This window comes from Muscardinus avellanarius (assembly GCF_963383645.1).
Source record: "Muscardinus avellanarius genome assembly, chromosome: 10".
NCBI classification, from domain to species: Eukaryota; Metazoa; Chordata; class Mammalia; order Rodentia; family Gliridae; genus Muscardinus; species Muscardinus avellanarius.
Genome location: NC_137796.1, coordinates 88686650 through 88823010, shown reverse-complemented (window position 1 = coordinate 88823010; position 136361 = coordinate 88686650). Strand labels below are relative to the sequence as shown.

General features: G+C 49.5%; 9 protein-coding genes across 12 annotated transcripts; 4 read left to right on the top strand and 5 right to left on the bottom strand.

Moving 5' to 3' along the window:
* Nucleotides 1–14672: 14672 nt before the first annotated feature.
* On the top strand, nt 14673–20345 carry BCKDK (branched chain keto acid dehydrogenase kinase; the record flags this gene model as incomplete). Of its 2 annotated transcripts, XM_080704089.1 has the most annotated exons (11): nt 14673–14867; nt 14982–15050; nt 15140–15250; nt 15499–15546; nt 15625–15744; nt 15828–15926; nt 16114–16187; nt 18956–19084; nt 19164–19253; nt 19947–20105; nt 20201–20345. In XM_080704089.1, the coding sequence occupies 11 exons, from the start codon at nt 14673–14675 to the stop codon at nt 20343–20345; spliced, it is 1239 nt and encodes a 412-aa protein (XP_080560215.1). The 2 variants fall into 2 exon arrangements, with proteins under 2 accessions (XP_080560215.1, XP_080560216.1); XM_080704090.1 differs by lacking the exons at nt 19164–19253; nt 20201–20345 and having other exon boundaries at nt 19947–20109.
* Nucleotides 20346–30670: 10325 nt separating this feature from the next.
* Nucleotides 30671–42883, top strand: KAT8 (lysine acetyltransferase 8; the record flags this gene model as incomplete). The annotated part of the gene is made up of 11 exons (XM_080703350.1): nt 30671–30881; nt 32881–32955; nt 33032–33207; nt 37213–37266; nt 37358–37522; nt 38352–38441; nt 41648–41788; nt 41880–41973; nt 42052–42202; nt 42381–42535; nt 42819–42883. 11 exons carry the CDS (start codon nt 30671–30673, stop codon nt 42881–42883), a joined length of 1377 nt encoding a protein of 458 aa, XP_080559476.1.
* A 1197-nt stretch (nt 42884–44080) lies between these two features.
* On the bottom strand, nt 44081–47453 carry PRSS8 (serine protease 8; the record flags this gene model as incomplete). Its single annotated transcript, XM_080703891.1, has 5 exons — nt 44081–44398; nt 44522–44688; nt 44775–45046; nt 45523–45685; nt 47369–47453. 5 exons carry the CDS (start codon nt 47451–47453, stop codon nt 44081–44083), a joined length of 1005 nt encoding a protein of 334 aa, XP_080560017.1.
* Nucleotides 47454–50092: 2639 nt separating this feature from the next.
* On the bottom strand, nt 50093–79625 carry PRSS36 (serine protease 36; the record flags this gene model as incomplete). The annotated part of the gene is made up of 16 exons (XM_080703890.1): nt 50093–50374; nt 50625–50746; nt 50823–51088; nt 51644–51785; nt 51897–52134; nt 52537–52700; nt 52787–53043; nt 53672–53801; nt 53897–54137; nt 56483–56649; nt 62324–62604; nt 63017–63179; nt 63392–63424; nt 63598–63633; nt 78370–78553; nt 79110–79625. 16 exons carry the CDS (start codon nt 79623–79625, stop codon nt 50093–50095), a joined length of 3222 nt encoding a protein of 1073 aa, XP_080560016.1.
* A 144-nt stretch (nt 79626–79769) lies between these two features.
* FUS (FUS RNA binding protein) lies at nt 79770–91676 on the top strand (the record flags this gene model as incomplete). Its single annotated transcript, XM_080703889.1, has 15 exons — nt 79770–79797; nt 80438–80462; nt 80620–80774; nt 82063–82204; nt 82550–82737; nt 83014–83221; nt 84798–84832; nt 86287–86319; nt 87753–87856; nt 88521–88650; nt 89425–89526; nt 89635–89758; nt 90997–91097; nt 91217–91364; nt 91637–91676. The coding sequence occupies 15 exons, from the start codon at nt 79770–79772 to the stop codon at nt 91674–91676; spliced, it is 1563 nt and encodes a 520-aa protein (XP_080560015.1).
* A 14539-nt stretch (nt 91677–106215) lies between these two features.
* Nucleotides 106216–107327, bottom strand: PYCARD (PYD and CARD domain containing; the record flags this gene model as incomplete). Of its 3 annotated transcripts, none has more annotated exons than XM_080702401.1 (3): nt 106216–106472; nt 106744–106797; nt 107066–107327. In XM_080702401.1, the coding sequence occupies 3 exons, from the start codon at nt 107325–107327 to the stop codon at nt 106216–106218; spliced, it is 573 nt and encodes a 190-aa protein (XP_080558527.1). The 3 variants fall into 3 exon arrangements, with proteins under 3 accessions (XP_080558527.1, XP_080558528.1, XP_080558529.1); XM_080702402.1 differs by having other exon boundaries at nt 106216–106469; XM_080702403.1 differs by lacking the exon at nt 106744–106797.
* A 7275-nt stretch (nt 107328–114602) lies between these two features.
* LOC308268782 (small ribosomal subunit protein uS5-like) lies at nt 114603–115469 on the bottom strand (the record flags this gene model as incomplete). Its single annotated transcript, XM_080703888.1, has 1 exon — nt 114603–115469. One exon carries the CDS (start codon nt 115467–115469, stop codon nt 114603–114605), a length of 867 nt encoding a protein of 288 aa, XP_080560014.1.
* Nucleotides 115470–123256: 7787 nt separating this feature from the next.
* On the top strand, nt 123257–130941 carry LOC308268975 (tripartite motif-containing protein 72; the record flags this gene model as incomplete). The annotated part of the gene is made up of 6 exons (XM_080704088.1): nt 123257–123646; nt 126174–126269; nt 126356–126586; nt 127020–127042; nt 128835–128953; nt 130370–130941. The coding sequence occupies 6 exons, from the start codon at nt 123257–123259 to the stop codon at nt 130939–130941; spliced, it is 1431 nt and encodes a 476-aa protein (XP_080560214.1).
* On the bottom strand, nt 124914–125183 carry PYDC1 (pyrin domain containing 1; the record flags this gene model as incomplete). The annotated part of the gene is made up of 1 exon (XM_080704211.1): nt 124914–125183. One exon carries the CDS (start codon nt 125181–125183, stop codon nt 124914–124916), a length of 270 nt encoding a protein of 89 aa, XP_080560337.1.
* Nucleotides 130942–136361: the final 5420 nt, after the last annotated feature.

Below are 136361 nucleotides of genomic sequence, written 5' to 3'. Positions count from 1 at the left end.
CTTTCCCTCCGGCTTCAGTAAAGGCCAGTCTTAGAATTTAGAAGGGGCCCTGACCAAAAAAAAAAAAAAAAAAAAAAAGACACCACTCTGACCTCCGGGTCGTTCAGCCTTTCTCTCTGGCCTCACCAGCGCTTCCTGTCGGCCAGTCTCTCCAAGTGTACCTTAAATTCCGTTATGCTGGCCACACCTTTGACAATTTCCTAACCTCATCCTCCACTTCCCAGGCCAATTTTTTTTTTTTTTTTAAGATTTTAACTTTCCCAGCCTCTGCTTCCTCATTTCTTCCTCGATGCCTGTGGGAGACTGTTCTAAGTCTAAAAGTATTGGTTAAAGGATTCGGATTCGTGAGCGTCTTGTTTGCTTTGGCAGGAGGCTGCCTTTCTGGAGGGAACTGAGCGCTCCTTGCTGCATCTCTGCTGGCTAAGCTACCTCACTCTTCTGAAGGATGGAGCGCTGCCCTAAGGAGAAAGCAGAAGGCAGCGCTCTCTGATGCCCCAGCAAAACTGCCAGACAAGAAACTTACCTGCTAAGACATTCCTAATAATGTTCTACTTCTGTCGCTACAGACAAGAATTTGATGACATAATCATACCCTTGCAAACAGACAAAAGAGCTGAGTCTCATTTGGGGAGTTTCTCTTGCTTTCTCCTGCCTCACCTCTTTGAGATGCAAAACAGTCTCAAAAACATTTTTCATCACACTGTCCCAAGGAATGCTATCACAAAGCCTGCAGATGCCCACATCCAAACTAGCTCCCCTCCCCCCCAGGAGGACCCCCAACAGCTGGCTAAGTCCAATGGGTTTTTTTTTTTTTAACTCTTAACCTTCTTTGACTTTCCAATGTTACTACTCACTGTGGACCACTCCCTTTTAGGGAGGCTTTCTTCCTCTTGCTTCTGGGATATTTCATTCGTTGGCCCTCTGCCCTCAGTGGCTGCTCCTTCTCACATCTACTTTATTTGTTTGTTTGTTTGTTTTTGTGGTGGGGGGTGAAACACCCCCAAGGGCATTTTACCTCTGAGCTACACACCCAGCCCTAGTTTGTTTTTTGTTTTTTGTTTTTTTTTGGTGGTACTGGCTTTCCTGGAAGCCCTTCTACGTCCCGGCTACACTCCCAGACCTATTTTATACTTTTTTATTTTTGGAAACAGAGTCTCTTAAGCCAGCAAGGCTGGCTCCAAACCAGCGCGATCCTCCTGTCTCTGATTCCCAGCTGGGGGATTACAAGCCTGCACCACCACGCCCAGCTTTGTTTTTTTTTAAATCTTGTGTGTGTGTGTGTGTGTGTGTGTGTGTGTGTGTGTGTGTGTGTGTGTAGTACCAGAGGTGGAACGCAGGGGCTTTTCTACCTCCGGGCTATACTCCCAGACCTATTTTATACTTTATCTGGAAACAGGGTGTCACTAAGTTGCTGAGAGCCTCTGGTTTTGAACCTGTGTAATCCTCCTGTCTCAGCCTCCCAAGCGCTGGGATTACAAGCGTGCGCCACCACGCCCTGCTCTTTTTATTTTTTGAAACAGGTTCTCACTGAGTTGCGAAGGGCCTCACTAACTATCTGAGGCTGTCCGCAAACCACAATCCTCCAGTCTTTGCCTTTGCCTCCCAAATGCTGGGATTTCATGTGTGCACCACCACGCCTGACTCTACTTTTTTTGCGGGTCTGGGGATGGAACCCAGGGCATTTGACCTCTGAGCTACACCCTCTGCCCTATTTTCTTTTTATTCTTTATTTTGAAACAGGGTCTTACTAAGTTGCAGAGGGCCTCACTAAGTAGCTGAGTCTGTCTGCGAACTGCAATCCTCTGGTCACAGCCTCCCAAATACTGGGATTACAAGCGTGCGCCACCATGCCCAGCCCTGCCCTATTTTTTTATTCTCTCTCTTTTTTTTTTTTTTTGGAGGTACTGGGGTGGAACTCAGAGACTTTCGTACCTCTGGACTATACTCCCAGACCTATTTTTTATACTTTATTTGGAAACAGGGTCTGACTAATTTGCTGAGAGCCTCACTAAGTAGCTGAGGCTGGCTTCGAACCTGTGTGATCCTCCTGTCTCAGCCTCCCAAGCGCGGAGATTACAAGCGTGCTACACCACGCCCAGCTTATTCTTTATTTTGAAACAGGGTCTCTCTAAGTTGGAGGGCCTCATTACGTAGCTGAGGCTGTCTGGGAACCGTGATCCTCCTGTCTCAGCCTCCAAATGCTGAGATTACAAGCGTGTGCCACCACGCCTGGCTCTCCCAGACCTATTTTATACTTTATGTGGACATGGATCTCACTAAGTTGCTGGGAGCCTCACTAAGTAGCTGAGGCTAGTTTTGAACCTGTGCAATCCTCCTGTCTCAGCCTCCCAAATGTTGGGATTACAAGTGTGTGCTACCACACCCAGCTCTTTATTTTTTGAAACAGGGTCTCATTGAGTCATGAAGAGCCTCGCTAAGTATTTGAGGCTGTCCACAAACCACAATCCTCAAAACTCCACCTCCGGAATGCTGAGATTACAAGCGTGAGCCACCATGCCTGGCACCAACCCTATTTTTTATTATTTTTTTAATTTATTTTTTGGTGGTACTGGGGTTCCTGGAAGCCCTTTTACTTCAGGGCTACACTCCCAGACCTATTTTTTATTTTAGGAAACAGGGTCTCTTAAGCCAGCGCGGCTGGCTTCGAACCTGCGAGATCCTCCTGTCTCTGCTTCCCAAGCGTGGGATTACAAGCGTGCACCACCACGCCCAGCTTTTTATTCTTTATTTTGAAACAGGGTTTCACTGAGTTACAAAGGGCCTCACTAAGCAGTAGCTGGGGCTGTCTGCGAACTGCTATCCTCCTATCTCAGCCTCCCAAATGTGGGAATTACAAGCGTGTGACACTATGCCCAGCTTTATATATATTTTTTGAAACAGGGTCTCGCCAGGCCTGGTGGTGCTTGTAATCCCAGGACTTGGTAGGCTGAGACAGGAGGATCACAGGTTTGTGGCCAGCTTTAGCTACTTAGTGAGGCCCTCTGCAACTCAGGGAGACCCTGTTTCAAAATAAAGAATAAAAAATAGAGCTAAGGCCAGGCGTAGTCGTGCACACTTGTAATCCCAGCATTTGGGAGGCTGAGACAGGAGGACCGCAGTTCAAGGCCAGCTTCAGCTACTTAGTGAGGCCTCTGCAACTTAGTGAGATCCTGTTTCAAAATAAAGAGAGCTGGGGTGTGGTGGTGCACGCTTGTAATCCCAGCATTTGGGAGGCTGAGACTGGAGGATCGTGGTTCGTGGACAGCCTCAGCTACTTAGTGAGGCCCTCCATAACTTAGTGAGACCCTGTTTCAAAATAAAAAATAAAACAATTGGGCAGGGGGTGTAGCTCAGAGGTCAAATGCCTCTGGGTTCCATCTGCAGACCCACAAAAGCAAAAACAAACAAAAAATCAAAATAAAGAACAAAATATAGGGCTGGGGTGTCACTTGGAGGTAGAATGCCCCTGGGTTCCATCCCCAGTACCGAAAAAAAAAAAAAAAAAGAATAAAAAATAGGGCTAAGGTTGTAGCTTAGAGGTAGAATTTCCCTGGGTTCCAGTACCACACACACACACACACAAAAGGGTCTCACTAGGTTGCTGAGTCTGGTCTCTAACCTGCAATTCTTCTGTCTCAACTTTTCAAATGCTAGGATTATAGCTGTACACCACCGTGCCTGACTTCAGATTTACTCTTCTACTAACTTTTATTTTTTTCTGAAGTGGGGATGGAACCCAAGAGCTCACACATGCTAGGCAAGTACTCTGCCACGGAGCTCCATTACCAGCCCCAGATTTACTCCTACTCCAGAGAGAGCAGAGAATAATAATCCTACTCCTGGAAACTGAGACTGAGAATTAGGTTGCAGATGGAATTAAAGTTGCTAATCTGTTGATTTGTGGGTTTTCGTTGTTGTTGTTGTTTGAACTAAATATTGAACCCAGGGGCATTCTACCTGTGAACTACACTCCCAACTCTGTGTGTGTGTGTGTGTGTGTGTGTGTGTGTGTGTGTGTGGTACTGGGGATTGAACCTAGGGGCATTCTACTGCTGAGCTACACCCCTGGCAATCTGAGAAGAGAATTTTGGCTGGCAGTTCTGGCTCATATTACTGCAGTCAGATGGTAGCTAAATTTGGAATGAGTAGAGACTAAAGTAGCTGAGGGATAATGTAACCCCGACCCCATCTTCCTGTAGCTTCTTCATGTAATCTGCTTCAAAACTACTCATACTGTCTCCCTGCATGGGCTACTATGGGCTTCCTTGAAGCATGCAGCCTCGGGACGAGGCTCCCAGCTTCCACGTGGTCCTCAGGGATGTGCATCTACCGGTGCAAAGCAGAAATGCTGGCGTGGGAATGACTTTCTTTCTTTCTTTTTCTTTTTTTGTCCTGGGAATTTAACTCACTTATTCTACCTCCAAGAAACATCCCCAGACTAGTATTTATTTATTTATTTATTTATTTATTTATTTATTTATTTATTTGCGGATCTGGGGATTGAACCAAGCGGCATTTTACCTCTGGGCTATACCCCAGCTTTATTATCTTATTCTTTCTTTCTTTCTTATTATTATTTCTTTCTTTCTTTCTTTCTTTGGTGGTACTGGGATTCCTGGAAGCCCTTCTGCTTCCGGGCTACACTCCCAGACCTATTTTTTTAATATATATTTTTATTTGGAAACAGGGTCTCTTAAGCCAGAGAGGCTGGCTTTGAACCTGCGTAATCCTCCTGTCTCCGCCTCCCAAGAGCGGGGGGCGGGGGTGATGCACAAGTGTGCGCCACTACACCTGGCTACTTTTTTTTTAAATTTATTTTTATTGGTGCATTGTAATCATATATCACATTGGAATATAAGACCTGAGAGGATATACAAGCACACATCCAATTAGCCCTCATCCAGTCCCCATCCCATTCCCTCCCCCTCCCTCGATCCCATGCTTGTTTGGTGATTAACTTTGATACATGTGTTTGTGTACCTCCTGCTTTTTAAAGAGGCTCCATCCTCCCCTATTCCATACCCTCTGATTGGTCACCTTAATTGCTTCACTATAGGGCCCTTTCTATAGCTCGCCCACTTCCTGTTGCCCCTTTCCTCCTAGTTATTGCTGATTAGGGGAAGCATCTGGTTTTAATTTTCTGCGATATTTCTCTGTGCATGCCGTGTTGCAAATACCGATCCCACTCTTGACGGCCCCAGTTGTGGCCTGGCTACACGGTGGACTGATCCAGACCTCGCTGGCTCAAGCAGCGGCCTTGCCTCATGGGAGGCCCCAGTTCTGGCCTCACTGGCCCCGACACCGGCCTAACCCCTCAGCTGGCTCCAATCCAGGACTCGGAGGCCTCAGTAGCAGCCTTGCCTCACGGAAGGCTCCGATGCCGGCCAGTGGCCCCGGCACCGGCCTAACCTCTCAGCAGGCTCTGATCCTGGCCTCGGAGGCCCCAACACTGGCCTTGCCTCACAGCAGGCTTCGATGCCAGCCAGTGGCCCCGGCACCGGCCTAACCCCTCGGCAGGCTCCGATCCTGGCCTCGGAGGCCCCAGCACTGGTCTTGCCTCATGGAAGGCTCTGATGCCGGCCGTTGGCCCCAGCACCGGCCTAACCCCTCGGCAGGCTCCGATCCCGGCCTCGGAGGCCCCAGCACTGGTCTTGCCTCATGGTATGCTCCAATCCTGGCATGGCTAGCTTCCAACCTGTGCAATCCTCCTGTCTCCGCCTCCCAAGCTCCGGGATTACAAGCGTGTGCCACCATGCCCTGCCACTAGTTTTATTTCATTTGGAAACAAGGTCTAGGTTTCTCAGAGCCTTACATGAACTGTGATCCTCCTGTCTCAGCCTCCCAAATGCTGGGATTACAATATTACAATCATGTGCCACCATGCTTGGTTTATTTTTTGTTTTTGAAACAGAGTCTCACTAGGTCCTTTAAAATCAGGTTAAACTGGGTGTAGTGGCACACTTTTGTAATCCCAGTACTTTGGAAGCTGAGACAGGAGGATTGCTGGTGAGGACAGCCTCAGAAAATAATGAGCCTAGCTGGGCATGGTGGCACACTCTTGTTATCCCAGCATTTGGGAGGTTGAGACAGGAGGATCCCGGTTTGCAGACAGCCTCAGCTACTTAGTGAGGCCCTTTGCAACTCAGTGAGACCCTGTTTCAAAATAAAGAATAAAATAATAAGGCTGGGGGTGTAGCTCAGAAGTGGAATGCCTCTGGGTTTAATCCCCAGTAATGAGAAAAAAAAGAAAAGAAAAAAGAAAGAAAGAAAATGACACTCATCAACCTAGCAAGACCCTGATTCAAAATAAAAATAAAATGGGAGCCAGGCGTTGTGGCACACGCTTGTTGTTCCAGTATTCAGGAGGCTGAGACCGCAGCATTAGGGTTCATGGACAGCCTCAGCTATTTAGTGAGGTCCTCTTCAAAATAAACAATAAAAAATAGGGCTGGAGGTGTAGCCCCTGCATTCTACCCCCAGACCCACAAAATCAATCAGTCAATCAATAAAATAGGGTTAGGGGTATAACTCGGAGGTAGAATACTCCTGGGTTCAAACCTCAATGCCCCCCCCAAAAAAGTCTTGCTAAGTTGCTGAGGTTGTCCTCAAACCTGCGATCCTCCTTTCTCAGCCTCCCAAGCACTGGGATCACAGGTGTGGGCCACCACGCCCAGCTGCTGTCTCATCTTTTATGATCTAGTCTTAGAAGTCATTATCATCCTTTCTGTGGTAAGATAGAAGAAATTAAAACAAATTAGGCAGAAAGGAGACAAACAGGAAGGACCAGGAAATATAACTTTAATGTGAAGTTCCGCATGTTTGTCTAGGCCTGTCACTCCCTAAGCCAGTCTCTCTCTCCCAGGCCTGTCACTCCCAAACTTCTGAGAAATTTGTAAATCTTTACCATAAATCGACTCACTTATAAAAATTACCTTGTTGGCGGGCGTGGTGGTGCACGCTTGTAATCCCAGTACTTGGGAGGCTGAGACAGGAGGATCGCACAGGTTCAAAGCCAGCCTCAGCTACTGAGTGAGGCTCTCAGCAACTTAGTGAGACCCTGTTTCCAAATAAAATATAAAATAGGTCTGGGAGTATAGCCCGGAGGTAGAAAGCCCCTGGGTTCCACCCCCAGTACCACCAACACCAAAAAAAAAAAAAAAATTACCTTGTACACTGCTAATTAGCCCACCAATACACAGATTAAGCAAAGGGAGACACAATGTATGTGTGTGTGTGTGTGTGTGTGTGTACGTGCGCACGTGTGTGTATGTGTGTTACTGGAGATTGGACCCAGAAGCGTTCTACCTCCAAGCTATACCCCAAGCCCTTATTTATTTATTTATTTATTTATTTATTTATTTTGGTACTGGGGATTAAATTCAGAGTCATTCTATCTCTAAGCTATATACTCAGCCTGATTTTTTAAATTTTTAAAAATTTTTCAGCCTGATTTTTAAATTTCATATTTGGAAACAAGGTCTTTCTAGGTTGCCGAGAGCCTGGATAAATTGCCAAAGATAGTTTTAAACTTGCAGTCCTCCTGTCTCAGGCTTCCAAGTACTGGGATTACAGGTGTGTGCCACCACGTCCGGCTCCTTTTTAAATTTTGGAACAGGATCTTTCGAGGTAGCTGAGCATCTCACTAAATTGGTGAAGTTGGTTTTGAACCTGAGATCCTCCTGTCTCAGCCTCCCAAACTGGGTGAGATGCCATGTTTTTAAAAAGTCTATAATTTATGCCAGGTGTGGTGGCACACGCTTAGGAGGCTGAGACAGGAGGATCCGGGTTCACAGACAGCCTCAGCTACTTAGTGAGGCCCTTTGCAACTCAGTGAGACCCTGTTTCAAAATAAAGAATAAAAATAGGGCTGAGGGTGTAGCTTGGAGGTAGAAAGCCCCTGGATTCCATCTCTAGTACAAAAAAAAAAAAGCCCGGCATGGTGGCGCACGCTTGTAATCCCCGCGCTTGGGAGGTTGAGACAGGAGGATCACATAGGTTCAAAGCCAGCCTCAGCTACTGAGTGAGGCTTTCAGCAACTTAGTGAGACCCTGTTTCCAAATAAAATATAAAATAGGTCTGGGAGTATAGCCCAGAGGTAGAAAGCCCCTGGGTTCCATCCCCACTACCACCAAAAAAAAAAAAAAAAATCTATAATTTAGGAAAATTTCTAACTTTATTAAACAAATAATGGAGACCATGTTATTGTACAAACCCTGAAAATGACAAACCTACCATAACTCTCTTGCGATTGCCAGAGATGTCATTACTACATACCTTCTCATACCGACTCCTCATCAAGTTTCCTTTAAAAGAAGAGCCAGAGAACCGGGTGTGGTGGCACAAGCTTGTAATCCCAGTACTTGGGAGGCTGAGACAGGAATATTGCCAGTTCACGGCCAGCCTCACCAAGTTGTGAGGCCCTCTAAAATTACTGAGACCCTATTTCAAAGTAAAGAATAATGAGTACTCTGCAATTTAGGGAAACCCTGTTTCAAAATAAAGAATAAAAAATAGGTCTTGAGCTGGGTGTGGTGGCCCACACCTGTAATCCCAGGATTTTGGAGGCTGAGACAGGAGGATCACAGGTTTAAAGCCAGCCTTAGCAGCCTACTGTGTATGTGTGTGTGTATGTGTATGTGTGTGTGTGTGTGTGTGTGTGTGTGTGTGTTACTAGGGTGGAATCCAGAGGCTTTCTACCTCCGAGCTATACTCCCAGACCTATTTTATATTTTATTTGGAAACAGGGTCTTACTAAGTTGCTGAGAGCCTCACTCAGTAGCTGAGGCTGGCTTTGAACCTGTGTGATCCTCCTGTCTCAGCCTCCCAAGCGCAGGGATTACAAGCGTGCGCCATCTTGCCCAGCTCTTGAAAGCGGCTCTTTTACTCTCAAGATGGTCCACATTCTCTCTTGAATGTGTATCTGCTCTCCTAAATAAATATGTCTCTAACTGATGCATGCTGAAATTCTTTCCCATCACAGATATGAAGGCTCCCACTCCTCCCCAGCCGAGAGCCTCCTCTCATGGTGGCAGACACGTGTACTCCCAGTACTTGGGATGCTGAGGCAGGAGGATTGCAGGTTTGAGGACAGCCTCGGCAACCTGGCGAGATCCTGTTTATTTATTTCATTTTTTTACTTTTGGTATTGGCGATTGAGCCTTACTTTTTTCTTTTGCAACTAGGTATTGAACCCAGGACCTCTGAGGTACAACTCCAGTCCAATTTTTTATTCTTTATTTTGAGATAGGGCCTCACTAAGTTGTGAAGGGCCTCATTAATTAGCTGTGGCTGGCTTTGAACCTGAGATCATCCTGTCTCAGCCTCCCGAGTAGTGGGATTACAAGTGTGCACCACCACACCTGATTTATTTTATTTTATTTTACTTATTTATTTGCAGGTCTGGGGTGGAACCCAGGGGCATTTGACCTCGGAGCTACACCCCCTGCCCTTTTTTTTTTTTTTTTTGAAACAGGGTCTAAGTTGCAGAGGGCCTCACTAAGTAGCTGAGGCTGTCCACAAACTGCAATCCTCTGGTCTCAGCCTCCCGAATGCTGGGATTACAAACCTGAGTCACCACACCCGGCTTTATTATTTATTTATTTATTTATTTATTTATTTATGCGGGTCTGAGGATGGAACCTAGAGGAATTCAACCTCCAAGCTACACCCCCTGCCCTATTTTTTATTCTTTATTTTGAAACAGGGTCTAAGTTGCAGAGGGCCTAAGTAGCTGAGGTTGTCCGTGACCACGATCCTCCGGTCTTAGCCTCCCAAATGCTGGGATCACAAGCGTGCGCCACCACGCCCGGCCTTTATTTTATTTTAAACAGGATCAGCGGGCATGATGGCACATGCCTAGGATCTCAGTACTTGGGAGGCTGAAACAGGAAGATCGCAGGTTCACGGCCAGCTTCAGCAACTTGGTAAGGAAGGCCCTATTTAAAAAATAATAATAATAATTAATAATAATAATAATAATAATAATAATAATAATAAACAACCGGGCATGGTGGCGCACGTTTGTAATCCCAGCATTTGGGAGGCTGAGAGAAGGATCGCCCATGTTCGAAGACAGCCTCGGCTACTACTTAGTGAGGCTCTCTGCAAACTCAGTGAGACACTGTTTCAAAATAAAGAATAAAAAATAGGGTTAGGGGTGTAGCTCGGAGGTAGGATGCCCTGGGGTTCTGGAAAGAAAGAAGGGAGACAAAAAGAAAGAAAAGAGAAGATACATAAAAAAGAAAAGAAAGCTAGAAAAGTGCCTGGCCAACAGCGCCGAGCTCAGTAGTCAGGAAAGGTTTTGAAAGGCGGCTCCTGTGATGCAGGGCCCGTCTTCGCCGCCGGGGTCAGCAGCGAGTGCAGGCCGAGAGCGGGTTGAGGCGCTGGGTCAAACCGGGTGAGGCGGCTTCCAGCCGTCTCCACCTCCCAGCTCCAGCCCCTCGGCTCCGGCCCACGCCGCGGCCACGTGAGCATCGAGTTCTGGCTCACGTCGAGCACTCGGAGTCCTGTGCTTTTGGCGCAGGCCGCCCTCCCCTGCTGAAGCAGCCCTCCCTCTCCCTTCTTCCACGTGCCGAAGCTGTGTTCTGCAGAGCTGAGTGGCCTCCCGGCCTGACTCCAGATGGTAGCCAGGAAGTTGGAAAAAAAAAAAGAGCTAGGAACAGTGCAGGAGTAGAGACAAGGAGGAAACCCGGAGATTGAGGGGTCCCCTTCCCAAGGTCCGTGCAGACCGCCCCAAGTCCTCAGGCAGGCCGCAATCGCGAGGGGTTCCCTCTCCCCGCCCACAATGTGAAAACAGCCTTAAAAAGATGTTCTCTGCTTCATCTAACATCCTTCCCTGCTGGGCGAGGTGGCACACCCTTGTGCTTGTAATCCCAGTACTTGGGAGGCTGAGACAAGAGAATTGGAGATTCAAGGCCAGCCTCAGCTACTTAGTGAGGCGCTCTGCAATTTAGTGAGATCTAGTTTCAAAATAAAGAATAAAGCCGGGCGTGGTGGTGCACGCTTGTAATCCCAGCGCTTGGGAGGCAGAGACAGGAGGATCGCGCAGGTTCGAAGTCAACGGGGATGGCTTAAGAGACCCTGTTTCCAAAAATAAAATAGGTCTGGGAGTGTAGCCCGGAGGTAGAAGGGCTTCCAGGAACCCCAGTACCACAAAAAAAAAAAAAAAAAAAAAAAAAAAAAGAAAAAGAAAGAAAGAAAGAAAGAAAAAAAAGAAAGAAAAAAAGAACCTTCCCTGCATCTGGGGATTAAGTCCAGACATCCAGGCCCCTGTGCATGCTAGGCAAGCACTCTACCACTGAGTTACACCCCCATCCAGCCTTTTTTATTTTAAGATCTCTCTAAATTGACCAGGCTGACATCCAACTTGAGATCCTCCTGTCTCAGCCTCCCAAGTATCTGTGATTTCAGGCATGTAAAATCACACCTGGTTTAATACTTTTACTTTATTTATTTATTTAATTTTTTTTGGTGGTACTGGGGATGGAACCCAGGGGCATTACCTCTGAGCTCTACCTCTAGACCTATTTTATTCTTTTATTTGGAAACATGGTCTTACTAAGTTGCAGATGGCCTCACTAAGTTGCTGAGGCTGGCAGCAAACCTGTGATCCTCCTGTCTCAGCCTCCCAAGTACTGGGATTCCAAGCATGGGCCACCATACCAGGGTCTCACTGAGTTGCAAAGAGCCTCACTAAGTAGCTAAGGCTGTCCATGAACATGGATCCTCCTGTCTCAGCCTCCCAAATGCTGGGATTGCAAGTGTGTGCCACTACACCCGTCTCACTTTTCTATTAAAAAAAAAATTAAGTATTTAGAAAATGTATAACCACAGCAAAGAAAATCCAATCTGTAGCGGGGTGTGGTGGCGCATGTTTGTAAAACCAGTATTTGGGAGGCTGAGACAGGAGGATTGTGCAGGTTCGAATCCAACCTCAGCTACTTAGTGGGGATCTCAGCAATATAGAGAGACCCTGTTCCCAAATAAAATATAAAGTAGATCTGGAAGTGTAGCCTGGAGGTAGAAAGCCCCTGGGTTCCATCCCCAGTAACATACATACACACACACACACACACACACACACACACACAGAAAAACTAATCTGTGCACAAATGCTCGTGCATGGGTAAATTGTCTTTTCTCTGGTCTCTGCCTTTGGTCTCTCTAACCCCCACCCTCCCATTCACTGCCTAAGGACCGGAGTTAAAATCCATCAGTGGTTTCTAACTTCCTCCTATACAAAGGCAGATTATTTCTGTCTCCTCCTCCTCCTCCTCCTCCTCCTCCTCCTCCTCCTCCTCCTCCTCCTCCTTTTTTGCCACTGAGGATTAAACCTAGAGGCATTGTACCCCCAGCCCTATTTTATTTTTATTTTGAAAGAGGGTCTCAGTAGGTTGATTAGTCTCATTACTTGCTGAAGCTGTCCTTGAACCAGCGGTCCTAGCATTTCAGCTTCTCAAGTGCTGGAATTATAGGCATGTGTCACCACGGCCAACTTCTTACACTTTGTTTTGGTGGTACTGGGGATGGAACCCTTCACCTCCGGGTTACCCTCCCAGACCTATTTTTAGTTTTTTTTTATTTGAAAACAGGGTCTCTTAAGCCAGCGCGGCTGGCTTCGAACCTTCGCGATCCTCCTGTCTCTGCCTTCCAAGCGCAGGGATTACAAAACAAGCGTGCACCACCACGCCTGGCTACTTCTTACACTTTTTGAGCTGCTATTCACCCCCTTCAGCTCCTCTCCTTCCCAGATTTTGCATGTCTTCCAGAGGTTCCCAAACTTATTTGGTTTATGGCTCTCTTTTTAGGAAAACAAAACAAAATTGATTGTACACCTGGAATTTTATCTTCTTTACTGAATAAACAGAAAGAGGCAGGGACAAACTTGCCTTCTTTTATGTAATCTCTATTTCGTTCCAGCGCCCCCCAGGGGGCGGTATCTCCCACTTCGTAAACCTGTGCAGTCTAGCCAAATCCCCAGGTCGTCGGGACTGTACTCTGTCCTGCCACCTTTCCTGCCCCAGGATGCCTGCCACCCTACTCCTGGTACCACTGTCGCAGTCCTTAGCTGGGGCGCCTACAGCCTCCTGTGAGGCCCTCAGCACAGCCCATCACCACAAAACCTGCCTTCCACTCCAGGACAGGGGAAGATCTCTTTATCTGATTCACTACCAATCTCCTCTGGCACTGAAAAGCCACCCAGTCAGGCTGAACTGCTATCACTGCAGGCAGGAATGAATACTAATACGGTGCTAGTCCCAGGCCTGACGCTGTTCTATGCACTTTACACAGACCAATCCATGCAGTGCACGCAATCATCCCAAGATGAACACATCCTCAGTTTACCAAACCAAAATTAAAGCACTGACCAGTTAACTGACTTGTCTCAGGTATTAAAGGGACCCAGCTAGAGCTCAAATCACACAGCCTAGTTTCCCGTGAATGAACCAAAAGCTAGAAGGATGGGACATCAAACAAACAACCAAAAAAAACCAGGATTTGATCTGTGCGCTTTACAGCTGAGGGTCCTCCAGCTCTCTAGAGGTTTACTCCCAGGTGTCCCATTTATAGAGCAGAAGAGAGAGTCCCAAACAGGCCACAGGTCACTTTGGGAGGGAGCCACGCTATTTTTGCGGAGGTCCGGGCGCAGGGGCATAGCCAGGATGGACTGACGCCCGGGTCGCGCGTCCTCAGCTCCAAACTACGACTCCCAGGAGGCCTCGCGCTCGGCGCCGGCCACGTCACCGCGCGGAGGGCGCAGCCCCCCCCCCCGCGCCGCCGCCTGGGAGGCTCCTCCGCCCGGCCCGGCCCGGCCCGGCCCTGCCCGCCCCGCGGTAAGTGGAGGAGGCTGCGCCCACCTGCCCGCCGGCCCGCCGCGGACGCGCCCGCAGCCGCCGCGGCCCGGGTGCGCAGAGGCGGGGCGGCACCTACCATATGGGGGTCCAGGCCCGACCAAGTGGCCGGCGGGGACTCCGTGGGACCCCGGGCCGCGGCCCCGGCGGCAGCGCCGGGCACAGGGCGAGGGTCGCTCGCACGGGCCGGGCTCCTGGCGCTGAGCAGGGGCCGCCCGCCCCGAGCGCGGTGCCCAGGACCCGGAGGGCTGCGGCGAGGTGCTCGGGCTGGATGGTCTGAGGGCGCCCCGCCGGCCCCAGCCACCAGGTAGAGCCTCAGGCTGAAGGATGGGACCCCCCGCCCCGGCAAACAGGGTCGTCCAGGCCGGTCCGTGTGCAACTGGGGAGGTGACTTAAAGGCCGGGCCGAGGTTTGCCCACGTCTGAGGATACCTGGGCAGCTGTGGGGAGGCGGCGCGGGTCGTCTGGGTTCGAGTCCCGACCACCCCGCTCTTCCCCGTAGATGGGAGCTGCTCTCCCGGGGCTGAGCGTAGCATCCTCGACGGACCCGCGCCCCTGAAGTCAGCGAGGAGCCCCCGGCCACCCACACTCGACGGACCCGCGCCCCTGAAGTCAGCGAGGAGCCCCCGGCCACCCACACTCGACGGACCCGCGCCCCTGAAGTCAGCGAGGAGCCCCTGGCCACCCACACTCGACGGACCCGCGCCCCTGAAGTCAGCGAGGAGCCCCTGGCCACCCACACTCTTTGCCCCGTTTCGAGGTTCCCTCCGTCTGTGGGGTCCTCGGACTTAGTGGCGGCCCAGTCACACAAGAAGGCAAGACGATGATACTGGCGTCGGTGCTGGGGAGCGGCCCTCGGAGCGGGCCCTCACTTCGGCCCCTCTTGGGGCCCGCGCTCTCGCTCCGGGCCCGCTCCACGTCGGCCACCGACACACACTACGTGGAGATGGCGCGGGAGCGCTCCAAGACTGTCACTTCCTTTTACAACCAGTCAGCCATCGACGTGGCGGCAGAGAAGGTGTGTGTGTGGGGTGGGGGGAAGTGGGCTTCCAGGGACCGGGCAAAACTAATATGCGGGGCGAAGGGGCTGGGTGCTGGCGGTCCAGTGCTCACGGCCCATCTACCCCTCCAGCCCTCAGTCCGACTCACTCCAACCATGATGCTCTACTCCGGCCGCTCTCAGGATGGCAGCCACCTTCTGGTAAGATTGGGCTCCCTTGTTTTCCCTTTGGCTCCTGAAGCTCTGGCCGGCCACTCAGGCCCTGGCCCTGTCTTCTCTCTTTCTTATAGAAAAGCGGCCGGTACTTGCAGCAAGAGCTGCCAGTGAGGATCGCTCACCGCATCAAGGGCTTCCGGAGCCTTCCTTTCATCATCGGCTGCAACCCCACCATACTGCACGTGGTAAGGTAGAGAGGACCTTAGGCCAATGGCATGTGGGGAGCCCAGGGCCCAGATGGGCAGGGACTTGCCTGCTGAGAAGAGTCAGGACAGCCCCAAGCCTTCAAATTCAGGGGAGCTGGAGAGATCACAGTGGGGGCTCTGGACCCCCTGAATCGGGGTGGGTGGTGATCCCCACAGTTAGTCATGGGTGGCTGTTCACTCCCCAGGGCCGTGATAGCCCTGTGAATTCCCATACTTCTTCCTTGCAGCATGAGCTGTACATCCGTGCCTTCCAGAAGCTGACGGACTTCCCTCCGGTGAGGCTGGGCGGAGCAGGGTAAGGGGCTGAGAGGGCAGGGTTGGACGGCCTGTGCTCATGCCTCTGTGACCTGCAGATCAAGGACCAGGCAGACGAGGCTCACTATTGCCAGCTTGTACGGCAGCTGCTAGATGACCACAAGGATGTGGTGACCCTGTTAGCTGAGGGCCTGCGTGAGAGCCGGAAGCATATACAGGTCAATGGCAGCAGAGTATGGGCCCAGCAGAGTAGGGGAGCTGGGAAGGGGCATGAGGTTTCAGAGGTTCCCCCACTTTACAGGATGAAAAACTTGTCCGCTACTTCTTGGACAAGACGTTGACTTCGAGGCTTGGGATCCGCATGTTGGCCACTCATCACCTGGCACTGCATGAGGACAAGGTGGGGCTTTGGGACCTGAAAGCTACTTGGAATGTTAAGCGGGGAGAGGAAGTTGAGCCAGGAGCCCCTCTGGGCGGGAGACTGGGGGAGAGGCTGTGGGGCAGCTTTGGCATTTCAGAGCAGCAGGTGTTTGGCAGCCAGCGAGGGGTGCAGGTGATGCTAGTCCTAACCTTCTTTCTCCTGCCAGCCCGACTTTGTTGGCATCATCTGTACTCGTCTCTCACCAAAGAAGATTATTGAAAAGTGGGTGGACTTTGCCAGGTGAGGCAGAATGGCTCAGGGAGTGGGTATCTTGGGACAGGGAAGACTTAGGTCTGAGTCTTTGCCTGTGGTGTGGTCACTTTTTTTTATTTTTTTTATTTTTTTATTTTTTTTTATTTTTTTGCGGTACCAGGTATGGAACCCAGGGCATTTAACTCCGAGCTACACCCCCAGCCCTTTTTTTTTTTTTATTATGGTACTGAGGTAGAACCCAGGAGCTTTTCTACCTCCGGGCTATACTCCTAGACCTTTTTTTTTTTTTTTTTTTTTGGTACTGGGGTTTGGGGAAACCCTTCCCCGGGCTATACTCCCAGACCTGTTTTATATTTTTGAAACAGGGTCTCTAAAACCAGCGCAGCTGGCATCGAACCAGCGCGATTCTCCTGTCTCTGCCTCCCAAGCGCGGGGATTACAAGTGTGCACCACCACGCCCAGCCTCCCAGACCTTTTTTATACTTTATTTGGAAATGGTCTTACTAAATTGCTGAGAGATTAAGTAGCTGAGGCTGGCTTTGAACCTGTGCGATCCTCCTGTCTCAGCCTCCCAAGCGCAGGATTACAAGCGTGCCCAGCGCAGGATTACAAGCCACCACACCCAGTTCCAGCCCTATTTTTTAGTCCTTTTATTTAATTAATTAATTAATTATTTATTTATTTGTGAGTCTAGGGATGGAACCCAGAGGCATTTGACCTCCAAGCTCCACCCCCTGCCCAATTCTTTATTCTTTATTTTAAAACAGGGTCTCACTGAGTTGAGGAGGGCCTAAGTAGCTGAGGCTGTCTGCGAACTGCGATCCTCCGGTCTCAGCCTCCCAAATGCTAGGATTACAAATGTGTGCCACCATGCCTGGCTAGTCCTTTTATTTTTGAAACAGGGTCTCACTGAGTTGTGAAGTGCCCCGATAAGTAGCTGAGGCTGTCCGAGAACCGTGATCCTCCAGTCTCCACTTCCCAAATGCTGGGATTACAAGCATGCACCACCACCCCTGGTCCTGACTATTGACTTTTTTTTTTCATATTGGGGATTGAACTCAGGGTATTCTACCTCCAAGCTACACCCCAAACCCTATTTTTTTTTTACGGGTCTGGGGATGGAACCCAGGGGGATTTGACTCCAAGCTACACCCCCTACCCTATTTTTTATTTTGAAAGAGGGTCTCACTAAGTTGCGGAGGGGCTCACTAAGTAGTTGAGGCTGTCCATGAACCACGATCCTCCGGTCTTGGCCTCCTGAATGCTGGGATTACAAACATGCGCCACTACGACCGGCCGCCAAACCCTATTTTGTTTTCCATTTTTGTGGCACTGGAGATTGAATTCAGAGGTATTCTGCCTCAGAGCTATGCCCTTAGCCCTATGTATGTGTGTGTGGTGTGTGTGTGTATGTATAGGTCTGGGGATGGAACCCACCCAGAGGCATTCAACCTCCAAGCTACACCCCCTGCCCTATTTTTTATTCTTTATTTTGAAACAGGATATCACTAAGGTGTGGAGGGCCTCACTAAGTAGCCAAGGCTGTCCATGAACCTTAATCCTCTGGTCTCAGCCTCCCAAATGCTGGGATTACAAGTGTGTGCTACTACGGCTGGCTCTCGGCTCTATTTTTTTTATTGCTTATTTGGAAACAAGGTCTTACTAGGTTGATGAGAGTCTCAGTACTTGCTGAGACTGTCCTCAAACTTGCGATCCTCCTGTCTCAGCCTTCTAAATACTGGAATTACAAGTGTGTGCTACCACACCCGGCTCTTTTTATTTTTTATTTTGAAACAGGTTCTTACTATGTAGCTGAGGCTGGCCTTGAACCTGAGATCCTCCTGTCTGAGGCTCCCAAGGATGGATTACAGGTGTATGTACACCACCAAGCCTGGTTCACTATTGACGTTGTCAGCTAGATAATTTTTCTTTTCTTTTTTTTTTTTTTTTTTTTTTGGTTCTGGAGAATGAACTCACAGGTTCTGTACCATTGAACTATATCCCCAACCCTTGTTTTTATTTTATTTTTGTGGTACTGGGGATGGATCTCAGGATCATTCTACCTTTAAGCTACACCCCTAGCCCTATTTTTTATTCTTTATTTTGAAACAAGCTCTCACTGAGTTGCAAAGGGCCTCACTAAGTAGCTGAGGCTGGCCGCAAACTGCAATCCTCCCGTCTTAGCCTCCCGAATGCTGGGATTACAAGTGTATGCCACCCCGCCCAGCTTTTGTTTTTATATTTTGTTTTGTTTTGTTTTGCGGGTCTGGGGATGGAACCCAGAGACATTTGACCTCCGAGCTACATGCCCTGCCCAATTTTTTTTTTTATTTTGAAACAGGGTCTCACTGAGTTGCAGAGGGCCTCACTAAGTAGCTGTAGCTAAGGCTGTCTGTGAACTGCGATCCTCCGGTCTCAGCCCAAATGCTGGGATTACAAGCATGCGCCACCACGCCCAGCTTGTTTTTATTTTTGAAACGGGGTCTTGCGAAACTGCCCAGCCTGGCCTTGAGCTTGTTCTCCTCTTGCCTGGGCCTCCTGGGTAGCTGGGATTACAGGCATGCACCACTGTGCCTGGCTAAGCCAGATACTCCTTTGTAGTGGGCGTCTGTCCTACGTATGTTAGGATGTTTAGAAGGACCCTTGGCTCCTATTCACTTGATGCCAGTTGTACCCCTCAGCTGTGAGGATTAAAAATGTCTCCACAGACTGGCAGTGTCCTCAGGAGAATAGAATCACCTCCCATTGAGAGCCACCACTTTAGGGCACTTGTCTGACCCTTTTCCTACCCACAGACGCCTGTGTGAGCACAAGTACGGCAACGCCCCCCGCGTCCGCATCAACGGGCACGTGGCTGCCCGTTTCCCCTTCATCCCCATGCCATTGGACTATATCCTGCCCGAGCTCCTCAAGAACGCCATGAGGTGGGCAGGCTGCTTATATTGGGTGGGGGCAGAGAGGAACTCTGGTGCCCCAATCTACTGGTCTTTTCCTCCCACACAGAGCCACGATGGAGAGTCACCTAGACACTCCCTACAATGTCCCAGATGTGGTCATCACCATTGCCAACAACGACATCGATCTCATCATCAGGTTTGCCCTAAGTGAAGTAGTATGGGGTGGGTGACAAAGCCTTCCAGGTACTGTTTCTGTCTTGCTGTAGGAGCTTGAGCTAGTACCTGCCCCACTCAGGTTTGGACCCTGGTCAGTAAAGATATTCTCTGGTCTTGAGATTGCTATGAGCTGGATATGAATGGGACCTCCGGCCGCAGCTGGCTCCAGGCCACTGTCTCTGTCAGCTACCCAGGGGCCTGGAGTGGGGAAACCAGTCTTTGAAGCTGGGTCAAGAATAAATGTCAAGAGCCGGGCGTGGTGGCGCACGCTTGTCATCCCAGCATTTGGGAGGCTGAGACAGAGGATCGCAGTTTGCGGACAGCTTCAGCAACTCAGTGAGACCTGTTTCAAAATAAAGAATAAAAAATTCTTTATTTGAAAGGCTAGGGGTGTCACTCATAGGTAGAATGCCCCTGGGTTGAATCCCTAGTACTGCAAAAAAAAAAAAAAAAAAAAGAATAAATGTCAACTCCTATGAGAAGATAGAAGCAGGCAGTGGACCAGGCAGAGCTGAGAGTGGAGAAAGATAGCTTAAACAAACAAGCCCCAAGGGTCTAGGTGGACCCCATCCCACCTTTGGGTGGAAGGAACAGGAAGTCAGCCTCAGTACCATCTGCTTGGGAGGTGGTGTGACCTCATCAAAACTGAGCCAGGCCATCCTTATCTTGCTAGGATTTCAGACCGGGGTGGGGGAATCGCTCACAAAGACATGGATCGGGTCATGGACTATCACTTCACTACGGCTGAGGCCAGCACCCAGGACCCCCGGATCAGCCCCCTCTTCGGCCACTTGGACATGCACAGTGGTGCCCAGTCAGGACCCATGCACGGGTGAGGCCCTGCCTGGCTGGAACTGGGGGTGGGGGAATCGGCCCCAGGGGTCTCAGCCTCTGAAGCCCCTGTCCTGTGTCCCTGCCCACCCCCAGCTTTGGCTTCGGGCTGCCCACATCTCGCGCCTACGCGGAGTACCTCGGCGGGTCCCTGCAGCTGCAATCCCTGCAGGGCATCGGCACAGATGTGTATCTGCGGCTCCGCCACATCGATGGCCGGGAGGAAAGCTTCCGGATCTGACCCCACAGCCTGGGGCCTGCTTGGCTGCCCAGACTGGGCCACACTCCCTGCTGGGGCCTTCGGGCCAGGCAGCAGGCACTCTGCTCCACACACCGCAGCATCTTGGGTCTCAGGGCCTCAGACAAAACAGATGGACTTATGTGGAGCTGGGCGCCACTCCTCCTCAAGAGGGCCTGCTGCCTCCGCACCTCCAGGCCGGGAGGAGGATGCCCGGCCCTCCGAGGCCCCCAGAACCAGCTCTGTCTTTCTCGTTCCTGGGGAACCCTTACTTTGACATGTTGTTTGTTATTAAAGTTCAAATTTTGAATGCCCTCTTGGGCCCTCTGTGTGGGGAGGCAATAATTTTGTTTCTGCCCCTTGCAAGGTTCCACTTATTCATGTCCCAGGCTCCAACTGCCCTGCAGGCCTGGCAGACAGGAGTGGAACCAGCCCCAAGTCTCTTGTCTGATTTGGCGGAGCAGGGGTGACTTTGGCAGCTTATGCAAAGAACTTTTGGTCATCTCCTTTAACAAATTTTTCTGGGTCCCAGACAATACCGAAGGGCCAGGTGGCCGCAGCTTCAGGCCCCACTTCTGACCCCTCCCTTCCTGGCAGTCACAGGACGTAGAGGTAAAGGTCACCAGACCGGGCAACCTTCTGAGCCACCTGATTCCTGATTCTGAGTGAGGTTAAAAATACTGCCTGCCGGCTGCATCTACAGCTGCCAAAAAGGAACCCACAAGGTTGTGCCCTGGCAGGCCTCAGCATAGGCTTAGCTGCTCCCACGCAGAGAATGGTGGGGCCCTGGTAGGGAGAGCCAGGGATTCGGGCAAAAGGAAGGCGCCTCAGATAGTGGGTGGGTTCAGGGTTACTGAGGCAGAACTGCTGGTGAGAAGCAGAACTCCAGATGCAGCACCAGTTGGAACACCCTTCGTCCTTGTGAAGACGCCTGGGGACTGGAGGGAAGAGCTGGACCTGTGTCTCCTGCCTTCACAGCTGAGCTCTGACTGCGGACCTGTTGAAGCAACTCTACGTCTACACTACTGCCTGCCTCTTGGGGTGATGGAGGTGGGGACTGAGCAAATGGTAGCTGCAGGCCAAATGGCAGATGGTAGGAAACCACAGTGCCTTGCCCTGCTGAAAATCCTGCCGACGGCAGCGCAAACTGGAAGGCAGGAGAGGCAGGCAGCAGCCGAAAGGTGCAGGCCTGGGAGCATACACTTTATCTTGCAGGCAAAGGGGTGCTGGCACCGATTTCAAACTAGGAAGGGATGTTTCAGGTCGGTTTGCTTAAAAGCAGACCCCAAGAAGAAGGCTAAGTCCAAGGGATTTGTAAAGAAAGTGCTCCTAGCAAGCATGGTGAGTCATACCATGTACTTGGAAGGCTGAGACGGGAGGATCACAAGTTCAAGGCTGGCCAGCCTGGGCAATTTAGCAAGACCCTGTACCAAAGTAAGTATTTATTTTGTGGTACTGGAGGTAGAATCCAGGGGCTTTTCTACCACCAGGCTATTGTCCCAGACCTAGTTTTATACTTTATTTGGAAATAGGGTCTCACTAAGTTGCAGAGAGCCTCACTCAGTAGCTGAGGCTGGCTTCCAACCTGCACGATCCTCCTGTCTCAGCCTCCCAAGCGCGGGCATTACAAGTGTGTGCCACCACGCCTGGCTCCAAAGTAAAAATTTAAAAAGGATGCTGGGCATGGTGGTGCATGCTTGTAATCCCTGCACTTGGGAGGCTGAGATAGGAGGTTCTCAGCCAGCCTCAGCTACTTGTTTCAAAATAATGAAAAATAGGGTTGGGGGTATAGCTCAGAGGTAGAATGGCCCTGGGTTCATTTCTCAGTACTATAAAAGAAAAATAAAGCTGGGTGGTGGTGCATGCTTTTAATCCCAGTATTTAGGAGGCTGATACAGGAGGGTCACAGGTTCAAAGCCACCCTCAGCAATTTAGCAAGACTCTCAGAAACCTAATGAGACCCTATTTCCAAATAAGAAAAAATTGGGCTGGAGGTGTAGCTTGGAGATAGAATGCCTTTTGGATTCAATCCCCAGTAAGCCCCCCCAAAATAAATATAAAATAGGACTGAAGGTATAACTCAGAGGTAGAATGCCCCTGGGTTCAGTCCCCAGTACCACCAAAATAAAGGAAACGGGGTACGTAGTTCAGTGGTAAAGCATTCCTGGGTTTGATTCCCAGTACTGAAAATGAAAAAGGCTAGAACCTGAGATTCTTGACAACTGCCTAAGATTAGTCTGAAAAAGCTGAAGGCAGTTTCCAGCCTAGGAGTTTAAATATTTTCCCACATCACTTCCCAACACAGATCCCCAGCCCTGTACTGAGGAGTTAAATGCTTTCCTACCCCACTTCCTACCAGACATTCCCTCTCCTGTACTGGAGATTAGGCAAGGGCCCTTTACTGCTCAGCTCCATCCCCAGCCCCTTCAAAATTTTGACACAGGCCTTGACAAATTGCCAAGGGAAGCTCAAACTTGCAATTCCACTGCCTTAGCCTCCGGAGTCACTGGGATTAGAGGTGTGCACCGCTGCACCTGATTCTCTGATGTGGACTTTAACCATTAATTATCACGTGGAAGAATTAATTACTAACTATGGAGCTTAGTTCTCACCGCTACCTCTGAAGCATCATTTATTGCCTATGAACTTTTGCCTGAGATCACATCCTTGTTTGGCTTCTCCCCTTCCCTGCTTTCCCTACTCCCTTTTGGGAGTTTTTTTGTTTTGTTTTGTTTTTTTGGTGGTACTGGGGATGGAACCCAGGGACCTTCTACCTCCAGGCTACACTCCCAGACCTATTTTATATTTTATTTTGAAACAAGGTCTCGCCAGGCATGGTGGTGCACACTAGTCATCCCAGTACTTGGGAGGCTGAGACATAAGAATTGCAGGTTAGAGGACAGCCTCAACAAGCAGTGAGATTCACAGAAACCTAGTAAGACCCTGTTTTAAAATAAAAATAAAATAGGGCCAGGCGTGGTGCGCATGCTTGTAATCCCCGCACTTGGGAGGCAGAGACAGGAGGATTGCGCTGGTTCGGAGCCGGCCTCGCTGGCTAAGGAGACCCTGTTTCCAAATTTAAAAAAATATAAAATAGGTCTGGGAGTGTAGCCCGGAGGTAGAAGGGCTTCCAGGAACCCTAGTACCACCAAAATAATAATAATAATAATAATAATAATAATAATAATAATAATAATAATAAATAAATAAATAAAGCCGGGCATGGTGGCGCACGCTTGTAATCCCCGCGCTTGGGAGGTTGAGACAGGAAGATCGCACAGGTTCGAAGCCAGCCTCAGCTACTTAGTGAGGCTCTCAGCAACTTAGTGAGACCCTGTTTCTAATATAAAATAGGTCTGGGAGTATAGCCTGGAGGTAGAAAGCCTCTGGGTTCCACCCCCAGTATCACCGAAAAAAATAAAAAATATAAAATAAAATAGGGATGAGGATGTAGCTTGTAGGTAAAGTGCTCCTGGGTTCAATTCCCCAGCACCAAAAACAGAAAAAAAAGAAGCAAGGTCTTGCTAAATTGCTGAGATTGACCTTGAACCTATGATCCTCCTATGCCAGGCCAGACAGGTGCTACCTCTGAAAGGACACACTTGAAATTCCAGCATTTGGGAAGCTGAGACAGGAGGATTGTGGTTCATGGACAGCCTCAGCTGCTTAGTGAGGCCATTTGCAACTCAGTGAGACCGTTTCAAGATAAAGAATAAAAAATGGGTCTGGGGGTGTAGCTCAGAGGAAGAATGCCCCTGGGTTCCATCCCCAGTACCCCCCCCACACACACACACAACACACACACAAATAACAAAAATATTCTAACAAAAAAGGATCTGGGTGCAGCCTACATAGTTCTAGAAGAAACACTCATATTTTCATGTTAAAAATTGCCAGGCATAGTGGCGCAGGTTTGTAATCCCAGCATTCAGGAGGCTGAGACAGGAGGATCACACAGGTTCAAAGCCAGCCTCAGCTACTTAATGAGGCCCTGTTTCATAATAAAAAGTAAAAAAGGCTGGGGGTATAGTTCAAAGATAAAATGCTCCTGGGTTCAATCCTCAGTACCACAAACACAAAAAGTAAGGCATGCTGGCGTAGGCCTGTAATCTCAGTACTTGGGAAGCTAAGACAGGAGGCTCACAGGTCCAAAACTATCTGCTGCAATTTAGTGGGACTCAGCAGCTTAGTGCGACCCTGTGGCAAAACAAAAAACAAATAGGCTGGGAGTTATACCTTGGAGGTGGAATATTCCTCTTTTCAATTCCCAATATCTAACTTTCCCTAGCAGGCATGTGAGAGGCTTGCCCTCTCCTGTCTCTGTCTGTCTCTCTCTCTCACACAGTAGTGGCCACTGGCTTGATGTCAGTATAGAGAAGGCTGAGACAGTGCGCCTCTCAGAGATTTATTAGGCCTTTGCAAATCCTTAACTAGAAAACACATGATTAATAACTGAAGGTGTCAGATGACCTAGAAAGTGAGGCCTCAGAAGTCTGGGTGAGAAACCAGGTGTGGTGGTGCAAATCTGTAATGCCAGTACTTGAGAGGCTGAGACAGGATGACTCTAAGTTCAAGGACAGCCTCAGCAATGTAGCAAGTCACTCAGCAACCTAGCCAGACCCTGTTTCAAAATATAAATGAGCTGCCGGGTGTGGTGGCACACACTTATTTTTACTTCTTTTTTTTTTTTTGTAGTACTGGGGATGGAACCCAGGGCCATTCTACCTCCAAGCTACATCTCCAGCCCTATTTTTTATTCTTTACTTTGAAACAGGGTCTCACTGAGTTGCAAAGGGCTTCACCAAGTAGCTGAGGCAGTCTGCGAACCACGATCCTCCTGTCTTAGCCTCCTGAATGCTGGGATAAGCATGTGTGCTGCACATGCTGAGAGTATGGTTCAGAGGTAGAATGCACCTGGGTTCAAGCCCAGTGCAAAAACAAGAAAAGTCCTGGATGGGTGAAACAGTTCAGAAGATGGGGTCAGAGTGAAGTCATTACAATCAATTTAGCTTCTTTCCTCACTTATTTCTTCTGTTTCTTACGCAGCCAGATGCCTGGCATTTGCTGGCTCTCCCAAACCCCTCCATTTCCCACTAGTCAGGTTACCAGCCCTCCCCTGCCATCCCCACAGACACCTCTCAGACATTCCCTGGGCTCTATCCTAAGCCCCGAGCTTCTACCCTTCTTAGAAGTGTTTTGAAGCGCAGTATAAAGGAACTTTCAGAGAATGGCTAAAGGTATTATTTATTGAGTAACCAGCCTGCACTGTGCAATACATTTTTTAAGTATTACCACGCACAGGCTCAGCTGGCTGGCTGGCCTCACAATGGAAGCCAACTCGTGGAGAGGTGAGGCAGTGGTAGAGAAAGAGCTTTACTCTGATAAAGCTGCTGATGGGATGATAGCAGGTATTCCTGTTCCCAAAAGCCACCTTGACAGGAAGGTAACTTGATCCTGGCCTGGTGGCATCTCCTCAGGTGGAGGTCTGTGGCCAAGTGGCCCATGGCTGATCCTAATCACCTATGTATTTCTCAGTTCTGCAAATCTCAAGACCAAATCATTTCTTCAGGCAATCCTTGTTTTAGTTTGTCCACATGCAGTTTCTGAATTACATTAGGGACCGGCTACACTTGTAATCCCTGCGCTTGGGAGGCTGAGACAGGAGGATCACGCAGGTTCGAAGCCAGCCTCAGCTACTTAGTGAGGCTCTCAGCAACTTAGTGAGACCCTGTTTCCAATAAAATATAAAATAGGTTGGGAGTATAGCCCAGAGGTAAAAAGCCTCTGGGTTCCACCCCCAGTACCACCAAAAAAAAAAAAAAAAAAAAAAAAGAAAACATACTTCAGCTAATGACTGTGAAAGACAAGGATCATAGGATCCTGTAAAGTTTTTGTCTTTTTTTTTTGTACTGGAGATTGAACCCAGAGAGTTAGGCACCAGGTCAATACTCCGTTTCATCTAACTATAGACAACATAGTTTAACTTTCATGTAGTTATAGGGTATATGTAGTCTTATAGAGTTTGACCATATATAGACACATATGGAATGTATATGTATATACGTGTGTGTGTGTGTGTGTGTGTGTGTGTTTAATATGTGGTTTAACCTTTGCTGGTTCTCAGCAAATCTACACACTTGCAGTCTTACCCAGGGTTGGACTGAGACTCAAGATTCTTGACTCATTGCCAAGATACTCTTTTTTCTTTTTTCTTTTTTTCTTTTTTTTTGTGGTGCTGGAAGTTGAACCCAGGCGCATTCTACCTCCAAGCTACACCCCCAGCCCCACTTTATTTATTTATTTATTTGTGTGTGTGTGTGTGTGATACTGGGGATGGAACCCAGGGGCTTTCTACCTCCGGGCTATACTCCCAGACCTATTTTATATTTTATTTGAAAACAGGGTCTAAGTTGCTGAGAGCCTCACTAAGCAGCTGAGGCTGGCTTTGAACCTGTGCGATCCTCCTGTCTCAGCCTCCCAAGCGTAGGGATTACAAGTGTGCGCCACCACGCCTGGCTTCCAACCCCTCTTTTTATTCTTTTATTTTGAAACAGGGTCTCACTAAGTTGTAGAAGGCCTCATTAAGTAGGTGAGGCTGGCCATGAACCTGTGATTCTCCCGACTCAGCCTCCCAAGTGCTGGGATTACAAGTGTGTGCCACCACGCCCAGCCCAAGATATTCTTCATTGTATCTACTGCTTGGTCCTTTCTTTAGAAAGACCTTATTCTGAGCTGGGCATGGTACCAAATGCCTATAGTCCCAGTTCTAGGAGGCTGAAACAGGAGGATTGCAGGTTGGACGCCAGTTTAAGCAATTTAGCAAGACTCTTAAATAAAAGGGCTGGGGGTATAGGCTTGGAGGTAGACTGCCCCGGTTCAATATCTATGAAAAAAAAAATTAAAAAAATAAAGCCTTATTCACCTGTCTCTTTTTCCAGTATTGGGGATTGAAGCCAGGGCACTCTACAGAGCTATATTCCAAACCATTTTTACTTGAGACAGGGCCTCTCTAAGTTGCCTAGGCTGGCCTCAAACATGTTGTTCTCTTGCCTTAGCTCCTGAGTTGTTGGCATACAGACATACACCACTATACTTGGCAAGAAAGGCCTTATTTTTTGGTACTGGGGGTTAAACTCAGAGGCATTCTACCTCTAAGCTACACCACCAGCCTATTTTATTTTATTGTGGCACTGGGATTAAACCCAGAATCATTCTACCTCTGAGCTATACCCATAGCCCTATCTTATTTTTTGTTTTGGAACAGATTCTTGCTAGGTTGCTGAGGCAGTCCTCAAACCTGTGATCCTCCTGTATCAGTCTCCCAAGTACTGGGATTACAGGCATGTGCCACCATGCCCAACTATTTTTTTTTTGTGTGTAGGTTCTGGTAATTGAACCCAGAAACAATCTACGTCTGAGCTACACCCCTAGCCCATTTATTTATTTATTTATTTATTTATTTATTTATTTATTTATTTATTTTAAGTACTGGGAATGGAACCCAGGGACATTCTATATCTGACCTATACCCCCAGCCCTATTTTTTATTCCTTATTTTGAAACTGGAGATTGAACTCAGGGGCACTGTATCTCCCAGCTACAGCTGGGATTACAGACATGTGCAACCACACCCAGCTCCTATTTTAGTTTTTATTTGGAAACAGTGTATCACTAAGTTGCTGAGGCTGGCTTTGAACCTGCCCAATCCTCCTGTCTCAGCCTCCCAAGTGCTGGGATTACAAGAGTGTGCCACCATGCCCGGCTTTATTTTGAAACACGGTCTCACTCAGTTGCAAAGGGCCTCCCTAAGTAGCTGAGGCTGTCCTTGAACTGTGATCCTCCTGTCTCAACCTCTCAAATGCTTGGATTACAAGCATGAGCCACCACGCCTGGCTCTATTTTATTTTTAAATTTTGAAACAGGGTCTCACTAAGTTGCTGGGGGCCTCACAAAGCTGCTAGTGCTGATTGCAAACCTGCAATCCTCACGTCTCAGCCTCCCAAGTACTGGAGTTATACAAATGTGCACCACCACCACGCCCTCTAGATCAATTATTATTATTTTTTTTTTTTGCGGGTCTGGGGATGGAACCCAGGGGCATTCTACCTCTGAGCTACACCCCCTGCCCTATTTTTTATTCTTTAATTTGAAACTGGGTCTCACTGAGTTGCAGAGGCCCTCACTAAGTAGCTGAGGCTATCTGCGAACCACGATCCTCCAGTCTCAGCCTTCCGAATGTTGGGATTATAAGCGTGTACCACCATGTCCGGTTAGATCAATTTTTTTTTTTTTTTGTGTGTGTGTGGTACTGAGGTTCCTGGAAGCCCTTCTACCTCCGGGCTACACTCCCAGACCTATTTTTTTATATTTTTATTTGGAAACAGGGTCTCTTAAGCCAGTGCGGCTGGCTTCAAACCTGCGTGATCCTCCTGTCTGCCTCCCAAGTGCGGGGATTACCACGCCCAGCTTAGATCAATTATTTATTTATTTATTTATTTATTTTTTGGTGGTACTGGGGGTGGAACCAAGAGGCTTTCTACCTCCGGGCTATCCTCCAAGACCTTTTTTATATTTTATTTGGAAACAGGGTCTCACTAAGTTGCTGAAAGCCTCACTAAGTAGCTGGCTTCGAACCTGTGCAATCCTCCTGTCTCAGCCTCCCAAGCGCGGGGATTACAAGCGTGCGCCACCACACCCGGTGTTAGATCAGTATTTTAAAAGGCCTTGATACTGAAAAAGCTAAGATGTGTCCATTTGTAGGGCTGCTGCTCCACTTTGAAGGAATACAGCCAACGCTGTCTCCCTGTGTGCTGAGCATCAGTGTTGCATTTGGAATTAGCACCCATCCTGAGCTGCCCAGCAGTGCAGGTTTAGTACCCTTGGTGAAGGATACCCATTCCTTTTATATCTTTTTTTTTTTTTTGCAATAATAGGGATTGAACATCCAAAGTACAACCCAACCCTATTGTTTCTATTTATTTATTAATTTATGTAGTGTGTGTGTGTGTGTGTGTGTGTGTGTGTGTGTGTGTGTTTGTAACTGTGGGTTGAACCCAGGGGCATTCTACCTCCTAGCTACCACCCTAGTCCTATTTTTATTATTTATTTTTATTTATTTATTTTATGGTACTGGGGGTGGAACCCAGGGGCTTTTCTACCTCTGGACTATACTCCCAGACCTATTTTATATTTTATTTGGAAACAGGGTCTCACTAAGTTGCTGAGAGCCTCATTAAGTAGCTGAGGCTGGCTTCGAACCTGTGTGATCCTCTTGTCCCAGCCTCCCAAATGCTGGGATTACAAGCGTGAACCACCATGCCTGGCTCACTAAATTGTGGAGGACCTCACTTTGTAGTTGAGAACACCCGCTACCACCTCTTTTCTCTCCCCTTCCTTCCTTCTTTCCTTCTTTTCTTTCTTTTTCGGTGGCACTGGGGATTGAACCATTGTATCTCTGGGTTACACCCCAGCCTTTTTTTTTTTTTTTAAATTTGGAAACAAATTCTTGCTACGTTGATGAGAGTCTCACTACTTGTTGAGACTGTCCTCGAACCTGAGGTCCTCCGGTCTCAGCCTCCCAAGTACTAGGATTACAAGCCTGCACCACCACACCCAGCTCCTTCACCAAGGATTTCAAGGTTGAAGAAACCACTTTTGTTCAGAGTGGAAAAAAGATATGGTTGAGGTCAAGAAAGGACAGGCATATCTAAAGATAGCGAATAAGTCACACTCGGAATATGGTTTTGGCCAGTTGGGGGAGGTGGCACACACTTGTAATCCCAGCATTCGGGAGGCTGAAATAGGAGGACCGCAGTTCTCAGACAGCCTCAGGTACTTAGGCCCTTTGCAACTCAGTGAGACCCTGTTTCAAAATAAAGAATAAAAAATAGGGCAGGGGTGTGGCTTGGTGGCCAAATGCCTCTGGGTTCCATCTCCAGACCCGCAAAAAGGAAAAAAATAAAAAAATAAAAATAGGACTGGGATTGTCGCTCAGAGGTAGAATGGCCCTGGGTTCCATCCCTAGTACCACAAAAATAAATAAATAATAAATAAATAAATAAATAAAATAGAAGCCAAGCGTGGTGGCTCATGATTGTAAGACCAGTACTTGAGAGGCTGAGAAGGGAGGATTGAAGTTCTCAGCCAGCCTCAGGATCTCAAGCCCATCTGTACAAGCCAACGTCCAATTAGCTGAGTTGGTCGTGAGAACCAATAGGCTTCTGCCACATCACAGACCCCGCCTTTAACTCTAGGCTCCGCCCCACGCACCGCTGACCGGAAACTAAAAGCTGCGCGGCGCAGGACTGCGGCGTCACTTCCGCCCCGCGATGGCGGCACAGGGAGCAGCAGCGGCCGTTGCGGCTGCAACTTCGGGGGTCGTCGGGGAGGGCGACCCCGGGCCGGGGGAGAATGCAGCTGTCGAGGGGACCGCCCCCTCCCCGGGCCGCGTCTCTCCGCCGACCCCAGCGCGCGGCGAGCCAGAAGTCACGGTGGAGATCGGAGAAACGTACCTGTGCCGGCGGCCAGATAGCACCTGGCGTGAGGGCGGGGCCTGGGGGCGGGGCTGCGGGCGGGAGGGGCCTGAGCGTGTCCTCGGGTCGGCTGCGAGCTAGGGGCGGGGTGTCGTGGGGGCGGGGCTTGAAGTAGGAACGCCCACTTGCGCGCCCAGAGAATCTAGCCCGCTAGTGGCAGGCTGTCATCCTTGTGTTATGCGGGGCGCTGCCTGCAGAGCCACCAAAAAGGTGATCACTAAATTCTTAGTGTGTCCGAAACTCCCATTCTACTTTTTTGCCCGGTGTTAGGCTTCTTCTTCTTTTTTTTTTTTTTTTGCTAACCTTGACTCCTCACTAGTCTCTTGTCTCTGCATCGTTCCCTTCCAGTGTCATTTACAGCAGCATCAAAGGGGACCTTCCAGGACACAAAAACAGGCTTCCTCTTTCATTGTGTCTCCCTCATTTTCAAAATAAACCCCAAACTCCTTAGAGTGGTATTTATTTCTGTGACCTCTCCTTTTTCTAGTTACCCCTAGCAAAGGTTCTTGCCAGACCAGAACAGGTTGTGCCCTCCGAAGGACCTTTTACCACCGATGCCCTCTGCTTAGAACGTCTTGTCTTCCTTTCTCTGGTTCACCTGGCTAGCTGTTACTCATTCTTTTAGCTTTGTGTCCTGTGATGCCATTTGTGACTCCCTTCAGGCAAAGTGAGTTGTTCCCTTCTGTATCTTCCTGCAACATTTTTTTTCATACCATAGCCATGGGATATGTAAAATGTTCTAATTTTCTGTCTTTGTTTTCCCTGTCACATTTTTAGAGGCCAAGGTCTCTTGATTTTCTGTTGTCTCCTTAGTATCTGGCAACAACACAGTGTAGGGCCAGACACACAGTGTTTGACTTAGTCATTGCATGATGTATTAGCTATATAGGACACTACTAAACATTTTGGAGGTTCTGAGACAGGAGGTTCAAAGTCAGACTTGGCAACTTAGGGAGACCTTGTTTCTTTTTTCTTCTTTCCTTTCTTCCTTTCTTTCTTTCTTTTTTGGGGGGGTACTGAGGTGGAACCCAGGTACTTTCTACCTCTGGGTTATACTCTTTGACATATTTTATGTTTTATTTGGAAACAGGTCTTAGTAAGTTGTTAAGAACCTCACTAAATAGCTGAGGCTGGCGTCAAACTTGCATGATCCTCCCATGTCAGCCTCCCAAGTATTCGGGAGACCCTGTTTCAAAATAAAAAAAATAAAATGGGCCTGGTCTGTAGCTTGGAGGTAGGATGCCCCTGGCATTAGTGCCCAGTACTAAATGAAACAGACAACAAGAACAACAAAAAACTTGCTTTTTGAAGGCACTAACTCACTGTGTGAGATGGGTACAATTTTCCAGAAGAAGAAACTGAGGCTCAGTAAGTCAAAATAACTTGCTCAGGTATATATAACCAGGAAATGGGGAGCATGAGTTATATTTCTTAATCCAGTATCAGCACTCATGTCCACCCAAAAAAAGAATGACTGTGTATATATAGTAAAGTGAGCACTGGGTTTAGAATAAGACTTTAACTTGATTATTACCTTATCAGTTGATACTCAGTTAAGTATTAGTTATTATCCCTTTTCAAAACTATGACCCTGGGTAGGCCTTGTTTTTGGTTTTGTTTTAGTCCTCATTTGTAAAATAGGAATAACAGCCCTAACCTGGCCCTTCTCACAGGGTTGTGACAGGGGCTAAGTGCAGATATAGAAGCTTGATGTGGTGGTCCACAGGTTTATGGTCAGCCTCAGCAACTTAGCGAGTCCCTCCACAATTTACTGAGACCCTGTTTCAAAATAAAATAGGACTGGAGTGTAGCTCAGAATGCCCCTGGGTTCAATCCCCAGTACCACACACACACACACACACACACACACACACACAAAGTGAAAAAGGTAGATGTGGACTGGTGAATCTGGAAACTGCTAAAATTCTTAAACTGCCCATCAGTGTCTTGGATCCCTCCTCTTGGAGCCCTTCTTTTCTGGTGATCCTAGCCACTTTCCTTCACAGATTCTGCAGAAGTGATCCAGTCTCGAGTGAACGACCAGGAGGGCCGAGAGGAATTCTACGTACACTATGTGGGCTGTGAGTGCTCTAGGGCCCCGGGGCCTGGGTGGGGAAGAGGGTGGCAGGGCAGTACTCTCACAGCCCATCCTAACAGTTAACAGGCGACTAGACGAATGGGTAGACAAAAACCGGCTGGCGCTGACCAAGACAGTGAAGGATGCTGTGCAGAAGAACTCAGAAAAGTACCTGAGTGAGCTGGCTGAGCAGCCTGAGCGCAAGATCACTCGCAACCAGAAGCGCAAGCATGATGAGATCAACCACGTGCAGAAGGTCCGGGCCCTCCCCTCCCCGGGGCTCAGGAGGCCAGCTGCCTCTGCCAACCCTTTGGCGTCTTAAGCCCCAGTGCCAAAACCACAGCAACTCCTATTTCTTAAGCTCTTATAGTTGGCGTGTCAGGGACTTTACCTATCTCATTTATTCTTCATAGGTAAGAAAATAGGCTCAACGAGGGAAAGGGCTCAGCCACAGTCTGTCAGCAAAGAAACATTACATTTGGGTCTGCCATTCAGACTTCCTGCTCCAGGAGCCTCTGTTGTCTTCTAATAGCTGTGTCACAGTAGACAAAATGACTTGAGGTCCAAAGGGAAGGAAGAGAATGAATCATATTGGGCACATGGCTATTGCCAAGCACCCTGCTGAATACACATAAGCTCATCAAATCCTCCCTAACAATTCAACACCACAGGGATAATTATTTCTTTTTGTAGATGAGGAAGCAGGCTCAGAGAGGTTAAGTAACATGCCCAAGGTCACACAGCTAGTAAAAGGGTGGGCTGGAATTAGAATAATTATGCCAAACATTATTGGTCTGTGAGCCAAGGTATTAGGCCAAATATTTTAGTATATGATCTCACTGATGTTTCACAGGAACCTTGTGAGGTAAGCATTATTATTATCCCCGGTTTACAGAAGAGAGACAAATAGGCTTAGAATCCTAGTCAGGGATTAGGCCTGTCAACTAGATTGTCCTACTTCAGAGCCTGAAGACAACGGGCCCTCAACCATTTGTCTCCAAAACCTGGGCTTTGCTGGTTTGGTGGTACAAACCTGTAATTTCAGTACTTGGGAGTCTTAGACATGAGGATTGTAGGGTTAAGGTCAGCCTCAGCCTGTTTCAAAAGATCCTGTTTCAAAAAAAGAAAAAAATATCAGAGTGAGCCATGTGCAGTGGCACATGCCTGTAATCCAAGTTACTTTGGAATCTGAGGAAGAAAGATTCCAAGTGTGAGGCCAACCTTGGTAATTTATCGAGACCCTGTGTCAGAATTTAAAAAGGGCTGGGTATGTAACTCAGTGGTAGAGGACCCCTGAGTTAAATCCCCAGTACCTCAAAACAAAAACAAAAACAAAAAACCAGAGTGCATTGTACTTTATAAAGGGTAAGTATTGTTTTGAAAAGGTTTTATTTCACATACGTATGTATGTCTATATTTACACAAACATGTCGACTAGTTTACAGTGCCAACTACACTTACGACTGTGGATGTGATCAAATTTGCAATGCCCTAGTCTAGAAAGATCATTCCAGGTCTAAGATAGGACTGTCCAGTTGAATTCCTGTTATAGTGGGAATGTTTTGTAGTTGTGCTATCCAGTACGGTAACCACTACAGCTACATGTGGCTATTGACCATTAGAAATATGTCCAATATATCTAAGAATTAAAATTTTTTCTCAGTGCCAGTAATAAAACACAGGGTCTTGCAAACGCTAGATAAATCTGTGCTCTGCCACTGAGCCACATCCCAGTCCTTTGTATTTGGAGACAGGGTCTCACTGAGTTGCCCAAGCTGGCCTTGAACTTAGAATCCTCCTTCCTCAGCCTCCCAAGCACTGGCTCTCACATCTTAATAATTATAATGAATTTAAATTTAAAAGGCCACGTGTGACTAGTGGCTATTTTATTGGACAGCACATGTTTAAGATGTGCTGTTAGTTCCCTGGCTAATTTGAACTGAACTAAGATGTACCTCTAAACTGGCAATCAGGAGGGTAGGTGATAATGAGCCAAGCTATGTTGATAAAAGTAGGTAATAAAACATGATCATCAAGGCAGACACAGTGGCACGTGCCTGTAATCGCAGCAACTCAGGAAGCTGAGACAGAGATCACTAATTCAAGGCTAGCCTTGGCAACTTAGCAAGACCCTGTCTCAAAAATAAATGGAAAGGGGCAGAATGTAACTCAGAGGGAGAGTGCCCCAGGGTTTAGTGCCTAAAACTTTTTTTTTCTTTTTTTTTTTTCCTTTTTGCGGGTCTGGGGGTGGAACCCAGGGGCATTCAACCTCTGAGCTACACCCCCTGCCCTGTTTTTTATTCTTTATTTTGAAACCGGGTCTCATTGAGTTGCAGAGGGCCTCACTAAGTAGCTGAGGCTGTCCGCAAACTGCGATCCTCCTGTCTCAGCCTCCCGAATGCTGGGATTACAAGTGTGCGCCACCATACCCGGCAGCCTAAAAGTTTTATGGAGAAAAAAAATGTGAGTTAACAATCAACAAGGTTCTTCAGACCCTAATTAATGTTTAATTCTAAATAAATTGCAGCATTCAAGAAAAATAGTGTTTTGTAGTTATTTAATGCATTTCCAGAAGAGGATCATCTTCATGAGAGTTGGGAAATTTGAAGGAAACAAGGAAAATCTTCATTCTTGCAGGGTCAGGCTCAAAATTGGACAGACCCTGGGGTTTGTGCCCAACTCTGCTGAGTACCAGTTCTGTGACCTTGGGCCAGTGAACTTGCCTCTTGGTGCCTCAGTTTCCTCTTTTGTATATTGGGGATAATAAGTACTCTTGTTTCAGATCCTCATTGTGAGGATTAAACAAAATGTCTATGAGGATACTTAACACTTGAATAAGCAGCAGCTAGCTGGTCCCCAAGGGCAGGTGACCTCACCTCTCCCTGCCTATTTACTACTCTATAAAATTGCATTAAGAATGTCCTATCAAAGGGCGGATTGAGGCCATACAGGCAAAGTGCTTTGTGGAGAAGTGTTCTGGGTAAAACGCTGGCTACTTTCTCAACTATAGGGCAAGTTTACTCTGGTATATGCCATGGGCCATAGGCCTTTGTGGGTCTCCATTGTCAACTCAGCTGGAGTCTGGCCTAGGGACAAAATGTGTGTGTGTGTGTGTGTGTGTGTGTGTGTGTGTGTGTGTGACATGACTAAAAGTAGAAACTTAGCCTTTGCTTTCTGAAGTCTTGGAAAATAGGAGAAACAAGGTGGGAATAGTTGGAGGGCCTTGGGTTGACTACTTCTGACTTGGGGTGGGTTCTAGATGGGGATAAAAACTTCCTGGAGGGGTGAGAAGGATGTTGGGCCTTGACGTACAGAAGAGCAAAATAAGAAACAATTACACATGATTGATGGCTCATGAAGCTCTATCAAGGACTTACCTGACTCATGCTCTGTGCCAGGTTGAGTAAGCCTGAGGGCTGGGAAAAGTGGGGGGTTAATAGCTATGGAGTTGAGGTGCTGAAATGAAGCAAGGAATCTAAGGAGACCCAGTCAGTTGTCTAGATCTGAAATGGTGGCAGTGACTGGAGAGGACAGAGAGGGACCAGTCCCAGAGATGTTGAGGAAGTAGAGTTGACATCCACTCCTTTAGGGCTCGGCCACTAATTGGATGCCAGGCTTAGGGAGAGGGAGGACTCACAAGATCAGGCCCAGTTATTGGTTTGGGGCAGTTGGGCCAAGGCTGATGCTCCCAGTGAGAAGGGCATCCAAGAGGAGGAACATGGTTGCAGAAAGGAACTCAAGGTCCTTTCTAGACATATTGTGTCTGATGTTCCTACGGGAAGGACTGTGGAAACTGTCCCCTGGGTAGGCAGCTACTTGGGTCTGGTATTCAAGAGGTCCAATCGAGAGGGAGTCAGCAACAGTTCTTTCTTACTCTGGACTTGGAAGGTGAGATCCATTATTTCAACTGAGTCACAACTTCCGCAGAGCTGGGTTGCCCCGTTCCATGACCGAAGCTCTTAACTACCCAAGGTCTGGAACCAAGCCTCCTGATCCTGGCTTCGCTCTTCTGGCAAAAGGTCCAAACTCAGGATCAGGGTTATCTGGGATGTATGGATTGGTGGGCAAATGGGAAAGGAGGTGCTTAGACCAGCTGGCTTCAGAACCAAGTAAAACAAATCCATTATTTGGGTGGTTAATATTGTCATTTAAGAGTGAGATCTGGAAGACGATGGGCAAGTGCTGTGTGTTCTGGGGCAGGGGAGGGACAGCATGACCACCACTTCTTTTCATCTCTGTCCACTTCTTTTTTCTCGTCCAGACTTACGCAGAGATGGACCCCACAACGGCAGCCTTAGAGAAGGAGCATGAGGCGGTAAGCAGGGTCAGGGGCCTGCTGCGGGCACTGCCTCCCCTCCTTCCTGGACCAAGCCATCTGCCGCCCCTCACTCCCACCCTGTCTACAGATCACCAAGGTGAAGTATGTGGACAAGATCCACATTGGAAACTATGAAATTGATGCCTGGTACTTCTCCCCGTTCCCAGAAGACTATGGAAAACAGCCCAAGCTCTGGCTCTGCGAGTACTGCCTCAAGTACATGAAATATGAGAAGAGCTACCGCTTCCACTTGGTGAGGCCAGGCTGGGCTGGACACAGGCAGGCAGGTCCTGGGGCTGAGGGCAGCTGAGCCAGCAGCACCAGGAGAGACAGGCAGGCCCAGAGGAGTGAAGTTTGGGGGAGGGGGCTGCCCAAGGGTCAGGGGACCTGGAAGCCAGGCTTTGCCATTGCTGGCAGAATGATGTTGGCCAACTCATAGTGTCTCTGTGAGACTCAGTCTCCTGTGGAATAGGGGCAGGGCTGGGGGTGTGGCTCAGTGCTAGAGCTCTTGCCCAGCATGCACGAGGGGGAGGAGGAAGAAAAGAAAAATTGTGAGAATAGGGACAGTCATCTTGCATTCCTTGCCCTTTATTGTATGTTTACCAAGACCCGCCCAGTGCTGGGCTCCTCAGTGCAGAGGAGGAAACAAAGAGCCCCTGAGCAGTGGACCTCAAGGTGTGGACAGGAGGGGAGAACTTGTGTGCAGAGCTGGCCAGGAACTGGGTGCTCCCACCACCAACACAGTAGAGCAGTTCCCAGAGCATAGGATCTGAGGCGAGTATATATGGCTTAGGAAGACTCCTGCCTTGGATGAGCACCCTCTAGAACCAGGCCAGCATAGACTGCAAAGCACATGGCTGTGCGTGAGACTGACTGAGGCGCTGGCCTCCCTGAGCCGTGGTAGCTTCATCTGTAAAGTAGACCTGCTTCCTAAGGCTTCTGGGAGGGTTGATGGAGGTAAGGTGTTGAGTGGAGGGATGCTAATGGGCAGCAGAGAGGCAGAGATGCACTCCAGGTCTCACAGTGCTTGGTGGGAGGCCCCTAACAGCCCTCGAGCCATGTTCCTTCCCCTCCACCCCCAGGGCCAGTGTCAGTGGCGGCAGCCCCCAGGGAAGGAGATCTATCGCAAGAGCAACATCTCTGTGTACGAAGTAGATGGCAAAGACCATAAGGTGAGCTGGCGGCCCAGGGACAGTGGGGAAGTGCAGGCAGCTGTGGGCTCCTGCTGGATGGTCCTTGAGGCCCCACAGGGCAGGGCAGCCTTGGGGTGTGCCCACTGGAGAAAGGCCTGCGCAGTCCACTTGGCCTGTGGATGGTGCGGAGCAAACACGTGATGTTGTGGTGACAGCCTTTCTGTCCCTGAGGACTTCCCTTCTGAAGGGGGTGGTTCAAGTTGGAGTAGTTCTGGAGCCCAGTGTGGAGATTATCTCGCCTGGGGCCGCTCTTGGAAGGCTTTCTCTTTTGCTCTGAAGGAAGGGTGTTTGTTTTTGCCTGGGAGGGACCAGCTTTGTGTGAAATTTCCTGCTTGAGATGAGAGCTCTGTGGCCAGTGTTGGCTGAGTTCCTTGTTCCTGGCAGATTGACTTCAGCGGGGCAGGGAGGGGCTTTCGCAGCCTGCTCTGCCATTGGTGAGACTTTGGTCTTTGCTCAGTCTGGAAGGTCTCTCCGCGTGTCCCGGGCTCCCTTGCACGGGCAGTGTAGCGTGAGAAAAGGAGGGCAGGCTTCTGAGTGGCTCGTGGCTTCAAGTCACCCTGTCACTTCTTGGTTGACCTTAGACAAGTTACTTAACTTTGTTTTGTTCCTCTTTCCTCATCCATAAGACAGTAGTCATGATTATTTACCTACTCTGCTTGTTGGTGGAACAAATGAGACCGTAAACATTAAGTATGTATGCAGCACATCTAGGCAGTGCTTGATAAACATGGCCCTTTTTTATTACTGGTGATCTGCTGGGGAGTACCCACTCTGAGCCTGGCCCTCACCTGCTGCTCTTCCTTCCTAAACCTGAATGGTGGAATAGCAGAAAGGGCGTGGCGGGACATACCTGTAATCCCAGTACTTGGGAGGATTGCAGGTTCAAGGACAGCCTCAGAAAGTAGTGAGACTGCAGGGTGTGGTGGCCCACTCTTGTAATCCCAGCATTCTGGAGGCTGAGACTTAGTGAGGCCCTCTGTAACTTAGTGAGATCCTGTTTCAAAATAAAGAATAAAAAATAGGGCAGGATATATAGCTCGGAGGTCGAATACCCCTGGGCTCCATCCCCAGACCCGCCAAAAAAAAAAGGTAGTGAGACTTCAGCCACCTAGTGAGACCTTGTTTCAAAACTGAAAAACAAATAGGCTTGGGGGTGTAGCTCAGAGGTAGAATGTCTCTGGGTTTGACCCCCAGTACCACACATACACAAAAAGAAAGGGCTCCCATTGGGGAACTTTCCAGCTCCCCCTCTGCCAGGTTCGAGGCCTCAAGCAAATGCTTCCCTTCTCAGAGCTTCCCTTTCCTCTGAAGACTAATGGGGCTAGCAGTGCTGGGCTCACACAGTTATTAGGTCAAATGAAACAGTAGCTTCATTCAGGAAAGGGGCATCCTAAACCAGAGAGCCCCTTAGTCTATGCTGTTTAAGCCACCTGCAGGGACCCTTGTCCCTCCTGCTGCTGGCCCGGGCGGGTCTCTGAGTCTGCAGCAAGGACACTGGCGAGGCTCAGCAGAAGAGTGGCAGTGGACAGGCAGAGCGCAGGCTTCGTGCTCTGGCTCCAGGCTCTTCCAGCCAGCAGTGACCAGCTTCATGTTTAGCCCGTGCTCGGGTCCAGCTGTGAACAAGACAGAGCGCACATACCAGGTGGATTCCTGCCTTGGCGCTCACCAGCCACAGAACCTTGGGCAAGCCACTCAACCTCAGTGAGCCTCAGTTTCCTGTTCTGAGACATAAGTTAATGTCTGTAAAGATTGAGCCAGATTATGCATGTAAAACACAGGGCCTATATTTAGCACTTAAAAATGGTAGCTGTGATTAATCCAGCTGTGCTATTATCTTGTTGAGTGCTAATGAGTCTGATTTTTAGCTTCCTTGGCTATCAGAAATTGTTTAAGACTCCTTCCAAAGCCGGGCATGGTGGCACACACTTGTAATCCCAGCATTCGGGAGGCTGAGACCAGAGGATCGCAGTTTGCGGACAGCCTCGGCTACTTAGTGAGGCCCTCTGCAACTCAGTGAGACCCAGTTTCAAAATAAAGAATAAAAAATAGGGCAGGGGATGTAGCTCGGAGGTTGAATGCCCCTGGGTTCCATCCCCAGACCCGCAAAAAAAAAAAAAAAAAAAAAAAGACTCCTTCCATCTGGGCATGGTGGCACACACATGTAATGCAGTGCTTGGGAGGCTGAGACAGGAAGATCGCAGGTTTGAGGACAGCCTCAGCAACATAGTGAGACCCTGTTTCAAAATAAATAGAACCGGGTATGGTGACACACATTTGTAATCCCAGTTCTGGGGAGACTGAAATGGGAGGATTGCAGGTTCACAGTCAGCTTCAGCTTAGTGAGGCCCTTCGCAACTTAATGAGACCCTGTTTCAAAATAAAGAATAAAAAACAGGGCTTGGGGTGTAGCTTGGAGGTAGAATGCCCCTGGGTTCAATCCTCATTACCGCAAATAAATAAGTAAATAAAATAGGACTGGGAGTATAGCTCAGAAATAGAATACCCCTGGGTTTACTCCTCAGTGCCACACACACACACAAAGAAGCTGGGTGTGGTGATGCACACCTGTAATCCCAGTACTTGGGAGGCTGAGACAGGAAGATGGCAAGTTTGAAGCCAGCCGTAGCAATTTAGTAAGGCTGTCAGCAAGACCTTGTTTCAAAATTTTAAAATAATTTTTTAAAAATATGGCTGGGGGTGTAGAATAGTCCCACAAAATAAAATAAAATAAAAATTTAAATAGGCGTGAGTATAGCTCAGAGGTAGAATGCCTTTGGGTTCAATCCCGAGTACCACAAGAAAGAAAAAAAAACAACGAAGAAAGCTTCCTTCCACTTCTAAATGTTACTTTTCCAGTGAGGAACCCACTTCTCACTGGCTGCTCTTTGGCTTTTTTTCTTTTTCTCTATAGTATTTAGGGTTCAAAACTAGAACTTTGCACATGATAGTCAAGCACTCTACCGCTTTATATTTTTCGAGACAGTCTTGTTCATTTGCCCAGGTTGGCCTTGAACTTGCAATCCTCCTGCCTCGGCCTCCTGCGTATGAGATTACAAATATGTGCCATGTACCTCCTCTTTGGAGCCTGGCACTTGCAGAGCCAGGGTGGTGGGTTGCTCATGCCCATGCTGAATAGGGGCATCATACTTGCTCACGGAGTCTGTTTCCACTGTCCCTTCTCTCAGATTTATTGTCAGAACCTGTGTCTACTGGCCAAGCTTTTCCTGGACCACAAGACATTGTACTTCGACGTGGAGCCGTTCGTCTTTTACATTTTGACTGAGGTGGACAGGCAAGGGGCCCACATCGTGGGCTACTTCTCTAAGGTACCAGATCAGGAAGCCCAGGTTGGGGAAGGGTGGGAGGTAGGAACTGGACTGAGCCTCCTCAGAGGTCTTGAGCACCAGCCCCCTGCAGGAGAAGGAGTCTCCAGATGGAAACAACGTGGCCTGCATCCTGACCCTGCCCCCCTATCAGCGCCGTGGCTACGGGAAGTTTCTCATCGCTTTCAGTGAGTGGCACCCTCCCTGTGGGCACAGGAGAGGTGGTCAGGGGGGCAGATCCTCAGGATCCTTTTCCTCACTGCCAGGTTACGAGCTGTCCAAGCTGGAGAGCACGGTAGGCTCCCCTGAGAAGCCGCTGTCTGACCTGGGCAAACTCAGCTACCGCAGTTATTGGTCGTGGGTCCTGCTGGAGATCCTGCGAGACTTCCGGGGCACACTGTCCATCAAGGACCTCAGGTGAGGACCATGGTCCCTGGCCACATGTAGGGCATGCTGTCCCATCGAGCACCTTGTGAAGAGGCATACTGGAACCCTCAGGGGAAGCCACGATTCTGTCTCTTTGCCCCTCTTGCTGTCCAGCTGGACCTCTCGAGAGAGACCTGTCTCCAACATCTGCTCTAATCCCCTTCTGCAGCCAGATGACCAGCATCACCCAGAACGACATCATTAGCACCCTCCAGTCTCTCAACATGGTCAAGTATTGGAAGGGCCAGCACGTGATCTGTGTCACACCCAAGCTGGTAGAGGAACACCTCAAAAGTGCCCAGTATAAGAAGCCGCCCATCACAGGTGGGTGGGGGCTGCTGCTTGTGTGGTGTGTAGGGGGAGATGGTATAAGGACTGCGAGGAGCCAGGGCCTCTCTTTTGCTGTCATATGATCCCAAACCAGTCAGACCAGTTCCCAGGCCTGGGGCCTGGGGCGCGCTACTCATTCCTGGGCTTCCCTACCCCCTCCTCAGGACTCTGGCTGCCCTTTTGTTCCCATCCGGGGGAGGTGAAACCTGGCCTGGGCCCAGAGCAGGTGCAGCTCTGTGTGCGCAGGCCCCGCCTCTCATGCCTCTTCTCCCCACAGTGGACTCTGTCTGCCTCAAATGGGCTCCCCCCAAGCACAAGCAAGTCAAGCTCTCCAAGAAGTGAGTGGCCTGTGCCCTGCTGCTGGACCTGTGTCTCCTCGCCCCTCACCTGTAAATATGTACAGACCCGTTTTGTCATTTTTTAATAAAGTCAGTTCTGCTGGTGGCTCTGGACTTTGGAGGTGGGAGGGAGAAGCCAGGAGCCAGCATTCTTCATTTCACTTCACACACAGCCAGTTATGCTCAAAACATTTTACTCCTTCTTTCATTCCCAACCACGATCCCCAAGCCCGGTCCAGAGGGGGCTCAGTCCTCTGGAGTCCAGGAGTCAGGGCTCAAGGGGTTTAGTTGACAACGGGGCAAGACTGGGGCCTTTCCTATCTCAAAGGCAAGCCCGGAAAGGAAGAGGGCAAAGTGGTGGGCTCATCAGGCAGGGCAGGTGGGCACTGGAGCTGCCCGTTGGCAGCAGCCAGCCGAGCAGCTCCCTCCTAACAGGTGGGAGACAGGGCTCCTTTTCATAGTGCTCTAGAAGCTCCACAGGAGCCCCACCACCAAGCTGTGGGCAGCAGGTGACAGTGGCCAAAGGGGCTTTTTTTGTGTGTATGTGGTATTGGGGATGAACCCACGGGTGTTCTACCTCTAAGCTACACCCCCAGCCCTCTTTATTTTTTGTTTTGAAACAAGGTCTTGCTATATTGCTGAGAGTCTCACTAAGTTACTGAGGCTGTCCTTGAACTTGTGATCCTCCTTTCTCAACCTCCCAAGTACTTAGATTACAGGCATGGCATGTACCACTACCCACAGCTGGTCAGAGTTTGGTTTGTGTGTGTTTGTGTGTGGTATGGTACTGGGTACTGGGAATTGAACCCCAGGGGCATTCTACCTCCGAGCTTCACCCCCATCCCTATTTTATTTTTATTTTGAAATAGGGTCTTGCTAGGCTGATGAGAGTCTCACTGCTTGCTGAAGCTGTCCTCAAATCCGCGATCCTCCTGTCCCAGTCTCCCAAGAACTGGGGTTACAGGCATGTGCCACCATCTCAGGTGGACAGAGGTTTTGGCCACAGGCTGTAAAACTCTTGACCCTGGTTTACAGTCCCAAAATGCAAATCCAGAAAAATGGGTTCAAAGATTAGGATGGTACCTGGGCCTCCCAGATTTCTGGGAGGAAGGTGTGGTCATGTCACTTCCTGGAAAAGACATAGGTCCTTGGATGTGATGTGTCAGCCCTGTGAGCAGCTTCTAGAGTGAGTGGCTCAGTGCTAGCACCAAGGGCAAAGGAGGCCCAGGGTCAGGCCCAGTGACAGCAGGAGAGTGGGCCCGAGCAAGCCCTGAGCTGGGGCAGAGTTGAAGGTCAGACGGAAGTTGCAGAGTTTGCTGTCGGGCTGGGACTCCTGGGTTTGGGGCACCACACGAGGCTGGAGTTCTGCTGCTTGGTGGTGGATCCAGGAGGCATAGATGGAAGTCAGAGTGTACACACCAGGCCTGTTGGGTACCCCACATGCATCGCCCCAGCTCACAATGCCTGCCAGGTACCAGATGCCCTCCGCAGGGCAGGACAGCGGGCCTCCGGAGTCACCCTAGGGAGAAAAGCCATGCAGCAGTTCTCAGGACCAGACCCCAAGCCTCCAGTCACCCGTGCCAGCCCCATCCGACCTTCATCTCTGAAGATCCACTTGTCCATCCTGAGCCCCTGCATGTACCTGGCAGGCATCCTTGCCCCCCCCCACGTAGCCAGCGCACAGCATGTCCTGCTGGATAACGTGGGGCTCTGTGGGTTTAGCGTTGATGTTGTACAGGCAGTTACACGTCTCACGACTGATCAGTGGCACCTCCAGCTGCTGCAGTGGCCTGGGTGTCTGCAGGCTCACTGTGGGGGCAAAAGAGGTTTACGCAGGGCTCCTACCCCAGTCAGGCCCCCCTTCATACTGCTGGACATCCAGCACCCCTTCTCACCTGAGGGAGCCACATGGCCCCATCCAGTGACTGTACAGTGGAGGCCATTGGGGAAAGAGGCATTGGCGGCAGGGAGGCAGATGGGCCTGATATAACGGGAAAAGGTGACGGGGTGGCTGAGGCGGATGAGGGCTATGTCGCCTTCAGAGCCCTCCTCACGGTAGCTGGGGTGGGTGATGATCTCGGCCACCTGGCGGACCACCATGTCAGTGGAGAAGGTGTCCAGCTGGTGAGCGCCCAATTTCACCTCGTAGTCTTCCTTATAGTGTTCCCTGCAGGCAGAGGGGCAAAGGCTGGGACCTGGGACTTCCCTCTCTGGTCCCTGGTCCCTACTGTCTATGCATCCTCCACTAGATTCTGATCCAGTGAGCTCCAACCCCATCCTTTACCTCTGACTAGTCTTTACAGACTTTACTGATATTCTTGGACCCAACCCAAGAACCCCAACCTCTGACCTGGACTGACCCATGAACCTTGACCTCCAGTCTACTTTTGTGTTGTTGTTACTGGGGGTTGAATGTAATGACATTCTATTCTACCTCCAACCTACACTCCCCCAGCCCTTTATTTAATATTGTTTTGAAACAGGGTCTCACTAGGTTGACAAGAGTCTCACTAAATTACTGAGGCTGTGCTTGAACCTGCGATCTTGTCTCAGCTTCTCAAGAACTGGGATTCTGAGCATGCACCACCACTCTCAGCTTCTAGCCCACTCTTGACTCCCCCTTGCCCCTTACCCTGCAGGTACCTGGGGAAGCAGTGAGCAGCCGACAGCACCCACTGCTTAGAGACGAGAGACCCGCCACACACGTGGATGCCACTGCAGGTGATGCTGACCTGCCAGGGCCACTGGCCGGGGTGTGCACGGTCACCACCTGTGATTCGTGCCTGGACGGTGATACCACAAGGGGCTGCCCAGGGAGAAAGAGAAAGCAGGGTCAGGCCTTCTGGGGCTCCTCACCAGGTCCTGAGCCCTGCCATCCTGACATACCCCAGGAGATCTGGTTTGGAGCTTGGGAAGTGGGTTCACAGCCAGTCACCCTGTGTCCCATCCCACAGCTCAGCAGACGTGGGTAGTTCTCCTTGCTGTTATCCAGGTGTCATGGCTGCCTCCTTCCTCTCAAGCCCTCCATCCAATCCACTCCTTACGAATCTGAAGATTTTTATAAACCGCAAATCTGGCCGGGTCGCACCCTGCTGAAGCCCTTCCATGCTTAAGATCCAATTCCAGGCGTCCCACGGCACAGCAGCCCTTCCGGACACTTCCCTTCACATACATCTGGCCAGACACTTGTTCACCTCTGAACCCTTGCTAATCTCCCTACAGCAAATTCAAAAATAGTTGGGGATTATAGCCTATATCATCTCCCAGGCTGAGGAGGCTGGAAAGCTACACTGAAAGCCTCTCCCCACCCTGACTTACGCTGCTTGGCTGTGGACCGTTCAAAGTGCAGCCCCTCTGAAGCCTGTCCTACCCTGTGGCTGAGCCAGGCCTGGCTTGGGAGGTCTAGGGCCCCTGCTCCCCCCACACTGCCCAGGCTCACAGTTATTCTGGTTGTGTGTTTCAACCACATTAACTTGGACATTCCCTAGGGACATTTCCACCACCCCGCGGCCAGCACGGGGCTGGGTCCACAGATGGAACAGTGGATGTGGTTGAGCGGACAGAACAACTGGCCTCCCACGCTGTGAATGGCTAGTTTCCAGGAATGGCCTGCCCCGCCCCCACTGGGGCTGAGCAGAGCCCAACCTGCTCCCCACAAAGTCACCTTTCTGGGAGCCGAGAAAATGGCCAGTCAGGCTCCTCCTCCCTCATAATCATGACAATAGCTACTACTTAGTGAGTGTTCCTGTAGGACTGGACCCCAAAGGGGCTTTCACTTCCTTGGTCGCCTGGAATCCTCACTGCAGCAGCCCCAGGAGAAGGACGAAACCACATTTTAGCGGTGAAGGAACTGGGGTTTAGAAAGGTGAGGGACGTGGCCACTAAATGGTGCAGGTGGGACTGAAGACCCGTCTGACTCGGCTGGTGCACGTGCCTCCCCAGCGAAGAGCCTGAGCTGTGTCCCTCCAAACAACCCTGAGCGCCCCATATTTGGAGTCTGACGTGGGTTTAGGTCCGGCTATACCACTTGCTGCTGGCCGTGAGCTCTTGGGCAGGCGCTGCTTCTCTGCACCTCAGTTTATTTATCCAGAAAGCAAAGGCTCTACCCCTCCACTCAGCTGCTGGGGCACAAGATAACATGGGTAGGCGAAGGAGGCAGCCGAGGATCAGACACTCAAATCCACCAGGGCAATCTGAATCCATGCCCGCCCCCTTCCCCAGAAAGCCTCACCTTCGGTCCCGGTCCCGGCAGCTCCTGCAGAGAAAGAGAAAGGAAGGGGTAAGCAGGGAGATCAGAGATCCCAGACCCCTTAGCACCTGCCCTTTCCCCAAGAGGTCAGTGCAAAAGGAGAGGGAGGCCGAGTGCCAGGAAGGCCAGGGAATTCTCAAGTCCAGGATAAGAATTGAGCACCGCCAAAAGTATTAGGCTCACTGCTTCCCCTCTGTGCACGACCCCTCCCCAGTCCCCATCCCATTTACATGCACTCACCCATCTCTGTCCGGAATAATCCCAGAAAGAGCAGAATGACCAAAGCTTCCAGCTGCCCAGGCCCCGGGCCCGCTCTCTGGGCCATGGCCCAGGACTACAGCCTCTGGGGGAGACACCAGGCAAAAAAGAAGCTGGTTTCAAAGATATGATCCAGGTGTTGGCCTCAGAAGTAAGAAATTCCAGAATTCAGGTTGAGAAGGCAAAGCAAGTATCCAAGGCTGGCTCCTGAGGCAGGGAGCAGCCACAGGGACACACGCCCCAGAGTCTCCGCAGCTGCTAGTGTGGACCTGTCTCTGGCACAGCCGCCGCGCAGAGGCCTCCCTAGAGTGGGAAAGGAACCTACCTGCTGGCCCCGCCCTCACCCCGCCCTCCTGGCTCAGCGCTGCGGGTTTTCAGGTTGCCTTGGTCCAGAGTCCTTTCAGAACCCCAGGCTGTGTGGGGGGCTGGTTTTCTTGCTTCTGATCACTGGGCTGGGTGGGGGTAGGGTGAGGCTGGCCAGCTAGAGAGCAGTCTTCGATGGCTGTCCCCAGGTCTTCCAGGGATCTCAGTCCCCCAGAGCCTGGCCTGGCCTTTGCTATCTTGGGGCCACAGCCACTCCTCCCTCCCTCCTTAGGCCGGGGCATCTGAACCCAGGACCCTGGGGTCTGCCCCAGGCCAGGGCATTCCAGGCCTTTTCTGTAAAGTCTCCAGCCTTCCTGGGGTGTGTGTGGGGGTCATCCCACAAGTATTTACTGAGAGCCTACTCTATCGCAGGCACAGGGGGCAAAATAGACCATCGGTGACTTCCCTGAGCTCATAGGGAAGTAGAGAAGATAGGCTTGAATCAAATAATCACAAGTAATTACAGAAAAATGTCAAACCAGAAATCGCAATGGACATGAATGGGGACTCCCATGCACAGCAGCTGGGGAGGTCCTTCAGGAAGTGCCTTGAAACCGGAGCCCAGAGAAAAGGTACCAACAAGGCAAACACCACAGGGAGCAGTGGTCTAGGGGAAGCTTCTCCCGTGCAGGTGTCCTGCCCAGGCTGATGTCGCGGGAACAGAAAAAAAGTGCACCAACCAAACTTGTAAGATCAATTTATTTAACTGCGGAAAAAAAACAGACTAGCCAGGCTAGGGACACAGTCCGGCACTCAGTCCAGAGCCGCGACCCCCAGCTCAACTTACAGGAGGTTTTTAAAAGCAAAAGCCACACACAGGTGGCTGAGGGTAGGAGGAGGAGCAGCCAAAAAAGTGACAAAATTGCAACTTTGACAAAACCCCAACATTTTTGGAGTAGGGCCCGGTGTTCCAGGATATTGACCATATCGAAGCTTGTTGCATTTACTCATGTTACTTTAACCCCCTGAAAAACTCAGGGGCGAGCACCAACAAAAGATTCAAACTACCAAACAATTTTGGCTTCTTGGGCACAACCAGGGAATACCAGTAACTGGGATCACAGCTGGGTGTCAGGGCCTTACAGAGGGTGCAGGTTGCTGGGGTTCAAAAACGGGGGGCCCTTGTGACTGGGGTGTGGTCAGACACAGATGCTTGAGGAAAAACAGACCCTCACTTCCTGACTTCTTTCCAGAAGTCTGAGTGCCCAGGCTGGAGGTCAGGGAATTCCCAAAGCAGGCAAGTGGGAAGGGTCTAAGTTGGGGAAGAGCGGTGAGACAGGGGAGTCATGGGTGGGTTTAGGTAGAAGGTGAGCATGTTCACGGGGTGGCTGACTGCGTGTGGAGAGCAGACGGGGAAGTACTTTCCTGGGTGATCTGGGAAATACTCTCTGTGGTGTTTAGTGCTAAGGATAAGCCTGGTCCTTTAACCTCAACCTCGCAAAGAGAATGTCCTGCTTCCCTCTAAGTCCTGCTCCTTCATCCTCTTTCTGTTCAATCCAGAGACTGTGAGCCCAGCTCCAGGAGTGACCACTCTGCTACCCACATCCTATGATCCTTTCCTGAACCCCAGCCAGGGGTGTCCACATGTGTTTCCCCCTAGACTGGGACCACTTTGTAAGCTTGTATATCAGACCCCAACCGTGCCATGCCTGGGCAGTGAGCAGGGAATGAAGGTTGAATTAAGGCGAGGAAGTGGGGTTTCCATATAAGGGGCAGGATTACCCGGGATGGATAAGGGACAGACCATGAAGGATGCAAGGGTCATGTGTGTGTGCTGGGGCAAACGCTTTGGGCATCGTTCATCAGGGAATGTATTGGGGGCTGGCATTATCACCCTGAGTTGTTCCCACTCTAGTGGGAGGGGCACCGGGGTGCCAGCTCGGCTTGAGGTATGCAGCAGGTGCCGGGGATACTAATTCCACTGGGAAGGTGACACACAACCAGCTGGCCACCTAACCTCCCCCGCCCTGGGGCAGGAATGAAGGAACAGCTGCCACGTTATCAAGAGACACATTTCCCGGGAGCCCAGGGCCTGAATCACCGGGCCCCAGGAAGGAGGGGCCCTCTCCCTTGGGCTTCCCCCTTGGCCGGGTGCCCCTCCGCCTGTCCCCAGCCATGTCACAATGCCACGTGTCTATGTTTACACCTTTATTGTCTGCTCCTCCGCCACCCCCGAAGATTCCTGGGCCCTAAAATAGCCAGTAGTGAGACCCAATTACCCGAAGCTGCTGCGGTCTAGGTGGACAGGGCCCTGTCCAGGCCTGGGTGGGAGCCGGTTAGGCCACATTCCAGCTCTGCTGGGTGGCGGGAAGCAGGGATGTGGCTCAGGGATCGAGGGCCCTCTCAGTCCTGGATCAGGGGAGTCAGGATCAGGAGGAAGAGAGCAGCAGCTCCAGGGGAGCCAGAGGCGCTGGCCATGTCTGGGGGGCAGAGGTCACTGCCTTCAGGGGGCCAGTAGGGGGAGCCACTAAGCGGCAGGAAGTGGGCCTCCCCCACTGTTTGGGAGATCCAGGCCTCTTCAGGGCCAATGGCTGCAAACAGCTCCTGGCTCCCTCGAACAGCCATGCCCATGAGGACCCAGGAGCCTCCCTCAGTCTGGCACAGGAGGGGAGGTGCCGAGGTCACCTGCAGAGTTGAAGTCAAGACCAAAGGAGTCTGTTACCCTCCCTCTTGTTCTCCCTCACCTTTACTAGAGTCCAGCCACAAAGCAGGGTCTGTCCCCACCCATGAGCATCCTGGCCCCTGGACTCCCCGAGGTCAAGCATTAAGTACCGCTTCTTCTCGTCTGGGACCCGGCACCCAAGAATCCAATCCTGATCTCGCTAGCGTCCAGGTGCCTCTCCCCTCCCCAGACAGGATGCCCAGGGGCCTGTACCTCACACCTGTCCTCCTGCCCCTCTGCATAGAGGACACAGAGTGTCCCAGGGGGCAGAATGCCCTGATAGAGGCACTGACAGAGCCGTGGTGTCAAGATGGAGACAGGAGACGCTACAGGGACTGGAGAGAGGAGAGAGGGTTGTCCCAGAGTTCTAGACTCCAGTTGTTTCTCTTTCCCATCACCCAGGGCTCTCACCTCGGTCCTGGGGGTCCTTCCAGCCCAGCACCCAGCAGCTGGCCCCTGGGGGGATACCCCCTGGGTGAAGGCAGATGGGCAGGGCTGATGGGGAGGGCTCCACCGGGGAGCTCAGCTCCAGGAGGGCCAGAGGGGGCCCAAGCCCCAAGTGCCGGGGCAGGCGGATGCTGATGACCAACCGGGATACCTGGTGGCCCTGTGGGAGGGGGCTGGCCCCTGCCCTGCCCAGATACACTTCAATATAAGGCACTGTGGTAGAGCCCAGCCTGTTGGAACAAGAACTGGCATTACCTCCTGTTCCTCCTATTGCTGATATAAGTCTTTTTAGATGAGGAGGAAGGGGTAGGGCACAATGGACCTCCGGTCCTGCCACTAACTCTTCATTACTCCTTCTTCCAAATCTCTTCTGTCTCAAAACATCTCACGCAAAACCCAAACCAAAGCAACAAAAATAAAAACATACAGCAGGTTCCCTGTGTTGTAAGAGCCCCAAAGGGAGAACATCCCACTATTTTAAGAGTCCTTTAGACCACATCCCAAATTTTCCTTTCACCTTCTTGCCTGAAAAATGAGGGAGCCGGGCATGGGGCATGGTGGTACACCCTGTAATCCCAGTAGTTGGGAGGCTGAGAGCATCCTCAGCAATTTAACATGCCCTCAACAACTTAACAAGATCTGTTTCAAAACAAAAAGTAAAACAGGACTGGGAGTCTAGTGAAAAGACAGAAAGCTCCTGAATTCAATTCCTAGTAACACACACACACACACACACACACACACACACACACACATTAATTAATTAAAGAAAGAGGGAGCCCTACCTGAGGACACAGTGAGTGGCTGCCAGGACCCAGCCTGGGGCCACCAGGATCCCAGTGCAGACTCGCTCACCAGCTACATGCACCTCTGCCAGCCAGGGCCACAGCATCCCTTTTGCAGCTGGCTCTGGCCTCAGGCCACAGGCTAGAGAGAGGAGGTGGCCACCTGAGTAGAAGCTCCAGCGACCCCTCAGGCCCCTTCCTTGGATCTAAGCCCCATCAGGAAGTGCAAAGCCCCACCGTGACTCCTGCTCACCACCATGCTGTGTGCGTGGGGGACAAGTCTGTGCCTCGGTCTCCTCCCCCTCGGGACCCCAGTCCCAGGCTAGCTGGTCCTCCAGGTAGGCTCCGCGAGTCACATGGCTGATCCATGGGCCATGGGTCTGCAGTGGAGTGAAGGTTCGGGGACGGAGACAGCCACTGGAGAAGTCTCTGGTTCCGGCCAGGAACCAGATCCCCTCCTCCCGACACACAAGGCTCCAACGCGACTCATTCTGCAGCCAAAGAGAGGGTGCGTGTTAATAGCACGCGCGTACGTGCTTGCGGAGAACGATCAGTGCTGCAGTTTTTCCTGGACTCCAGATTCTCCTTATTATACAGGCATCACTAGTCCCACCTCCTCCAAGCCATATTCCAACACTAATATGTGTAAGAATTCAGCCCTCACTTATAGATTCTCCGTAAACCTAGGGGTAGAGAGAAATTGCAACTCAGAGAGCCCGCCTGGTCCCCTCCCTAGCATCCTCCAAGGCCAAGGCTCCGCCCAGCAGACCTGACCCCGCCTCCTCTAGCTCTCCGCGGGATTCCCAGCGCCGCAGGCCCCGCCCCCAGCGCGCTGGGCCCCTCCCCGGGTCCGCTCAGACACGCCTCCCGCAGGCCCCGCCCCTGCCGCTCACCCAGCAGCGGCCCGCCTCCTCCTCCTCCTGGTAGGAGGGGCAGAGCATGTGAGGCGGGTCTCCCGGCAGCGGCACTGACGCCCCCTGGCGGCCGTACAGGCAGTGACACCACCAGCCGCCCAACATCTCGGCCTCCAGCTGCGCGCTGGGGCCGCGCGCGGGTTCTAGGAGGGAAAAGCCGCGCGGCCGCTGCAGCTGAGTCGGCCCGCCCCGCCCGCCCGCCCGCCCGCCCCGCGGGCGCCCCGCGCACCCCCACGGCCCCAGCGGGCCAGGCGGCAGCGGCTCCCGGGCAGGAAGTAGTGCTCGGGGTGGGGGAGGCACACGGCCCGCGGGGCCGCGCTCAGGTTCACGGGCGCGCGCAGCTGCAGCAGGGCCAGGTCGGCGGCGGCGTCCCGCGAGGCGTTCTCGTGCGGCTCGAAGCGCGACACCCGCTCCGCGCGCGGGCGCGAGGGCAGCAGGACGCGCCACGCCTCGAGGTCGCGGGGTGGGCCGTCGGAGCGGATCCAGCTGCGGGACGAGGAGGCAACTTCTACTGCCCTCTACTCGCCCTGCTAGACTGGGACACCCCCACTCTTGTACTGGGGGTTGAACCCGGAGGTATATTCTGGAGCTACACTCCCATCGCTTTTTATTTTTTATTTTGAAGCAGGGTCTCCCTAGGTTGCTGAGAGTCTAGCTACATTACTAAGGTTGTCCTTGAACCTGCGATTCTCCTGTCTCAGTCTCCCAAGTACTGGGATTACAGGCGTGCACACCGCATCTGCCTTGTAACACCTTGTTGTGCGTGGAGGGGTCCTGGGGATTGAACATAGAGGCATTCTACCTCCGAGCCACACCCCCATCCCTACTTTTTTTTTTTTTGAAACAGGGTATTGATAGGTTGCTGAATCTGTCCTGGAACCTGTGATCCTCCTGTTTTAGCCTCCCAAGTAACTAGGACTACCCGTGTGGATTGGCAAGCCCAGCTCTGGAACCCCTCTTTATGCGCTGGATCCCATACCTCAGGATTGGGCCCCACTCTACAGATAGAGGTCTCCCCTATCCACACCCCGCCCAGAGGAAGGTGTGGGCCAGGTGGAAGGTGTCTGGGGTGGGTGGAGAGGCAAGAGTCTGCCTGAGTTTGATTTTCACTCACTCCAGAAAGCAGCTGGCGGGTGCCAAGACCCAGCTTTCAGACACCAGCGCCCCGTAGCAGGGTCTGTATCCTGGCACTATCACTTGGGCCTCCCAGGGCCAGGCTCCTGGTCGTGGAGCTTTCCCGCACTCTGAGGGGTGAGAAGTCTGGGTCAGGAGACCTCCAGACCCTTCTTAGTAACCCCAGCAACCTCCACCCCAACTCTGTCTCCCAGGTCCAACTCACCTGGCAGGGCAATGGTGCAGTTTTCCTGCCTGGGCTCCGCTGGGCCTGCCTGGGGCTGGCTGGGAAAGATAGGCCCAGGCTCCAAGCCCATCACCTGTTCCCGGATCCAGGCCTCATAGGGGGCCACAGCAGTGAAGACTCCAGGGCGGTTCCTCCGGCCACAGCCAAAGCCGAAGCTGGTGATTCCCGCCTGGAACCAGCGGCCGCCTTCCTCACAGACCAGGGGTCCCCCAGAGTCACCCTAACAACAGAAGCCCTGGGTCAGAGGATCAGCTCAAGGACCCACCGGCTTGGACTGGCCTCACGGCAAAGGTCCTACATCTCCTTTTGGCCCAACACACAGCCACCTTCTAGAAGCCTCCCACCACTGTCCCCTGTCTTCTGTTCCCTGCAGCTCTAAACAGGAAAAAGCCTTGGAAAGCAGAAAGGCTCAGCAACCAAAGCCAAGAACAGTCTAACCGCAGGCCACGCCAGCCAGGTGGCGATCTTCTAACGTCCAGTAGGGTCTCACTAAAATGCTCAGGGCCTTGCTAAGTTGCTGAGACTGGTCTTGAACCTGCAATTCTCCTGTCTCATCCTCCCAAGTACTAGGATTACAGGCATGTACTACCACGCCTGGCATCTGTTTTTTGGTTTTTGATACTGGAGTATTCTCTCATCAAGCTATACCCCAGTCCTATTTTACTTTTTTTTTATTTTGAAACAGGGTCTTGCTAAGTTGCTGAGAAACCTCACAAAGTTGTTGAGGCTGTCCTTGAACCTGCCATCTTCCTGTTTCAGCCTCCCAAGTGCCTGCACCACCACACCTGGCTCTTGCGTGCGACCTCTCTCCCCCCCCCCCCTCTCTCTCTCTCTCTCTCTCTCTCTCTCTCTCTCTCTCTCTCTTTCTCTCTCTCTCTCTCTCTCTCTCTCTCTCTCTCTCTCTCTCTCTCTCTCTTTTGTGCCCTAGGGGCATTCTACCTCTGAGCTACACGTACCCCAGTCCTATTTTTTATTCTTTATTTGAAAACAGGGTCTGGAGGGCCTCACTCAGTAGCTGAGGCTGTCCTGGAACCTATGTTCCTCCTGTCTCTGCCTCCCAAGTACTAGGATTACTACCGTGTGCGATCACACCCAGCGCTTGCTGTCTGTCTCTGTGTCTGTCTCTCCCTCTCTCTTTGTGGTACTGGGGATGGAACTCAGGGGCATTGTACCTCTGAACTACACACCCTGCCCTATTTTTAAATCTTTTTATTATTTATTTATTTATTTATTTTGACTTTTTTTTTTTTTTTGGTGGTACTGAGGTTCCTGGAAACCCTTCTACTTCTGGGATACACTCCCACAGGCTACACTCCCAGACCTATTTTATATTTTTTGAAACAGGGTCTCTTAAGCCAGCGTGGCTAGCTTCGAACCAGCGCAATCCTCCTGTCTCCGCCTACCAAGCGCGGGGATTACAAGCGTGCGCCACCACACCCGGCCCTAAATCTTTTTATTTTTGAAACAGGGTCTCACTGAGTTGTGAAGGGCCTCGCTAAGTAGCTGAGGCTGTCTGTGAACAGTGATCCTCTGGTCTCCACCTCCTGAGTGCTGGGATTACAAGTGTGTGCCACCACGCCCAGCTCCCCCCCCTTTATTTTTTATTATTTATTTATTTATTTTTGTGCAGTACTGGGGGTGGAACCCAGAGGCATTCTACCTCCAGGATATAGTCCCAGACCTACTTTATATTTTATTTGGATACAAGGTCTCACTAAGTTGCTGAGAGCCTCACTAAGTAGCCGAGGCTGGCTTCGAACCTGTGTGATCCTCCTGTCTCAGCCTCCCAAGCACGGGGATTATAAGCGTGCACCACCATGTCTGTCTGTCTGTCTGTCTGTCTGTCTGTCTCTCTCTCTCTCTCTCTCTCTCTCTCTCTCTCTCTCTCTCATTTTTGGTGGTACTGGGCTTCCTGGAAACCCTTCTACCTCTAGGCTACACTCCCAGACCTATTTTTATATTTTTATTTGGAAACAGGGTCTCTCTCTCTCTCTCTCTCTCTCTTTTTTTTTTTTTTTTTTTTTTTTTGGTGGTACAGGGGGTGGAACCCAGAGGCCTTCTACCTATTTTATATTTTTATTTGGAAACAGGGTCTCACTAAGTTGCTGAGAGCCTCACTGAGTAGCTGAGGCTGGCTTCGAACCTGTGCGATCCTCCTGTCTCAACCTCCCAAGTGCAGGGATTACAAGCGTGTGCCACCACGCCCGGCTTGGAAACAGGGTCTCTTAAGCCAGCGAGGGCTGACTTCAAACCTGTGCAATCCTCCTGTCTCAGCCTCCCAAGCGTGGGGATTACGAGTGTGTGCCACCATGCCTGGCTTTTATTTATTTATTTATTTATTTATTTATTTATTTATTTATTTATTTTGGCAGTGGTAAGGATTGAACCCAGGGTCTTACGCATCCTAGCCATGTGCCCCACCACTGTCTATACCTCCAGCCCCAATTCTAATAGCAATCTTGCCCTGCTTTTGCAGATGAGGCTCAGAAAGCTATTTATTCCTTAGCTGCTTCCTATGGGTTAGGAATCTGGCCTTGCCAGGTAGGTGCAGGGACCTCTCCTCACCTGGCAAGTGTCCCTTCGTCCCTCTGGGTAGCCAGCACACAGCATCCCTGGCAGTAGCTGGAAGGTGAGGTTGAAAGGGCCGGGCCGGCTGTAGAGACACTGGCAGGCGACCTCTCCTAGCAGCCTTAGCTCCACTTCCTGTAGTACCCAGGGGAGAGGCAGGGGGTCTGGGGACAGAACCAGAAAGCAGCTGCTGTGAGGTAGGTGTTGAGCACTCAGTTCCCCAGGACTCAGTTGTGACCACCTCCAGCTGCCTCCTGGACATTGGACATCTCCATCAAGATGTCCCATGGCAGTGTGGCCCACCACATTGACCACACATCCTCTTACTCCTGTGTTCTTCCTCCCCCCCCTTTTTTCCTTTTTTTTTTTTTTTGGTAGTACTGGGAATTGAACGGAGGAACATTCTACCTCCAAGCTAGACCCTCAGCTCAATTTTTTTATTCTTTCTTTCTTTTTTTAGTGTGTGTGTGTGTGTGTGTGTGTGTGTGTGTGTGTTACTAGGGATGGAACCCAGGGCATTCTACCTCCAAGCTACCCCCTAGCCCTATTTTTTATTCTTTATTTTGAAACAGGGTCTCACTGAGTTGCAAAGGGCCTCACTAAGTAGCTGAGACTGTCCTCGAACCCGGATCCTTCTGTCTCAGCCTCCCAAATACTGGGATTACAAGTGTGGGCCACCACGCCCGGCTTTTATTCTTTATTTTGAAAAAGAGCCTCACAAATTGCTGAGGCTGGCCAAGAACCTGATATCCTCCTGTCTCAGCCTCCCAAGTACTGGGATTAGAAGCGTGCTCCACCAGGCCCGGCTCCTATGTTTTCCTGCATGCTCATTTTATGCCTGACCTCTGCCAGCGTCCAGTGAGAGCTGTGAGAGCTGTCATGGATGGTTGTGCAGGTTGTGCGCTGCCCAGGTCTCCAGCCAACAAAGAATACAGGTAAGGGCTCAAATCACTAAGTAAATTTTTAGACTTAACATGGAGTCCTGCTGGTCCCGAGAGGCATCTTTTCAACAGAGATGCCAGACTAGATGTGATCCTGTATCAAGTTACCAAGCATGGAATCTGGTCTCTTTTCAATTCCCCTTTCTTGACTATTCCCAAGACATTTGTGACTTCTGGGAATTCTCTTTTTTTTGGGGGGGGGAGTATACTGGTTTTTTTTGGTGGTACTGGGGTTCCTGGAAGCCCTTCTACCTCCGGGCTACACTCCCAGACCTATTTTATATTTTTATTTGGAAACAGGGTCCCCTAAGGCAGTGCGTGTGGCTGGCTTCGAACCTGCGCGATCCTCCCATCTCCGCCTTCCAAGTGAGGGGATTACAAGCACGCCCAGCGTGTACTGGGGTTTTAATCCAGGGGCATTTTACCTCCAAGCTACAACCCTCCCAGACCTATTTTTTTCTAATAGAAGTCTTTTATTGCATCATTAAAATATCACACATTGAGCCGGGCATAGTGGCGCACGCGTGTAATCCCAGTACTTGGGAGGCTGAGACAGAAGGATCTCAGGTTCACTGCCAGCCTCGGCTACTTAGTGAGGCCCTCTGCAACTCAGTGAGACCCTGTTTCAAAATAAAGAATAAAAAACAGGGCTGAGGGTGTAGCTCAGAGGTAGAATGTCCCTGGGTTTAATCCCCAGTGCTACAAAAAAAAAAAAAAAAGCAAAAAAAAAAAAAAGCCACACATTAGTTTTATAATCTAGGATGGATGGGTTTTAGATTTCATTCATCAGCCTGCTGAACTGTTCCTTTTTCAGAAACATAGATACCATCCCCACATTTTCTGATATCCTTGTTTTTAACTATTCTGGCTTGCTGAATTAAAGCAGCTGAATTTGAAACAAGTTCGTTATCTTTCCTTCAAGGATTTATTCATGTTTCTGGGCTTGAGATACCAAACAAGCCATGCCTGTCCTCATCCGAACCCTATGGATATATTTTTCACCCAAGGAATTCCAGATTTCAGTGAGAGACCCGTTCTCCTGAGTAATGACGTTGATGGGAGGGAGCATGCGCAGACCTCATCTTGTAACGGAGCCCAGATGTAATGTTCTTGATTGTGTTCTTTTGTTTGTTTTTTTTTTTTTTTTTTTTTTTTTTTTTTTTTTTTTTTAGTACTGGGGATGAAACCCAGGGGCATTCTACCTCTGAGCTATACTCCCAGCCCTATTTTTAATTCTTTGAAACAAGGTCTCACTAAGTTGCAGAGCGCCTCATAAGTAGCTGAGGCTGTCCTGGGTCATCCTGTCTCAGCCTCGCAAGTATTGGGATTACAAGTGTGCACCGCCACGCCCGGTTCTTCTGGGCCTTGTCACAAGGACTACCCTAGGCCCTAGATCGACCAGCATCGTCTTGGGCCTGGATGACAGACCAGCCTCCTGACTGGTCTGGCCTCTAATCCACTCTGCACTTGCTACTGCCAAAGAAATATTCCCACAGCTCAGCTCTGATCTCACTGAGAACAGTAAATGGATCCCATGGTCTAACCTGGGGCCTCAATGCCAGCCTTTTGTGTGTGTGTGTGTGTGGTGTTGAGGATTGAACCCAGGGGCAAGCTACTTCCCACGCCTTATTTTATTTTATTTTATTGCGGGTCTGGGGATGGGACCCAGGGGAATTCTACCTCCAAGCTACACCCCCTGTCCTATATTTTTTATTCTTTATTTTGAAACTGAGTCTCATTAAGTTACGGAGGGCCTAAGTAGCTGAGGCTGGCCATGAACCATGATCCTCTGGTCTTAGCCTCCCGAATGCCGGGATGACAAGCGTGAGCCACCACGCCCGGCTTGTTTTTGTTTGGGAATGGTCTCACTAGGTTGTTCACAGTCTCTGTATTTTGCTTTTGAGTCTCTCTATTTTTTTTTTTTTTTGAGGTGTCCTCAAACCTGTAGTCCTCCTATCTTAGCCTCCTACGTACTGGGATTACAGGTGTGGGCCACCATGTCTGGCTCCTTCCTACTTTTTTTTTTTTTTTTTCAGTACTGGAGCTTGAACCCAGGGGCATTGTACCTCTCATCTACACCCCACCCCTATTTTTTAGTCTTTTTGTTCATTTATTTATTTTTGCCATACTGGGGATGGAACCCAGGGGCATTCTACCTCTGAGCTGTACCTCCAGCCCTATTTTTTATTCTTCATTTTGAAACAGGGTGTCACTGAGTTGAGAAGGGCCTTGCTAACTAGCCGAGGCTGTCCGCGAACCGCAGTCTTCCAATCTCAGCCTCCTGAATGCTGGGATTACAAGTGTGAGCCACCACGCCTGGCCCCTTCCTACTTTTAATGGAAACAAAGTCTCAGGATCAGAAAGTGGTAGAGAAAGGCACTCCAAATCCTGAGAGGTCTAGGGATGCCTGAGCCTCTACTTGGAGGTCAGGGAACGTATTTAAGGGATTGTCCTGGGGACTGCTGGAGCTGGTGGGCTTCTCTGTTCTTACTCTGAACTGAAGGCCGTTATGGCCCAGCCTCTGCAGGTTTGGGAATCTTTGCTGCTTCTGCCCCCTTCACTCCAGCCTGACATCTGGGCCTTTCTCCAGGATCTCTAGGCTGGCCACCACCTTCCCCCATCTCTCTGTATAAAACCTCCCCTGAGCTGGGGGTGGTGGCACAGGTTTGTAATCCCAGTACTTGGGAGGCTGAGACAGGAGGATCAAAGGTTTGAGGACAGCCTTAGCAAGTAGTGAGACTCTTGTCAACCTAGCAAGACCCTGTTTCAAAATAAAAATAAAAAAGCCGGGTGTGGTGGCACATGCTTGTAATTCCAGTATTTGGGAGGCTGAGACAGGAGGATCATGGTTCGTGACCAGCCTCAGCTACTTAGTGAGACCTTCCTCAACTCAGTGAGACCCTGTTTAAAAATAAAGAATAACTGGGTGTGGTGGCGCACGCTTGTAATCCCCGGGTTTGGGAGGCGGAGACAGGAGGATCACACAGGTTTGAAGCCAGCCTCTCTGGCTTAAGAGACCCTGTTCCCAAATAAAAATATAAAAATAGGCCTGGGAGTGTAGCCGGGAGGTAGAAGGGCTTCCAGGAATCCCAATGCCACACACACACACAAAAGGTTCTTTTTTTTAAATTTTTTTTTTGCAGGTCTGGGGATGGAACTCAGCGACATTCAACCTCCGAGCTACACCCCCTGCCCTATTCTTTATTCTTTATTTTGAAATTGGGTCTCACTGAGTTGCAGAGGGCCTCACTAAGTAGCTGATGCTGTCCGCAAACCGTGATCCTCTGGTCTCAGCCTCCCGAATGCTGGGATTACAAGCATGTGCCACCACGCCCGGCTGTTCTTTGTTTTTAAAACCTTCTTTTTTGCCGGGCGTGTTGGCGCACGCTTGTGATCCCCGTGCTTGGGAGGCAGAGACAGGAGGATCGCGCAGGTTCGAAGCCAGCCGCGCGCGCTGGCTTAGGAGACCCTGTTTCCAAGTAAAAATGTAAAAATAGGTATGGGAGTGTAGCTCGGAGATAGAAGGGCTTCCAGGAACCTCAGTACCACCAAAAAAAAAAAAAAAAATCTTCTTTTTGAGCCGGGCGTGGTGCCGCACGCTTGTAATCCCCGCGCTTGGGAGGCAGAGACAGGAGGATAGCACAGGTTCAAAGCCAGCCGTGCGCGCTGGCTTAGGAGACCCTGTTTCCAAATAAAAATGTAAAAATAGGTCTGGGAGTGTAGCCCGGAGGTAGAAGGGCTTCCAGGAACCCCAGTACCACCAATAAATAAATAAATAAATAAATAAATAAATAAATAGAATAAAAATAGGGCTGGGGGTGTAGCTCAGAGGTAGAATGCCCTGGGTTCCAGCCCCAGGTCCACACACACACAAAAGTCTTCAGAGGAGGAATGACTGAATGAGTGAGAGTGAGCAAGGGAGGACAGGAGGCGGGGAGGAGGGAGGTGAGAAGGGTGGAGAGAAGGGGAGGAAGAGGATGGGAGGAAGAAGCGCAGAAACATTTGCTGGGCTCCTACTCTATGACAGGTGCTGTTTTTGTTTTGTTGTTTGTTTGTTTTGGGTTTTTGTGGGGTTTTTTGGTGGTACTAGGGATTGAACCCAGTGGCATTCTACCTCTGAACTACACCCTCAGCCCTATTTTTTATTCTTTATTTTGAAACAGGGTCTCACTAAGTTGCAGAGGGCCTCACTAAGTAAATGAAGCTGGCCCCAAACCTGCTATCCTCCTGTCTCAGCCTCCCAAGTACTGGGATTACAAGCGTGCACCACCACGCCCAGCTCCAGGTGCTGTGTTTTAACACGGATTACTTAAGGTAAACATATCTCAAATGCATTAATTGTGACTATCTGTGAGCTTTGTTTGTTTGCAATATTGTGCCACTGAGCTACATCCCTAACTTTATTTTGAGACAAGGTCTGGTTAAACTGCCCAGGCTGGCTTCGAACTTGGAATCCTCCCAACTCGGTCTCAGTCTCTGGTGGAGTTGGTGCAGTCACCACCGTGTCCTGCTACTACAAGCTTTTTTATGCGTGTGCTCTGAATTCTCATTTGATCCACTCAACAATCCCATGAGCTACTATTTTCTTCCTTTTACAGAGGAGGAAAAGTACTGGGTAGAATGCTTTGCCTGAAACATCAGAGGGCTGGAATGGGAATCCTAGTGGGACTTGATTCCAGAAAAAAAGAAAATGGGAGGAAAGATGAGGCATAAATAGTGTGTGTAGGGTGGTGGTGGTGGCAGTGGTCTTAATTTGGGAATCTCTGGAGGGGGAGGATAGTTGGAGACAGGTGCGTAATTTTCCAATGGTCTGGCAGAAACCCGCCCTTCCAGGCTCCACCCTCGTCCCCGCCCAGCTCGCCGCAGGCCCCGCCCCTCTCCGGCCCCGCCCACTCACCCTGCTCCTGGACGTCCCCCCAGCCCGTGGCCCAGCAGGCGGTGCCGTGAGCGAAGCGGTGCGAGGCGCGGGGCAGGCAGACCGGCCGCACGGCTGGGCCCAGCTTGGCGGGCGAGGCCAGGCGCAGCAGGGCCACGTCGGCGCCCAGTTCCACTTTGCTGTAGTTGTCCGGCACCAGGATGGCGGCCACCGCACGGACGTGCGCGCTGTCCAGGGGCCCGTCCTGGGAGTGCACGCCCAGCAGCACCGACCACTCGGCCGCAGGCTCCAAGGTCCCGTTCCTGCGCCGGGGCCGGGGCGCCGCGGGGTCAGGCTGACCCGTGGAGGGGCGGCGTGGGAGGGGCGTGAGGGCGAGGAGGAGGAGGAGGAGAAGGTGGGGTCCGTAGGAACCCAGGAGCGGCGGAGTCAGGTCCAGATTTGGGGCTGAGGCGGTGGAGGTTAAGACCCGCTCCCAAAGGGGAAGGGGCGAATCCGATTTGGAGTGGTGACTGGGGACCTCGTAACGGGGAGATACAGACTCGAAGATATTTAGCGGCGTGATGGGATGAGCCTGCTGGCGCCCCCCATCCTCACCCAGAACCATGACACCTCTCAGAGCACCCAGCTTCGGGGGCAGGGAGGGGAAGCAGGAGAAGCGAGGTCAAGATGTGGGTTCGCCGACCAAGCGGAGCGTCTGGACAGGACAATACTCACGACACGAAACAGTGAGCTGCGGAGAGGACCCAGGAGGGAGCGATGAGCGAGCCCCCGCAGATGTGGCCCCCGCCGTGGTGCAGGCTCACCTGCCAGGGCCAGCTTCCCGGCTCAGCGTCTGACCCCCCCATGATGCGAGCAGAGGGCTCAGGGCGCCCGCAGTCTGCAATGAGGAACCCTGGAGGTCAGAACCCACCTAAGGACCCCTGCGAAGGCCCAGGTGACTCGGCCTCGGTTCAGTTTCAGATTGCCCCTCTGAACAAAGAACACAGAGGACCTCGGCACGGCTGGGTGCGGGGCACTCCATCCCCCCGCCTGGCCTAGGCAGCCTTAGCTTCAAGATCAGAGGACACCCAGGCCTCCTCTTTGTTTTACCCAGATCTTCAGGCTCTTCTGTAGGACTGAGGGCTGGAGCCAGGGGACAGAGAGAGGAAGACAGTGGTGGCTTCCAGAGACACTGCCAGCTCTCCACTCCATGGCTTCCTAACTTCCACCCCTGTCCTGCAGCAGCACCCCCCCCCCATGCTGCCTGGCCTCACATCCCTGCCTCTGCACGTGACTCCCCAGTCCAGCTGCCTTACCTGAGTCCTGGAAGGCTCCTGGGATGGGGTGGATGGCTGGGAAGACAGAGGGAGGCAGGAAGAGGCTGGAGAGCCGGGCCCTCCAGGCAGGCATCCTCCCTGACTTCACAGGCTCTCTCCCTTGACATCCAGGCCTCCTTCCCCTCCTCCTGATGCCTCTCTTCCCTCCTCCACCACCACCACCTCCTCCTCCTCCTCCTCCTCCTCCTCCTCCTCCTCCTCCTCCTCCTCCCCCTTTTCCCTTTTTTATGGTATTGAGGATTAAACTCAGGGGGATTCTACCTCCAAGCTACACCCCCAGCCCTAGTTTTTACTAGTTGTGGAGGGCCTCAAAAGTTGCTGAACCTGCGATCCTCCTGTCTCAGTCTCCAAGTACTGGAATCACAAGTGTGCACCACCATGCCGGGCTTTTCTCCTGACATCCCCCCTCCTTCCTTTGACCTGCCACTTTCCTCCCTCTATACTCCCAGCACAGAACCCAGGATTCCTGCCTTCCAGCCCGCCAGGTGCTAGCATGCAGGCCCCCACAGCCTCCCCAACCCCCGAGATTACCCAGGATCACGAGTAGGAGGACCAGAAGCTGGGACATGGCCCGCTAGAGCCAGCTGGAAGCACAGGGCCGGGTGAAGCTCTGCTCCCTGCACAGCGCTGTCACTGCCTAGGCAGCCTCTGACTCCTGATGGTCCCAGGAGCAGCCCCACCCTCTCTGGCTGGAGCCCATCTCTGGGAATCTGAGAGGATCTGGGGCTGGAAGTGGGAAGTGGGGAGCCTGAAGGCCCCACCCAGAGCCCTGGGTGCATCTCACGTCCCAGGAGGCCCTGAGGCCTGTGGAGTGGGGGAGGGCGCAGTGGAGAGCCGAGGAGGACTGGCAGGGGCAGGCCAGCGTGCTAGGCCCTTGGTAGAGCAGGGACGGGTGGGTGAGCAGCGGCTCTTGGGGGGAGGGAGATGGCCCCTCACTGGCTGACTCACCTGAGACCTCACCTGGGCATGGGGCGCGGCCGCCCCAATGGCTTGGCCTTTTCTTCTCACACAGCTCTGGTTACTGGGGCTGCTGCCCAGGTCTGGGACAGGAGCTCTAGGGAATTCAATGCCATCCCAACAAAAGGATCACAGATTCCGGCAGGTTGCGCCAGGCACAGAGGTTCGGGGAGGGGGCTGGGCAGGCTGGCAGGGCTGAAGAGGACTCTGCCTCTCCCTGGGTCACTGTGGGATCCCCCCAGGGCTTGGTCACTTGCTCTTTGTGTGACCTTGGAAGAGCCTCTCAACCACTCTGTATCGTAAACCACTAAAAGTCGTTTAAGAAACGTGGCACCCAGTTATGTGGCGCGCACCTGTAATTCCAGTACTTAAGAGGCTGACACAGGAGGATTACAGGTTCGAGGCCAGCCTCAGCAATTTAGTGAGACCATCAGCAAACAGAGTAAGATCCTGTTTTATTTATTTATTTACTTATTTATTTTTGTGGTACTGGGCATGAAACCAGGGGCCTTCTACTTCTGAGCTACAACACCCCCAGTCCTATTTTATTTTTTATTGTATTTTATTTTATGGTATTGGGGATGGAACCCAGGGGCATTCTACCTCCAAGCTACACCCCCAGCCTTTTTATTCTTTACTTTGAAACAGGATCTCACTAAGTTGCAGAGGACCTCGCTGATGCTATCTGAGAACCATGATCCTTCTGTCTCAGTCTCCCAAATGCTGGGATTACAGCGTGTGTCACCACACCGGGCTTTTATTTTTTATTTTGAAAAAGGGCCTTAACCGTTTTTTTTTTTAAAAGTGTATCTTTTTTATTATTTAATATATTTTTATTGGTGCATTGTAGTCAAACATCTCCATGGAATACAAGACTTGTGAGGGTATACAAGTACACATCATCAATTAGCCTTTATCCAATCCCCGTCCCATTACCTCCCCTCCCTCCATCCCATCTTGATTTAATGATTAACTTTGACATATTTACGTACATTGTGTGCTTTAAAGAGATTCCATCTTCCCCCCTCCCATCCCCTCTGATAGGTCACCTTAATTGCTCCTCCATAGGGCCCTTTCTTCAACTAGATTTCCTATTACCCATTTCTTCCTAGTTTTTGCATATTAGGGAAAGCATCTGGTTTTTTATTTTCTGTGATATTTCTCTGTGTATGCCACATTGCGAGTTCCGATCCCACTCCTGAGGGCCCTGGCACTGGCCTGGCCACCGGCAGACTCTGATCCTGGCCTCGCTGGCTCCAGCACCGGAAAAAGAAAAAGCCTTGCTGGGCATGGTGGCGCACTCTTGTAATCCCTGCGCTTGGGAGGCTGAGACAGGAGGATCACACAGGTTCGAAGCCAGCCTCAGCTACTTAGTGAGGCTCTCAGCAACTTAATGAGACCCTGTTTCCAAATAAAATATAAAATAGGTCTGGGAGTATAGCCCGGAGGTAGAAATCCTCTGGGTTCCACCCCCAGTACCACCAAATACCAAAAAAAAAAAAAAAAGAAAAAAAAAAGAAAAACCCTCATTAAGTTGCAGAAGGCCTCGATAAGTTGCTGAGGCTGGCCATGAAGATGCAATCATCCTGTTTCAGCCTCCCAAGTGCCTGACTATAGACAGGTACCACTATGCCAGGCTGTTTAGTTTTATTTTATTTTATGTACCATGGATGGAACCCAGGGGCATTCTACCTCTAAGCTACACCTCCAGCCCTATTTTTTATTCTTTACTTTGAATCAGAGTCTCACTAAGTTGCAGAGGGCTTCACTAAGTAGCTGAAGCTATCTGAGAACTGTGATTCTCCTGTCTCAGTTTCCCAAATGCGGGGATTACAAGCATGTGCCGCCACACCTGGCTTTTAGTTTTTATTTTGAAAAAGGGCCTTAACTGGGCATTAAAAAAAAAAAAAGAAAAGAAAAGCTGGGCGTGGTGGTGCACACTTGTAATCCCAGCACTTGGGAGGCTGAGAGGAGGATTGCACAGGTTCGAAGCCAGCCTCAGCTACTTAGTGAGGCTTTCAGCAACTTAGTGAGACCCTGTTTCCAAATAAATTATAAAAAAAAATAGGGCTGGAGGTGTAACCTGGAGGCAGAATGCCTCTGGGTTCAATCCCCAGTACCAAAAAAAAAAAAAGCCTCATTAAGTTGTAGACGGCCTCAATAAGTTGCTGAGGCTGGCCATGAAGATGCAATCATCCTGTTTCAGCCCCCTAAGTACTGGGATTACAGACAGGCACCACAATGCCAGGCTGTTTTGTTTTATTTTATTTTATATACCAGGGATGGAACTCAGGGGCATTCTACTCTAAGCTACACCTCCAGCCCTACCACCAGGCTACACTCCCAGACCTATTTTATATTTTTATTTGGAAACAAGGTCTCTTAAACCAGAGAGGCTGGCCTCCCAAACGCAGGGATTACAAGGGTGCGCCACCATGCCTGGCCTTCCCAGACCTTTTTTATACTTTTTTTTTTTTTTTTGCGGATCTGGGGATGGAACTCAGGGGCATTTGACCTCCAAGCTACATCCCCTGCCCTACTTTTTTATTCTTTATTTTGAAACAGGGTATCACTAAATTGCAGAGGGCCTAAGTATCTGAGGCTGTCTGCGAACCGCAATTCTCCCGTCTCAGCCTCTCAAATGCTGGGATTACAAGCGTGTGTCACCACGCCCGGCTCTTTTTTATACTTTATTTGGAAACAGGGTCTCACTAAGTAGCTGAGAGCCTCACTATGTAGCCCGGGCTGGCTTCAAACCTGTGAGATCCTCCTGTCTCAGCCTCCCAAGCGCTGGGATTACAAGTGTGCATCACCACGCCCGGCTTGAACTGAGGAGAGTTTAATGGAGGCACTATTTGCAGAGGCATAGGCAGGATTAAGGGAAACTACCAAAGGATGGTGAAGCACCTAAGGCTAGTAGTACTGGCAAGTCTGTGTACCTGTTAACCTGAAGTGGCAAAGAGAGAGAGCAGCTCCTGGCACCCAGAGAGCATGGCAGCTGTAGGAGGGAGCAGCCTCAGCTCCGAGGGAGCCCTGATCCTCAGGAGAGAAATGAACCTTTCTCAGCCTGTGGTCCAGCAGAGACGGGGCTGGGAAAAGAAAAATCTCCATCTTACTCTTTCCCATCTTCTGATTGCCTGCCAAGTCCTTTCATTGTCTGACACCTGACAGAAGTCAAGGTGAAAGGGAGCCTGTCTTCAGCAGAATAACAGAACACCGGTCAGACATGGTGGCGCACATTGTAATCCCAGTACTTGGGAGGCTGAGCCAGGAGGATCACAGGTTCATGGCCAGCCTCAGCTACTTAGTGAGGCCCTTCACAACTTTAAGTGAGACTGTTTCAAAATAAAGAACAGGGCTGGGCGTGGTGGCGCATGCTTGTGATCCCCATGCTTGGGAGGCTGAGACAGGAGGATCGCACAGGTTCGAGGCCAGCCTCAGCTGGCTTAAGAGACCCCGTTTCCAAATAAAATATAAAATAGGTCTGGGAGTGTAGCCCGGAGGTAGAAGGCCCCTGGGTTCCATCCCCAGTACCACAATAAATAAATAAATAAATAAATAAATAAATAAATAAGGCTGGAGGTAAAGCTTGGAGGTAGAATGCCCCTGGGTTCAATTTCAATCCCCAGTCTCTCCCCCCCCACACACACACACCAGAACACAGAACATACCTGGGGTCAGTTAAGGAAAACCCAAATGAACCAGCTCTAGAAATGTCTTCCGAGGCCAGAAATGCTGGTAAAAGGCACTGTCCCATCAGATACACAGGACGCGTGCTATGTAGCTTCTGAAAATTCTGCCAGTGGAATGAAACCTTTAGCATTTGGAAAAACAAGGAAAGCATGCTTAAGTAAACTCGTGGATATCACATTTCCTGATAAAAGAGGCAGTTTCTTTGGAAAATATTTGGTAACAGGTTACTTTTTCTGAATCAGTCTTCTGACTAAAAAGATTATCACTGACCTAGAAAATAAAAAGGCATTCTTTAGATTATCCGTAAGAGGTTCTGTTTCTGGGATGGGGATATGTCTCAGTGGTAGAGTACATGGTTAACATATGCATGACTCAGTTTGATCCCCAGTGCTACAACAACAACAACAGCAACAACAACAACAACAACATTTTTTTTTCCAGCAAGTTTTTTTTTTTTTTCCTTGCAGTACTGGGAACAGAACCCAGTTTATTATTTACTTATTTATTTTTGCGGGTCTGGGGATGGAACCCAGGGGCATTTGGCCTCCTAGCTACACCCCAATCCCTATTTTTTAAATCTTTATTTTATTTTATTTTTTTATTTTTATTTTTATTTTTTGGTGGTACTGGGGGTGGAACCCAGAAGCTTTCTACCTCCGGGCTATACTCCCAGACCTTTTTTATATTTTATTTGGAAACAGGGTCTCACTAAGTTGCTGAGAGCCTCACTAAGTAGCTGAGGCTGACTTCGAACCTGCGGGATCCTCCCGTCTCAGCCTCCCAAGCACGGGGATTACAAGCGTGCGCCACCACACCCGGCCTTAATCTTTATTTTAAAATGGTCTCACTAAATTGCGGAGGACCTGAGTAGCTGAAGCTGTCCGCGAACTGCAATCCTCCAGTCTCAATTCCTGAATGCTGGGATTACAAGCATGTACCACCCCACCGGCTTCCTATTTTATTTATTTATTTATATTTATTTATTTGTTTGTTTGTTTACTTATTTATTTTGTGGGTCTGGGGATGGAACCCAGGGGCATTGAACATTTGAGCTACACCCCCTGCCCAATTCTTTATTCTTTATTTTGAAATAGGGTCTCACTGAGTTGCAGAGGGCCTCACTAAGTAGCTGAGGCTGTCCGCAAACCAGGATCCTCTGTTCTCAGCCTCCCGAATGCTGGGATTACAAGCGTGCGCCACCACATCCCCTGGCTTTATTTTTTATTTTTATTTTTGTGATACTGAGCATTCTTCCTTCGAGCTACACCCCCAACCCTATTTATTATTCAACTCCCAGACCTACAACTCCCAGACCTATTTTATTTTATTTTATTTTTTATTTTTTATTTTTTTATTGGTGCATTATATTCATACAACTTATTGGGGTAAAAAATTTGTGTGTATAAACATGTACTCATCGCTGATTTAACCCCTACCCAAATACCACCCCATTCTCTCCCCGTCCCTCCCTTCCTTGCTTGGCTTAGTGATTGACTTCGATATGTTTAAGTACATTGTGTGCTTTAGAGATTTTTCTCTTCCCCCTCCTTTCTCTTCCTTTAGGTTATCTTGTTTGCTCCTCTTTTCTCCCTAACTCTCACATATTAGGGAAAGCATCTGATTTCTTATTTTTTGTGACTGACTAATCTCACTTAGCATAATGTCCTCCAGTTCCAGCCATTTCCCTGGAAATGACGTAATTGAGTTTTTTTGATGGCTGAGTAAAATTCCATTGTGTACATATCCCACAGTTTTGTAATCCATTCATCTGTTGATGGACATCTTGGCTGGTTCCATAGTTTGGCTATGGTGAATTGTGCAGCTATGAACATAGATACACATGCATTAGTTTGGTAGTTTGGTTTCTTTTCTTTTGGGTAGATACCCAACAGTGGTATTGCTGGATCAAATGGTAGGTGTGTTCCCATTCTTCTGAGGATTCTCCATACTGTTTTCCAAAGTGGTTGCACTAATTTGCAATCCCACCAACAATGTCCCAGACCTATTTTATATTTTATTTGGAAACAGGGTCTCACTAAGTTGCTGAGAGCCTCACTAAGCAGCTGAGGCTGACTTTGAACCTGCGCGATCCTCCTGTCTCAGCCTCCCAAGCGCGGGAATTACAAGCATGTGCCACCACTCCCGGCTTAGTCATTTTTATTTTTTATTTTATTTTATTTTTGCAGGTCTGGGGATGGAACCCAGGGGCATTTGACCTCTGAGTTACACCCCCTGCCCTATTTTTTTTTTTTTTTTTTTTGTGGTACTGGCGTTCCTGGAAGCCCTTCTACCTCCGGGCTACACTCCCAGACCTATTTTTACATTTTTATTTGGAAACAGGGTCTCCTAAGCCAGCGCGCGCGGCTGGCTTTGAACCTGTGCGATCCTCCTGTCTCTGCCTCCCAAGCGCGGGGATTACAAGTGTGTGCCACCACGCCCGGCCCCTGCCCTATTTTTTATTCTTTATTTTGAAACCAGGTCTCACTGAGTTGCGGAGGGCCTCACTAAGTATCTGAGGCTGTCTGCGAATCGTGATCCTCAGGTCTCAGCCTCCCAAATGCTGGGATTATAAGCATGCACCACCACACCCTGCTAGTCTTTTTTATTTTTGAACAGGGTCTCACTGCGTTGCAAAGGGCTTTGCTAAATAGCTGAGGCTGTCCAAGAACCGCGATCCTCTGGTCTCTACCTCCTGAATGCTGGGATTACAAGCATGCGCCACATGCCTGGCCCAACCTTATTTTTTATTTTATTTTGAAATAGGGTCTTATGTGTTGCAGAGGACCTCACTAAGTAGCTGAGGCTGTCCAGAAACCCTGAAACCCTGATCCTTCTGTCTCAGTCTCCCAAATGCCAGATTATACCATGCCCAATTTATTCTCTCTCTCTCTCTCTCTCTCTCTCTCTCTCTCTCTCTCTCTCTCTCTCTCTCTCTCTCTCTGCGGTACTGGGATGGAACTGAGGGGCTTTACACTCTCAGGCCTATTTTATATTTTATTTGGAAACAGGGTCTCACTAAGTTGCTGAGAGCCTCACTAAATAGCTGAGGCTGGCTTCGAACCTGTGTGATCCTCCTGTCTCAGCCTCCCAAGTGCGTGGATTACAAGCGTGCGCCACCACGTCCGGCTTGCCTGCCTGCCTGCCTGCCTCCCTCCCTCCCTCTCTCCTTTTCTCTTTCTTTTCTTTCTTTCTTTCTTTCTTTCTTTCTTTCTTTCTTTCTTTCTTTCTTTCTTTCTTTCTTTCTTTCTTTCTTTGTGGTACTGTGGGTTGTAACCAGAGGCTTTTCTACCTCCGGGCTATACTCCCAGCCCTATTTTATACTTTATTTGGAAACAGGGTCTTACTAAGTTGCTGAGAGCCTCACTGAGTAGCTGAGGCTGGCTTCGAACCTGTGATCCTCCTGTCTCAGCCTCCCAAGCGCAGGAATTACAAGTGTGCGACACCACGCCCCGCTCTTTATTCTTTATTTCTGAAACAAGATCTAAGTGGCATAGAGCCTCACTAACCTGCGATCCTCCTGTCTCGGCCTCTCAAGTACTAGAATTACATGTGTGCACTACCATGCCTTACTATATTATTTCATGTATGTTCCATGTAATATTTTGAACATATACTAAAGATTATTTGTGTTTGTCTCAGATTTGATTCAGATTTAATTGGGCATGCTGTATTTTTTACTTACTAAATCTGGTCACCCTGTTCCCTTGGCTGTTATACTGTCTTGTTAAAGTACTGTACTATGCTGTCTTTATTTGGAAGAATGAGGTTTTCTGGGGTGTTTTTAAATGTTTTGGGTTGAAGGTTTAGCATGAAGACTCTATGTCAATCACAGGAACCAGGGCTCTGAATGGGGATATTTGAGAAGACTTGAAAATTATCTTTTTTTGGACTGGCATGATCAAGATGTTTTTTGGAGCTCCCCCTCGTGGCACAAAGGGTAAGTGCTCCTCCGAGGTCCCTGCAGACACCCCTACCTCCATCACTACCTCCTGGCTGCACCTCCCAGATAGCTGAACAGCTGGAACCTGATGGAGCCAGATATTGCCCCAGGATTCAGCAGTTTGGTCTCGAACAACCTGCCCTATTTCAAAGGAACTTTACTTTAAACCAGATATGCTGCCAGGCATGGCGGTACATCATGCATGTAATCCCAGTACTTGGGAGGCTGTTCATGAACCATGATTTTCCTGTCTCAGCATTCCAAATGCTGGGATTACAAGCATGTACCACCATGCCCAGCTTCCTATTTTTTTTTTTTTTGTGGGTCTTGGGATGGAACCCAGGGGCATTTGACCTCTGAGCTACACCCCTGCCCTATTTTTGTATTCTTTATTTTGAAACGGTCTCACTAAGTTGTGGAGGGCTTCACTAAGTAGCTGAGGCTGTCCATGAACTGTGATCCTCTGGTCTCAGCCTCCCGAATGCTGGGATTATAAGCGTGCGCCACCAAGCCCGGCTCAGCTTCCTACCTTTTATTTTATTTGGAAACAGAGTCTCACTAGGTTGATGGGAGTCTCTCTACTTGCTGAGACTTTCCTCCAACCTGCAATCTTCCTGTCTTAGCCTTCCAAGTACTGGGATTATAGATATGCACCACCATACCCAGACAGACCTTTATATTTGTTTATTTTATTTATTTATTTTTGGTGGTACTGGGGATGGATCCCAGGGACATTCTGCCTCCGAGCTATGCCACCAGCCCTATTTTTTATTCTTTATTTTGAAACAGGGTCCCACTAAGTTGAAGAGGGCCTCGCTAGGTAGCTGAGGCTGTCTGCGAACCACTGTGTCAGCCTCCTGAATGCTGGGATTACAAGTGTGCGCCACGACACCCAAGGCTTTTTTGGGTTTGTTTTTGTGGTACTGAAGATTTTGGGGTACAAGAGCATTCTATCTCTGAGCTACACACCCAGCCCTATTTTCTTTTCTTTGGAAACAGGTCTTGGTAAATTGATGAGAGTCTCACTACTTGCTGAGGCTAACCTCAAACCTACAGTCCTCCTGTCTGAACCTCCCAAGTACTGAGATTACAAATGTGGGCCACCATGCCTGGCAGACCTTTTTATTCTGAAACAGGGTCTCACTAAATTGAGCTCTCTTCATTTTCCAGCCCTGTATTTCCGCCCCCTTGTGGCTGGGGAGAGCCATGTTTTTAGTTCTGGCCGCTGAGCTGTGACTGAGAATCACAATGCCCACATGTATTTGTTTTATAACAAATATTATCACATGAAAGTTTATTTACAGCCGGGCGTGGTGGTCCACGATTGTAATCCCAGCATTTGGGAGGCTGAGACAGGAGGATCGCGGTTCGAGGACAGCCTCAGCTACTACTTATTGAGGCCCTTTGCAACTCAGTGAGACCTTGTTTCAAAACAAATTAATGATGATGATGATGATGATGATGATGATGATGATGATGATGATGATGATGGCGGCTGGGGGTATAGCTCAGAGGTAGAATGCCCCCTGGGTTCCATCCCCAGTACAAAAAATATAAATAAATAAAAGAAAGCTTATTTACAAATTCAGTGCTGAGCCAGGCTTGGTGGCACACTCCTGTGATCCCAGTAGTTGGGTGGCTGAGAAAGGAGGATGCAGGTTCGCGTCCAGCCTCAGTTACTTAGTGAGGCCCTGTTTCAAGATAAAGAAAAAAAAATAGGGCTTGGGGTGTAGTTTGGAGGTAGAATGCCCCAGTACTACAAAAAAAATAAATAAAAATAAATTAAAAATAAATTTCAGTGCCACCTTGAGATTTACATCTCATCCTTGCCCATCCCACCTCTAGCTTCAGGAATCTCTTGTAATTTATAGGGCAGATGGCCGGTGTGTTCCCTGGTGCAACGTGGCGGCTCAGCTTCGCAGTTCCCTTCTGGTTCCTCTTCCCTTCACCTCTTTCTCCAGCCCAAGGAACCAGAAAAGACTGCAGTGCGCAGGTCCCGGTGGGGTTCCCGGCATATCAGCCACTTATGCCAGAAGGTCCCAGCATCAACTATGGAATCCCTGCTGTTGGGCCTATTTTTATGTCATCCACTTATGAAATCATAGAATCTCTCTGTTAGGAAGCTTCCTTTCTTCACATCAAGGGGGTGGGATTTAAGTCCTTATGTTTTATCTTACCGTACCTATGTAAAAAGTCTCCATGTTCTATGCAAAAAACAAATATCTCTCTCTCTCTCTCTCTCTCTCTCTCTCTCTCTCTCTCTCTCTCTCTCCCCCTCCCTCCCTCCCTCTCTCCCTCCCTCCCTCCCTCCCTCCCTCCCTCAGAAATCGAATCCAAAGGTAGTACTGTCCCGGGCATGGTGACGCACGCTTGTAATCCCCGCACTTGGGAGGCAGAGACAGGAGGATCGCACTTATTCGAAGCCAGCTTCGCTGGCTTAAGAAACCCTGTTTCCAAATAAAATATAAAATAGGTCTGGGAGTGTAGCCCGGAGGTAGAAGGGTTTCCAGGAACCCCAGTACCACAAAAAAAAAAAAAAAAAAAAAAAAAGAAGAAGTACATAAGGACATTGCCGGGCGTGGTGGCGCACGCTGTAATCCCACCATTTGGGAGGCTGAGACCAGAGGATCGCGGTTCGGTTCGCAGACAGCCTCAGCTTCTTAGTGAGGCCCTCTGCAACTCAGTGAGACCCGGTTTCAAAATAAAGAATAAAAATAGGGCAGGGGGTGTAGCTCAGAGGTCGAATGCCCCTGGGTTCCATCCCCACACCCGCAACAAACAAACAACAAAAAAAAACTAAAGGTAGTCTACCTCCTAACTGCACCCTCAGCCCTTTTTATATTTATTTAAGTACTGGGAATCGAACCTAAGGGCATTCTCCCTCCAAGTTATATCCCTGGCCCTTTTTATTTCTTGTTTTGAAACAGAGTCTTGCTAGGTTGCCGAAAGTCTTGCTGTGTTGCTGAGGCTGTCCTTAAATCTGTGATCCTGCTGTCTTAGCCTCCCAAGTGCTGGGATTACAGGCATGTGCCACACCACGCCTGCTACTTAGGTAGTGGGATTGAGGCCTGGGGCATTCTACCTCTGAGCTACACCCTCAGCCCATTTTATTTTTATTTTGAAACAGTTTCTCACTAGGTTGATGAGAGTCTCACTATTTGCTAAGGCTGTCCTCGAACCTGTGATCCTCCTGTTTCAGCTTCCCAAGTACTAGGATTATAAACAGGTACCGCCACGCCTGGCTACTATTACGCCACTTTAATTTAAATTTTTTTTGGGTACTGGGGATTGAACCCAGGGGGATTGTACCTCCGAGTTACACCCCAGTCCTATTTTTTATTCTTTATTTTGAAAGAGGGTCTCACTGAGTTCTGGAGGGTCTAAGTAGCGGAGACTGGCCGCTCCTGTCTCAGCCTCCCAAGTACTGGGATTACAAGCGTGTGCCGCCATGCCCGGCTCTGTCGTTACATCTTTGTACATGCACAAAACATAGTCAAGTTCATTTTCTACCCTCTCTTGTTCTTTAGAGCTAGAGGCCCTAGAGTTGTGATTCCTTTAGACAAGAAAAAATGAGCATGGCCTGGTGGCGGTGCCTCTAATCCCGTTATTTGGGATAGCAGCTTCAAGGCCAGCCAGGGCAACTTAGTGAGTCCCTGTTTGAAAATAAAATATACAAGCAGGATGTGGTGGTCCACACTTGTCATTCCAGTATCTGGGAGGCTGAGACAGAAAGAGTGCAGGTTCCAAGGCAGCCTTGGCAATTTAGGGAGGTTCTCAGCAACCTCGGGAGGCTTTGTTTCCAAATAAGATATTGAAAAAGCAGGCTGCTGGTGTATCTTGGAGGTAGAATGCCTCTGGGTTCAATCCCTAGTACTAAAAATAAAATAAAATATGCAAAGGACTGGGGAGTTATAAATATACAAAGGGCTGCTGAGGCTGATTTTGAACCTGCAATCCTCTTGTCTCAGTCTCCCCAAGTACTGGGATATAGGCGTGTACCAGCACCCTGTTTCTTTCTTTCTTTTTTTTTTTTTAATATTTAAGGTACTGGGGATTGAACAGAGGCAGAACTTCCTAGCTTCCAATCCCCAGTACACACACACACACACACACACACACACACACACACACACAGCCTCTAGATCCTTTTCCCTCACATTTTTGAGAAATAGGTATCAGCGTTTTGGGAATGCCTAATTTGTTTCCTTGGTAACCTGTAACCTGTCTGGAAATGTATCTATCACAACGATGGGACCATTTCCGTCACCACCAAACTCCTTGCTCTACACTCATTTTTTTAAGGCACTGGGGATGGAGTCCAGGGGCATTCTACCTCTGAGCTACACCCTAACCCAATTTCGTTTTTCACTTTGAAACAGGGTCTTGCTAAATTGCTGAGGGCCTAAGTTGCTGAGACTGGCCTTGAACCTGCCACCCTCCTGTCTCAGCCTCCCACGTGCTGGGGTTACAGGCCTGTGCCATTGTACCCAGCTCCCTGCACACTGGTTCCTGGCTCCCGGCTCTGTTGTGGGGAGACGTTCTATGGTTTTGGCTCAGTTGCAGTGAACTGTTTCGCCTCTTTCTTTCTTTTCTCCTTTTTTTTTTTTTTTTAATGCAGTACTGGGGATGGAACCCACCAGCTTTCTACCTCTGGGCTACATTCCCAGACCTGTGTCGCCCTTTTCTAGCTGGTTTAAGCAGGTCTTTTCTTGCACAGGCTAATTATCTGCCTGGCATTTACTTTCCCAGTTGTGTTTACCATGACAACCTCTCCTAGACACAGGACCTGAGTGGGCCCCATGCAGGAAGGGGCACTTTCTGTCCTCTGCCTGGGAAACAATATAGAAATGATTTCTTGCTTCAAATTGTACATCTTTCTGTTGTTGTTGTTGTTGATATGGGGATGAAACCCAGAGTCATTCTACCTCTTTTTTTTTTTTTCGATACCTGGGACATTCTACCTCTGAGCTGTACACCACTAGCCCTATTTTGATTCTTTATTTTAAAACAGGTCTCACTGAGTTGCTAAGGGGCTAAGTAGCTGAGGCTGTCCTCAAACTGTGATTATCCTGTCTCAGCCAAATGCTTTTTCAGGCTAAAAACAATTCAGTTTGCTTTCTATAAGATGGAGCAATCTTTACTTTCTTTACTAGACTGTAATAGTGTATTTTAAAACCACATAAGTCGCCGGGCGTGGTGGCGCACGCTTGTAATCCCGGCGCTTGGGAGGCAGAGACAGGAGGATCGCGCAGGTTCGAAGCCAGCCGCGCTGGCGTAAGAGACCCTGTTTCAAAAATATAAAATAGGCCTGGGAGTGTAGCCCGGAGGTAGAAGGGCTTCCAGGAACCCCAGTACCACACACACACACACACACACACACACACACACACACACATAATAATAAAATAAAAACCACATAAGCCTTATACAAATATATTATTTCTAGACTCTTCACACGGATCCCCTGGTAGCCCTTCAGAAAAATGAAAAGAACTGTGCACGGCGGCAGAAGCTTGTAATCCCAGAGGCTTGGGAGGCCGAGGCAGGAGATTTCACGAGTTCTAGGCCAGCCTGGGAAACTTACGGAAATTGTCTTGGCTTGGGATGTAGCTCAGCGATAGAACGCACCTGGGAGAGAGAGAGAGAGAGAGAGAGAGAGAGAGAGAGAGAGAGAGAGAGAGAGGGAGGGAGGGAGGGAGGGAGGGAGGGAGGGAGGGAGGGAGGGAGAGAGAGAGAGAGAGAGAGAGAGAGAGAGAGAGAGAGAGAGAGAGAGAGAGAGAGAGAGAGGGGAGGAGCTCCAAACTAGTATAGGATCTTATCAGTAAAAGGCTGGGAACCGGAAACTTAATGTCAGTAAGCTTTTTGGGCCCCAGGGCTAGGCCAAGTCGAGAGCCACGCTATGAAAGCTCAGCGCTGGACCCGACTAGGACCCAGGGGTCCCGGCTAAAGCCCGCGCGTCCTTTCAGGTCTAATGTCAATCTACAAGCCGCGGTGAGGACTGCGGGAAAGGCTCCCTGGAACCGCCAAGTGAAAAGCCAGACGCAGGGCGGAGGGTCGGTGTGTTTTGTAAGGGGGAGGGACATTAGAACCAGGGGGAGGCCGGTTGCCGGAGAGACGAGGCGTCTGATGCAGTGGAAGGGCGACGGAAGGCGGGAGCACACGTTCGAGAGTGAAAGTGGGGCCGGGTGAAAGGGGCCGGCCGCAGGAATCCCGGTTCCCACACGGCGACTCCCCGCCTTGACTACAGTCCCGCCCGCCCACGCCTGGGCCTCTCGCCCCGCCCTCAGCGGGCGGCTCGCCCGTACCATTGTGTCTGTAGGGGTGGACGCGAGTAGGGCGTTTGTCCTGCGGGCACACAGGAGTTAGTCAGAAACGAGCGGTAACACATGTTATTGCCTAAAGATTTTAGCTGATCAGTTTCCGTTCTGTCTGCTCGGAGCCTCTCCGTTTTCTGGAACATCGTAGCAGCGCGGCCCCTGCTCCCCCCCGAATTACCCGAGTGGTGCGTCCCGCCGCGGTGCGTGGGCGGGCGGGCGTACATAAACCCCGACGCAGGGGGCGGGGCCGCTCAGTCCTCGAGGCGCCGTGCTCCGCGGGCTTGGAATTTTGTTGCTTGTCGGCCTGTGCGCGCGTGCGCGGACATGGCCTCAAACGGTATGTATGTAAGGGCACGCGGCAGGCGGAGGCGCGTTGCGCCGAGGCCTCGTTCCTTCCCAGCCGGGCCTTTGGTTTTCGGAGGGGTCTGGGGTGGCGATCGCGCGTAGGATCTCGTCGCGCCGCTGGGGTGGCGGGAAGCAGCGGGGAAGGTGGAAGGGGGAGGTCGGTGTCGCCATTTTGTTTCGCTCCCCCGGCACCTCTCGCCCGTGGCTGGGAGTCTCCCCTTCGTAATGAGTTTACTGACGGTGAGCGTGGGCCGGGACGCGTCGTCGGGGTGCGGAGCGGGCGCGGAGGGTGGTAGCGGCCGGGCTGGAGGCTCCCTCCCCCACCCGGCCCCGCGCCGGCGCCCGCTTTGTCGCAGTGCTGCATCCGGGTACTCGGCGCGCGCACGCGCCCTGCGCCCCGCCCCCCGCCCCCGTGGCGCCGCGCGGATCCCCTTCCCCGCCTCGCGCCGGCCGTGCTTCTTGTCGCGAGACCCTCGGGGTGGGCTCAGCCGCGCGCGTCCGGCGTGGGCCTCGCCGGCCGGGTCCCTCGGGAGGGGCGGCGCCGCCTCGTTCCCGCCCTGGTTGCCACGCGGCCGGGGGCGGAGGCTGGGGTCGGGCCGCGCGCCGTTTAATGGCCGGGGGCGGGCAGGGGGCTTGATCCAGGAACTCCCGGGACCCAGCCTGAGGGTTTTCCCGCCGAAATTTATTTTTTTTTCCCCCCTGGAGGCCAGAACCAAAAGGGACGGCCGCCCGAAACCACACCCTCCGCCGGTCATTTTGCCTTTTCCTGTCGGGGGAAGCGCCTCGTTTTCCTGTACTGAGGAGATTAGCTGATCTTGCGAGTGCGTCCTTCATGTGTATTAAAAGTGTTTTCTGCTTTGGGTTTGAGTCTCCTCACACCTCCGAGGAGGGCAGTGTAGATGGGCAGACGGAACCCTGGAACCACAGGTCTGGGGATTTGAGTACCAGTCGACTTTTGCCTCCCGAGGCCAGCATTTTGGTCATTGTTATTTGGGGTGAAAGGGCTCTGTTGTTCTGGTTGCCTGGCTTTGCATTAAAACCCTACTTTGCCATTCTAGAGGAGTGGTCAGAGGGTGAAAAATGGTCTTTTTTTGAGTTATCTTGCTGTTTGCGTCAAGGTTGCCACGTTCCCAACACAGCTGCCTTGAATGAATTTAAACCTGTGCGACTTAGTTCTGTGACTTCGGTCAAATTACTCTGTCTCGATTCCTAGTGACACTATCCTCTAGCTGTTGTGAAAATGAAGTGCAAATTTAGTTTCTAAAAGTGAATTGAGTTTGCTGATAATCGTAAGTTGTCCACTTAGATCCTTGGTTTTCCCAGTAGTTAAGACTTTCTGGTGTGTAGAAATTTGTGTTTTCTGTGCTTTTATTTAAGAAAACTTGAGTGGGGCTGGCTTGACTTGCTTAACTAGTGTTTCATGGGGGAATTTATGCCGTTTGTTGCAATGAAGCTTTGTTGGTTTTCTTAATCTGGAGGCCTCAGTGCTTAAATTGAGGAAGTTAACTTAGTTCCAGTCTTGGAGAGTGACAGTTGATGGTAATATGATTGTATTTTTCTTTTGCAGACTATACCCAACAAGCAACCCAAAGGTGAGTGGCATTTCTGGGCTTCCAAAGTTTTTAGAGGGCAAGGGTGGTCAAGGTAACTTAATTCCTTCTCTTTTTCTCTATTTGTGTTTTTGTTTTTCATTCTTTTTCTTTGCCAATGTAAACTTTACGTGATTGTGTTGTTTGCCGTTTTCTTTAGCTATGGGGCCTACCCCACCCAGCCTGGGCAGGGCTACTCCCAGCAGAGCAATCAGCCCTATGGACAACAGAGTTACAGTGGTTATGGCCAGTCAGCAGACACTTCAGGCTATGGTCAGAGCAGTTACGGTTCTTCTTATGGACAGACCCAGAACAGTGAGTCCATCTTAATTGGAATAGCCCTGGTCTTTGAGTCTTGGCTTTTCTAAAATCTGAAAGTGCTGAAATGTTGAAACTGTCTTCCTATATGTTTCCCCTGATTCAGTGTAACTCCTTGGAGTCCTAGACCTTTCAAACAAAAATGCTAATTGATTGCCATTATATTTTTTTTTGACTTTTCTGTTTACACTGGACTTTTTTTTTTTTTTTTTTTTGCCATAAAGGAGAGTATAGTCCCCAAAGGGAGAAATAGTGTTGGGCTGGTTTTTACATGGAGTAAATGGTTTGCTTAAATGCTTGAGGTAGCTGGGCATGGTGGCGCACACTTGTAATCCCAGTGCTTGGGAGGCTGAGACAGGAGGATAGCAGGTTCTTAGCCAACTTTGGCTATTTAGTGAGACCCTGTTTCAAAATAAAGAATAAAAAATAGGGCTGGGAGTGTAGCTCAGAGGTAGAATGCCCCTGGGTTCAGTGTCCAGTACCACAGACACACACAAAATGCTTGAAGTCAGGCTATGGTATATCATGTGATAGAAGGAGGTGGAATTGGCCCTAAGGCCTAAATAATGTGGGTTGTCTTATATATACTGTACACATACCAGCATGTTAAAATGGGATCCTTTTGGCTGTAATTAGTGCCCTAGAGACTGGCTTTGGAATAGTTGGGATGAAATTGGAGCTGTTGTAATGAGTGAAGTTGAAGCATTAATCTTTCAGATTTAAAAGAAGGGTAATAGTTTGGTGTAGTGGTGCAAGCCCCTAATCCCAGTACTTGAGGATGCTGAGACAAGATTATAGATTTGAGACCAGCTTCAGCAACTGAGACTCTCAGCAACCTAGTGAGATCCTGTTTCAGAACAAAATAAGGCTGTAGAAGTAGAATGCTCTTGGGTACAATCCCTAGTATCATCCTTCCTATCCGCCCCCCCCCCCAAAAAAAAGGGGAGGGTAACAGCCAGGTGCAGTGGCACTCTCCTTTAACCTCAGAATTTTGGAAAGTTGAGACAGGAGAATTTCTAGTTTGAAGATAGCCCTCAGCAACCTAGTGAGACCTTGTCTCCAAATAAAAATAGGGGTGAGAGTGTAGCTCAGAGGTAGAATGCTCGTGGGTTCAATCTCTAGAACCTCAAAAAAAAGGAGTAACTTTGAGTTATAAGGCATATTAGCAGATTTTCAAAGGTGACTTTTCAAGTATGTGTGAACATTAGGTTGTGTATAAATTTTTCAACCCATTTCTTCTTTTCCCCCCTTATAACATTTTTGACTTCTTTGTCTTTTCTTGTAGCAGGTTATGGCACTCAATCAGCTCCCCAGGGATATGGTTCTGGTGGCTATGGCAGTAGCCAGAGTTCCCAGTCATCTTATGGGCAACAGTCGTCCTATCCTGGCTATGGCCAGCAGCCAGCTCCCAGCAGCACCTCGGGAAGGTACGGTGTTGGGGATAAGATAAAAAAGATTAGGGATGAGCCGGGCGTGGTGGTGCATGCTTGTAATCCCAGCATTTGGAAGGCTGAGACAGGATATCGGTTTGCAGCCAGCTTCAGCTACTTAGTGAGGCCCTGTTTCAAAATAAAGAATAAAAAATTAGGGCTGGGAGTGTAGCTCGGAGGTAGAATGCCTCTGAATTCCATCCCCAGTACTGCAGAAAAGAAAAAGAAAAAAGAAAGATTAGGGATGAAGTGATAGTCTACTTTGGGTAAAGCTAATTGGGTAGACTGAAAGGGAGTAATGGGCATGCTGGTTATTATTCTGGTTTTCTGTTTTTTTCTTAGTTATGGTAGCAGTTCACAGAGCAGCAGCTATGGACAACCTCAGAGTGGGGGCTATGGCCAGCAGTCTGGCTATGGTGGACAGCAACAAAGCTACGGACAGCAGCAAAGCTCCTATAATCCCCCCCAGGGTTACGGACAACAGAACCAGTACAACAGCAGCGGTGGAGGTGGTGGAGGGGGCGGTGGAGGTGAGAAGGGTTCTTAGCGTTGTTTTCTATAAGGCTGTATGTAGTCTTATTTGACTTCCCCCCCCCTTTTTTGCCACTGTTATTTGTTACCTCATTTTCTGGCACCTCATTTTCTGACACTGTTGACCTGTATCCTGCTCTGTAGTGACCACACCCCCCTGCCCCATGATGGAGGTTTGAACCCTCCTGCCTTGTGCATGGTCCACTATTAAGCCACCTCCTAGCCTCTCTTTGTTTTGTCTTTTAATTAAAACAAAGCATTTTTTTCCCTGATAGGCAACTATGGCCAAGATCAGTCCTCTATGAGCGGTGGTGGTTATGGCAATCAGGACCAGAGTGGTGGTGGTGGCGGCGGCTATGGGGGAGGCCAGCAGGACCGTGGAGGCCGTGGCAGGGGTGGCGGCGGTGGTGGTTACAACCGCAGCAGCGGTGGCTATGAACCCAGAGGTCGTGGCGGCGGTCGTGGAGGCAGAGGCGGCATGGGGTAGGTGTCTCATGATCCAGGGAGTATCTTTGGGGAGTTTGGAGGGTGCATGACCCTGAAGCTAGTCCCTAGTGCATGGTTAGTATTCTTGTTTTCTGGGTATCCGTGGAGGCTTTGATTAGGGGCAGTCACTGTTTCTTTGTATGCCCCCATTTTTGTGAGAACTTGGGAGCTTTAATTCCTACCTACACATATGAGTAGACGTTGGAGTATTGGCACTTTTATTTCCAAACAAGGAAAACTACGTAGATACGTATATGTTGTAGTCATTGATATCCTAGGCAAAATATATGGAAGTAAAGAATTTTTTCTCTGCAAGGGAACCTGATGATCCCACTCCTGGGAAAAAATAATAGGGAAACTTGGTATGTGTATTCCCATGTGTCCTTCAAGAGAGTTGGTAATGGTTGAACTTGACTTGAGCTTCCAGGAATTGGCTACTTACTCTACTCGAATTCTGTAGTCATTTGAATCCACGAACTTGATTTGCACTAATTTGTCTATGATTTTGTGTGTGACTTGGTTTATGGGGTCATCTGACTGAAGTGTGCAGACTTGGGGCAAGAAGATATGCTTGACAGTGGTATCTCACCACTGTTCCACTGTCTGCCTTCCCCTGGTTAGTTTAAATATATCAGCTCATCCACCTGGATCTTTCCTTCCCTCCTTTCTGGCTAAAGTAGAACCTTAGATTTGATGATAAAACATTTGTCAAATCTGTTGGTAAATAGTGATTTTGAAGGACCCTACACTTGTCTCCCTTGAAAAGGGAAGGAATTGTCAATGCTACTCCTTTTTTGGAAAAAGTATGTTTTTTTAAACAAAATGGTAAGTATTCAGAGGTGGGTGGGGGCAAGCTCAAAAAAAAGTACAAAAATAAGGAAAACTTGTGTGCGTGTGTTTAATGCAAAACGTTAAAAAGAAAAACCAACTGTTATGTGACTGTTAACTTGCTCTGCATTTTATGTGCCACAGGTATGAAAGGTGACATTGCAAAATACTCCGCTCTTCTCGCAGTGTAGAAGGGGTGACCCCGGGGGTGGAGGGTGATCGAAAACAGCTCAGTAGTTAGGCTAGGGCTTAGCTAAGTTTGTCTTGCTTTAAGGGGAAATTGCCTTTGGTTTTGACTTTTTATGGAATGGGGTTGGGTCTGCTTGCTGCTTTCAAAGCAAATACCACAAAAATGTGTTTAGGGCTACCCCAGCCTGGTGTGAAATGTTTTCTGGGTACATTGGGCATAGGGTTTTTAAACCAACTACTGGGTTATCAACCATTCACGACAAGAGGAAAAATACATCTGCTACGTCGGAAGAACAGCCAAGGAAAATGGGTCATTTTTTTTCCAGAGGAAATAGATATATAATCTTTTAAAGCAAAATTCTTACTGGTCTGAGAAATTGCACACGTGTGTGTGACATGCTCAAAGGTCAGACAAGGGGTGGTCAGGAAGGGATATATTTTAGGAGCCACTTGTATCTTTTTCCCAAAACACCTACCCATGTTTGGGGAATGTTAAAAACACCCTTTTGTAGCCGTTGGAAGCTTCATGTCCTTTCTTCTAACTTGTCTTCTCCAGCGGAAGTGACCGTGGTGGCTTCAATAAATTTGGTGGTAAGTGAACAGAGTTTCCAAAATTCCCAACTCCCAGCAATGCTTTGTCTGATTGTTCATTTGCAGATGTCTTAGCGTGTTATTTTAAGTGTCAAAGGTTTTGAAGTGTCCATAACCACCTCCAGAAAGTGGTGGGGTAGAATGCCACCTGCTGCCAGATGTGTGGAAGGCAGGCAGAGGTATCAAATTGGTTTGACCCAGTGGTCTGGTATCAAATTGGTTTGACCCAGGTTAATAGAGGTGTTTAGTAGGCCTCTTGACAAGGGTGTTGCCATACCTGGCACTTAGCGATCACCATCATGAGAAACTGGAGTGTGTGCTGGAACATGTGGTGCCAACTTGGCTTTAGGATCCTTTTGATCATTGTGTCCAAGGCTAGTGTGTGTATGTGTGTGCGTAACAACCTCCAAATGTTTTAATTCTGGGAGAAGGACATGAAATAATTGCCCTGCCCTGAGGATGGTGAAGTTGGTATTTTAAGTCCTGAGTGGTGTCAATGCAATTCTCCGTATGTACTTTAACTCAGATGGGCAAATAGAAACTAGCTCTGGGAAGGAAGGTGTGGACTACTTCAAGAAAGATTGGGAGCATGTGTGGCTCATGGGAAATAACCAGGTCTTAAACAGCACAAACTGAATTCATGGAAAAATGGCAAATTTGAGAAGTCTCCCAGTAAGCTGGAACTTTTCTGGTTTGGTTAACTAACAAAAGGTTTCTTGATTTGTCTCAACATTTAAAGCCAAAGGCTTGGGTTCATGACTTAGGTGTCATTGCGTATGGGTACAATATTTATATATGAATTCAGATAAACATTGGTCAAAATGGTCTCTGGAAAAAAAATAGAGGCTGCATTATGGAAATAAGATTTCTGGTCTGTTCCCTGGGACATGCTTTACATATACAATAGCTATTTATGTATGTTATTTATCTTCATGTGGTTTTGGGGAAACAACATGGTTTTAAGAATGGTTTCTAAAGAAATTAAAAATTGTTCCACAAGGAATAAGTGTCTTTGGTGTTAAAGTTTGGAGAAACTGGATGGATGCACATCACATTGCTGGTGGTGAGCCCATGTCTCTCTGGGGTGAGAGAACAGGGCCAAGCGATGAGTTGGTTGTTAACTTTAATGGTACGTCTCCCTCATCCCCCCCCAAATCTGCGCTGAGGACATTTCCCAGCCTGAGCTGGGGAAGGCAGCATTTTCTGAAGTGTGGAGTTGTCCCTGTGTGGACTCAAGTTAACACATCTTAAGAAATGGGCCTGTGTCCCCCCCAGACCTGCCTAGGATTTTCTCTGGGCAGACCCAGGACAGGGTTTGGAGTGAGGTTGTGAGCACTAAAACTGATTGCAAGAATTTGAATTTGGTGTTAATTTTTTTTCCTTGTCTGTCCTTTCCTGTTGACTAATGTTCCTCTTTTCCTTGTTTTTGTTTCTTTTTTTTTATGTCTCTTAAGGCCCTCGGGACCAAGGATCACGGCATGATTCTGGTGAGTCTAGTAGTGGCATGAGAGAGTGGCTGAAGTGGGATCTAAACTTTATCTGGCTTTGCAACTGGAAAAGCAAAGAGAGAAGGGAAGGGAGTTTAGGTGTACTTTATTAATGGAGGCTCGTAAATGAGTATATACCAGAAATACTTATATAAGCAATTTAGCAGCTCTGGGATGAACCTGAGAGTTTACGTTTCTATTAAGTCTTGGTAATGCTGATGTATCTGTGGACCAGGCACAAGAACTACTGCTTTAAAGCAATGATTTTTAAAAATGCACATCTGGCTGGGCATTGTGGTGCATGCTTGTAATCTCAGTACTTGAGAGGCTGAGACAAGAGGATCGCAGGATCTGGCTTTGCGGCCAGCCTCAGGTACTTAGTGAGACCCTCACAACTTAGTGAGACCCTGTTTCAAAATAAAGAATAAAACAAGGGGCTGGTGGTATAGCTCAGAGGTAGAATGCCCCTGGGTCCATCCCCAGTACTGCAACAGAAAAGAAAGAAGTGCAAATCATGTCCAAATTGGTGAACAAAAGTGAATGAAAGACCTTGTAGCACACATAAAGAGGGGAGCATTTAATTATTTTTATTTTATTTATTTTTTATGGTACTGGGGATAGAACGCAGGGGCATTCTACTTCCGAGCTACACTCCCAGCCGTATTTTTTATTTTTGAAACAGGGTCTTATTAAGTTGCGGAGGGCCTCACTAAGTAGCTGAGGCTGTCGGCGAACCCTCCTGTCTCAGCTTCCTGAATGCTGGGATTACAAGGTGCACCACCACCACACCCGGCTAGAAGCATCTAATTAACTCACATTACTTATGTAAATATGCTAGATTTTAATGTAAAAAAAAATTTTTTGAAATTGAAACCCAGGGTCATACTACCACTGAGCTACACCCCCAGCCCTATTTTTTAGTCTTTATTTTGAAACAGGGTCTTTGCAACAGAGTTGCAAAGGGCCTCACTAAGTAGCTGAGGCTGTCTGCAAACCTGGATCCTCCTGTCTCAGCCTCCCAAATGCTGGGGTTACAAGTGTGAACCACTACACCCTGTTTAATGTAAAAAGCTTTTTACTAACTGGGTCTTGTGTTCCAAGTTGGTATATACTGATATGTATTTTATTGTATAATTGTGGGCAGTTAACATTTGATCTCTGGTTTCTGTATTACAGTTTAGAATATTTCAAAGGATAGCTGTAAAACTAAACATTGTATAGAGACTTAAATATTTCAAAATTGAACTAACCAAACCCCAAAATACTAGTTGCTTTACTGGTGTTAAATTCTTAGTTTTTTTTCCTTTGAAAATTTAAGAATTTCTCAAAGTTGGATCGAGTCACTTGTTTTACTTTTGCTTTACTTGTACCTTTTTTAAAACTTGTTTTTTCATTACTCTCCAATTCTGTTTCCTCCTGTGTTCAATAAGCAGAACAGGACAATTCAGACAACAACACCATCTTTGTGCAAGGCCTGGGTGAGAACGTTACAATTGAGTCTGTGGCTGATTACTTCAAGCAGATTGGTATTATTAAGGTACTTGTGGAGCAGGGTGGGTGGTTTAAGTTTGCAGATTTTTGGGTTTCACACATTGGTAAATATATCTTAATATCTTAGATGCCAGTTAGTAAAAGCAAAAAAAAAATGCTTGCTGCCAGTTTAGTTTCTTGAGCAAAGAGCAGTAGCTCTTTGGCATTTTTGAAGAGAAATGACAAAAAGTATAATTTGTAAGGAAGTATGTCTTGAGACTGTAGACCATGGGTTAGGTGAGATAGGAGGAAGTAAATGGAAAGAGGGGAGCTGAAGGCAGAGGAGGCAGGTGGAATGGAGTGTAGTGACCCCTCCCTGTCCACTGTTCCCGCCTTTGAACTGATCACAGGTTGAAAGTACTTGGAGAAAGAAATTGCACTCAAGCAAACTTACTGACATTTGTATGACTGCATAGCATTTACATTGTATTACTAAGTTATCTAGAAGTGATTTGGGGGCTGCATATTAGGCAGGTGTTCTGCCACTGAGTGATGTACCATTTCTAGGCCCTAGAGATGTTCTAAAGTGCCTAGAGGAGGATGTGTGTAGCTTATAAGGGTCTTCTGCATATGTGGATAGTGGGAGTGGGGGTCCTGGGAATAAACCCCCAAGATTACCAAGGGACAAATGCATTGTACTAAAATTGATATTTTACTTTTTTCCCCCTTAGACAAATAAGAAAACCGGACAGCCCATGATTAATTTGTACACAGACAGAGAAACTGGCAAGCTAAAGGGAGAGGCAACGGTCTCATTTGATGACCCACCTTCTGCCAAAGCAGCTATTGATTGGTTTGATGGTATGTATGAGAAAGCTGGTAGAGCTGTTGGGAATAGGGAAACTAGCCTTAGGAAATAGGTAAGGCTACATCTCCAGCTCTCTTTTGACCACCTTTTTTTTTTTTTTTTTTTTTTTGTGGTACTGGGGATTTTCGGAACGCAGGGGTATTCTACCTCCTAGCTATACTCCCGGCCCTATTTTTTATTCTTTATTTTGAAACAGGGTCTCACTGAGTTGCAAAGGGCCTAAGTGGCTGAGGCTGTCTACGAACCGTGATCTTCCTATTTCAGCCTCCCAAATGTTGGGATTTACAAGAATGCACTATTTGAGTCTCCTAGCACTTACTTTGCTGTAATTTCAGTATAGCCAGTTTTTTTGCTTCTGTCTCATTAGGTTATAAACCATTGATTTCAGGAGGGCACTCTTTTAGATTGTACCAGGTGATTTTGGACCTTAGAGGTCTTGAATTAAAAGTGTTTTGTACCGGGTGTGGTGGCGAACGCTTGTAATCCCAGCATTTGGGAGGCTGAGACAGGAAGGATTGAGGTTTATGTACAGCCCTGAGATATTACTTAGGCCTCATTGAGACCCTGTAAATCAGGCTGGGGGGTGTAGCTTGGAGGTAGAATGTCCCTGGGTTTCATCCCTACTACTGCAAAAAAAAAGGGGGGGGGGAAAGTGTGTTTTGTATATTTTATTCTGGGAGTCAAATGCAGGACCTCATCTTAGGCAAGCATTGTACCATTCAGCTACATCTGTAGCCAGTTTTTCCCCCCTCGTTTCATTTCTTTAGGTAAAGAATTTTCTGGGAATCCTATCAAGGTTTCATTTGCTACTCGCCGAGCAGACTTCAATCGGGGTGGTGGCAATGGTCGTGGAGGTCGAGGACGAGGAGGTGAGGAGCTGCGTTACTTTTTTTGTTAAAAAGTGATGGAGATGGTGTGGAAGATGGTAAGGGCATGCATAAAAAAGATTAAGGGGAACACAACTTCTTTCTGTACAGGACCCATGGGCCGTGGAGGCTATGGAGGTGGAGGCAGTGGTGGCGGAGGCCGGGGAGGATTCCCCAGTGGAGGAGGCGGCGGTGGAGGGCAACAACGAGCTGGGGATTGGAAGTGTCCTAATCCGTGAGTGAAATAGTTTACATATTTTTTAATTTATTTTATTTGTTTTTTTTTGGTGGTACTGGGGTTCCTGGAAACCCGTCTGTCTCCGGGCTACACTCCCAGACCTATTTCATATTTTTGTTTGGAAACAGGGAGGCTGGCTTTAAACCAGCGCGATCCTCCTGTCTCTGCCTCCCAAGCGTGGGGATTACAAGCGTGCGCCACCATGCCCGGCTTACATATTTTTTTAGTTCTCTTATATGTGTGTCCTTGGATTTTCATGGCACAGTTGTATGGCTGTTTTCTAAACTAAAGAATTTGAAGACCTTACTGTTGAGGGATGGTTCAGTTGAGAATAAGGACGGTATAGTACAGTGGTCCCTCCCTTTACCTGTGGAGGATAACTTCCACTCTCAAGATGCCCAAGTGGTGGATAGTTTCCAAACTGTTTGCACATAAGTACTGTGATACTGAGACAGTGGAGCTGATAACAGATGGCTAAGTGGGTAGGGTAGTGGATGTGTTGGACAAAAGATGACTTGTGGGAGCTGGGTGTGGTGGCGCACCCTTGAATCCCAGTACATAGAGGCTGAGGATTGCAGGTTCTTGGCCAGCCTCAGCTACTTAGAGCACCTGCAACTTAGTGAGACTCTGTTTCAAAATAAAAAATAAGAAACAGGACTTGAGTGTAGCTCAGAGATAGAATGCTCCTGGGTTCCCAGTACTGGGTGGAGAAAAAGAAAAAAAGGTGGTTCGAGGGGAGAATGGACAGGACCGATAATTCATTGTGCTACTTAGAAGGATGTGCTATTTAAGCTAGATGTAATGGCACAGGTCTATAATCTCCATAGGATTTGGGAGGCTGGGACAGGATTGCAGGTTATTAGCCAGCCTTAGCAGTTTAGCAAGGCCCTTTGCAATTTAGTGAGACTCTGCTTCAAAAAATAAAATAGAAGCTGGGCTTGGTGGCCCATGCTTGTAATCCCAGTACTTGGGGAAGCTGTGACGAGGATTGCAGGTTTTAAGACCACCTTCAGCAACTTAGTGAGACTTTGTTTATATAAATAAATAAAATTAGGTTCAGGGTGTAGCCCGGAGGTAGAATGCTCCTGGATTCAAACTGGGGTAAGAACTATTGAAGTGGGGAAAGGTAACGAGTTGGGTTCATTAATCAGTTTTTGTTCCCTTTTGGAGTCTTGCTAATTGTAGATCTTTGCTTAGTCCCGGTTCTTCCAAACGAATTGTTTCCTTTTCCTTAGTACATGTGAGAATATGAATTTCTCTTGGAGAAATGAATGCAACCAGTGTAAGGCTCCTAAACCAGATGGTCCAGGAGGGGGACCAGGAGGCTCTCATATGGGTAAGAAATAAGCAGAGTGGTGTTAATGAGTTGATTCCAAAGACCCTTGAGTTTGTGAGCAGGGCAGCTAGGGGGAAGGTAAGAGGATAGGGATCTGATACCATATTTCTTTATTCTAGGTGGTAACTATGGAGATGATCGACGTGGCGGCAGAGGAGGCTATGATCGGGGCGGCTACCGGGGCCGTGGCGGGGACCGTGGGGGCTTCCGAGGGGGCCGGGGTGGTGGGGACAGAGGCGGCTTTGGCCCTGGCAAGATGGACTCCAGGTGAGTAAGACTAAGTCAAAGTACAGCTGTTGAACTGAGTTCCTGGGGATATGATTTTGTTGAGAAAATGGAGTTTCTTTGGAAACAGCTGAGATGGCATCCTTAATGGATGGTTGGAGGGAAGGGAGAAAAATGAGGGGAACTAGTCTTCATCTCCATTCTACTTAAAGAAGCGAGATTTGCTTGGTTGGGGTTTATGAGGGACAGGCATGGTATGGGTGTATAGGGTACGTGGAGAAGTTGTTAATGTTTTTTGTTTTTTATTTTTGCAGGGGTGAGCACAGACAGGATCGCAGGGAGAGGCCGTATTAGCCTGGCTCCTGAGGTTCTGGAACAGCTTTTCTTCTTGTACCCAGTGTTACCCTCGTTATTTTGTAACCTTCCAACTCCTGATCACCCATGGATTTTTTTGTGTTGGACTATGTAATTGTAACCATACCTCTGGTTCCCATTAAAAAACATCGTTTTAGTTAAGTCTTGTTCCTCTGCCCCCTTTTCACTTTCCTGGAGAATTGATGTCCAGGCCAGGAACATGGAGAGTTTTTCTCTCCTGAGATCTCATGCGGGGATTTAATACTTAGTTCTTACACAATGGGGAAACTAGAATAGTAGTTGATACAGGGGAGAAAAGGTATTTAAGAGTAGATGGTGGTGATGGGCAATCCCAGCATTCAGGAGGCGGGGAGACTAGAGGATCAAGGTCAGCCTCAGCTATTTAGCAAGTTCCTTTGCAACTCAGTGAGACCCTGTTTCAAAATAATGGCTAGCCAGGCATGGTGGCAAGCAGGCTTGTAATCTCAAGTACTTGAGAGGCTGAGACAGGATCACAGGTGTGAAGCCAGCCTTAGCTACTTAGTAAAGCTCTCAACAACTTAGTAAGATACTGTTTCCAAATAAAATACAAAATAGGTCTGGGAGTGTATCCTGAAAGTAGAAAGCCCCTGGGTTCCATCCCAGTACCACCCAAAAAGTGTGTGTGTGTGTGTGTATACATACACATATACATATATATACATACACACTAAACATACTAAAAAAGTATATATGTACTTATGCTTTTACATATATACTAAAAGTATACATATACACACACACACACACACACACAAATATAGGACTGGAGGTGTAGCTTGAAGATAGAATGCCCTTGGCTTCCCTACTGAGTACTGCAAGAAAAAAGATACTTAAAAAGCTAGGTGTGGTGTACGATTGTAATCCCAGTACTTGGGAAGCCGAGACAGCAGGAGTGCAGGTTTTCAACCAGCTAGGGCTACTTAGTGAAGCTCTTCACAAACAACTTAGACCCTGTTTCAAAATAAAGAATAAAAAATAGGGCTGGTGTAGCTCGGAGGTATGCCCCTGGGTTCCATCTTCAGTGCTGCACACCAAAAGAAGATGTATTATGGCAAAATTGGGTGTGTGCATAGGATAAATGAGTGTGTAATGGTTAGAATTTGTCCATCTGTATGAAGGTTTTAACATTTATTTACATGTTGGTCTTTGTTTACTGTTTGCTCTTATTTTATGGTATTGGGGAGGGATAGTTTATTTCAGTTACAACCCTAGCCCCCCCCCCCTTTTTTTTGCAGTACAGGGGTGGGACACGGGCATTCTATCTCCAAGCTATACCCGCAGCCCTGTTTTGTATTCATTTTGAAACAGGGTCTCACTGAGTTACAAAGGGCCTCACTAAGTAGCTGAGGCTGTCTGTGATCCATGATTCTCTTGTCTCAGCCTCCCAAATACTGGGATTACAAGCGTGGGTCACCATGCCCAGCTATCTTTATTTAATTTTTTTATTTTTTTGGTGGTACTAGGGGTGGAACCCAGAGGCTTTCTACCTCTGGGCTATACTCCCAGACCTATTTTATATTTTATTTAGAAACAGGGTCTCACTAAGTTGCTGAAGACTCACTAAGTAGCTGAGTGCAATCCTGTGTGATCCTCCTGTCTCAGCCTCCCAAGCAAGGGGATTACAAGCATGCACCACCACACCCGGCCAGCCCTATTGATTTTTTTTTTTTTTTTTTGGCAGTACCCCAGCCCTATTTGATTTGAAACAGGGTCTCACTGAGTTGCAAAGGGCCTATGTAGCTGAGACTATCCGTGAACCTGGATCCTGACTCAGCCTCCAAAATGCTGGGATTACAAGTGTGTGCTGCGCCACTATACCCAGCTCCTATTAGTTTGAAATAGGGTCTGAGTTGCAGATGACCTTACTAAATTGTTGAGGCTGGCCATGAACTTGCCATCCTGTCTCAGCCTCCCCAAGTACTGGGATTACAAGCGTGTACCACCACACCCGGCTTAATCATACCAAGTTTTCATTTTTTTGTGATACTGGGGATTGAACTAGCCTCATTCTTGTTACTCTATTCCTGCCTCAGTAAAGCCTTTTAAAATGGAACATCAAGAGTTGGGTGTGGTGGTACATGCTTGTAATCCCAGCATTTGGGAGGCTGAGAGAGGAAGATCCAGGTTCGTGGACAGCCTCCTTAGGCCCTTAGGGTCAGTGAGACCCTGTTTCAAATAATGAATACAAAATAGGGCTGGGGGTATAGCTTGGAGGTAGAATGAATGCTCCTGGGTTTGGTCCTCAGTATTGCAAAAAATAAAAAGGGGGACATCAAAAGTGGCACATTCCTGTAATCCCAGTGTTTGGGAAGTTGAAACAGGATTGTAGATTTAAGGCCAGCCTTAGCAATTTAGCAAGCTGCAGTTTCTTTTTTTCAATACTGGAGATGAAACCTAGGAACATTCTACCTATGAGCAACACTCCCAGCCCTATTTTTTCTTTTTTTCTTTTTTTTGGTGGTACTGGGGTTCTTGGAAACCCTTCTACCTTTGGGCTATACTCCCAGACCAACTTTTTTATATTTTTATTTGGAAACAGGGTTTCAAGCCAGTGAGGCTGGTTTCGAACCTGCACAATCCTCCTGTCTCCGCCTCCCAAGTGCAGGGATTACAAGTGTGCACCACCACACCCGGCCCTATTTTTTATTATTTATTTTGAAACAGGGTCTCACTGAGTTGCCGAGGGCCTCACTAAGTAGCTGAGGCTGTTCGTGAACTGCGATCTTCCTGCCCCAGCCTCCCAAGTGCTGGGATTTCAAGCATACACCACCATGCCTGGCTGAGATGCAGTTCCTAGTTTGCAGATGGAGTGCCCCTGGGTTTGATCTTAAGTACCACATAAAAAAAGGAAGCTTGCTAGCATAGTGGTGCATGTCTGTAATCCAGCATTTGGGAGGTTGAGACAGGAGGATTGTGGTTAGTAAAAAATGAGTAGAAAGTAGGTCTTAGGGTGTAGCTTAGAGGTAGAATGCCTGTGGATTTCATTTCCAGTACTGCAAAATTAATAATAATAATAATAATAATAAGCTTTAGTGATTGTCCTCCTTAAGGAAGCACAATCCTTGGTGATTGGGTAGATTAAGATAGGGGGGAGCTCTAGAGACATGAGTCAATTTGGGAGGCTAAAACAGGAGGACCACAGGTTTGAGGACAGCCTCAGCAATTTTGTGAGACTTAGCAATCTGGCAAGATATGTTTCAAAACATTTAAAAAGGGCCTGGGGATGCAGCTCAGAGGTAGAAGGCCCCTGGGTTAATACCCAGTACCATTTAAAAAAAAAAAGTTGATGTTGAGAAGCTGATTCTGGTTATCTGTCATTGGTTAGAAGTGTGAGACTCGGATTTGAGTTTTGGGCCCTGTGCCCTTTGCCGTGTTCTTTAGTAGAAACCCAGAATTTTTTTTTTTTTACTACTGTGCTGAGGTTTGAACCTAAGATCTAATGCATGCTTACTAGCCTGGTGTTCTACCACTAAGCTACCCTGGTTGGCCTGGAACTTGTGATCTTCCTCCCTCAGTCTCCTAAGTGCGTGGGATTGGTGTGGGCCACTGCCAAGCAATACTTAAAACTCTTCTTGGCCGGGCGTGGTGGCGCATGCTTGTAATCCCCGCACTTGGGAGGCAGAGACAGCAGGATCGCGCAGGTTTGAAGCCAGCCGTGCGCGCTGGCTTAGGAGACCCTGTTTCCAAATAAAAAAATGTAAAAATAGGTCTGGGAGTGTAGCCCGGAGGTAGAAGGTACTGGGAACCCCAGTACCACCAAAAAACAAAAAACAACAACAAAAAAAACTTCTAGAAGTGCTTGGTGTCCTGCTTATTGAGACAAACTGGGAAGAAGTGAGCAGGGTGGGTTGTGGATGGGGAGAGGTGCAGCAGGTCTGTTTTCCGCCTCCCTTAATTCAGCTCTTATTAGCCTTTTCTGCCGCTCCCCTCCACCCCCAACATGCGCAGTGCCTGCCTGTTTCAGTGACTTGGATGCAGGGCAGAGGTTGTAATAGAATAGGTAGATGGACTAGGAGTTCAAGGTCTGGGCCCCAGTTCCCCAGACTTAACATTGATTTACTACCTCTACGTATGTAATTTCACACTTCCAATCTCTGTTTTTTAAAACTTGTAATTGAGAAATAATTGTACATAGGGTGTTTATTACATGTATTTATTATTATTATTTATTTTTTTTGCGGGTCTGGGGATGGAACCCAGGGGCATTCGACCTCCGAGCTACACCCCCTGCCATATTTTTTATTTTATTTTATTTTTGTTTTTTTTTGCGGGTCTGGGGATGGAACCCAGGGGGATTCTACCTCCGAGCTACACCCCCTGTCCTTTTTTTATTCTTTATTTTGAAACCGGGTCTCACTGAGTTGCAGAGGGCCTCACTAAGTAGCTGAGGCTGTCCACGAACCGGGATCCTCAGGTCTCGGCCTCCTGAATGCTGGGATTACAAGCGTGCACCACCACACCTGGCAGCAGTACATGTATTTGTTGTATACTGATCAAACTGAGCTAGTAATCATCACTTCATGTGAACATTTAAAACTCACTCTTAGCACTTCTGAAGTCTATAATACGTTGTTTTGCGATGCAGGCAATTGAATCCTACTGCCTCCTGAATGGTAAGTTTGTGCTCTAAAGTGAGCCACATCCCCACCCTATAATTCATCATTAGCCATAGTTACCATGTTGGGCAGTACATCACCAGCATGCTCCTAAGTGAAATGTTGAACCCTTGGAATAACTACTCTTTCTGTGTCCTCCCTTTCCCCCAGCCTTTGATTTACCCAATTTTCCTCTTGAGTTCTACAAGCTCAACAATGTCTCCATAAGTTGCACAGGGCCTAAATTGCTGAGGCTGGCTGCAAACCTTAGATCCTCCCCACTCAGCCTCCCAAGTACTGGGATTACGCGTATGTGCCACCATACCCCTCTCAACTATTTTAGATTCCACTTGTGAGTGAGATAATGCATTGTCTTTTTGTGCCTAGCTTATTGCTACTGGGGATTGAACCCAGGGGCATTCTTTCCCTAAGCTACACCCCCAGCCCAATTTTTTATTTTGAAACAGGGTCTCAAAGTTGTTGAGGATGGCCGTGAGCCTGCAATCTTTCTGTCTCCTCCCAAGTACTAGGATTACAGACGTGCACCACCACACCCTGCTCACTATGTCTTCTAGGAACACCTGTGTTGTAAATGACACGTTTCCTTTGTAAAGACTGAGCAGTATTGTGTACTATGCACTGAAATATTGAGAGGGCAGGTTCAAGGCCAGCCTAAGCAACTTAGTGAGATACTGTGTCAAGACAAAGGTGGGGCAGTTGGGGTGTATCTCAGGTAGAATGCCCTGGTCTCACCACACCTCACAACAAAGACCCACCTATTAACAGGCACTTTGGTGCTGTTTGAGTAGCGCTGCAGTAAACACGGGGATGCAGTGATTTAGTTTATTTGAATATGCAGATATAGTATTGATGGACCAAGTATTTTCTCATTCTAGTTTTTTATTACTTAACATTTTAAGTTTTTGAGGAACTTAACATTCTGTTTTACATGAGGGCTGTCCTAATTTACATTCCTACCAGCAGTGAACAAGGATTCCCTAACTTAATGCCTTTTTTCTTTTGGTGGGGTATTGGGGATGGAACCCAGGGGCATTTGGCCTCAGAGCTACACCCCAGCCCTATTTTTTATTCTTTATTTTGAAACAGGGTCTCACTGAGTTGCAAAGGGCCTCACCAAGTAGCTGAGGCTGTCTGTGAACTGCGATCCTTCTGTCTCAACTTCTCAAATACTGGGATTACAAGTGTGTACCACCACGCCCGACTTTTCTTCAGCTTTTTAATTATTAAATGATTTTGGGACTTAGAAGGTTTCTCTAGTTGTTAGTGGTCATTTTGCTCTGCACCTACAATTTCTTTTTCCTCTTTTTGGTACTGGGGATTGAACCCAGGGGCATTCTACCTTGGCTAGACTCCTAGCCCTACATTTATTTATTTATTTATTTATATTTTTTAATTTATATTTTTATGGATCTGGGAATGGAACCCAGGGGCATTTGACCTCTGAGCTATACCCCCAGCCCTATTTTTTATTTTTTATTTTGAGACAGGGTCTCACTAAGTTGTGGGGGCCTCACTAGCTGAGGCTGGCTGTGAACCGCGATCCTCTGGTCTCAGCCTCCTGAATGCTGGAATTACAAGTGTGCACCACCATGCCTGGCCCTGCCCTACATTTTTATTTTGAAATGGCCCCACTAAATTGCAGAGACCCTCACTAAGGTGCAGGGGCTGGCCTCGAGCCTTCGATCCTCCTTTCTCAGTCTCCTGAGTACGGGGATTACAGGTGTACACCACCATGCCCAGTAACCTAGGCAACCTTTTACTGGAAAACAGGGTCCAAGGAAATTGGGGATTTCCTTGGACAACTCTGAAGGGAGCAGAAAATTTTCTAGTTTGAATCTGGCCCATCCACACTTCACCGAGGGGTGGCAGTGTTGCACAATTGCAGATTCTGTAGCTATCATTGAAGTCTGTATTGCAACCCACTCCAAGTAGGGACCAGGCTATAATGATCTAGGTTGAGGCTTTTACTTTATTTTTTTGGTACTGGAGATTGAACCCTGGAGGAATGCTTGCTCTAGGCTACACTTTCAGCTTTTTTTTTCTTTTTCTTTTTTTTTTTTTTTTTTTTGAGGGTTTGGGAATGGAACCCAGGGGCATTCAACCTCTGAGCTATAGCCCCTGTCCTATTTTTTAATCTTTATTTTGAAACCAGGTCTCACTGAGGTGCAGAGGGTCTCACTAAGTAGCTGAGGCTGTCTGCGAACCGCGATCCTCAGGTCTCGGCCTCCCAAATGCTGGGATTACATGTGTGTGCCACCACGCCTGGCTTTTTTTTTTTTTTTTTTTTTTAAAGTGGTCTCACTACCTGCTCAGACTTGCAGGATCCTCTTGTCTCAGCCTTCCAAGGGTTGGGAGTGTAGGTCTGTGCCACCATGGCCGACTGCCCTTTTTGTTTATTTTGAAAAAGTCTTACTATATTTGCTGAGGCTGACCCTGAACTTCTGATCCTCTGGTCTCAGCTGCCCAAGTCCTGGGATTTTAGGGGTACGCCACCATGCCCTGCCCAGATGATGCCTTTTTTGGTTTTGATTTCTCCAGAGGTGGGAAAACTGGCCCATCCTGGGTACTGTGCCCCTGAGTAAAAACAAAAGGTAAATCCCAAATCTGCATCCATGTTAGAAGGCCTCTGCAAACCTGTGTCAGTTTGAGATGTCTGGAACCAAATCTTTTCTAAGTTGAAAATACAGAGTGAGCATCCCTTATACAAAATGCTTGGAACCAGATTCCTGAGGGTTTCAGCCTTTTAATATTTCCACATACATAGATGTCTTGGGAATAGGACCCAAATCTAAACATTACATTTAGGTTCATATGTACCTTGTACTAGTAGCCTGAAGGCAATTGTTTTGTTTTGTTTTTGTTTTGTTTGGTGGTACTAGGGATGGAACCAGGAGCGTTCTACCTCTGGGCTACACCTTCAGCCCTATTTTGTTCTTTTATTTATTTTTTACTTAATTTTTTGTGGTATGGGGATTGAACACGGAGCTACACCCCCCAGCCCTATTTTTCCTTCCTTCCTTCCTTCCTTCCTTCCTTCCTTTCTTCCTTCCTTCCTTCCTTCCTCCGAGCTATACCCACAGCCCTATTTTTTTATTCTTTATTTTTATATTATTTATTTTGCAGTACTGGATGGAACCCAGTGGCATTGTACCTTCAAGCTACACCCCCAGCCCTATTTATTACTCTTTTTTTATTTTTGAAACAGGGTCTCACTGAGTTGCAAAGGGCCTCGCTAAGTAGCTGAGGCTGTCCGTGAACCTCAATCCTCCAGTCTCCAACTCCCGAATGCTGGGATTACAAGCATGTGCCACTACACCCAGTTTATTCTTTATTTTGAAACAGGATCTAAGTTACGGAGGACCTCAGTAAGTAGCTGAGCTGGCCACAAACCTGTGATCCTTCCTGTCTCGGCGTCCCAAGTACTGGGATTATAAGTGAGCACCACCACACCCGACTCTTGTTCTTTTATTTTTTCAAAATATCATTTTTTCAGGGTCTCAGTTGCAGAGGACCTCACTAAGTAGCTGAGGCTGGCTGAGAACCTGTGATCCTCTTGTCTCAGCCTCCAAAGTACTGGGATTTCAAGTGTGCGCTACCATGCCGGGAGGAAGGTTTTTTTTTTTGGTGGTACTGGGGGTGGAACCCAGGGGCTTTCTATCTCCGGGCTATACTCCCAGACCTTTTTTATATTTTATTTGGAAACAGGGTCTAAGTTGCTGAAAGCCTCACTACGTAGCTGAGGCTGGCTTTGGATCTGTGCAATCCTCCTGTCTCTGCCTCCCAAGCACGGGGATTACAAGCGTGCGCCACCACCTCCGGCTGGACGGTAGTTTTTATACAGCATTTATAGTGTATCTGTGTTTTGGTTTCTGACCTGTAACATGAGGTCAGGTATAGAATTATCTACTTATGATGTCATGTTGGTGTTCACAATTCCAGACTGTAGAGCATTTAGCTTCTTGGATATGGATGCTCAACCTGTGTGTGTATTTATGTGTGTGTCCAGCTTGAATATATGAATCGCTTGGTAATCTAGTGAATCTAAAAATTCTAATTTAGAGCCTGTTGTGGTGTAATCCACTTGTAATCCCAGTACTTGGGAGGCTGAGACAGGAGGATCACACAGGTTCGAAGCCAGCCTCAGCTATTTAGTGAGGCTCTCAGCAACTTAGTGAGACCCAGTTTCCAAATAAAATATAAAATAGGTCTGGGAGTGTAGCCTAGGGGTAGAAAGCTCCTGGGTTCTATCTCCAGTGCCACAAAAATTAAAAAAATAAAAATTCTAATTTAGTAGGTCAAGGCAAGACCTAAACTGCATTTTTTGTTGTTGTTTGTTTTTTTTGTGGTACTGGGATGGTTCACCAGGGGAATTTTTAACACTGAGCTACACCCTAGCTCTTAATTTAATTTAATTTTTTTTTTTTTTTTTTTGCGGGTCTGGGGATGGAACCCAGGGGCATTTGACCTCTAAGCTACATCCCCTGCCCTATTTTTTATCTTTTTTATTTTGAAACCAGGTCTCACTAAGTTGCGGAGGGCCTCACTGAGTAGCTGAGGCTGTCCGCGAACTGCGATCCTCCGGTCTCAGCCTCCCGAATGCTGGGATTACAAGCATGCGCCACTACGCCTGGCTTTTATTTTTTTTTACACTGAAGATTGAACCTATATACCCCATTTCTATTTTATTTTTATTTGGAAACAGGGTCTTGCTAGGTTGATGTCTCACTATTTGCTGGGACTGCCCTTGAACTTGTGATCCTCCTGTGCCAGCCTCTCAAGCACTGGGATTACAGGTGTGTACCACTACGCCTAGCTTTTTATTTTTATTTTGAAATGGTCTTGCTTAGTTACTGTGGGCTTGAACCTACAATCCTGTCTTATCCTCCCAAGTGCTATACTGTCCCCACAGAGCTAAGCTCGCTCGCCTGCCTGCTTGCCTGCCTGCTTGCCTGCCTGCCTGCCTGCCTGCCTGCCTTCCTGCTTTCCTGCCTTCCTTCCTTCCTTCCTTTCTTCCTTTCTTCCTTTCTCTCTCCCTCCCTCCCTCCCTCCCTCCTTCTCTCTCTCTCCCTCTCTCTCTCTCTCTCTCTCTCTCTCTCTCTCTCTCTTCAGGGGCATTTGACCTCTGAGCTACACCCCCTGTCCTATTATTTACTCTTCATTTTGAAACAGGTTCTCAATAAGTTGTGGAGGGCCTCACTAAGTAGGCTGATTCTCCTGTCTCAGCCTCCCAAGTACTGAAATTACAAGAATGCTCCATCACGCTAGCTAAGTACACTGTTTTTTGAACTGGTTGTTGAACCCAGAGGCAGTCTACCTCTGAGTTACCCCCTCGCCCCCAGCCCTTTTAAAATTGCTTGTTTGGTTTTTTGTTTTTTGGTACTAGGGATTGAACCCAGAGACATTCTCTAAGTTAAACCCCCAACCTGACGCCAACTTTATTTCTTATTTGGAAATGGTCTAAGTTATGGAGGGCCTCTCTTAAGTTGCTGAGGCTGGTTTTAAACCCATGACCCTCCTGTCTCAGCCTCCCAAGTTTTGGTATTATAAGGTTCACCACCATGCCCAGCTTAAATTCCTGTTTTGGAACAAGGTTGCTGAGAGTTTCTCTAAGTTGCTGAGACTGGTTTTGAACTTGTCATCCTCCTGGCTCAGCTGCCTCATTACTGGGATCATAGGTGTTTGCCACATGCCCAGCAGCACTGGCCTTTTAATTTCTTTCTTTCTTTCTTTGTTTTTTTTTTTTTTTTTTTTTTTTTTTTTTTTTTTTTTTGGTGGTACTGGGGATGGAACCCTTCTACCTCTGGGCTATACTCCCAGACCCTTTTTATATTTTATTTGGAAACAGGGTCTCACTATGTTGCTGAGAGCCTCACTAAGTAGCTGAGGCTGGGTTTGAACCTGTACGATCCTTTTGTCCCATCCTCCTAAGTACGGGGAGGATGCGCCACTATGCCAGGCTGCCCTTAATATTTAATTTTGAAACTTAATATTTAATTTTGAAACTGTCTTGCTAAGTTGTTAAGGGCCTTGCTAAGCTGTGGAGGCTGACTTCAAACCTGTGATCCTCCTGTCTCAGCCTCTTTTTCCAAGTATCCTAAAAAAATATCCTAAAAAAGCCCTTTCCTTCTCTCTCTCTCTCTCTCTCTTTCTTTCTTTCTTTTTTTTTTTCTTTCTTTCTTTCTTTCTTTTGTAGTACTGGGGTGGAACCCAGGGGTTTCTTTTGTTTTTGTTTTTTGGTGGTACTGGTGGTGGAACCCAGAGGCTTTCCACCTCCAAGCTATACTCCCAGACCTGTTTTATATTTTTTATTTGGAAACAGGGTCTCACTAAGTTGCCGAGAGCCTCACTAAGTAGCTGAGGCTGGCTTCAAACCCATGCGATCCTCCTGTCTCCGCCTCCCAAGTGCTGGGATTACAAGCGCGCGCCACCACGCCCAGCTGGAACCCAGGGGCTTTCTACCTCCAGGCTATACTCCCAGACTTATTTTATACTTTATTTGGAAACAGGGTCTCACTAAGTTTCTGAGAGCCTCACTGAGTAGCTGAGGCTGGCTTTGAACCTGTGCGATCCTCCTGTCTCGGACTCCCAAGCACGGGGATTACAAGTGTGCGCCACCATGCCTGGCTCTAGCTTATGTTTATTGTTTAAGATGCTATTCCCCCAAGCCCTGGGATTTTAATTTTTCTTGGGAGATCTGGGGCATCATGGAAGAAAATCTTTGGCATAGGACTGGGATGTGGGAAATCCCTCTGGCTCCAGTGAGAACGGGGACTACCTACCAGGTGCAGAGGAACGGTCTTTGAGTTGCTCCTTCACTGTTGAACGTCTCTCAATAGCAGCTCTGGGTCTTACCAGGAACGCCCCTCCTTGCTGCGGTCACCAGGTCCTTGTCTTCCAGGCTGTTTCCAAACTCTTCCAGCTTATCTGGGGTGTGCTCTGAGGTGTTAAAAGTGCGTGGGATGCCTGGACTGGGTTCCCACCTTGTAAGCTATGGAGAGATCCGCCGCTAGGGCCAGGAGTGGAGGGTGGGCCGGCTTGGGCACTCTGGAGAGCCTCCAGGGTCTACATGGCCGGTATTCTGAACTGCATGGAGGGCGGCATGGGTGATCAGAGAGATGCTGCTGTTAAGGGAAGCTGGGAGCAAAACATCCTCTTGGAGAGCACAGCTGACAAGTATATTTTAAACATACTTGTTCTGGGCCATCGCTATTAAGTGATAAACTATGCCCTGTTCCTCCCACTTGGTGGAGGGGCGCTGAGGCACTGCTTGGCTCGTAACTAATGAGAAGCAGAGCTGGGATTTGAATTATCCTTTGTAGAACTTATGCCCTTAACCATTATGTTATGCCAGAAATCTGAGAAGACTTTTAGAAAAACTGGGTTATCTCCCTCACCCAAGGAGAAAAAGATGCCCCTAAGGAAAATTTTTCTTAAGGAAGCTCTTTTAGAACCATTTTTTCTGCTGGGTGTGGTGGCACCTACTTGTAATCCCAGTATTTGGGAGGCTGAGACAGGAGGATTACAGGTTCAAAGCCAGCCTCAGTAATTTAGTGAGGCTGTCGACAACTTAGACCCTGTTTCCAAATAAAATATAAAAGATCTGGAGGTAGAGCTTGAAGGCAGAGGTACCTTGGGTTTAAATTTTTTTTTTCCCCAGTACTGGGGATGGAACCCAGGGGCATTCTACTTCTGAGCTACACCCCCAGCCCTATTTTTTATTTATTTTTTTTTGAAGATTTAAAGAAGTTTATTAGACAGATAGAAATACAGAAAATAGAAATACAACCCCATGCAGGGTGACTCGGAATGAATACACCCCCAGCCCTATTTTTTAATTCTTTATTTTGAAATAGGGTCTCACTGAGTTGTAAAGGTCCTCACTAAGTAGCTGAGACTGTCTGCAAACCGCGATCCTCTTGTCTCAGCCTCCCAAGTGCTGGGATTACAAGTGTACGCCACCACGCCTGACCTTAAGAAAAAAATTGTTTAGAACCATTTTTCTTCAAAACTGTGCTGGAGCTACTCTAAGGGCATCTGTTGCAAAGAAGTGTTACTTCTGGCCCCATCTCATAAGAACCATCAGATTTGTGGGAAATTGGAACCAGAGGATGGCTCACTTTGGGGCATGCTGGGGGCCAATGGGTGTGAGTGAATAAAATTGTGTTACTAGCCGAGCGTGGTGGCGCACGCTTGTAATCCCCGCGCTTGGGAGGCAGAGACAGGAGGATCGCGCAGGTTCGAAGCCAGCCGCGCACTGGCTTAAGAGACCCTGTTTCCAAATAAAAATGTAAAAATAGGTCTGGGAGTGTAGCCCGGAGGTAGAAGGGCTTCCAGGAACCCCAGTACCACCAAAAAAAAAAAAAAAAAAAAGTGTTACTGAGGCCAGGCGTGGTGGTGCACGCTTGTAATCCCCGCGCTTGGGAGGCGGAGACAGGATTGCACTGGTTCAGAGCAGCCTCGCTGGCTTAAGAGACCCTGTTTCCACATAAAAAAGTTAAAAAATAGGTGTGGGAGTGTATCCCGGAGGTAGAAGGGCTTCCAGGAACTGAGGTTGTGGAGTATGTGGAGAGGCAGGTGGAGAGGCCAGGCTGGAAGGGAGGTCAGGTATCCTAGACAGTTTATTCTCAGGAACGGTTCTGATCTTTCTGGCTCCTGGAGGAAGACCAGAGGCCCAGAAGACCAGTTAGGCCTACTGCAGGTAAACCTGGTGAGGACAGTGAAGGTGGAAGGCAGTTGAAGGTTCTAACTTCAGGACAGGACACCGGCCTCCTGGACACCTGCTGTTCACTTTGCAAATCTTTACCTTTCAGGGCCAGAGGGGTGGGTGTGGTCTACTCAGGTGCCCCAGGTGCCCTAAACAGCCTCTGGAAAGACTCCTTATGCTGTTTCCTGGAGAGAAATCCTCTTCTCTCCCTTTGGAGTCAAAAAGGCAACAAGAGAACAAACTTACTGAAACTTTCTGAAAGTTTGCTTTTGAGATTGGTGTATGTTTTGAGCAAAAGTGTAGCTTATAACCCCTTTCTCCAGGCATAGGGTAGACCAGAGGGAGCACTGAGGTCTGCTTGTGTCAATGCCAAAAAAAACTCCAGGGTTATATTTGGGGGCTTGGGTTCTTCTGTCCCTGTGTTTAGATAATGTCTAATGTCTTTTCCTGAAATTGGTTTTAAATTAACACTCCCACCCATCTTTTGGAAAAATTAATGGTGTAGAGAAGTTAGTGTAGAGTGTTCTGTTGCTAAGTGCTTTGGACAGATACGGTCCCCGCAGTCCAGACCCCTTTGTACATGCCTCAGCTTTGTGACCTTAGCCACAGGCTTATTTTGTCATCTCAAGGGCAGACCCTTTGGGCTAGCATCAGAAGAATCACACAATGAACAAGGAAGCTCCCTAAATGGGAGCCTGATGCCCTGCCAACAGTGAAATTAGAGTTGTACTCGAGCCTGTGAATTTTTTTGTGGCACAGGTTTGAACCCAGGGGCATTCTACCTCTGAGCTACACCCCCGGCCCTATTTTATCTTTATTTAGAAACAGGGTCTTGCTAGGTTGATGAGATTCTCACTACTTGCTGAGGCTGTCCTTGAACCTGAGATCCTTCTGTCTCAGCCTCCCAGGATTACAGTCATGCACCAGCATACCTGGCTTGCCTGTGAGCTTTTTTGGGTGCTGGGGACTGAACCCAGGGCTTTGTGCTAAGCATCGGGATTATGAGTGCGCTACGGCCCCTAGCCCGTGTGGCATTTGGAAGTATAGCTCCCATGTACAGGCTGGAAGTAGAAAACACACACACCTGAGTTGACTTTCATGTATTACATACAAAAGATGATATACCCGGGATGGCTGGAGCTGCCGGGGATGAATGTGGGCCTTTGCCGGGGCTGCCTCAGCTCTGCTCCAGGTCGGCCACCAGGTAAGGCTGGGTCTCCCTCAGGGCCTGCAGGAGCCGGTTCTTGCAGTCCAGGTTCCAGGCTGGCGTGAAGCTGAAGAGCTTTCTCATCTTAGCTGGGTTGGTGGGCTCTGCGCACACTGCCTGGTATTGCTCCTCGCTCAGGACAACGCCATGCAGGGCATCCAGCACCCCATTGATGTCTGTCACCCGGTGGATGAGTGCTGCCCGGTGCTGGTCCACAAAGTGTGCTGCTAGGGGTGGGAAGGAGGACAGGTGAGTTGGCACTCAGGGTAGATGCTGGGGCCTGTCCCTGTTGAACACTTGCTTCAGAGTGTAGCCCTAAAGGTGGGGGATGCTCAGGGAAGGCAGCCCACTAGGACTAGTGTGAGATGGACAAGGTCCCCCTAAAGAGGTGGCGAGCAGGGTTGGCCCCACATGGTGTGGCCATGCTGTGCAGGTGTGGTGGGTGGGGCTGGGGCTGGAGCTTGCCCCTGGACGCCAGCTAGGGTGTGGAGGCCTCACCTAGGTTGGCTGCCATCTGAGGGGGCTGGGTTCCAGCTGGCGCAGATCCAGAGGCTGTAAAGAAATGAGAAAGGCCCCATTAAGATGTGTGACTACAATGCACCAATTTAAAAAAAAAAAAAAAAGGAAGAGAGGGGTTCTCTTTCTCCCTATCTCCAGTCTTTCTGGAGTTGGGATGCCAAGTTGAGGGCCAGGAGGGAAGGCGCCTTTCCTGGCGGAGGAGCTTCTTTTGGAGGGTAGGAGGAACAGAAAGCAGAGGAGCCCAGCAGTTCAGGTCTGGTGGCTGAGGAAGTGGGGAGCAGTTGGGGTGGAGCATGCTCACCCTTGTACAGCTGCTCAGCCAGCTCCTGCATGCCCATGTCGCGCAGCACGGTCACCGTGAGCTCAGTGCCATAGCTCTCCAGGTAGAAGCTGACGAGCTTGTCAGTGAGGTCCAAGGGGTCCATGGGCAGCAGCGCGCCCCGAGGAATGCGCCCGTAGCCCTCACGAATGGGCACTGACAGCAGTTTCAGCTTGAACTTCTTGAGCTCATCGGCGGTCAGGTTCTCCAGTGCCTCCAGGATGGCATCCCGCCTGCTCCCCATGGCTCAGGGGATCCCTGGTGCCGCTGCCGCCTCTCTGCCAGCCTTCTGTGGACCAGGAAGTTGGCTGCGGGCGGGACCTGGGGCTCCTCCCCTTCACACTCCCCTGGTCTCCTCCCCAGCCAGTCCGCTTAGGGCAAGAGGCCTCAAGATTGTCTCTGGTCCCCGCCCAGAGGCTCCTTGGGGCCTGGCAGGGAGCTGGGCGGGGAGGGAGAGCCTGGGAGATGGGTGGAGAGGGCATGCTCAAGCTGGCTGGTGCAGAATAGAGACCCGCACTTGCTCACATGATGCCTACCGGAGTGCAGAGGAACCTCGGAATCTGTTTCTATGAACCTTAGGATCCTCTCACGAGCCAGGCGTGGTGATACACACTTTTAATCCCAGCATTCGGGAGGTTGAGACAGGAGGATTGAGGTTCGAGGACAGCCTCAGCTACTATTAGTGAGGTCCTTTGCAACTCAGGGAGACCCTGATTCAAAATAAAGAATAAAAAATAGGGCTGGGAGTGTAGGTTGGAGATAGAATGTCCCTGGGTTCCATTCCCAGTACTGAAAAAAAAGATGCTGTAGGATCCTCTCACAAGTCACAGAATCTTTTTTTTTTTTAATTATTTTTGAAACAGGGTCTCACTAAGTAGCTGAGGTTGTACATGAACTGTGATCCTGTAGTCTCAGCCTCCCAAATACTGGGATTACAAATGTACACCACTACGCCCAGCTCACAGTATCTTTTTTTTTTAAGGCTAGACTGGAGCTGATGATCCTCTTACTTCAGCCTCCCAAGTATCTGGGATTGCAGGCATGTGCCACTGTGCCTGGTACATGTCATAGAATAATAATAAAACCAGAGCCTGTGCTATGGCCAGAATTGTTAATCTGCTCCTAACATGGCTGGGCGGTCCTGTTGGTGTGGTGGCCCCTGTGGACTTCCCCAGCCTTGCTTTGTGCCATGGTCCATTGCCAAGCTGCAGTGACACGGGCCTCAGTTCTGATGTGCCTGGCTCCTCTGCCCCTCCAAGGTTTGGCGCACCCTTCCCTCACTCAACCTTGAAATCTTTGCTTGCTTGAAAAGTGCTTGAGTCTTTAGGCCTCAGGTTAAATGCCACTTTTTCTGGGAGACCAGGCCAAGGGTCCTTCCTGCACACTTCATAACACTTTAGGGCTCACGGCAAGTGTGTGTGTGTGTGTGTGTGTGTGTGTGTGTGTGTGTGTGTGTGTGTTTTGCTGGGCCTTCCCTGTGCTGGGTAAGTGCTCTACTACTGCCGGTCCCCTCTTAAAGGTTCCACCCCTTACCACTGTTGAACTGAGGGTTAAGTTTCCAACACAGACCACAGCAGTGGGCATTGGGAATCCTTTATATCCCCTTTAGCTGAGTTGGAGGAATCACTCTTCTGGTTAGTGATATGACCCTGACATATTGTACATATATTTATCCACTGGGCATCTGTCCCACTGGAAGGTGAGCCCTGGGGTTCGGGTCTTTTTCGTTGGTGGGGAGAGCTCATCTGCTAATGTTTATTGGGGGTGCCATGGTGCAACAAGAGTGAGGGCCGCGTTAGCAGCGCTGCGGTGGGCGCCTACAGTCGTGAGGACGATTCTCCAGATCACTCAGGATCAAAACACAAGTTTCTGTGGTATATGAATTTGAAAATCAGAAGTCTTGACAAAAAGCAGTGATTCAAGGAGAATGTTCTTTCTACCTTTATGCTCAAATCTTCTTTCAGTGGAGAAATAGGAACAGCAACACCGTAGTGTGATCCCAGCAGCACAAGCTTAACCCCACCTCTAGTCTAGAAACGTCTAGAAGTGTACAAGGACAAAAAAGATTCTTACTATTTTCCAGGTACTGTTAACATGCACAATCTGATTTAGTTCTCTTGACAACCCATGAGCTATATGCATGTGTATTTCCCCCCATCTTCCAGCAGGGAAAGCAGGTTTTCAGAAATTACTCTGGAAGTGGGGTGTGATGGCACATGCTTGTAATCCCAGCATTTGGGAGGCTGAGACAGGAGAATGGCCAGCGGTTCATGGCCAGCCTCAGCTACTTAGTGAAGCCCTCTGCAACTTACTGAGACCCTGTTTCAAAGTAAAGAATAAAAAATAGGGCAGGGGAAAAAATAGGGCAGGGGATGTAGCTTGGAGGTCAAATGCCCCTGGTTCCAACCCCAGATCCACAAAACAAACAAATAAACAAAGCAATTACTCTGGAATCCCTTGTGGTAGCACATGCCTGTAATCCTAGTACTTGGGAGGCTAAGATAGGAGGATCACAGGTTCAATGCCAGCCTTAACATCTTGGTGAGGCCCTCCACAACTGTAGTGAGACCCAGTTTCAAAACAAAAAATAAGGCTGAGGGTGCAGCTTGGAGGTAGAATACCTTCAACCTCTAGCACCAAGAAAATGAAAAAAAAAAAAAACAAAAAACACATTACTCTAGGAGCCTACCCTGTTAGTAAATGTTGAAACAGAAAAGTCCATGTCTACCTCCTAGGCCGAAGTTCCAAACAACATCCTCAAAGTCCCACTCCCTGCTCTCAATTGCTTGGAGAGATTCTGTATACGGATTATATAAGCCTCTTTCAGACTGTCCAGAAACAAGATGAGGAGGGCAGATGTGGTAGTCATAGTAATGATGGTATTAACTTCCTTGTGTTTGCAAACGTGTTGGGATTTACAAGGTATATTCAGAAGATAAGGAATGGTGGAAGGAGCAGGAGGGGAGAGGTGTCAGATCCACTCAGATTGGTCCCAGAGCCTGCTAGCCGTGACTTGGGGAAGTCATGGCCCTCTGGGGTCTGGGTCCTGTGTCAGGGATGTGTCACCTCAGCAGCCCCTAGGGAAGTCGGTGCTCTGAGGAGGGCAGTACCTTGCCCTGCGTCCCCAAGAGATGTGACGGACCGGCTCAGTCGGAGCACTTAGGGACTCTGCCAGAGGACTGGGGCCCGTTAGGACTGATTTCTCGAAAGATGGGCAAAGGCTTCGGCTGTGTTCTGCAGAGGCTTCTCTGCAGCAATTTCCCTCTCTTACCAAGTAAAACTCCTTCAAGTCCTTGTTCGGCGCTAAACGTGGGGGTTTATCCCCGGGACTTGGGAGAGAGAAATCTGAAATGACTGACATGGACAATTGCCTCCTCTCATGCAACTGACCCAGTTTATTTTCCAAAATCAAGATTTGTACCCTTCCAGGGAGATTCCTAGTAGAAAAGTGTAAATACCAAAGAACAATAGTGAAGCATAGAGTGAAGGACATGTAAAGCACCAACCAAAAACAAGACAGAAGTAAGGCCTGTGACGTCACAGGTCTTTTGTGATTAAGATTATCCCCCTGACCCTGCAAGTGGGTCTTAGGGGGCAAATTCCTTAAACAATAAGAATCACACCCAGAGTTTTTTGGGGAATTTGGCTTTTAGAATCTCTTTTAACCTTTTCTGTTCCTTAGGCTTTGTCCATGTCTTCCTCTATCTAGTAACTTCTTTGAGCTGGATGGGGATGAAATTGGAGGTTCCAGCTTTCGTGCATGTAGTTGGCATGGGGGAATCCGTGCTGTGTACGTCTATGACGATCCAGAGGGCTGCAATGGACATCTGTCAGGTTCTGTCTGCAACACCATCTGATGTCTGAAAACCTCAATCCTATGAAACAACACTCACAATACAGTTTAGCAGATAGGGCCCAAAAAGCAACATGAAGTTTTTAGATTTAATTGTCAGATGTACTCCTTTAGCCTCTACCATCCTCTTTTAATAATCCATCTTCATCACATATGCATACCACAAACCTTCTGCAACTTTGCTTTTAACCTTCTGCTTTTTATCCTGGTCCTTTCTTTCCCATTTTGGGACAATCTTAGGATAAACTTTACTTCATACAAAATGCTTTCTTATTCTCACAAGATTTCCTTTCTTTATAACCACCAAAACTTTATACCTGCCCACTTATTATATCTGTCTTTTATTTTGACATACATATTCCTTAGCCAGGTGGTGCCTCTATTGTAGTTTTTGGGGCTAATGGCTTCAGTTGACTCCTGAGGCCTTTACTATAGGTTAATGATTGGAATCAAAGACAAAGATAGAGAGGAACTCTGCATTGTAATTGCTGCGGCCTGAATGCTTGCACAGCACCTAAGCTCTGACTATTACAGCTTGGAGCAAGGCAGAGGGAGTCTGAGGGCTCAGACATATTTTGCCAGAAAATTTATCCCAAAGTTCTGATTCTGGAATCTCCGGAGCCATGTATATGAAAGTTAATAGAATCATTACCAAAAGAACAATAGCTTATAAAAGAACATCTAAGAGCAAGGAGTCCTCTGACCAGGGACAACGCCCCCCTCAGGGCTTCATCTCCTTGAGATTTTATGCCTCGTCATGCGTGCGGGGGCACGGCAGACTCCAAATGGGACGAAGCCGTGGCAAAGAGAGTTTGAGGCCAAGCCTACTGGCTCCTGGAGACTGTCAGGTGGCTCTGTCTGGGGAGGTGGGAATTGGAGCCTTGGATATAGTTGGAAGTGGTGGTACACCCTTTTCCTTTGGCACCCCCCTTTCTCAGTGAGGTTCTCAGAGCTCTGAGCTTTGACCCTTGGCAGGAGAGAACCTCCAGGTTTCAGCCCAGGCTCACCCTTGTCTCCCTGGACAGGAGCCAGAGTGGTCAGAGGGAAGATGTCTCTGGGTCACAAAGGAACACTGTGTGTGTGTGTGTGTGTGTGTGTGTGTGTGTGTGTGTGTGTGTAAGTGTGGTGCTGGGAATCGAACCCAGGGGCATTCTACTTCTGAGCTATACCTCCATCCCAATGTTTTGTTCTTTATTTTGAAACAGGGTCTCACTAAGTTGTAGAAGGCCACACTAAGTAGCTGAGGCTGTCCACAAACCTGCGATCTTCCTGTCCCAGCCTCCCAAGTACTGGGATTAGAGGTATGCGCCATCACACCCCACTCAAAGAAACTCTTTGACTGCTGCTGCTAGATGGCTCCTTCTATCCAGAAGGGCCACGACTGGCCAGGATCTTGGCAAGTTACTGAATTTCTGTGCTTCATGGCTCCCGTGGGAGAAACAGTGATGGGATTATATGAGGCCCAAATGAGTGTAGCCCAGAGGTAGAAAGCCTCTGGGTTCCACCCCCAGTACCACCACCAAAAAAAAAAAGGTGATAATTGCCAGGCGTGGTAGCGCAGGTTCGAAAGAGACCCTGTTTCCAAATAAAATATAAATTAGGTCTGGGAGTGTAGCCCGGAGGTAGAAGGCCCCTGTGTTCCAACCCCAGTACCACCAAAACAAAATAAAATAAAATAAAACAAAAGCTGTACAAGAGCCAGTTATGGTGGCACAGACCTGTAATCCTAGTATTTGGGAGGCTGAGACAGGAGGATCACAGGTTCCAGGCAAACCTTCAGGATTCTGTTTCAAAACACATATAAAGCCAGGCATGGTGGCACTTGTTTGTGATCCTAGTACTTGGTTAGGCTGAGACAGGAGGATTGCGGGTTTGAGATAAGCCTCAGAAATTTAGCAAGACCCTGGTTTTTTTTTTTTTTTTTTTTTTTTTTTGGTGGTACTGGAGGTGGAACCCAGAGGCTTTCTACCTCCGGGCTATACTCCCAGACCTATTTTATACTTTATTTGGAAACAGGGTCTCACTAAGTTGCTGAGAGCCTCACTAAGCTGAGGCTGGCTTCGAACCTGTCTCAGCCTCCCAAGTGTGGGGATTACAAGCGTGCACCACCATGCCTGGCTGGTTTTTTTTTTTTTTTTTAATAGCTCTTCCTGTAAGCAACCTGAGGTGATCTGTGAGAATGGTTTTCTTCTCTTTTGACCCAGAAAATCCCACAAAAGCATGCAAATCAAGAGGCTCAAATATTTGGGTGCATTTTAAGAACAGTTGTGAAACTTCCCAGGTCATCAAGGGTATATGCATGTCTAAAAAAGCCACAAAGAATCTGAAAGATGTCACTGTAAAGAAGCAATATGTGCCGTTCCAGTATTACAATGGTGTAGTCAACAGGTGTGCTTAGGACAAGTAGCGGGACTGGGAAAAGGGTGGGTGGCCCAAAAAGGTTTAGATGACGATTCTCTGGTCATTGAAGATGACCAGATGCTTACAGAACCCAGAGTCGGGTTAGCCCCGGCTTGAGCTCCCCGCACACTGAGATGACCCAAGGAGCAGACTTCCTGTGCCAGAAGAGGAGGTTGCACAGAAGAAAAAGACATCCCAGAAGAAACTGAAGACACAGAAACTCATGGTATGGGAATAAATTCAGCATAAAATAAATGCAAATGAAAGTTAAAAAAATTTGTTTTTTGGTGGTACTAGGGGTGGAACCCAGGGTTTTCTACCACTGGGCTATACTCCCAGACCTATTTTGTACTTTATTTGGAAAAAGCGTCTTACTAAGTTACTAAGAGAGCCTCACTAGCTGAGGCTGGCTTTGAACCTATGCGATCCTCCTGTCTCAGCCTCCCAAGTGCAGGGATTACAAGCATGTGCCACCATGTCCGGCTTAAAAAATGTTTTAAAGGGTTGGGAGCCAGTCTTGGTGGCGCATCCTGGTAATATCAGTACTTGGAAGGCTAAGACAGGAGGATTGCAGGTTTGAGGTCAATCTCAGCAACTTAGCAAGGCTCTCAGTAACTTAGTGAGACTCTATTTCAAAATAAAAAATAAAAAATAGGACAGGGGGTGTAGCTTGGAGGTCGAATGCACAGTGCACCTGGGTTCCATCTCCAGACCTAAAAAAAAAAAAAAAAAAGGGAAAAGAAAAGAAAAGGCTGGACATGGTGGCACACCCTTGTAATTCCAGTACAGGATGATCACCGATTCACAGCCAGATTCAGCTACTTAGTGAGGCCCTCTGCAACTTAGACCGTTTTTTTTTTTTTTTTTTTTTAATTATGAGTCTAAGGATGGAACCCAAGGGCATTCGACCTCTGAGCTACACTTCCTATTTTTTTTTTTTTTTACAAGTTCCATTCACTTTATTTTTGTGGTATGAAAATCCTATGTCATAGCTGAAAGGTTAGAGCTGCCCCAGCCCCACAAAGGGGCAGGGCGGGAAGCTAGGAGGTGGAGCCCAGTGATTCCGAGGGGACCACGCCTCCCGGTCAGGAAGAAGCAAGTTCAGAGTTCAGAGAGGAGCCCTGAGAGACAGACAGAGACGGGCTCTCCCCCACCAGCCCCCGCGGCCATGCGGGGGCTGGCAGCCACTTTCCCATGAATAAAGGCATCCATAATATCTACTATGGATCTCCGCGTGTCTCTGTGCAACTGGGGGACACACGCCAATTATCTTTTAATAGCCACAGCTGGAGCTTGGGTCCTCTGCACAGAGACTCTGGTATGGGTTTTTACAAGATGGTCCGTGAACTCCTGATAGGGAGATTTGGTAAACACTGTCTCTTTCCAGAGGTCTGGGGTAAGGTAGCTATAGGTCTTTGAGATGGCATCAAAGGTGGCCTTGGCAAAGTTGCCCAAAGTGGCAGTGCAGCCCCTGGCAGAGGTATAGCAGGCGTCAATCCCAGCCATCATCGGCAGCTTCTTGGGCACAGGGCCTGACACGATGCCAGTGCCTCTGGGGGCAGGATGAGGCACACCAGCACAGAGCCACGGTCCTGTCACCTTGCAAGGGACAGTGTGGGGCTTGCCGATCTTGTGCCCCCAGTAGCCTCTCCGCATAGGGACGATGGAGAGCTTGGCCAAGATGATGGCCCCTCGGATGGCCGTGGCTACCTCCTTAGAGCACTTGACACCCAGGCCAACGTGACCGTTGTAGTCCCCAGTAGCGACAAACGCCATGAACCTGGTCCGCTGGCCAGCACGGGTCTGCTTCTGCACAGGCGTGATCTTCAAAACTTCATCCTTGAGTGATACACCCAAGAAGTCGATGATCTCAGACTCCTTGGTGGGCAGGGAGAAGAGATAGATCTCCTCCAGCGACTTGATCTTCATGTCCTTAACCAGGCGACCAAGCTTGGTGACGGGAATCCACTCCTTGTCTTCAGCTTTGCCCCCGCGACCTCCACGGCCGCGACCCCGGCCACGGCCCCGACCCCGGAGGCCGCTGCCGAAGCCTCCGTGGAAGCCGCCACGGCCTGCCATGCCTGGGCCCCCGGGCCCTCCGGGCCCTCCTGCTGCACTGGCATCATCTGCCATTTGGTGTTTTCCAGGAGAAGAAGCCCTACCCTATTTTTTTAATTCTTTATTTTGAAACAGGGTCTCACTAAGTTGCGGAGGGTCTCACTAAGTAGCTGAGGCTGTCCGTGAACCCTGATCTTCCAGTCTCAGCCTCCTTGGCTAGACCCTGTTTAAAAATAAAGAATAAAAAAATGGCTGGGAGTGTAGGTAAGAGGTAGAATGCCCCTGGGTTCAATCTCCAGTACTGTGAAAAAAAATCAACAAAAAACCAAAACAATATATATATGATATATATATTATATATATATGAAATAGGACTGAGGTTGTAGTCCAGAGATAGAATAGCCCTGGATTCAATACCTAGCAACACACAGACACACACGGACACACGCCTGGAGGTACAATGCCTTTGAGTTCAATCCTTTTTTTGTTGTTGTTGTTTTTTTGGTGCTGGGGATGGAACCCAGAGGCTTTCTACCTTTGGAATACACTCTCAGACCTATTTTTTATTTTATTTGGAAACAGGGTCTCACTAAGTTGTGGAGAGCCTCACTAAGTAGCTGAGGCTGGCTTTGAACCTGCGTGATCCTCCTGTCTCAGTCTCCCAAGTGCTGGGATTTCAAGTGTGCACCACCATGCCTGTCTTGAGTTCAATCCTTAATACCACAAATATAAAAAATTGCCAGGCGTGGTGGCACACACTTGAAATCCCAGCACTTGGGAGGCTGAGACAGGAGGATCATGCAGGTTCCAAGCCAGCCTCAGCTACTTAGTGAGGCTTTCAGCAACTTAGTGAGACCCTGTTTCCAAATAAAATATAAAGTACGTCTGGGAGTATCACTCCGAGGTAGAAAAGCCCCTGGGTTCCACCCTCAGCAACACACACACACACACACACACACACACACACACACGAACAAAAAATTAACTTTTTGAATCTTTGGACCAACCCAATAATTTTGGTAATAATCCTATATAAACCCCATTTTAGAGATTATAAAAATCTGGTTAAATGACCCATCTGTGGTCACATAACAAGGAAATAGCACGGTCAGGAATTGAACCCAGTGGTCAAGTGTCAGTAACCGTTAAGCATTTGGATGCTAAGTGCACTATCCCTGTTTATATGGCGTATTGTCCAGTTTAATCTTCAAGATGGTGCTACAGGAATACATTTTTTTGAGGTACTGAGAATTGAGCCCAAGGGTGTTCTACCTCTGAGCTATACCTCCAGCCCCTTTTTAATGTTTATTTGGAAACAGGGTCTCACTAACCTGCAGATGGCCTTGCTAAATTGCTGAGGCTGGCCTCAAACCTGCAATCGTCTTTTCTTAGCCTCCCAAGTACTGGAATTACAGGCATGTGCCACCACACCTGACCAGGAAGAGCCTTATTATTCTGCTTATCCTTATATTGTTGCTGTGGTGCTTTTCCAGCATGAGCTTGGGAGTTGGCCATGGGGTCTGCTTCTGTAGCTATTCTGACCGAGGCTTTAGGCCGCCCTGCATAAATCCAACAATGAGCTCTCACCTTCCACAGCTCTAATGCTCTGGCTGTGGGAAGCTCCCTCATTGGCCAAACCAGTCTGTTCCCTCTGAGCTCCGTGGGCTCCAGGGACTCTGCAGAGCTTTCTTGTAGGGCCAGGGACACGTGCCCTCTCCTGGTCACAGCTTCTTGCCCTGCAACCTGCTTAAGACAATCAATGTCCTTTTCCTGAGTCAGAGGCCAGACCTGGCCCCTCTGCAGAGAAGGATTTCGTAGTCAGTGGAACGGCCTCCCCATCCTAGACACTCACTCTTATGTGCGGATCAAGCGCCCAGAACTTTCAGCCTTTACTTGGTAATGATGGGAACTCCAGACGAGATCTAAATTTGGGAGGTTGGTTTTTGAGCCTAGATAAAGTGGCTTGTGGTTTCAGAGACTAGCTCCAAATATACCCTCGTGATCACGCCCTTCCTGTTGCTGCTAAGGCCGAGTCTGAGCTGACAAAACCGGCAGAGAACAGAGACTCAGAGATAAGGAGAGCGTGGGGGAAATAACACGCCCTGGATTTCTCCATGTCCCAGGAAGGAGCTCCAGCTCCCTGAGACTTTCCCTGTGCTTGGAGAATCAGATCTGTAGTCACTTGGAGAGGTAGTTGCTGTTTTCCTAAGCAGGTCAGCATAAGCTCGAATTGTTAGTGTGCAAGAAGGAATCAGCCCTCAAACTTGGACACAAGTCCCAGGATAGTCATAAAAGCGGAGACATGCAAGGAGCTCTCTGGCTCCAGGAGAGATTTTATTTATCTACCAAAGTGTTAGAGTAAGGAGGAGACTTTTTTTTTTTTTTTTTGTATTAGGGATTGAACTCAGGGACATTCTAACTCTGAGATACACCCCTGGTCCTATTTTATCATTTATATATTAATTAATTAATTAACTTTATTTATTTTTGGTGGAACTGGGGATTGAAAACAGGGGCATTCTACCTCCAAGCTATACCCCACCCAGCCCTATTTTTTAATTCTTATTTTAAACAGGGTCTCACTAAGTAGCTGAGGCTGGCTGTGAACCTGAATTCTCCTGTCTCAACTTCCTAAGCATCAGGATTATAAACATGTGCCATCATAACCGGTTTATCTTTTATTTTTGAAACAGGGTCTCATTAAGTTGCAGATGGCCTTAGTTGTTGAGGCTGGACGCAAATCTGTGATCCTCCTGTCTCCGCCTCCTAAGTAACCACACCGGGCAAGAGGAGACATTCAAGGAGAAAAGTAGACAGCTACCTCCCCTGCCTCATCTTTTGGTGCTGGGGATTGAACCCAGGAGTGTTCTACTTCTGAGCTATAACCCCTATCCTATTTTATTATTTTATTTTGAAGCAGGGTCTTTAGCCTGATGTGGTGGCACATGCCTGCAATCTCAATACTTGGGAGGCTGAGACAGGAGGATAGCAAGTTCGTGGCCAGCCTCAGCTACTTAGTGAGGCCCTCTGCAACTCAGTGAGACCCTGTTTCAAAACATAAAGAATAAGAGCCGGGCAGGGTGGCACATGCTTGTAATCCCAGTGTAGCTCAGAGGTAGAATACCCCTGGGTTCCACCCCAGTACCAGAAGGAAAAAAAAAAAAGGTGGGGGGGTTGGGGTATATTTCATTTTTTATTTTTATTTGTTTTTTGGTGATACTGGGGGTAGAACCCAGAGGGCTATACTCCCAGACCATATATATATATATATATATATATATATATATATATATATATATATTTTTTTTTTTTTTTTTTTTTTTGGTGGTACTGGGGTTCCTGGAAGCCCTTCTACCTCCGGGCTCCACTCCCAGACACCTATTTTGTATTTTTTATTTGGAAACAGGGTCTCTTAAGCCAGCGCACGCACCTGGCTTCGAACCTGCGCGATCTTCCTGTCTTTGCCTCCCAAGCGCGGGGATTACAAGTGTGCGCCACCACGCCCGGCTATATATATATTTTTTTGGTGGTACTAGAGGTGGAACCCTGAGGCTTTCTACCTCTGGGCTATACTCCCAGACCTATTTTATATTTTATTTGGAAACAGGGTCTCACTAGGTTGCTGAGAGCCTCACTAAGTAGCTGAGGCTGGCTTCGAACCTGCGCGATCCACCTGTCTCAGCCTCCCAAGCGCGAGGATTACAAGTGTGTGCCACCACGCCTGGCCTGTTGGGGTGTATTTCAGAGGCAGAATGCCACTGAGTTCAATCTCCTGTACCCCCCAAAAAATAAAAAAGAAAATAGTCTTCCCTGTTGCTTGCCTATGGGGAGTCTGGTTATTAAAATAGGACAATTGACGTGACTCTGTTCACATCATCCTAGGACAAAAAGGGGGTCCAGAGCTTTTAATATTTACTGCAAAGCACTTAACAAAAATCTGAGCACCGGGCATGGTGGCGCACGCTTGTAATCCCAACGCTTGGGAGGCTGAGACAGGAGGATCACACAGGTTCGAAGCCAGCCTCAGCTACTTAGTGAGGCTCTCAGCAACTTAGTGAGACCCTGTTTCCAAATAAAATATAAAATAGGGCTGGGGCATAGCCTGGAGGTAGAAAAGCCCCTGGGTTCCACACCCAAGTAACACACACACACACACACACACACACACACACACACACACACCTGGTCTGAGTCAGACTCGTTCGTGTGCACATTTGGGATACTGAAGGTTCGAGGCCAGCCTCAGCAACTTAGACCCTATTTCAGAATAAAAGATCAAAAGGATTCAGAGTTTAGCTTGAAAGTAGAAAGTCCCTGGGTTCAATCCCCAGTACCAAATGAACAAATAACAAAACAATTGAGAGGAAAACAGGGCCCGAAGGGGAGAGACTGAGACCGAAACAGAAGCTGTGAGGAGGAGAGGCTGGGGCCAAGAGAGGAGGGAGCAGAGCTAGAGAGAGGCTGAGTGAAAAACAGAAGCCAAGGAGCGAGGCTGAGCCTGGGTGTCACCACCCAGCGTCAGGTGGGCACCTCCCGCAGGCCTCACGCCATGTTCTCAGCTGGAGACACACTGAACAAAATGTATAGTTTGGTAGAAGACGGATAGCACACCATCAAATAAGTAAAATATATCACAGGTCACAGAGTGATGCCTGTTAGGGAGAAAAATAGGGAAGACAGCTGTTGGGGAGATTTAAACTGGGGCGTGGCGGAGCACCTGTAGCCTGTAGTCTCCGCTACTTGGGAGAGCCCCAGTTTGGAAAACAATAGTAACAAGAAAAGAAAGAAAGGAAGAAGGGAAGAAAGAAAGATCAGGGAGTTAAGAAAGGCCTCACTGGAGAAAATGTGACTGGACTCCAGAGCTGAGGGAGGAGAAAGGGGAGCGAAGTAATATTTGGGTTTGGAAGTGTCTTTCAGGTCAGTGGGCCATGGTAATTCTAGTACTTGGGAAGCTGTGGCAGTGGGGTTACAGGTCCAGGGACGGCCTCAGCAATTGGGGAGACATTGTTTCAAAGTAAAAAATAAGGAGCTGGGCATGGTGGCATGTGCTTGTAATTCTAGTACTTGGGAGGCTGAGGCAGGAGAATCGCAGGTTCAAAGCCAGCCTCGGCTACTTTGTGAGTGAGGCTCTCAGCAACTCAGTGAGACCCTGTTTCCAAATAAAACATAGAATTGGTCTGGGTGTGTTGCCTGGAGGTAGGAGACCCCTGGGTTCCATCCCCAGCAACACACACACACACACACACACACACACATTAACACACACACAAAATTAAATTAAATTAAAAATATAAAGGGGTTGGGCATGGTGGCGCACACTTATAATCCCGGCGTTTGGGAGGCGGAGACAGGAGGATTGCGCAGGTTCGAAGCCAGCTGCGCTGGCTTAAGAGACCCTGTTTCCAAATAAAATATAAAATAGGTCTGGGAGTGTAGCCCGGGGGTAGAAGGGTTCCATCCCCAGTACCACCAAATAAATAAATAAATAAGTATTAGAGAGAGAGAGTAGGGCGTGGTGGCGCATGCTTGTAATTCCCGCGCTTGGGAGGCTGAGACAAGAGGATCACATAGGTTCGAAGCCAGCCTTAGCTACTTAGTGAGGCTCTCAGCAACTTAGTGAGACTCTGTTACCAAATAAAATATAAAATAGGTCTGGAAGTGTAACCCGGAGGTAGAAAAGCCCTGGATTCCACACCCAGTGCCACACAAAAAATAAATAAATAAAAATAAAAAGGGCTGGGGGTGTATCTTGGTGGTAGAGCACCCCTGGGTTCAATCTCTAGGTTTGAGACCAGCCTCAGCAACTTGATGAGATTCTCAGTAACCTAGTGAGACCCTGTTTCAAAACAGAAAAAAATAAAATAGGCTGGGGTGTAGCTCAGAGGTAAAAAAGAAAGACAGTGTCTTCCAGGCTGCTGGGGTGGTAGTGCCAAGCCTTCAAGGAGGGCGGGTGAGAGAACAGGTAGAACAGCAAGCCGGCAGGTGGGGAGGGCTCTAGGCCACGGGAGGACTTTGGTTTTTATTCAGAATGAAACTTAAAGTGAGATCTGAAAGATAAGCGCGGGGAAGGCCTGAGGCTCCGAGGGCAGAACGGAATTCTGAGCTGCTGGCCCTGCCCTCGGCCCGGTCATTCATCCATTCAGCTGTCTCTCTGTCTGTCCTTCTCCAAGCATTTGGGGCTCCCTTGCTTCAGGGTTTGTACTGAGCACCAGCAGGGAAATCTCATGAGGTCAGCTCTGCAAGGAGACCTTCCAGGAGGGCAGGGGCGGGCGGGCTCTGCCCTCCCGCAGGTGGATGATGCTGTCATCGTGACCCTGATGAGCTGTCAGCTTGGGAAAGCGGTGGGTGGGGGTGGAATGGGGAGGGAGGGAGACGCCTCCTGATTTTCTGGCTGCCGTGCTGTGGGAGGCCCTGTCTCTTCTCTGGCTCTTGGCTGTGGCTGAGGGCTGGGCTGGGCTGAGCAGACAGTGGATGGGCCAGGACAGGTGGCCCTGACACGAGATGCCTTCCTGATGACTATTTGGTCCTCACTTTTAGAACAGTTTCCAGAAGTGATGGGAGTTGGGGGAGGAATGGGCAGAGCCGCTAAATATAGCCCGGGGGCCATGGCCCAAAGGGGAGGGTCCCACCACCTGTGGTCTCCACTGCCAGCTGCCCTGTCCTCCCTGGCCCCCGGCCTCACTCTCAGCCTGCTCCTTGCTTCCCGCTTGTCTTTGGACGCCGCTCTGAGCTGCCTTCGGTTAGGCCTGACCCTGAGTGGTCCTCGTAGGAGTCTTCTTGGCCTAAGGTCTCCAAACTGACCCGTGAGTCCTGAGGGCTGGAGATATGGGAGGGGCTGGCTGGGGATCCTGGAGAGGTGAGAGGGGCTTAGGGGAGGCTCTTGGGAATTGGGGGCTGCGGGTTGAGGCCGAGGCCTGGGTTACAGGTTGAGGCTTGGAGCTAAGACTGGCAAGGACAGTGGGCGAAACTGATTGGAACCTGGGCTTATGTTTAGAAACAGGGCCGACAAGGCCCCCGAGTGGGATATGTATGCATATATATATGGAATTGACGCAGTAGGCTCTATCTCTGAACTATACACTCAGCTCTTTTATTTTGTTTGATTTTGTGGCACTGAGGTATTCTACCCCCAAGCTACACCCTAGCCCTATTCTCTTTTTCTTTTTCTTATGTACGTGTGTGTGTGTGTGTGTGTGTGTGTGTGTGTGTGTGTGTGTTACTTAGGATGGAACCCAGGGGCATTCTACCTCCAAGCTACACCCCCATCCCTATTTTTTATTCTTTATTTTGAAACAGCATCAAACTGAGTTGCAAAGGGCCCCACTAAGGAGCTGAGCTGTTTGTGAACCATGATCCTTCTGGCTCAGCCTTCCAAATGCTGGAATTACAAGTGTGCGCCACGCCACCACGCCTGGCTTTATTTTTATTTGAGACAGGGCCTCAGGTTGAAGAGAGTCTCGCTACTTGCTGAGGCTGTCCTCTAACCTGCAGTCCTCCTGTCTCAGCCTCCCAGTAACTGGGATTACTTGTCACTTGTCCCCACGCCCAGCTCTTTTTACTTTTTATTTAGGGTCTCGCTAAGTTGCTGAGGGTCTGGCTAAGTGGCCAGGCCGTGGTCCTCATGCCCAGTGCCCACGTCTGGCTTGATGGCACGCTTCTGACCCGGGTTGAGAAGGGCAGTTGAAGCTGACTTTGTAATGGAGCTTGGCCCCTTCTTCCTCGGCCAAAGCAGCCCTCCCGGGTATGGGATGTGGGGTGTTGCTCGGGGGTGGGGAGGCTCCTCCAGCAGGGCCCTGGGCCTGGCTGAGCTGGGAGCGGGCCTGGGCCTCCCTGAGCCAGCGCCCCTTTGCCTCGCAGGCGCCATGTCGGCCGCACCGGGTCTCCTGCACCAGGAGCTGTCCTGCCCGCTGTGCCTGCAGCTGTTCGAGGCGCCGGTGACGGCGGAGTGCGGCCACAGCTTCTGCCGCGCCTGCCTGTGCCGCGCGGCGGGGGAGCCCGGGGCCGACGGCTCGGCGCCCTGCCCCTGCTGCCAGGCGCCCACGCGGCCGCAGGCGCTCAGCACCAACCTGCAGCTGGCGCGCCTGGTGGAGAGCCTGGCGCAGGTGCCGCAGGGCCGCTGCGAGGAGCACCTGGACCCGCTGAGCGTGTACTGCGAGCAGGACCGCGCGCTGGTGTGCGGCGTGTGCGCCTCGCTGGGGGCGCACCGGGGCCACCGCCTGCTGCCGGCGGCCGAGGCCCACGCGCGCCTCAAGGTGGGGGCCTGGGGGCGGGCGGGGAGGGGCTGGGGATAGAGGGGGGCCGGGCGGGTCGGGAGGCGGCTGCGCTGACTGGGATCTGACTTCAGAAGCCCCGGCGCCTGGAGGTGCTGGGGGGGCGGGGAGGGGCGGGCAGCCGGGGCAGGGGTCTGGGGGGCTGGAGGGAAGCCCCTCCCGTCTCCAGGGGCGGGTCTGCTGAGCTGCAGGCTGCGCCTGGCCTGGGAGGCTGCCTGAGCCCACGGGGAACTGGGAGTCCCGGGGATCGGGGGTGGCCCGTGGGTTTCCTGGGGTGGCCAGGAGGCCGCTGCTTGGTGGAGGCTCAGGCACTTAAGCTGCTAAACTTGACCAGGCCAGAAGGTGGAAGAGGAACCCTCAAGGAAAGGGAGGTGGGAATGCCCAGGGGGCGCAAGACTCCAGTGCGGGATGTTTTGGGATGATTTTTGGTGGATCTGGAAGTCCCGAATGTCTTGGGATCCCCGTGTGTGGCTGAAAAGACCCCGAGGCACTGCTCATCGGACCGCAGGCACACAGCCCGCACAGGTCCCATGAGTGACAAGCCCAGGCAGCTAAGGGCTCCAAGGGCCCCGGAAGGTGTGTCGTGAAGCATCATTTATTGGGCTGCAGAAGAGTAAGCGACAGTTGCGGGGTGAGGAGGGGGCAGGGGCTGGAGGCTGGCGGGGTCCTCATCCATCCCGGGGAGAGGCTGCCACCGCCTTGCCTTGTGCGGGGGCCGGGGCTTCGTCAGGGTGTTGTTGCGCCTTTTCTTGTCCCAGCTCCTAGAGGGTAGACACTGTGCTCAGGCTGGTACTGCTACTGGGGGCCCCAGACTTCCCCAGGGGCCCATTCGCCGCCCTGCTCCTGCCTTGCACAGTCCAGCCCAGCCCTGGCCGGTGGTCTCCTGGCCTGGTGCCTCTACCCTGGCCCACCCAGCTCAGGCGCGACTCTGCGGTTGAGCCCAGAGCCCCCAACCCCGCCCATCTTTATCTGTGAAGATGGAATGGGCCGTGAAAGACACAGGGTGTCGGGTGACCCAGAAACCTGGACGAGGCCCAGTGCCCCAGGATCTGCAGCAGCCTGTCCCTTAGCTGTAGGGAGTGGGTGCCAGAGGTCTGAAGGGGGAAATCCCAAGAAGGAACCTGAAGGAGGGGGCCCAGAGGGCTCGAGAAGGGATTGGTCCCGCAACCTTGCTAGGATAAGGGGTTGGGTTGGTGTCCACGTACCAGATGGACGGAGTGGCTGAGTGGGATCTGGGTGGCGCTGGGACTCATGCAACCGCCCGAAGCCGCGTCGCCTCCTCCACCAAGCCCATGTCCTGCAGCACGTCTCCCGTGAGCTTGGCAGCAAAGTCTTCGCAGTAGAAGGTCACTAGCTTGTCGGTGAGGTCCACGGCGTCGAGGGAGCTGAGCATCCCCCGCGGGATGTTGCGGAAGCCCTGGGGCAGCGGCACCGCTGCCAGCTTCAGCTTGAACTTCTTGAGCTCATCCGCCATCAGGTTCTCCAGCGCAGCAAGGATGGCGTCGCGATTCTTCCCCATGGCTCAGCCGCAACCTCTGGATTTGTGAGGCCTGTTTTGTCCGGTCAGGCGGGACGCCGCCCACCTGAGAGGCGTCCTGGGGAGGAGACTGACCTGGAAGCCAGCCTGGGAGCCAAAGGTCCCACCCTGCGGCTCCTGCTGGGCGGGGAACCCTCTGCAAACCCCAGTGGGCATGGCTGCTCCCATTCTGCAGAGGAGGAAGAGGAGCAGGAAGCCAGGAGGCAGACAGGAGAGGGCAACTGCAGGGTCTGCACCTCCACCCAGGCTTGTCTGTGGCAGGAGCCATCAGGAGCCTTCCTAGTCCTGTAACAACTGAACAGGCCCTGGGTAGGGGCCAGGTGTGTTTAGTTGGTCTGTGCAGGGGACTTTTATTGGTTTGCCTGCCCCCAGGTCCCATGGGGTGTGCAGGGAGGCTGACGATATTCTGCTGTGAGTGTGAGTGTGTGTGTGTGTGTGTGTGTGTGTGTGTGTGTGTGTGTTTACAGGGGATAAAAACCAAGGTTTTTTTTTTTTTTTTGGTACTGGGGATGGAACCCAGGGGCATTCTACCTCCGAGGTACACCCCAAGTCCTATTTATTTATTTTTTTGGTGGTACTGGGGATGGAACCCTTCTACCTCCGGGCTACATTCCCAGACCTATTTTATACTTTTTTATTTGGAAACAAGGTCTCTTAAGCCAGCGCGGCTGGCTTCAAACCTGCAGGATCCTCCTGTCTCTGCCTCCCAGGCGCAGGGATTACAAGCGTGCGCCACCACGCCTGGCCCCAACTCCCATTTTTTATTTTTACTTTGAAACAGGGTCTCACTGAGTTGCAAAGGACCTCACTTGAGTAATAGCTGAGGCTGTCTTCTAACTGAGATCCTTCTGTCTCAGCCTCCCAAATGCTGGGATTACAAGCATGTGCCACCACGCCCGGCCCCAGAGCAGGTTTGGAGGGGAGGTGTGGGTTTGGGGTGCCGACCCCACCACTTCTGCCCTCACCACCCAGACGCAGCTCCCGCAGCAGAAGTTGCAGCTGCAGGAGGCCTGCATGCGGAAGGAGAAGAGCGTGGCCGTGCTGGAGCATCAGCTGGCGGAGGTGGAGGTGAGCGGCTGGCATGGTGGAGTAGGGGGAGCGGGGGTCCAGCTGGGATCTCCAGCCCAGCGCTCTTCCCCACCCCTCCCCTCCAGGAGACAGTGCGGCAGTTCCGGGGGGCCGTTGGGGAGCAGCTGGGCAAGATGCGGGTGTTCCTGGCTGCACTGGAGGGCTCTTTGGACCGGGAGGCAGAACGAGTCCGGGGTGAGGCAGTGGTGGCCTTGCGGCGGGAGCTGGCAGGCCTCAGCTCCTACCTGGAGCAGCTGCGGCAGATGGAGAAGGTGCTGGAGGAGGTGGCCGACAAACCACAGACTGAGTTCCTCATGGTGAGCACTGGTAACCTTCTCTCCCTGCCCTTGGCAAGGCCCAGGCTCCAGATACCTCATCCATGGTATGATGGGGACCCTGAGTGCCAGAGGGGCAGGATGGCCAGGGTCACACATTCATGGACAGGCCTCGGCGCTGGTTAGGCAGGACCCGCACAGGGATAGATACCTAAGCGGGCACCATTCATCTTACAGACACTACAGGCTCCCCTATTTATTAGCACAGGCTTCTAACAGGCACATTCGAGTTTCCCGGGAAGAGGGCACTTCTCCCTAATTCACATAAAGGGCAGGGAGTGAGTCCTGGTTTCTTTGGGCTGTTCTGATTCCCCTGGGCTCCACACTCAGCGTTCCTGGTTGTCCATCCCGTCCTCAGAAGTCCCCGAGTCCTTCCTGCCGGCTTCACCTCTGGTCTCTTTTTCTCTCTTTCCAGAAATATTGCTTGGTGACCAGCAGGTGAGGTCAGTCTGTTCCTGTCCTTTTGCTGACTTGCCCAGTCTTCTGGGGGGTCCTCTCCTTGCCGTGGGCCTGCGTACCCACCCCCTCGGTGTGGGGCGTCTTGGCGCCAGACCTGGTCCTTACCCTGGGGACCTCCCAGATTGGTGCTGGGAGACAGACGTGGGCAGGGGCGCGGGAGCCACTGTGTGCTCTGTGCTGCTGGGGAGGGAAAGGCGAGGCCTGGGGCCTCCATGGGGCGGAAGGGAGGGCCAGCCCGTGCAAGGGCTGCTGGGAGAGAAGACCCTGCTGCTGTGGCAAAGTAGGAAGGGCTGAGGAGCTTGGGCCTCAGCCCAACACAACTTTCTTGGGGAGAGGGACTGGGGATTGAACCCAGGGGCATTTTACCTCTGAGCTACACCCCCAGCCCTAGTTTTTATTCTTTATTTTGAAACAATGACTCATTAAGTTGCACGTGGCCCCACTAAGTAGCTAAGGCTGCACATGAACCTGTGATCCTGCGGTCTCAGCATCTCAAGTACTGGGATTACAAGCATATGCCAACATGCCCTGCTGTGTGTGTGTATGTGTGTGTGTGTGTGTGTGTGTGTGTGTGTGTGTGTGTGTGTGTTAGAATGTATATAACATTGGCTATATTATGTTTTGTGCATACTGAGAATTGGACCCCCAGCCCTTTTTAACTGTTATTTAATTAAAAAATGAGTGTGAGCTGGGCATTATAGCACATGCTTGTAATCCCAGCATTTGGGAGGCTGAGACAGAAAGATCCAGGTTCGAGGACAGCCTCAGCTACTTAGTGAGGCCATTTGCAACTCAGTGAGACCCTGTTTCAAAGTAATGAATAAAAAATAGGACTGGGGGTATAGCTTGGAGGTAGAATATCCCTGGTTCCATTCCTGGTACTAAAAAAAAAAAAAACAAAAAACTGTGTGTGTGTGTGTGTGTGTGTGTGTGTGTGTGTACACTAAGGACTGAACCTAGGAGCATTTACCTCTGAGCTACACTCCAGTCCTTTTTGTTTTTATTTATTTATATATTATTATTATTGCTGTACTGGGGATGGAACTCAGGGGCATTCTACCTCTTAGCTACACCCCCAGCCTTTTTTTTTTTTTTTTTGGTGGGACTGGGGATGGAACCCTTCTACCTCTGGGCTACACTCCCAGACCTATTTTTATATTTTTTATTTGGAAACAGGGTCTCTTAAGCCAGTGAGGCTGGCTTCGAACCTGTGCGATCCTCCTGTCTCCCAAGCGCAGGGATTACAAGCGTGCGCCACCCCAGCTCCCAGCCCTATTTTTTATTCTTTATTTTGAAACAGGGTCTCACTAAGTTGCGGAGGGCTCACTAAATAGCTGAGGCTGGCCGAGAACCTACGATTCTCCTGTCTCAGCCTACCAAGTACTGGTACTCAAGCGTGTGCCCCCACTCCCAGCTATGTTTTTATTTTGAAACAGGGTCTCACTTCATTGCTGAGAGTCTCACTACATTGCTGAGGCTGTCCTTGAACCTTCGAACCTCCTGTCTCAGCCTCCCAAGCACTGGGATTATGGACCTGGACCAACACAACTGGCCCATTTTAAGCATTCATTTTACATTCAGTGGCAATAAGTATGTGCAGTCAGTACCTTCATACACCTCCAGACCTTCTTCATATTCCCAAACTGAGACTCGAGAGAACAGTTTTAAGCAGGAGTGTGACGTGGGGATCCTGGAGCCGCCTCTCCCAGGTCCCCGGGTACTTTCTCTCCCTCTCCCCCCAGCAACCTCCCTCTCACCCCTCCACTCCCAGGCTGCAGAAAATCCTGGCAGAGTCCCCGCCGCCTGCGCGCCTGGATATCCAGCTGCCGGTGATCTCTGATGACTTCAAATTCCAGGTGTGGAGGAAGATGTTCCGGGCTCTGATGCCAGGTACTGGGAGGGGCCCCTCTGAGCTTGTGCAACTGGTGGGGGGCGTTGATGGGAGGGCCTACCACTGATAGAGATGCCTCTGCTTCCCAACTGGGAAGGTAACCATCGCCCTTTAACCTCGGGGTCACCTGTGGCCCTCTAACTTGTCCTTGAAGAGGGACTTCGAGGGTGATTGCAGGGAAAGGACATTGCTGTTGTCAAGAGTGTTGTTGGAGCCGGGCGTGGTCCCCTCGCTTGGGAGGCAGAGACAGGAGGATCCCCCAGGTTGAAGCCAGCCTTGGTGGCTTAAGAGACCCTGTTTCCAAATAAAATATAAAATAGGTCTGGGAGTGTAACCCGGAGGTAGAAGGGTTCCATCCTCAGTACCACCAAAAAAAAAAAAAAAAAAAAAAAAAAAAAGTGTTGTTAGCAGCTGGGAGTTGGAGGTCTGGCTTTGGAGTGCCTGACTCTTGTGTGGCCCTTGGGCAGTCCCTGCCCCTCTCTGGATTTACAGATGCTAATTCCTGCTAATTGAAGTCTGAGCTTCTGCAGAGCCCTGGGGATGGGCCCGGGTCACACACTGCCTCTTGAGGCCTGTGGTTGGTAGGCCACTCCTCCCATGAGCTACACAGCACTTCGTGCTCTAGGTTCCAGAGCTCCAGGACACACACTGTGGGTGGTGCAGCCTTTGGTGCCTCTGGGGGTTGGGCAGAGAGGAAGTGGCCCTCAGTATATTCAAGATAAAGCCTCCAGGTGTGGAGAAAACTTCCAAGTGTGGTGGCACATGTCTGTAATCCTTTTAGTTAGGAGGCTGAGACAGGAGGATTGCAGGTTTGAAGCCAGCCTCAAGAACGTAGTGAGACTTTCAGCAACTTAGTGAGACCCTGTTTCCAAATAAAGTATAAAATAGGTCTGGGAGTGTAGCCCGGAGGTAGAAAAGCCCCTGGGTTCCACCCCCAGTACCCCCCCACCCCACCTCGGGGTGTAGATCAGAGACAGAATGCCCCTGGGTTCAATCCCTAACCCCCCCCCCCCCCAAACACACACACACAGGAGAGAGGGAAAGAACTAAGGCCTGGGGCCTCTACTAGGTCAAGACCGACTGAGAACCCGATGGCAGTCTCATGCCTTATAGGCGCTCCGTCCTGTCCACCATCACCAAAGGAGGCTATTTTATTTGGTACTGGGAATGGAACCCGGGGGCAGCCTAAGTCCATTCTACATCCCAGCTTTAAAAAAAAAAAAAAAATCTTTTGTTTTGAAACAGGGTCTCCCTAGGTCTCGGGAGTGTCTCAGCTGCTGGGGCTGGTCTCTAACCTGGGTCCTCAGCCTCCCGAGTCAGTCCCAGGCCTCCAGGTGCCGAGGGAGGGCGCAGGGCCGGGTGTGCAGCGGCGCCCCGGGCGCTCAGGCTTTGCCCCTGCCGGCCCCCTCCCGCAGCGCTGGCCGAGCTGACCTTCGACCCCGACTCGGCGCACCCCAGCCTGGTGGTGGCCCCGTCGGGGCGCCGCGTCGAGTGCGCCGAGCAGAAGGCGCCGGCGGCCGGCGAGGACGCGCGGCGCTTCGACAAGGCGGTGGCGGTGGTGGCGCGGCAGCGGCTGTCGGACGGCGAGCACTACTGGGAGGTGGAGGTGGGCGACAAGCCGCGCTGGGCGCTGGGCGTGATGGCGGCGGACGCCCCGCGGCGCGGCCGGCTGCACGCGGCGCCCTCGCACGGGCTGTGGCTGCTCGGGCTGCGCGACGGCCGCCACCTGGAGGCGCACGTGGAGGCCCGCGAGCCGCGCGCGCTGCACGTGGCGCGGCCGCCATCGCGCCTGGGGCTCTACCTGAGCTTCGCCGACGGCGTGCTGGCCTTCTACGACGCGGGCGACGCGGACGCGCTGGCGCCGCTCTTCGCCTTCCGCGAGCGCCTGCCCGGGCCCGTGTACCCCTTCTTCGACGTGTGCTGGCACGACAAGGGCAAGAACGCGCAGCCGCTGCTGCTCGTGGGCCCCGACGGCCAGGACGCCTGAGCGCCGGCCGGGGGCTGGGGGTGCGGGCCGGGCTGGCCCCCACCGCGGCCCCGGGAGGTGCGGCCGAGGGCCTGGGCCCCCCGCTTGGGGGGGAGTTGGGGTGGGGAAGGGAGACCCGAGTTAGGAAATCTAGCCCGGCATGGTGGAGGCTGAGACCGGAGGACTGCAGGTTCCTGGCCAGCCTCAGCTACTTAGTGAGGCCCTCCACAATTTAGTGGGACCCTGTTTCCAAACAAAGGATAAAAATAGGCCTGGGGGCATCTTCGGAGGTCGAATGCCCCTGATTTCTATCCCCAGTACGGAGGAGGAGGAGGAGGAAGTCAGGAGATTTGAGTGAGAATCAGGAAGACAAGAGTTTTTTTCTTTTTTCTTTTTAGAAACCGAGGTTAAGGGAGAGAGGTAATGGTTTGGGGCTTGGTCTAGATTTTTTTTTTTTTTTTTTTTTTTTTTTGTTCACTGTTGGGAACTGAACCCAGGGGCATTCTACCTCAGAGCGACACCACTACACCCCAGCCGTATTTCACGTATTTTTTAATTTCAAAAGGATGACGCTAAGTTGCTGAGGCTGGCCTTGCACCTGCAGTCGTCCTGTCTCAGCCTCCCAAGTACTGGGATTACAGGTGTGCAGCACCAGGCAGGGTGCTCGGTGAAGACTGAGGGGAGGAGCTTTAGAGGGGCGCTTTCAGCCTCACACTGCTCCTCCTGGGGGGGTCCACACTCCCCATACCTAGGGGGGTGCGCTCAGTGCCTGCATCAGTCATCTTTTCAAAAGCGTGGAACAGTGATTCCATACAGCACAGTTTGCTGAGGTTCCTTTCCATGCAGCAGGTAAAACACAGACCCTTCTAAAAAGTTCCCAGGTGATCCCAATCTGCTGGTCATAATGGGGTCCCTCAGAGCACTGTTTCATCAGCTATCACTGCAGATCGAGGAATCATCTTAGCCAGATCGGTGGCGCCTGCCTGTAACCCCAGTACTTGGGAGGCTGAGACAGGAGGAGCTCAGGTTCAAGGACAGCCTCAGCAACTTAGCAAGACCCCGTTTGGGGCTGTAGCTTGGAGGTAGCATGCCCCTGTGTTCAATCTCAATCTCCCCATGTTTCCCCCCACAACAACCCACAGATGTGGTCAGGAGACACAGTTGCTTAAGACTCTCAGTAGCTCTCTGTTGCCTACAGGAAAAAGCACTGAGTTTGGCTCAGCATTTGAGCTCCCTGCCATGCTCCGGGCTGGAGCTGTACTGCTGCCCTGTGTATGCCGGCATTCTGGGCCTACTGCGTCTTGGGGTCCCCACACTCCTGACAGCCTAGAAATCTGCTGGGATTGCTGCCCCCTCCCACTCATTCTTCAGGACTCTCCATACCACCAACACTTACTGTCCTCTCTTTTTTTTTTTTTTTTTGCCGGTCTGGGGATGGAAACCAGGGGCATTCTACCTCCAAGCTACACCCCCTGCCCTATTTTTATTTATTATTATTATTATTATTATTATTAGTGGTACTGGGGTTCCTGGAAGCTCTTCTACCTCTGGGCTACACTCCCAGACCTAATTTTACATTTTTTAATTTGGAAACAGGGTCTCCTAAGCCAGCGCGCACGGCTGGCTTCGAACCTGCGCGATCCTCCTGTCTCTGCCTCCCAATCGCGGGGATTACAAGCGTGCGCCACCACGCCCGGCTTTATTCTTTATTTTTTTTTTGAAACAGAGTCTCATTAAGTTGCAGAGGGCCTCACTAAGTAGCTGAGGCTGTCCACGAACCGTGATCCTCTGGTCTCAGCCTCCCGAATGCTGGGATTACAAGCATGAGCCACCACACCCGCTTACTTTCCTCTCTTGACCTTCTGGGCTCCCAGAAAGAACTCCTGACGCTCCCCTCTGGCTCTTCCACCACCCCTTTACCATGTACATCTGTTCTAGTTTGGATCGGAAATGTCCCCCAAAACCTCAAAATGTAGCGATGGGCAAGCACTGTGGTGCCCGCCTGTGATCTCACTTGGGGGGCTGAGGCAGGAGGATCACAAGATCTAGGCCAGTCTGGGAAAACTTAATGAGACCTTGTCTCCAAAAAGGAAAAAAAAAAAAAAAAGAAAAAAAAGGCCTGGGGATGTAGGTCAGTGGTGGGGCATCCCTGGGCCCTGGGTTCCATCCCTCATATGGACACACACAGCAGTGTCCAGAAATCAAATAATCGGATCATGGGGCTGTACCTCACTAGTGGATTAATCTGCTGGTGGTTTCAGAGCTGAGTGGATTTTCTGGGTGGCACCTGTAGGCAGGTGGGGCCTGGCTGAGGGTGTAGGTCAGTGGGGTGTGGCCGTGGGTGATCTGTGTCCCGGGTCCCTTCCTCTCTGTCTGTCTCCTGGCTTCCCTCAGCCTCTCCCTGTGCCCATGCTGTTTCTTGGAGCCTGCTGGCTGTGGACTGACCCTTGGAAACCTTGAGCCGAAATAAATAAATAAACCTTTCTTCCTCTAAGTTGCTCCTGTCAGGTATTTGGTCACTGCGGCGAAAGCTGATTAACACAACTTCAGGGGAATGAGGCGTCTACATGCGGGTCGTGGGTGTCTGAGGAGGGGCGCTGGTATCTAAGAGTCAACGCCTCCTTCTCAGGAGATGGGCACTAGGGTTAAATGTGTAGGGACGGCCCGAGGGCCGATGTCCCTGTGAGGGACAGTGGGCAGAGCCATCAGGCTGGGATGGAGTCTGACCCTGAGTGAAGGGGAGGGATGGGCGGTTAGGGGAAGCACCTTCCACTCTGTCAGGGACCCCTGCGCCATAGCCACCCTCCAAGGAGCCCTGTGTCTCCCAGGGCCACGCCCACCTTCTTACTTAGTCATTCAGTGCTTAGTCATTGGCTGAGCTCTCGGCCATTGCTCTCCCTCTGGCTAGAGTCCTATCAGAACTTTACTATATTTCTGCCACAGTTTTTTTTTTTTTTTTTTTTTTCTGCACCAGGATGCCCTGGCTTGAGCCTTGAGGGAAAGGGTCCAGTGTCTTCCTGTGGCTGGCCGGGCTGCCCAGCTGAGCTGCTGTGGGCCCAGCCAGTCTCCCTGGGAATGCAGGCAGGTGCAGGTGAACAGAGACGAGTCCCTCGGCATAAGCATCCCGGAGGACCAGCATCTCCTCTCTGAGCCTGTGACCCTGGGAATGTGGCTCGTCGCCACCCAAACTCATGTTGAGGCTTGGTCCCCGTGGAATGGTGCTGAAAGATGGGGAGGCCTTTTGAGTCATGTGTTAGTAGAGACACAGAAAGTTATTTAGAACTTCAAAGAAAGGGTGTGGTGGTGCACACCTGTAATCCCAGTACTAGGGAGGCTAAGACAAGAGGGTCACAGATTCGAGGACAGCCTCAGCAGTTAGTGAGAATCTTATTAACCTAGCAAGACCCTGTTTCAAAATATAAATAAAATAGGACTGAGAATATAGCTCAGAGGTTGAATGCCCTTGGATTCAATCAGTACCATGAAAAAATATGAAAATCAGGCCAGGCGTGGTGGTGCACGTTTTTATTCCCAGCATTTGGGAGGCGGAGACCAGAGGATGGCAGTTCACAGACAGCCTCAGCTACTTAGGCCCTCTGCAACTCAGCGAGGCCCTGTTTCAAAATAAAGAATAAAAAAATAGGGCTGGGAGTGTAACTCGGAGGTAGAGTGCCCCTGGGTTCCATCCCCAGACCCACCCACACACACACCCACACAAACCTCCCGAGTGCTGGAATCACACGCGTGCGCCACCGCGCCCGGCGGTGCCGTGTCCTTTAAACACAGTCGTCGTGCAGCATTCCATCACCTATTTTGCCATTTCTCCATTAACTTTTTTTTCTAATTCGTATGATTACAAACAGTGCTATAATTAATATCTTGTACATATTTTTGTGTGTAGATGTGCCAGAGGTTTTCCGGGGTGTCTACTGAGTGGTTGCATTTCTGTGTTCTAGGGTATGTGCCTTTAAAACTTCAGCCATATTACTAGTGTCTTAGAGCCGTTGGACCCGAACGATTACATTAGGGAACTTTCTTTTATCACTGATTTCAGTTATGCTCTGGAGGACTGAATAGTCTTTCGGTCAGTTTTAGCCATAAGAATAGTCTCATTTTCAGGTATGAAAAAGTCTGGTATAACTCAAAATTTCAACATCACTTCTAATTAACTTTTTTTTTTTTTTTTTTTTTTTTTTTTGCGGGTCTGGGGATGGAATCCAGAGGCATTTGACCTCCGAGCTACACCCCTGTCCATTTTTTATTCTTTATTTTGAAACTGGGTCTCACTGAGTTGCAGAGGGCCTCACTAAGTAGCTGAGGCTGTCCATGAACCGCGATCCTCCTATCTCAGCCTACCAAATGCTAGGATTACAAACATGCACCATCATGCCTGGCATTAATTAGTTAATTAATTAATTATTGCAGTACTGGGGATGGAACCCAGGGGCATTCTACTTCCAAACTACAACCCTCAACCCTATTTTTTAATTTTTATTTTGAGACAGGCTCTCACGGAGTTGCAAAGGGCCTCACCAAATAGCTGAGGCTGCCTGCGAACTGTGATCCTCCTGTCTCAGCCTCCCAAATGCTAGGGTTACAGACCTGCACCACCACGCCCGGCTCACAGATAATTTAAAGTGACTCCAAGTAGAGAAGGAAGGAGGGTCTCTATCTCCCTCTCTCTTTTCAGGGCTGGAATTGAACCTAAGGCCTCTCCAGTGTTAGGCAAGGGCTCTGTCACCGAGCTATGAGCCCCGTCCTCACTCTATTTATATGTGTGTCCATGCGCAGTACTGGGGATTGGACCCAGGGGTGATCTACTTCTGAGCAGCACCCCCAGCTCTATTTATTTATTTATTTATTTATTTATTTATTTATTTATTTTTAGCGGTACTGGGGATGAAACCCAGGGGCATTCTACCTTCTAGCTATACCCCTGGCCCTATTTTTTCTTTATTTTGAAATAGTGTCTCACTGAGTTGCAAAGGGCCTCACTAAGTAGCTGAGGATGTCTGTGAATCTGGATCCTCCTGTCTCAGCCTCTCAGATTCTGGGATTACAAGCCTGTGCCACTATGCTTTGTTTTACTTATTTATTTCTTTTTGTGTGTACTTGTACAAAGATATGTACAAGGATATTAATTACAGCATTGTTTGAACCTAGGGGCATTCTGCCTCTGAACTACACCCCAGTCCTATATTATTTATTTATTTATTTATTTATTTATTTATTTATTTATTTATTTTTGTGGTCCTGGGGATGGAACCCAGAGGCCTCTACCCCTGACCTATTTTATATTTTATTTTGAAACAGGGTCTCATCTCACTAAGTTGCTGAGAGCCTCACTAAGTAGCTGAGTCTGGCTTTGAACCTGTGGTATCCTCCTGTCTCAGCCTCCCAAGTACTGGAATTACAAGTGTGCGCCACGCCACCACGCCTGG